Source organism: Dysidea avara, chromosome 10, assembly GCF_963678975.1.
Source record: "Dysidea avara chromosome 10, odDysAvar1.4, whole genome shotgun sequence".
NCBI classification, from domain to species: domain Eukaryota; kingdom Metazoa; phylum Porifera; class Demospongiae; order Dictyoceratida; family Dysideidae; genus Dysidea; species Dysidea avara.
In genome coordinates, this window is record NC_089281.1 from 17060891 (window position 1) to 17183471 (window position 122581).

Consider the following 122581-nt stretch of genomic DNA (forward strand, 5'->3'; position numbering starts at 1 on the left):
GAAGTATAACCCACAATCGATCCTGTGAAGTGTCATTGTGTTAGAGCAGAGGAGATAACACAGTTTCCAGGGGCAGGTTTAGGATTTACAAAAGGTAGGGGGGGATACTAATCTCATGTAAAGGTGTGTAGTACGTCTCCCAGTATGCTGGGATCAGGGGAACATGCCCCCCAGGAAATTTTTGAAAATTAAATGCTAAAATACTGCAATTTGGAGACAATTCCACACATACAAACACTTATAATTTGCCTATGAATATTTTACTTTTATTCTATTAAAGCTTTATAGCACAAGTGCTGGAGGTCTGTAGGACACCTGGTCCTACAGCCTATTTAAAGTTGTTACTCCAAGCACAAGTACCTCCAAGCACAAGTGCTTGGAGGTCTGTAGCTTTATAGCACAAGTGCTGGAGGTCTGTAGGACACCTGGTCCTACAGCCTATTTAAAGTTGTTACAGAAACTATGTTTGAAAGGTAGAGAAAGGAGAAAAAATCCATGACTGGACCTGGGCAGCCTATATACTGCTCTTTAGATGAGGAATAGCTCTGCAGCATTTGTTAATGAAAAGGTTCAGACAACAAACACCCTCTCACAATTACACAAACAACAGGTGCACGTTAGAATAATAATGTAACTTAAACTGGAAAATTTTGTAATTTACATGAGATTGAATCTGAAGAGCATTTTCAGTCGCATACGTAATGAATGTACAAGTAGATGAATCAGTTATTAATTATTATTATTATTATTGCTTTATGGTGTAAACACACCAAAGGTCTGTTGGTAACATGTACCAACAGCCGCGAAAGTAATGAAAGCATTTTAAGTAGACCGATGCACTTCAGTGTATGTATAGACACATCTTTAGGTGCAGACAGATATGGATAAATTCTATAACAGAACTAACTATTATGTATTATCTGCTGAAAGTTCTATTAGAGTTGTTAGGTGACTGTTCTATTAGAGTATCTCGATCTTGTACACCTCCCGATGCTGGTCCCAGTGATTTGGGCCCTTGATGGGTAACTTTTAGCACAAATCCAGTGATAATGCCTTCAAAAGATGGTTATAAGGGTTTAATGAGTATTTTACTGTTAGTGATAATTATAAGACAAAAAAGTTCATTATAATCTTCAGCATATTGATCAAGTAAAGTCTAAAAGTGAAGGGGGGGGTTCAGCCCCCCATAGTCCCACCTCTGGCTTCATCAAAGAAATATGATGATTTCTGAGAATGCCAGGAATTCATTAAAAAGAAATGGATATCAAAAATATACTCCCTCCTAGGGGGATATTTACCTCTAGTTTATCGTTGATGCATTCTTGAATACTGATGAAGTGAGGTGTGAAAGTTGTATATTGTATCTTTCATCATTTGTATTTTGTTAGCTGGAAGTGTAATCATTTTGTCGGTAAGAAGATAAATCAGCCTGATGAAGAAAGGCTCAGAAGAGAAGAGCACTAGCTAATGGAAAATGCATATGATGACAAATGCAATTACAAATAATGACTTTGAAAAAGCTGTCAAAAAGGATTTTACTGTTAGACATATGAAAGAGAATGGCATTGATGAAGAGTTTGCTGAGGAAGCTGTAATGAACCTCTCCAGAAGACATGGTTGTATTGAAATTTTCACTACCACATAGTTGTTGTGACATGAAGAATAACTAGCTAAATGATGTTAACTGAGGATTGTGTATATATATAGTCATGCAAGTAGCAATTATCTTTTCATTTAATACTACAATGCTATGGTAGCTATTGTTATGCAATTGAATGCATAGTTTGAGTAGCACATACGTAGACATTACCAGATTTCCCTATATGTAGCTATAGTATGAGACATTTACATGTTGCATAACACCAATTGCAAAAGTCCACCAATCGTCATCTATGTGATAATTACCACATGAATAACAACATTGCAAGGCGTGCCATTGATATAGTATAGTTCTCATCATGTGACCGCATTGTGGTTGTAAAATAAGCAATTGCAGTGTATGGTGACATTATTATAGGTGCTCTGTAGCTAGATGCATAATCACAGTGCTTAAATCCCCAACATGGCTGATATAGAGTAGATGTGCATGGTTATATATCGCAACCAGTGAGGTCAGAACTTCACCATTTTTGGCTGAAATAGAGATAAAAAAATAAAAGCTTGGAAACTTGATGAAGCCAAAACTGAAAGTAGTGATCAATTTTTAAGCAACAATTGATATACAACTACTTGTTACAACACTTGTCTTTCACCCAATTTAAGGACTTTGTTAATTGTGATTTAGACTCTTTTAGTTAAAGATTACTTGTATACAGTTCTTGTTAAATTACCACTATGATTTTATACATTAATGTTTAATGTTTAATGTTTTACCCTTAATTGGTTTTTGTTAACCTACCCCATTCATATTAAGCCAAAAATAATTATTGTAATTATCTACGGCATTATGTAAGGCTACATAAACTTAATTATTAGTTTCTCACCCCCACCTGCATGGCCGTTTTTCTTACCTCAGCTCATTAAGGATTTTTTACACCACTGCATGGTGGCTGAGTGCAGCTGTCCAGCACCTTCTAAAGTTAATTGCTACCTTGCTAGAGCAATCTAAGAAAACTGCATTCTAAGTCATTTCAGCTGGCTAATTCAGCTATTTGGATAAAATAAAAATCCACCCTCCCGCACTGCATTTAGAGTACAGGAGGATGAGAAACTAATAATTAAGTTTACATGGCCTAATAGACAAAAATTTAATCACCAATAGTAAATTAATAGGCTTTCATAGTAAAACAAGCTAGTGAAGGCCTATAGCTACTAAATGTAGTGAAGGTCACTACTAATGTCTGCCACAAACTGGAATAACCTACCTTATTGTATAGTTAATGCACCCTCATTAAATGATTTCAAAAATTTACTTCACTGTAACTGGTCTACTTTGTTGTATAATTATTAATTAGTTGATTTGTTGTATAATTGTAGTTATAGTTTTTGCTCTGTAATTATAATTAATTATGTACTTCATAATTAACTATGTAATTCAAGTAGTTAGTAATAATGGCACGTTGTTATGGCTGTTGGTTGCTACCAATAGACCTTTATAGTGTTTTCACACCATAAAGCCTAAATAAATAAATAATAAGTAACTATTTTTTGTAAAGATCAGGCTTTACAGGCTCTCTGAGCCTTCTTTACCAGTTACAGTTAATACTATTAATACTAATACTAGCTAACAATACTCACTATTTTTGTGTAGTGACATTCACTGCTACTTTTGCAGTGACCGTCACTACCATGCTGTAGTGAGGGTCACTACAAAAGAGTATACAAAAGTAGTGAATGCATGTGTCACTACACAATCATAATAGCTAGTGGTAGAAATTGTAGTCGTGAAATTCACTAGCTAGTACTGTAGTGAAACTCGATCACTACTAAATTTTTAGTGTTAGATTGTCTCTCCTTGGAAACCTTCCTTACAATTTAGCTATCTCTCAATTGCACGGTAGTGACGGTACTTTATGGTTTAAACAGTATTACGGAGGTGCTGGCTCCATGCAAACTGCACATGAAGAAAAGATTAGAAGATAATCTGTATTTGTATGCGTAGCTACACTGACACACAGTAAAAACAAACTAGTGAATGTCACTACTAAATGTAGTGAAGGTCACTACTAATGTCTGCCACAATACTTACTATTTTGTGGTGTAGTGACGTTCACTACTAATTTTGAGTGAACGTCACTAGCTATCATGTAGTGACGTTCACTACCATGCAGTGAGGGTCACTACGAACTCCCTTCAAATTCCTAACATTGACAAAATAGATCTTGAAACATTTAAGAACGCTGTAAGTAATATAATATAATGTGTGATTGTAATGCTCATTAGCGTGTTGCCCCCAGTGGGCTTTGCTAATTAACAATAATAATAATAATACAAAAGAGTATATAGTGAAGGTCACTACAAAAGTAGTGAACGTCACTACACAAAACTGAATAGTGAGTATTGTGGCAGAAATTAATACTGACCTTCACTATAGTTTGTGCAGACTCGGGAACGCCTCCTAGCTATCCCACTAGCTATGTGCTGATTGTGCATTTGTGGTAACAAATTGCGGTGGGGGATTATTTTATGAGGTGTGGCTATATACACCTGTATCGTCATCCCTGTCAATATGGTGACTATGATGCGATTTCTTCGAGCAGTAGGACTCGTCATCACACTTCTAACGTTGAAGGCCTCCGCGCAGGGGTAAGCGGAACTGTATAGATATAACTATGTCACATTTGCAGGTTTTAGCAAAGTTTTAATTCCGGTCCCTTATTATTTATCTAATTCAAAACAGCCAAGCTGTAAAAAAAGTATGCGGCCCTCAGAAAGGCTATGGTGAAAAAAGATGTGAAATCCAAGGTGGCGGCCAAGAAATGGCTGTGATGGTAGGTTAACGGTAAAAATTTTAATAATGACAATTCAGGTAAATTTTGTGAAGCGGCACAAAAATTCACCTGAATTGTCGTTATTAAAATTTTTACCATTAACCTACCATCACAGCCATTTCTTGGCCGCCACCTTGGATTTCACATCTTTTTTCACCATAGCCTTTCTGAGGGCCGCACACTTTTTTTACAGCTTGGCTGTTTTGGATTAGATTTCATTTCTTTTTGTATTTGTATACCCCAAAGCCGGCCTATGGCCAGCTTTGGGACTTTTTTAACCTATGTTTTTGTTCTTTACTACAAGAAGAAGAAAAGATGAAGTACATGTACTTTAAATATTTTATCAGTAAATGTACAAATTATATATATAATACATATGTGACCGGATTTGCGAAAAGGGGCCTTCCAATTTGCCAACTTTGACAATTGATAACTTCAGATTGGAAGAGCTATTGCCTTGAAATTTGGGCTGTGCTGATTTCTTTGCAGCTGAACTCTCTACAAGGTAATTTCTTCTAGCTGATCTCTCTACAGGGAGATTTGTTTGTAGCTGAACTATCTACAAGGTAACTTCTTCTAGCTGATCTCTCTACAGGGTGATTTGTTCGTAGCTGAATTCTGTACAGGTGATTTGTTTGCAGCTGAGCTCTTTACATAAATGGTTTCTTTGTAGCTGAACTCTCTACAAAGTAACTTCTTCTAACTGATCTTTCTACAGGGTGATTTGTTTGTAGCTGAACTATCTACAAGGTAATTTCTTCTAGCTGATCTCTCTACAGGGTGATTTGTTTGCAGCTGAATTCTGTACAGGTGATTTGTTTGCAGCTGAGCTCTTTACAGAATGGTTTCTTTGTAGCTGAACTCTCTACAAGGTAATTTCTTCTAGCTGATCTCTCTACAGGGTGATTTGTTTGTAGCTGAACTCTCTACAAGGTAATTTCTTCTAGCTGATCTCTCTACAGGGAGATTTGTTTGTAGCTGAACTATCTACAAGGTAACTTCTTCTAGCTGATCTCTCTACAGGGTGATTTGTTCGTAGCTGATTTCTGTACAGGTGATTTGTTTGCAGCTGAGCTCTTTACAAAATGGTTTCTTTGTAGCTGAACTCTCTACAAGGTAACTTCTTCTAACTGATCTTTCTACAGGGCAATTTGTTCGTGGCTGCATTTTCTACAGGGTGATTTCTTTGCAACTGAACTCTCTACATGGTGGTTTCTTTGTAGCTGAAATCTCTACAAGGTAACTTCTTCTAGCTGATCTCTCTACAGGGTGATTTGTTTGTAGCTGAACGATCTACAAGGTAACTTCTTCTAGCTGATCTCTCTACAGGGTGATTTGTTTGTAGCTGAATTCTGTACAGGACTGGTGATTTGTTTGCAGCTGAGCTCTTTACAGAATGGTTTCGTAGCTGAATTCTCTAAAAGGTAACTTCTTCTAACTGATTTTTGTACAGGGCAATTTGTTTGTGGCTGAATTTTCTACAGGGTGATTTCTTTGCAGCTGAACTCTCTACTTGGTGGTTTCTTTGTAGCTGAACTATGTACAAGGTAATTTCTTATAGCTGACCTCTCTACAGGATGATTTGTTTGTAACTGAATTCTGTACAGGTGATTTGTTTGCAGCTGAGCTCTAAACAGAATGGTTTGTTTGTAGCTGAACTCTCTACAAGGTAACTTTTCTAGCTGATGTCTCTACAAGGTGACTAGTTTGTAGCTGAACTCTCTACAGCTGAACTCTCTACATGGTGGTTTCTTTGTAACTGAACTTTCTACAAGGTGACTTCTTCTAGCTGATCTAACACAGGGTGATTTGTTTGTAGCTGAACTCTCTACAAGGTAACTTCTTCTAGCTGATCTCTCTACAGGGAGATTTGTTTGTAGCTGAACTCTCTAAATGATGGTTTCTTTGTAGCTGAACTCTCTACAAATTAACTTCTTCTAGCTGATCTCTCTACATGGTGATTTGTTTGTAGCTGAATTCTGTATAGGTGATTTGTTTGCAGCTGAGCTCTTCAAATAATGGTTTCTTTGTAGCTGAACTCTCTCAAGGTAACTTCTTCTAGCTGATGTCTTTACAGGGTCACTAGTTTGTAGCTGAATTCTCTACATGGTGGTTTCTTTGTAACTGAACTCTCTACAAGGTAACTTTTTCTAGCTCATCTTTCTACAGGGTGATTTATTTGTAGCTGAATTCTGTACAGGTGATTTGTTTGCAGCTGAGCTCTTTAAAGAATGCTTTCTTTGTAGCTGAACTCTCTACAAGGTAACTTCTTCTAGCTGATGTTCTACAAGGTCACTAGTTTGTAGCTGAGCTCTCTACATGGTGGTTTCTTTGTAACTGAACTCTCTACAAGGTGACCTCTTCTAGCTGATCTTTCTACAGGGTGATTTGTTTGAAGCTGAACTCTCTACAAGGTAACTTCTTCTAGCTAATCTCTCTACAGGGAGATTTGTTTGTAGCTGAACTCTCTACATGATGGTTTCTTTGTAGCTGAACTCTCTGCAAGGTAACTTCTTCTATTGATCTCTCCACAGGGCGATTTTTTTGTAGCTGAACTCTCTACATGGTGGTTTCTTTGTAGCTGAACTCTACAAGGTGATTTTTTCTAGTTGAACTATCTCTTTCCATAGTTGCATGAACTCCCTACAAGGTAACTTCTTCTAGCTGATCTCTCTACAGGGTGACTTGTGTGTAGCTGATCTCTATACATGCAGGTTTCTTATTTCTAGCTGATCTCTTGAATTCTCTTCAGGGTGACTGCTCTATTAGGATAACTGCTCTATTAGAGTATCTCGATTTCGCACTTGCTGCACCAAGTTGGATTTCGTGTTATAACTCCGTGGCTTTAAGTCTGATTCTTCTACACCATTGATGAGCCTTTCTAAGATGATTACTCCATCTGTACAACTATTTTCAAAGCATTACCCCAAGCGGTTTATCTGGTAGGCGTGGCAAGCAGTCGTTATTTTTATTAGCTAATCTCGATTGCGTAATTGTTACATACTGTTGGTTTTTTCGTTGTATCTTCCTGTTTTTTAGCTAGATTTCTTTCAAACCACAAAAGGTTTGAGGTTCAATAGTTAACCTATTCACCCACCGATTTTCAGCTTCTTCCCATACGCGGTTTACCCTGTAGGCGTGACAACATATTGGTGTTATTTTTCGTGAATAATCGCTCATAACTCTTTGCCTGTTTATCGTATTCCAGCCAAAGTTGGTACAGAGATGCGACTTTATACCCCCTTTCTGTGTGCCAAAGTTCAAGGCGATCGGATATGGCGTTTGCGTTTTATAGCAGTTTTTGTAAGTGTGCGAAAAGAGGAAGAAAAATAAGAAGAAAAAAACGAAGAAACTAAGCCAATTTTTGAAGTCGCATATCTCGGGAACGCGCGAAGCGATTTCGCTCAAATTTGGAATGTGGAGTGCTGCAGTTGGAGGGCATGTCCACAGCAAAACTCGTCTTGTTTCATCAAGGAAGCACAGAGCTACGGAGGTGCGAAAATTGCGTTTTCTTTCTTCCTGTCAATACACTCACGGGTGTTACGCGCCGGCTTCTTGGGCCGCACGACACACTACCGTGTGTCTTGATTGTTTGGTGTACTATGCAGGAATCAAGGTGATTATAACCATAGATTATATAATCTATGTTCTAACGGTGCATGATTATGATAATTTAGTATCTAAGATGGTGCAAAACGGTCGTACAAAACTGATCGTGTGTGGGAGAGTTTTAATAGCAATAGTCCGGCTCACGTATATGCTAGACCGATCAGTTTCCCCTATACACACACACTGTAGCTAGCTATAATGAGTGCTTGGTGCAGTTCCCTTAATTCGCCCAAGCACGAAAGGAAAGAGCGGTCTAGTCACTAGCTACACGTTAGCTACATAAGTGTCGTTGTGCATGAAGCGAGGTGTAAAGGTGCCGAAAGGATTCGCCAAGTTAACTGATTTTAAGGTGATTCAGTTGCAACACTAAGTAAGTACCGGGGATTTCAGGTTCCGTTGAAAAAAAGGAGGGGGGGGTTGCATGATGGTGTATATAATCACGTTGTTTTAGACTTGTTGACGTCATCACGCAAATAGTATTTAGCACAGATTTATCGAATTACGTTTTGTGGTTGTTGATGGTACTGAGGATTTCCAAATCTTTGCAACACGCCTATACGAAAAACGTGATCCTTTATGTCACTTCCTGCCTTTTACCAACACGACTGGTGAACGATACAACCGGTATGATTCAATCAAGCTACTTCATATCAACTTTTAAATTCATGTATCAGTGTTTCATTCAGCCATACATGTCTCATCACATAATACAGGTGTTTATGTGATAGAAGCGCATGTAAACGCATTGCGCTTAGGTGTTGCAAAGATTTGGAAATCCTCAGTATCATTGGCAGGTGGAATCACGTGACCTGTGATTCCCTCTCGGCGCAGGTGACTGACAAGTGCATAGCTGCTATTGCGTTTTTCAAGCCTTTGTAATCTGTATGGCTCAATGTAAGATTCTTGGCCCCTGCAGCTAATTTGAGCCTATCTGGGCGAAAGTTCCATAGCCCAAAGAAAGCCCATAGTGGGGTAGCAGGGGGTCCTAACTGGCTAGTTGGAGTAATTTAAGCCTTGCCAAAATAATCATCTTGTTTGAACTTGGTTTTCCTGTTGCCCAGATGAGGTCTTATCACCTTTGATAGGCGCTGTTAAGTGTTAGCAAGTGTGTCTGCCTACTCATTGCTGACCTGGCCACCTCCATGTAAACCATGCCAGCAGCATAGTTAGGAGCTGCAATTAGTTAATGATTGTTGATACTGGCCAGCATAAAAAAGGCACATGTTTCAAAACATTAAGTGAGTGATTTTGTATCAGTGTCATGCCTTGGCCTGACGAGCAGTCAGATGTCAGGCTACCCCAGCTTCATTAATACTTAGCTGCATGACGCTACATTGGTATCGTAGCCTTGTTTGATTGAAGTTTTATGGTCACAGTTTTGACTTACACTTAGACTGTTATAGGTGTGTCACCAGCATGTTGCAAAGTTGGCAATATCTGTAGCCGTATAACTTGTTAATCTATAATATATATAGCTGCATGTGTATGCAAGTGCGTTTTAGTGGCTATATGGCCTGTTGGATTTTAGCATTGTAGTCATGTGATGACCTAGTTGATGCACCACTGCACTGTGCCCCCAGCTTGTGGGGTAGTCATTGGGAGTAATATTGGCTCACCTGCTTGTGCACTCTTGACACATTTGATGTGTTCCCCATATCCAGACAGTTGAGGCACAGCCCAGTCTGACGTGTCTATGTTTCACTAATCTGACACTGCTCACCATTTCCTGAGCAAACCCACATCTCTATTTATGGTATAGGCATCTGTGTTAAACATGCCTGGTGTGATTTCAATATGCCAGTGCATGATATAGCTGGCATGTGGTAAGAATCAAATAGCTTAGTACTACTTTGTCATATTGCCTAAAGTAGTGCTACCAGATCTATACTTACTTGATTACTTTGTTTGATGGTCACCATCGCTGTTGTAGTGTGCTGCTTATCTGTCACATCCTGTAAGTAATGCTGGCATGTGCTATTGATGTAATGTTGGCATGTGACTGTCCTGTGCTACAAGTATATACCTGACTACCTGGATATAGAATATGCCAGCATTTTTTTTTTGCCTCTTGATTGCTAGCAGTTCTAGTCAAGGTGTTCCCAGTAAGTGAGCTGCAGTAGTGTGGTGTAGCTGAAGTGTGCTTAAACTGTGGCCGCAGCTGCTGCAAGTAATGCCATTTATCATACACTACAATAGTAGTGTATAGTAGGGACCACAAAGGAGTAGGTGTGGTCCACGAAATAATATCACCCAAAAAGCAGCCTCAATTTCTCCTGACAACAATGAGGCAGTATTGGTTAGGTAAAAGTAAGTTTTCAGATCGACCCGAAATGCTTTCAACAAGTTGCTACTGAATTTTTAAAATAATTTATTTAATGGAATTTTCTAGTGACTGACTGATTGACTGAGTAACTGACTGACTGATGCCTTCAGACAAGCGTAACTCGATAACGGCTAAGGCTATGGGCTTGATTTTTTCACTGTTCGACGTCGCTTTGGCCTGACAGGTGCCTTTTGGCATACCACAGTACGTACAATGTATTCGTCATGGACTTACCAGTGTCCTCCTTTGTGTCCCATTCATCTTTGCTGACAGCAAAAAGTGTTGATTTGGCAATAACACTTGATGGCTTCCCTTCGCGTAACAGAAATCGTCCGTATTTGTCATAGTGGCTATTTTGATAGCAGAGGTGCTTTTCGAACAATTCTTGATTCGTACTACTGTGTAACGGGTTGAACATAGCCGACAACAAAGCATAATGGATACTTCACTTTTCAGATGATAATTGATATAACTGGAGCGCACGGCTCCATTTCCTTCGGCATGCGTCTCGTGAATTGCAGAGGTGCTTTTTGAACAGTTCTTGATTGGAAAATGCTGCATAATGGGTTGAACATAGCTGACAACAAAGCGAAATGGATACTTCACTTCTCAGACAATAATTATTGATATAACCCGGGGGCGTGGCACCATTTCTTTGGATTGCAGAGGTGCTTTTCGAACAGTTCTTGATTCGAAATGCTGTGTAATGGGTTGAACATAGCTGACAACAAAGCGTAATGGATGCTTTACTTTTCAGATGATAACTGGGGCGTGCGGTGTCATTTCAGATGCGGTATGCATGGGTTCACCAGTCATAATAATTATTTACAAAAAAAGGTAACAAACAAGTACACAGAAAAATTTGGAATTTTCAACTAGAGTAGGGACCATAGCACATTGATAAAAAGTACTGAAACAAGCTGGAGCAGTGCACGATGTTAAATCACAGTAAAACAATAAGAAGTGTTATATCCCTACTATGCTCAAGACACCATTATGGAAATGCACAGTAGGGATATAACACTTCTTATTGTTTTACTGTGATTTAATATCGTGCACTACTCCAGCTTGTTTCAGTACTTTTTATCGATGTGCTATGGTCCCTACTCTAGTTAAAAATTCCAAATTATTCTGTGTACTTGTACTGGTAATGATTAGCTAATGTGTAATTGTACAATGCTACGAATGCAGCTGTCACGTCATTCAGTCAAGTGCAATAAGTGATATGCCACAGTAATCCACTGAGTAGCTGTTACATCTACTGTCATTGATGTATAGCTGATGTATGCACATCTGTAATGAACTGTGCCACCACTGTATAGCCATCAAATATACTGCAAAATGATGCTGTCAGGTGCTATTGATATAGTTGATGTGGAGCTGTAGCAAGGAACGAATTGGACAGGCACTAGGCCTTTATGATTAGTGTGGGTGAAGAAGAGGAAAAGACTGCTTTAGAGCACATGGCTGGACATGCTGAGTATGTTAAATTTTGCAGAGACCAAAGCCCAACCACGTCACTTGCTATGGCCCTGTAATGTGTAACTGTACTGCACTACTGACATAGTTGTCTCACCCACTGTGATTGCTACTGAGTGATAGTGATGCAGTCAGGTGCTAAAGCCCATGACTGTTACTATCTGTAAGATCTGTCAACAGTGCAGATACTAATAATATAACTGATGTGTAGCCACATTCATGAAATGGTCAGAAGTATCAAATAGTCCTTTCCTGGCATGGCTGTTACATTACATATGCAACTAATGTGTGAGGTGTTATCAATATGTGACTGTGCTGTTGAAGTTCCTGACACTTCCGCTGCACATGATACAGTCAAGTGTTAGTGATATATCTGATGTGCGGGTGTAGGACCGTGACATAGCCAGGTCTCACATCCACTGCAATTGATGCAGTCAGGTGTAACAATACTAGTATTTTTTAAAAATTGTTAATTTAAAAATGAAGTAAGGATCTATGCAATAAAAGTAGTGAAACAAGAGATGAATGATGGTATTACAGCATAGCTCGGTGGGAGGTCCCTACTTTGGCATTAAACAAAATAATTGTTATAGCTAATGTGCCAAAGTAGGGACTTTCCCACCGAACTATGCTGTAATACCATCATTCATCTCTTGTTTCACTACTTTTATTGCATAGATTCCTATATGATATTCTAATTGAACAGTCACAAGTTACACTGTAGCAGCTAGCTGTGCTCCAACAGCAAAAAACTTAAATAAAAAATGAAGTACATGACTGTTGTATTAGAGTGACTGTTGTATTAGAGTATTGCGAGTCAGCCAAGGGGTTGCAGCTAGCTAGACAAATAAAGGGTGAGGTCATCTTGTTCACTGTTAAGTAAATGTAATATAGCTAGACTGTTAAGAGGTGTGTATGGTCTTCGGACTCTATATATCACTATTGTCCACCTAGATCTTTATTTGATGGATGTGGTTGCAAACCTATCACAAATTGGATCCCAATCACGAAATTGCAGATATCTAGCTAGTATATCTCTTATAGTAGCGCCGGGACTGAAGCGCTTCTGAAATCCAGCTCTGAAATAATTCTGTAGCATTTAAATATGCTGCTGAAAGAAAGCATTAATACAGAAAATTAACGCCTACATATGGTTTCATTGGATGAAGAAGACAAGCAGCCTGATTGAAGATAAAAGAAAAGACAAGGTGCAGAGGGCCTACACTCATTGGAACCCCAAAAGGGCATATCCCACTGGTGAGCTTGTTTTTGTGGTGTAAAGTGGTGGCCGTGCGCTGCTTCGTTTGGCCTCTAGCCTTGCGACTGTGATCAGTCAGTCAGGCAGTCAGACAGTCAGTCTAAAATTTGAGTTTCCACGATTTTTAAAAAATTCTATATCTGGCCACCTGCAACACCCCGTTTGCACTATCCTGGGTTAGCCAGAATGTTTTCAACTCGGGTTATTGAACTCAGGTTAGCACTTGTTCACACTACAGCATCTGACACGAGCTTGATAGTGCGAGTGCCGAATAATAATTAGTTAAGACAAGTGCATAAACTTTTGATTATTTAGACACTTAATAAAAAGGTACTAGAATTGTAGTGAGGAAGCATAGAACCAGCTGAAATAAGTCATACAATGTTATAGATGCCATGTTTAAGCTATTGGGTGCTCCTTTCGCCAGGGATATTAACGTATCATTCAAGCGTAACTGTCACAAAGTCTACCAAAACTACAGTACGTCATAGCCATTTTGAAGAAGGGTTTTTAGAGCATACAATATACTCGCTGTGTGGCCAACAGAAGTAAGTTATATTGTTAACCTGAGTTGGCCAGCTTGGAATGCATTCACAGTGTATGTTATCCCGGGCTAACCCATGCCAGCCCACTTCTCCTTGTCATGCCATGCTGGACCTGGTTTGGCATGGTTCAATTGATTCACAATGCAATTTGAATCGAGCCGTGCCATGCTCTACCTGGGTTAGAGGGTAGTGTGAACGGGGTGTAAGTGCTTTATTATAATTAATGCTGTGTTATGTATCATATGGACTAGTATTATTCCGTAAAGGTGATTTTCGTTTCGTAAGAGGATGATTTTCAAAGGCAGAATTTTGGGCAGCACACAAAGTTTTTGGGGATCCCTACTTAAACGGTACTACTGTACCATTTGATACCTGATGTGTGACTGTACAGTGCTACTGGTATAGATGTCCTGTCCACTGAAGTTGATGCAATCAGGTGATGCTGTGTGGCTGCACTGGTGATGTTTCTGCCACTTCCATTGTAATTGATGTAATTGATATAGTTTGATGCCAACAGTATAGACTGTACAGTGCTACTAGTGTAGCTGTCCTGTCTGCTGCAGCTGATCATGATGTAGTTAGGTGATAATATAGCTGATGTGTGGCTGCACTGCTGATGCTTCTGCCACCTCCATTGTGACATAGTCCTGTGCTAACAATATAGCCGATGTGTGGCTATAGCTACTACAGTGTAATGATGTATAGCTGTCCATTTCTTTACAACTGATCTAGTCAGAAGCTAACAATATAATGACTGTACAGTGTTATTGATGTAGCAATCACCTCAACTACAGCTGATGCATGCAATAATAGCTTTTGTGTAAATGTACGGTGGTACCAACACATCAGTCAGATGCTACAGATGTGATGGACAAGCAGTCACATTCACTGTGATTGATAGTCAGGTAGCTGATGTGTGACTGTACTGTGTTTCCAACATAGCTATCACATTAATTTTACTACAATTGATGCACCCAGGTACTAATTACTTAGAAAGTGTGTGACTGAAGAGCACTACCAGCAATCTCATGTTTACTGCAGTCAGGTGTTACCTGCATTGCTGAAGTGTGGCTGTACTGAGTTACCAAAGTAGCTGTCACATATTTACTGCAATTGATGCAGTCAAACACACATAGTCGATGTGTGACTACTGTGCTGCCAATGTAGTTGTCCCATTTAGTGCAGCAGGTGCTACTGATCGAAGTTGCTGATGTGTGACTACTGTGCTGCCAATGTAGTTGTCCCATTTAGTGCAGCAGGTGCTACTGATCGAAGTTGCTGATGTGTGACTATGGACCACCAACTTGCACATTTTTTGTTGTTGATGCAGTCAGGTGCTACTCATGTAGCTGATCTGTGACTGTACTGTGCTACCAATGTATGTAGCTGCTACATTTACAATGGCTGCAGTCAGGTGCATCAACTTAGCTTATGTACATGTGCGACTATTATCCTTAGCTACTGACTTACCTGTCACATTTACTGCCATTGGTAGTCAGGTGCTATAGATATAGCTGATTTGTGGCTGTACTGAGCAACTGCGGTCATTTATTGGAGTTGGAGCAGTCAGGTGCTACCAATATATGGCTGATGTGTGACTATACTAAGCTACTGATGTAGCTATCTGTCATGAGTTCTGTGACCATGGTCAGTCACAGATAGTTTTACCTCCGACATGTCCCCTCTGAATTGAGCTAAACTATGCTCATTTTTTCCTCCCACCTAGAAATTTTCCTGTTTCTAATTGGTACCCACCCCCACAAAATTACTGAATTCCCACCTCTACAAAATTACTGACTAAATAATAAAAACCGGGACTGATAAAGAGACCACCAAATAAAACTTAGACTACACAAGTTTGCCATGATTCACTCTCTTTAGATTGGAAGAGAGGAGACTACAGGGTATGTTTGAGGGGACATGAAGTGATTGATAGTTTAATGTACTGCATCTGATGCCAACACAGTTGTGTTACTGCCGTAACTCATGCTTATGTGCTACTGATACAGCTCATGTTTATGTGCCATCAATGTGGCATGTATCTGCATGATACTGATGTAACTCATGTTTGTGTGCTATCAACATAGCCCATATTTAATTTGTAACCTACAGCCATAGCTCATGTTTGTGTGCTACCAGTATGTGTCATGTTAAGTGCTACTGACATAGCTCGTGTTAGATGCTACTGATGTAGCACATGTTTGAGTCCTACTGATGTATTGTGTGAGTGCTACTGACATAGCAGATGTTTGGGCGCTACTGGTGTAGTTCATGTTTGTATGCTACTGACATATAGCTCATGTTCAAAGTGCTACTGATGTAGCTCATGTTTGTGTGCTGCTGAAATAACTCATATTGCAAGTGTTACTGATGTAGCTCATGTTTGTGTGCTACTGACATAATTCATGTTGCAAGTGCTACCGACATAGCTCATGATCATGTTTATGCATAGCTCATGTTTGAGTGCTACAATGTAGCCCATGTTTGAGTGTTACGGACATAGTCCACGTTTACCGATGTAGCTCATGTTCAAGTGCTAATGACATAGCTCAAGTTTGAGTGTTACTGACATAGCTCATGTGTGAGTGCTACTGACATAGCCCATGTTTGAGTGTTACCAACTTACCTCATCTCAGTGCTACAGGCATAGCTCATGTATGGGTGCTACTGATGGAGCTCATGCCGGGTGCTACTGATGTAGCTCTTGTTTGAGTGCTATCAACATAACTCATGTCTGAGAGCTACCAGTGTAGCCCATGTTTACTGACATAGTTCATGTGTGAGTGCTACTGATGCAGCTCAGGTTTGAGTGTTACCAATTTACCTCATTTGAGTGCTACAGATGTATGTAGCTCATGTCTGGGTGCTATTGGCTTAGCTCCTGTCTGGGTACTACCAATATAGCTCATGTCTGAGTGCTGCCAACATAGCTCATGTTTGAGTACTAGTGATGTAGCTCATGTTTGAGTACCAGTGATGTAGCTCATGGTTGAGTGCTACTGACATAGCTCATGTTACCAACTTACCTTTTTTGAGTGCTACCGACATAGCTCATGCTACTGATATACTCGTGTTTGAGTGCTACTGACAGCTCATGTTTGAGTGCTACCAACATAGCTCATGTCTGAGTGCTACTGACGTAGCTCGTGTTTGAGTGCTACTGACTAAGGTCATGTTTGAGTGCTACCAACTTACCGCTTTTGAGTGCTACTGACTTAGGTCATGTTTGAGTGCTACCAACTTACCGCTTTTGAGTGCTACCAATGTAGCTCATTTTTGAGTGCTAGCAATGCAGTTCATGTTTGAGTGCTACCGATGTAGTTCATGTTTTAGTGCTACCGATATAGTTTATGTTTGAGTTCTACTGTTGTAGCTCATGTTTAAGTGCTACTGACATAGCTCATGTATGAATGCTATCAACGTACCACATTTGAGTGCTACCAATGTAGCTCATGTTTGCAGTGTGCGAAATAACGTCCAGACACCGGACAATTTCCGGTCAATTACACTAGGTGTCAGGTCATCATTGAATTTGTCTGGAAATAATGTCCTTTCAAAGTTTATAATGTTAGCATTGGGCTAGGAGGGAGGCCAGACATGATGGTATTGACATGTAATTAAGTTATTTGCTTTTGGTTTGTACTGACCACAAGGGTATGCCCAAGATGTACTCTGAGGTTAACAGTTTACTATGTTGTGCCAGCCTACTTGTCTCAGTCACCTGTACTGCAGTAGTAAAATGTATATTTAACCTGATTACAGTTAGTAGCTTTTACTTGTGGTATCCATGATCACCTGTACAACCAGTTTTTAAGCTAGAATGAACAAGACATCAGTGCATCTATTTATATTAGGGATAGAGCCATTATATATTCTAAGCCATGGCAGCTGCCAGCATAAGCAAAGTTTGACCACATAGCTTTATCATTCCAAGGCAAGCCCTGACTGAAGTCCTTATGGTTCCTTTCCTACAAAGGCCCAATTTATTGCATAGAAGCCCTTTCATGTGGCCAGTAGCTACCTTTAAAATGCTGTACTATCAGTATCAGTGAGTGGTTGACAAGTAATCAGCTGTACAGTACATTGGTGGCCCCAGTGTTTGATACAAACATACAAGTGGTAGAAACATAGGAAAGGAGAAACAATAGAAGTTAAAATGTCCAGTCAAATTGCTTAATGTCCACTCAAGTTTTGCAATGCCCTGACAGTACGACAGTACATGTCTGAAAAGTTATTTCGCACACTGTGTTTGGGTGCTATAGAAGTAGCTTGTGTCTGGCTACTTATACTGATGAAGCTCATGTCTTAGTGCTACTGCTACTACAGCAATGCTCAATGAAGTTCTTGCTTCTAGATCAGGAAATAGGTAATGCAAAATAGGAAGAGCAACAATGAAGCATCTCTGGAGTGATGTCCATTTTAAAACATGGATGCCAAACAATACAAACTCTCGCACACATGTGATATCTTTGGTGACAGGAATAAGAACTCTGGTGAACGCTGCTATTCATCATCTATACAAATGATATTACTGAATCCATCACTAGTACCATTAGACTTTATGCTGATGACATTTTGATATACAGAGTAATTAGCACTGAAACCAATACCATCTGCCTTCAAAATGACTTTCTCACTTTAGAAAACTGGGTGAATATCTGGCAAATGAAGTTTAATCCATCCAAATGTATCCATCTAGCTATAACAAGGAAAAAGACTTACACAAAAGCATTGTTATCAAATCCACACAGGGGCGGATCCAGAGTCTGGAAAGAGGGGGGCACCTTGCTGAAAAAAAGTTGAAGAGCAAAAAAAGAAAAAAAAAAAAAAAAAAAAGGTCACAACAATAATAGCTAGTTATCCTTTACCGAATATATTATATCACGTATGTTATGTAAAATAAAATCCTCTTTATAGCTTCCTAAGTAAGCTACACTTCCCCATGAACACTGTGACTGCTTTATTAGAGTGATTGGTGATTGACTGATTGACTGCTCTATTAGAGTATCTCGATCTTATATACATTTTTTTAAGGGAGGGGGGGGGCACGTTCCCCCTGTGCCCCCCCCTGGATCCGCCCCTGCCACAGTCAGCAAATACAGCAAAACAAATTAGCTAAATACTGGGGAGTAGTGATAGATGAACACTTAACCTGGAAGGAACATATCTATGATATTTGTAGCAAAACTATCAAAGTGAAAGCCTTTTTAATGTCCTACATTAGCGAATTCCAACTGTTATACATTCTTATATTAGAATACGCTGTCCCCACACCTTCTGTACCAAATACAACAAACAGAAAAGGCTTAACACAGTACCGCCTGTTGCATCACGAATGATTTCTCTCATCGCAGTAGTGTGACTACCATGCTTCAATGGATGTTGCTTGAACAACGGAGAAGTGTCTTATGTTTTACAAGTATTACACAATCTTGTTGACATCACAATTACCCTAATACCCCTTACATCATCTGTCTGTGGACACAGCCAGCACTTCATCATTCTGTTTGCCAGAACTGACACATATCATACAGCATGATAGTACTGTATAGTAGGGACCACAAAGGTTTAGGTGTGGCACATCACCCGAAAACCAGCCTCACTTTTCCCTGATGACAATGAGGCAGTATTGGATAAGTAAAACAGCCCAATCAAGCCTTCTGATCAACCCAAAACACTTTTAACAAGTTGCTATGGAATTTAAAAAATATATTAAACAGAATTTTCTAGTGACTGACTAACTGATGCCTTCAGACAAGCGTAACTCAATAACGGCCAAGGCTACAGGTTTGATTTTTTCACTGTTTGACATCACTTCAGCCAGACACGTGACTTTTGGCATACCGCAGTACATACAATGCATTCTTCATGGGCACCAATGTCCTCCTTTGTGTCCCATTCATCTTTGCTGACAGAAAAAGGTGTCGATTTGGTGGTTTGGTGGTAGCATATGATGGCTTCCCTTCATAACGGAAATCATCCATATTTTTCATAGTGGCTGCTTTGATTGCAGAGGTGCTTTTCGAACAGTTCTTGATTTGTAATGCTGTGTAACGGGTTGAACATAGCTGACAGTGAAGCGTAATGGATACTTCACTTTTCAGATGATAATTGATAGCTGGAGCACACAATGCCATTCTTTCTTTGATGTGGTATGCATGGGTTCACCAATCATAATAATTTTATTTTACAAAAAAAGTTAACAAATAAATACCCAAAAAATTTGGAATTTTCAACTAGAGTAGGGACCATAGCACATCAATAAAATGTACTGAAACAAGCTGGAGTAGTGCATGATATTAAACCACAGTAAAACAATATCCCTACTGTGCATTTCCATTATGGTATCTTGAGCACAGTAGGGATATAACACACTTCTTATTGTTTTACTGTGATTTAATATCGTGCACTACTCCAGCTTGTTTCAATGCATTTTATTGATGTGCTATGGTCCCTACTCTAGTTGAAAATTCCAAATTTGTTTGTGTACTTGTTTAAATTCTATCCTCCCTTCTACCATCAAATTGTGGAATTTTCTACCTGATTCTCTAGTCAAACTGGATGATATTAATCAATTTAAAGATGACTTATCCTCGCACCTCTTCCCTTATCTGATTTATATATAATTATCTGTGTTTTTGGAGCTCTACATAGTAAATAACAATAACAATAGTAAAACAGTATGTGAAATAACAGCCAGACACTGACAATTTCCGGTCAAATACACTAGTTGTCAGGTCATAATTGAATTTGTCCAGAAATAGAGTCCTTTCAAGTTTTAGCACAGAGTTTAGAGTGTGATATTAGGTTAGAAGGGAGACCAAACATAGTGGCATGTGACCACAAAGCCGTGCCCAAGAGAAGACCAACAGGTTACAGTGCACATATATAGTTACTTGGCAAATGTTCTTATAACCTGTTAGCTTTTACTTGCGGTATTCATCTGTACACCCAACTTGTATTTTGAGCTAGAATGAAGTCCATCTTTTACAATTCATGTTCAGTTTGGTAGAGACACTATTTCATAGCAGCAATAGTGAAGTTTGACTACAGTTAATTTCCTAGCACAGGGCAGAACTGAAGGGGATAGAAACATAGTTTTAGTGAGCCAAAGGCAAAAGAAACCAACGTAACTTAACAATCACACAACGATCTTTTTACATGCATGCATCACACATGCATGCATTATGATTACATCACCAACATCCCCTATAGGTAAACATAGTCAGAATACAAAATTCAGCTCATTGACAAAATGTAAGGCCTAAACTATTTATAATAATTCAACTGGTCCTATATAAAGTTTATATAAACAGTTTGTCTCAATCGTCACGATACATGGCAGGTGGCTTAAGTGGATCATCTTTTGTTCAGGCAGTGTCTTGTCTGTATTAGTGCCCTCATTAGACCCTCACTTTGACTGATGTTCTTTGATTTTTCCTGGTTCATCTGGGATCATTGCTGGCCAGTGTTGGGGCAATTATTTTTTAGAAGTAGCTCGTTACGTATTACTATTAATTGCAACTAAACCTATTTAGTTACAGTTACATATTAACCATAAAATAAAGTAACTATAATACTATTACATATTATATTACTTTGTGTGCACAGCCTTAAGCTGTCACATGTGAAACTACCACCTTATCACATGACATGATTGCATTGTTCAGGGCTGCCGAGAGGAATTAGGGGCCTAGGGAAAATTTAGAATGTGGGGCCCTTATAACCCATACTGATAATTTTCAATGAGGAAAAACAAACAAAAGGGCATTACAAGAACAAGTTTAGCTAACTAGCTACGAGACTACAACTAAAAGCAAACTAGCTACTATAACTGAAGATAAGCTTATTAACAGTTTTAGCATGCAAACCAAGCTAGGGGGTCTGGGGGCATGCCCCCAGGAAAACATTGAAAATTAGACTCTCTGAGATTGAATATGAGAGCAATTTTACAAGAACAAGCTTGGCTAGCTAGCTACTAGACAACTAAATGCAAACTGCTAGCTACTAACTGATAAGCTTATTGACAGATGTTATTGACAGTTTTAGCATGCAAAGCAGGGAGTCTGGTGGCATGCCCTCCAGGAAATTTTTGAAAATTAGACTCTGAGAATAAATATGAGAGTGATTTTAATAATTTGTATAATTATAATTTATTGGACTGTTTATTAGGGTTATTGCTGTATTAGGGCATCTCAAGTTTGAATTTTACAGCAAGTTTTCTGCTAAATACGTACCACTTAGGAAATCGTTATACCCTATGTCAGACCTTTTTAACAGTTACTATGACTGATTATTTGCCTGACTACTGTAATAGGGTGACTGTTCTATTAGAGCATCTCAATCTTATGTAGAAGTCACACTGTCTATATAAGCACCTTATAAGATATATTACAAGTAATGGTTTGCTGCCACTGCTGCATTGCATTGCTATGGATCTCATTGAGCTTGGATGGCATCTCTTATACTGAGGCTTCTTATGTATCTTCAAGTCTACAGGGAAGATTTACAGTGTGGATAAGTAGCTATGGGGCAGCTACTACTGTATGAGGCCCCTGGAGGCCCAAAGCCCTTGGGCCCCTTACAAAGTGGGGCCAAGGGAAAATGCCCCAGTTCCCCCCCCCCCCCCCCCCCTGTTGGTGGCCCTGGCGTTGTTGGATGATGCGTAAATCTTGGTTATAAATCCCAAAAAGCTCTTTAATTTTTTTTGTTTTCTTTTACAAGTTTTAAGTTAAAATCACAAAAGGCATCAAACATTGTGAAATTAGTGCTACCCATTCATGGTAGCATAGCGTGATGGCTTCCCTACATTTGTAATTATAAGGGTAGTTGTCCAAGATTTCCATTGCAACTGGATTGATTTCTCGTAGTACTCTTCGTTTGTAACGCTGAGTAACAAGTACAAGGAAAAATAGGACAAAGAAATAAAAAGTAGAACAGTGGAACCTCTCTATTACAGACATTTTGTGACCCAGCCACTTTTTGCTGCAATATAGAGGTTTTCCTCTTTAACTAGACCTTTTAGGACCAAAACGTTTGTCCTTATCATGAATGTTTTTTCAATTGTGTCCTTAATTCGGGAAGTTTGTTAAGAGAGGTTTCATTGTAAAACAAGGGAAGTCACCTACACCTGGGCGGACATTTAATCCCTATTTCAGTCATGAGTATGATAGGGATTAAATGTCCACCAGTACATATCTGGAAGTGTAGGCAATCTCCCTAGTTTCACTTCTTTTTCTCTTTGCTCCCTAATCAAACTTAACTTTCCTTGTAGCAACTTGTTTTGTATCTGAGCGTGCTTCATTTTCTTTTGTATGCCATTTAAAGCACACTTTGTATGAATGTGACACAATCATAAATACAACCTACAGTGCTTTTGGAACAACTCCAATGAATTATCTACATGTTTGCCTGTATCCATACCTGATGGTGAGGTTCAGGAACCCCCCTGTAAAATTCAGACTTTTGAGTTTACAGCAGGACCCTAACACACCGTTTAGTGTGGCAGGACAAAATGAGTGAGAAATATAGTGTATGGCACAGCACAACAAAGAAATGATTTATAGAGGTAACATGAGCCCTCTTCAAAACTTGTTAAAAAGATATACTCTAATAGAGCAGTCACAAATTCTCAAATTTTATAGTTTATGGGTCATAAAATTTCAAATATTTGAAAATTTGTATTGGTTATACTTTTCCTGTAAGTAGTGCATTGTGAAATACCATTATTAACTTTTGATAACAGGTGATGATCCCCCTTGCTTAAGCACTTTTTATTGTAATAATATTTGAAATTCTTCCACTTGTACAATGATTGTAATGGAACAAACATGTTTTCATGTTGTAAACATGTCAGTTTATGGGTTCCACTGATACAGAAAAATACTTACCGATCCGATACCAATACCTAGCAGTAAATTTTCATCGATTCAGATAGTGGTACCAATAATTGCCATACAATTTACAACCTCTTAAGTTAGCTATGTGTGACTGCTTTATTAGAATATTTTATTGTGTAGTAACTGTTCTATTAGAGTATTTCACATTTTGCTAGCATAGCATGTATGATGATGACGATTGGTGCTAGTGGCTATTAATTGGTATCAGAATACCTAAATAACCGATACTGATTGATACCAAAATGCCCAATATCAGCTCCAATTCGATACTGATCCGATTATCAGTGGAACACTAATACTAAATGTATGGGATAGTTTTTTAAAACCTCATAACTCACTTGTTCTTGCCCATATCAAAGTTCTTTTTGATACAATTCTGGCATTTAAAGGATTTCACAGTATTGCTAAATGTTTTGGGCATGTAACAATTAACAAAAAAACCAAGTACTCAGGTGAATGTAAATGACCTGTTTGCAGGTATTCAAATGGTTAGCAGAGCATACTGAAGAATTGCAAAATTGCAGAGCATATTGCAAAATTGCAAAATTGAATTGCAAAATGGTTAGCAAGAATATTACAAAATAGCCTGCAGTGGGTAACCAGTAACCCAAGCCAACATGAGTTTTACCATTCCGTTCATCATTAAAAGTATGCCTAAAGGAATTCAATTATGGGAGGTAGAGTCTATTGTAACTATGTTTGTTACAATGAATGGTCCATGAAAAATGCTGTCTAGTTCCCATCTGCTTCTAAGCCTGTTCATCTTCTACAATCGTGTAGATGTACTTTAATACGCACTCTTAAAATCCACTGAGCTGAACTTCAAATTCCCATTATCAGCTTACCCTGTAGATGTGATGGCAAATCAGTGGATAATTATTCTATACTAACTGATTGTATAATCAGCTTATTGCAGTTGTCTTTCATATGCAGGGTTTGCTACCGTCAAGGTACCAGTTATTTTAGGACATCATCTTCAACACCCGGAAGCTACTACACATCAAGTTCTTACAGTGTATCCACAAGTTGTGGATGGTGGGGTTGGGACACTTGTTATAGAACCGCTTATAGGCAAAGGTATTCATTATGCTAATGGCTACAATTGATGGCTGTATTTATATACGTATATACACACAGCTTGGCATACAGAAATATTGTGAGCTACCGTTCATCAGTTCAATATACATCTGTGGCAACCTGTTGTTCTGGATACGCAGGATCTCCTCCAAATTGTTCTCGTTAGTTTGAAAGTGTTCTATAATGCTGCAATGTATGTGACTGGATTTGCAAAACTGATCTTTTTGGATATATAGAAAATTGATATTATATTTAATGTTTATTAACTTGCCAGCCTTACATGAAGATTAATTTTATGACCATTCAGTGAGTTTGCAGTACACAAAGCAGTTCTTACAATTTTCATCATTTCAAATAGTTTTTGTTTAGGAAGTGTGGCAGTCTTCTTATCCAGGAGGGTGTGGTAGTGTGGACACCACAAGTGTCCCATAGGTCTCATTTTAGTTATACTGTATGGTTTTACAAACCAAGTCACACACAAACACACACATGCACGCATACACACACACACGCATGTACACACACACGCGCACACACACACACACACACACACACACACACGTGCACACACATAGTGTGTGTGTATGTATACGCGTACATATGTAGTACGTACATATGTACATACGTATGTATGTATTGTATACGTACGTACGCTCATATGTATGTATGTATAGATGGATGGATGGATGGATGGATGCATGTATGTATGTATGTATGTATGTATGTATGTATGTATGTATGTATGTATGTATGTATGTATGTATGTATGTATGTATGTTTATACAATTGTAGCTGTGTGCTCTATCTGTTATAATGGAGGAACTTGCACATCTCCTGAAGTGTGTAGTTGTGTGACAGGATGGGCTGGAACTACCTGCAATGAAGGTAGGGGTTCATAAATTCATGCTATGCTGTATACAAATATGATAGCATGACATAACACATGGTACTCACGACAAACGGTGGTTTTGTAAAGGGATCACATGTATCAATGACAATATCTTATTCATCTTAACTTTACCAACTCCATGTGGGTGGCAAGCCATCAAAATACCTATATCTGTAATATCTGTAGAATGGGAGAATGGGAAATATGTGTTAGATTTTCCAAAGTCAGGCCATGTGATCTCACGTGAATGTTTGCTGTGACCAGCAGGAAGGGCACTCTTGCATGGTTTCTTTGCACAGCAACTGATTAAGAGTATGTAGGAGAAATGCTGAAATGAGCTGCCTCAGCATCTGTTGCCTGCCCTCCATACGTGGGGGGTGCCACACCCATAAGCTCAACTTTGAGGCAACAGTCTAGCATTTCCCCCCACAGCATTAAAGCCACAACACACGAGTAACCATTCACCCATTCAAGTAATTGTGCATTAGCATGATTGTATTTTGGTGAGTGCAAAACTGAGGCCAGCCATAGCAATGCTTTGCCCAAAGCATTGAGTGACTGCAAGGCAGGTAGGTAGACGATGTGCAGGTATTATTTTGATTTTAATTTACTGGACAGACAGATGGTGTCTGATGCATCCAAAGAATACAATCATAACACATATAGTACATCAACAGTGTTCTTTGCTATAAAAATTGTCAATCAAGAGTCAGGTTGTGTTTGCAGTGAACAAGGGTAGAGTGTTACTTTTAATAAAATCATTAGGTAATTGAATCATTCCAATCTCGGATTGTTCTTGGGAAGAAGCTATATTTGTATAATCACAATTGGGATTATGAATGGAGAGGGTGGTAGTGTCGGCATGATCATTGGGTACTGGTGAAGTATGGTAGTATCTGTACTTAAGGTGGTAAATGGATTTATAAAAAATGTGAAGTCTTGATATGTGTCTATATGTATGGTTTGAGTAGGCCATTGTAATAATTCCAGCGTAGAAGTAACAGATCTTGACCAGTTGTTATCTGACATTGTCCATCTTACAGCTATTCTCTGTACCTTTCCTATCTTTAACCAAATGTGGATCCCATACTGAAGGACAGTATTCTAAGATAGGATAAACCATAGAGCTTTAACTTTGAGAACATTTACATAGGTTTCTTCTGATAGAGTTAAGGGTTCTGGTATGTGTAGCTAGATAAGTGGATTTTTAGCTCTCTAGAAATGAATCAGACTACATATACAGGCTAAACCATTTGCACGTGATCATTTGTACTGAACTCTTGAGGTAATAAGCTAACCTCCTACGTTAGGAAGAGCCAAACATGAATGGACAAAATTAGCTGCTGTAGATGCTGCCACTGTCCACTACTGTCCAAATATCTTAACCCTCTTTTAAGGTCTTTTCTGGACAAAGTTATACTGCAGTGTGGGCTGACTGAGTCATCATCGCCATAAACAGGAAGGTGCCTTACCAATTGGTGAGGCATTATACTGTGAAAGGCCTCAGGCCTAATGTGTATACATTGTTATATCCATTAATAAAGAAATAAATAATAATAGCCTTGATATATGACACAGGCTTCAAGACTCAGCTGAGCAAATCTAGGTAACTACGTATATATGTGGTGGCTTGATGATTGTTCCTTCAGGCCTGAGGAAACAGAAAAGTGATTTTCCGCCTGAACTCATCTGGAGTGCCCCTTGAGTGCTTCCCTGCATTAAGCAGAGTTTGGTAAAATGACAGATCCATTGATAAATATATACCCTATACATGATAGTCCTACCCATGCTCTTGGAATTCTATATCGTAAATTCATAATACATAGATTTCTTCTATTACTTGCAGTGGATGTACCTGTATCTGAAGCTATTTGTACACCACACACATTCAAGAGACGACATGATTGGTACAGATATCTCTGCATGATAGACAATCTTCTTATTAATTAAGGCACTCTATGGAATGGATGGCCCTGTAGTCAATTGAATAACTGAACATCTTGTTCTGTGAGCTGAAATGGATACACCGGCAATTAGAAGAACACCATCTCTTGTGACATCAATTCTACAAAAAAAACATGTGAAATATGGCAGCACTGTATCCCCATAGTAACTTTCCAGGTAAAGCTATCACTGTTGAGACTTATCGCACCACTAACTGATTGATATCAGGAGCTTATAAGCGCTGAAGGTGCATAAACTCCTGTAGATATGAATGAATACGTCTTGGTATGCAAAATCTGAGACAAGGGCCCACAACTGTCGCATCATACGTATATAAGGTGATTGTCCTTTTTAGTACAGCAATTGTATGTTACCCATGGCATGAATAGAGCGAGCAGCAGAACACAAGGTCTGACGGAATTACACACCACATCTGACCCTCACTACAAGCCTCATTAGTTCGGAGCAAACTGGATGGGTTGGAGAATACTTCAATCAATCATTTAACAGCAAACTTGCCATACATTCAATTTATTTAACTTGTTAGTCAAATTGCTAATAGGGAGATATGGCTTTAACGGTACAAAGCCTTAATTAGTAATCCCATAACAAGGCATAAGACTGTGTAACAGTGATAAATTGTACCCAATATAGTTTGAGCTTCAACCATTAGTGGAACCCCTAATATATACATAGCTGGGACTAAGATACTAGTATACTGCATCTGATAACTGGGTGCGTTGCACCGTAAAACTCATTTCTATAAGAGACAGGTATGATACAGATACCAAAACACCACTAGCATTATTGGACTGAGATGAGTAAGCTATACGGCATAACTAATATAGAAACACACTATTCAAAAACTGAGTAGCTGTTGTGTATCTTCTTATTTGAATACAAAGACTTATACACACTATAGAAACATGCATTTTCCCATGAACTGCACTACCTTCCATGGAGATACTTCTAGAACCCAGACTAAGGTGAGAGATACACCCCACCCAATTTCTGTGATAGAAACATCCTACTTGTGAACTGGGATGAGTAAGTTTGTGTGTCAGAAACTGAAATACATAGCAACATTCTATCCGTAATTTGGGGTGGACATGCTGCTAAACCAAAACACATTATCCACCAGGCTCATCTACAGTGGGCAGACTGCACGCACCCAATAACCAATATAGAAATACTTTTCCCTTGGAGCTGAGACAATCACACTGCCAAATTTGGAATATGATGTAGCGGCGCTTTCCAATGGAACTGGGATTCATAAGGTCACACTGCACCCAATACTTTAGCACTTTGTACTAAAGTTGGGATGGGCATGGTGTGCCAAAAAACTGAAATAAAGCTGACACTTTAATGGAGTCAAGATGGCAACATGCACCCAGTAGCTGAGATATAAGCATTTCTCTATTGGAGTTGAGATAGATATGCTGCATCCCATAGCTAAAATAGAAGCATTTTCTTTTGGAGTAGAGATAGGTGCACTGCACCCAATAGCTGAAATAAGAGCATTTTTTATTATAGGTGTACTGCACCCATTAATCAAGATAAAAGCGATTTTTTGTATTGGAGCTGAGATAGGCACGCTGCACCCAGTAACTACTGTAAGATAAAGCTCTTACTTGAAGCTGAGATAGTGCAGTGGCTTAGCAAAATTATACATAACAATTGTGTGTTTTGTGATAAAAGCACCAAATTTGGCACAGAAGTAGAGAAAGGTATAACAAACAAATCTGGATATAGGGCCACTTCAGTCCATGCCCCTTTACTGGGTTATGCCCCTTTTTCTGCAATTGCAAATAAGTTATAAACTATTCAGATTTTTAGCAATATAAATAGTGAAATGACTTCTATGAACAATCATATAACTTATAATAATGCCATATTTGTATAAATAGGGTAAAAGGAGCTATACACAATGGCACAACTTGCTAAAACTGTCTGGCAGACATCCGAACTGTACAGATTCCTCTGGCCTTGGTGCAAAACAACATCAATGCTGTACACGTCAGCATTGGCAATGTACTTTGTGTTATTTACTTGCCATGCCATACAAACCTGAACACTAGTAATAAATGCAATACTGCCTTTTTATAGTGTAAGAGCCAGGTATGTTTGTCCATATATGTTTGAAAAACTAACCACAGTTTAGCTTTTGCTTCTAAAGTTTGTACAATAGTACCATGCACTACATCTGTGTACTTATGGTGTGCAACAGACAAAGCTGTATATATGCAGTGATACAGGACATGTAAACATACTAGGACAAAATGGTTTATTAAGTATGTTTTTCTGGGGGTGCTTCCAGAAATTAATAGCATTAGTTGCATTCATGATGTAACTACATCAAAAAACATACATATTTCCACTTGTGCCGTGATCACTTAAGATTAAAAAAAAACAAAACAATTTGGTCAGACTTATTACTGCACACATGGTAGTTTGAAGTCATTATTTTGATGGATTAGTATAGTCATGCTTGATCAGTAATGAAAGGTGAAAGAATGTGATATAAATTTGCAGAATCAGTATTGCCCCTTGAAAAGTGTATATATGCCAACTTGATAGAGAACACTAGCACTCAAAGTAATTATAGACAATCTAGCAGAGCACATTAAAAATGAAAGAATAAATTTTGTACGTAACATGGTATACCTCAACTGATATTTAATTTGGAACCTTAATCCCAGACACCTCTCAATGCAAATTTTCTACTGTGTACAGCTACTGTCCTGAAAGGTTTACAGATTAGAACTGTTGCTTATGTTACCTACTCTACTGCTCCTGTTGCTACTGTAGGTGCTTCACACTATAACTTTTGCTGCTATGTTGCTGTTACTAATTAATCCCAGTGGCTGGTCTACCAGTTATCTCCTACTCTTGGCACTAGTTACATAGTTGACCACTGTTGGCTATTGACTAACTGATTGGCTGCTGACTAGCTGGTTGGCTATTGACTAGCTGGTCGGCTACTGACTAGCTGGTTGGATGCTGACTAGCTGGTCGGCTGTTGACTAGCTGGTCGGCTGTTGACTAGCTGGTCGGCTGTTGACTAGCTGGTCGGCTGTTGACTAGCTGGTTGGCTATTGTCTAGCTTTGACTAGCTGGTTGGCTATTGACTAGCTGGTTGGCTGTTGACTAGCTGGTCGGCTGCTGACTAACTGATTGGCTGCTGCATGCTAGCTGGTTAGTTTCTCTGTAGCTGACTATCTGATTGACTGATACTAACTTCCTTCCTAGCTGGTTCACTGTACTTTTTGAAGTTTAAGCTGCTTTGTGCTCTAGTAGTTATTCAAGCAGCAAAGCTAGTGATACATGTGTAGGTGACCGTGATGCCTACCTATACCAACACTGTGCTTGTGGGTGGCTGGCCATTTGGTTACGATTGTTGAGTCAAAGTACGTATCCCAGTCTGAACAAAAATCAAAGCTTTTAATAAAAATGAGCATCAAGAATAGAGGATGGTACACATTACTGGAGAGATTCTGGTATATATATCTAATCCAAAACAGCCAAGCTGTAAAAAAAGAGTGCGGCCCTGAGAAAGGCTATGGTGAAAAAAGATGTGAAATCCAAGGTGGCGGCCAAGAAATGGCTGTGATGGTAGGTTAATGGTAAAAATTTTAATAACGACAATTCAGGTGAATTTTGTGCCAAGACCAAGCGGCACCAAATTCACCTGAATTGTTGTTATTAAAATTTTTACCATTAACCTACCATCACAGCCATTTCTTGGCCGCCACCTTGGATTTCACATCTTTTTTCACCATAGCCTTTCTCAGGGCCGCACTCTTTTTTTACAGCTTGGCTGTTTTGGATTAGATTTCACTTCTTTTTGTATTTGTATACCCCAAAGGCGGCCTATGGCCGGCTTTAGGGATTTTAACCTGTCATTTTTTCTTTACTACAGGAAGAAGAAAAGATGAAGCAGGGTGATTTCTTTGTAGCTGACCTCTCTGCAAGGTGATCCTTCTAGCTGATCTCTCTACCAGATGACTTGTTTGTAGCTGAACTCTCTACAGGGTGATTTGTTTGTAGCTGAACTCTCTACAAGGTAACTTCTTCTAGCTGATCTTTCTACAGGGTAATTTGTTTGTAGCTGAATTCTCTACAGGGTGATTTGTTTGCAGCTAAACTGCTGAACTCTCTACAATGTAACTTCTTCTAGCTGAACTCTCTACGGGTGGTTTGTTTCTAGCTGATCTCTCTACAGGCTGACTTGTTTCTAGCTGAACTCTCTACAGGGTGATTTGTTTCTAGCTGAACTCTCTACAAGGTAACTTCTTCTAGCTGATCTTTCTACAGGGTGATTTGTTTGTAGCTGAATTCTGTACAGGGCAATTTGTTTGCAGCTGAACTCTGTACATGGTACGTAGTTTCTTTGTAGCTGAACTCTCTACAATGTAACTTCTTCTAGCTGAACTCTCTACAGGGTGACTTGTTTCTAGCTGATCTCTCTACAGTGTAACTTGTTTCTAGCTGAACTCTCTACAGGGTGATTTGTTTGCAGCTGAATTCTCTACAAGGTAACTTCTTCTAGCTGATCTTTCTACAGGGTGATTTGTTTGTAACTGAATTTTCTACAGGGTAATTTGTTTGCAGCTGAACTCTCTACATGGTAGTTTCTTTGTAGCTGAACTCTCTACAATGTAACTTTTTCTAGCTGAACTCTCTACAGGGTGACTTGTTTCTAGCTGAACTCTCTACAGGGTGATTTGTTTGTAGCTGAAATCTCTACAGGGCAATTTGTTTGCAGCTGAACTCTGTACATGGTAGTTTCTTTGTAGCTGAACTCTCTACAATGTAACTTCTTCTAGCTGAACTCTCTACAGGGTGACTTGTTTCTAGCTGAACTCTCTACAGGGTGATTTGTTTGTAGCTGAAGTCTCTACAGGGCAATTTGTTTGCAGCTGAACTCTCTACATGGTAGTTTCTTTGTAGCTGAACTCTCTACAATCTAACTTCTTCTAGCTGAACTCTCTACAGGGTGACTTGTTTCTAGCTGAACTCTCTACAGGGTGATTTGTTTGTAGCTGAATTCTCTACAGGGCAATTTGTTTGCAGCTGAACTCTCTACATGGTAGTTTCTTTGTAGCTGAACTCTCTACAATGTAACTTCTTCTAGCTGAACTCTCTACATGGTGACTTGTTTCTAGCTGAACTCTCTACAGGGTGATTTGTTTCTAGCTGAACTCTCTACAAGGTAACTTCTTCTAGCTGATCTTTCTACAGGGTGATTTGTTTGTAGCTGAATTCTGTACAGGGCAATTTGTTTGCAGCTGAACTCTGTACATGGTAGTTTCTTTGTAGCTGAACTCTCTACAATGTAACTTCTTCTAGCTGAACTCTCTACAGGGTGACTTGTTTCTAGCTGAACTCTCTACAGGGTGATTTGTTTCTAGCTGAATTCTCTACAGGGCAATTTGTTTGCAGCTGAACTCTCTACATGGTAGTTTCTTTGTAGATGAACTCTCTATAATGTAACTTCTTCTAGTTGAACTCTCTACAGGGTGACTTGTTTCTAGCTGAACTCTCTACAGGGTGATTTGTTTGTAGCTGAATTCTCTACAGGGCAATTTGTTTGCAGCTGAACTCTATACATGGTAGTTTCTTTGTAGCTGAACTCTCTACAATGTAACTTCTTCTAGCTGATCTCTCTACAGGGCAATTTGTTTGCAGCTGAACTCTGTACATGGTAGTTTCTTTGTAGCTGAACTCTCTACAATGTAACTTCTTCTAGCTGAACTCTCTACATGGTGACTTGTTTCTAGCTGAACTCTCTACAGGGTGATTTGTTTCTAGCTGAACTCTCTACAAGGTAACTTCTTCTAGCTGATCTTTCTACAGGGTGATTTGTTTGTAGCTGAATTCTGTACAGGGCAATTTGTTTGCAGCTGAACTCTGTACATGGTAGTTTCTTTGTAGCTGAACTCTCTACAATGTAACTCCTTCTAGCTGAACTCTCTACAGGGTGACTTGTTTCTAGCTGATCTCTCTACAGTGTAACTTGTTTCTAGCTGAACTCTCTACAGGGTGATTTGTTTGTAGCTGAATTCTGTACAGGGCAATTTGTTTGCAGCTGAATTCTGTACATGGTAGTTTCTTTGTAGCTGAACTCTCTACAATGTAACTTCTTCTAGCTGAACTCTCTACAGGGTGACTTGTTTCTAGCTGAACTCTCTACAGGGTGATTTGTTTGTAGCTGAATTCTCTACAGGGCAATTTGTTTGCAGCTGAACTCTCTACATGGTAGTTTCTTTGTAGATGAACTCTCTACAATGTAACTTCTTCTAGTTGAACTCTCTACATGGTGACTTGTTTCTAGCTGAACTCTCTACAGGGTGATTTGTATGTAGCTGAATTCTCTACAGGGCAATTTGTTTGCAGCTGAACTCTCTACATGGTAGTTTCTTTGTAGCTGAACTCTCTACAATGTAACTTCTTCTAGCTGATCTCTCTACAGGGCAATTTGTTTGCAGCTGAACTCTGTACGTGGTAGTTTCTTTGTAGCTGAACTCTCTACAATGTAACTTCTTCTAGCTGAACTCTCTACATGGTGACTTGTTTCTAGCTGAACTCTCTACAGGGTGATTTGTTTCTAGCTGAACTCTCTACAAGGTAACTTCTTCTAGCTGATCTTTCTACTGGGTGATTTGTTTGTAGCTGAATTCTGTACAGGGCAATTTGTTTGCAGCTGAACTCTGTACATGGTAGTTTCTTTGTAGCTGAACTCTCTACAATGTAACTCCTTCTAGCTGAACTCTCTACAGGGTGACTTGTTTCTAGCTGATCTCTCTACAGTGTAACTTGTTTCTAGCTGAACTCTCTACAGGGTGATTTGTTTGTAGCTGAATTCTCTACAAGGTAACTTCTTCTAGCTGATCTTTCTACAGGGTGATTTGTTTGTAGCTGAATTCTGTACAGGGCAATTTGTTTGCAGCTGAACTCTCTACATGGTAGTTTCTTTGTAGCTGAACTCTCTACAATGTAACTTCTTCTGGCTGATCTCTCTACAGGGCAATTTGTTTGCAGCTGAACTCTGTACATGGTAGATTCTTTGTAGCTGTACTCTCTACAATGTAATTTCTTCTAGCTGTACTCTCTACATGGTGACTTGTTTCTAGCTGAACTCTCTACAGGGTGATTTGTTTGTAGCTGAATTCTCTACAGGGCAATTTGTTTGCAGCTGAACTCTCTACATGGTAGTTTCTTTGTAGCTGAACTCTCTACAATGTAACTTCTTCTAGCTGAACTCTCTACATGGTGACTTGTTTCTAGCTGAACTCTCTACAGGGTGATTTGTTTCTAGCTGAACTCTCTACAAGGTAACTTCTTCTAGCTGATCTTTCTACAGGGTGATTTGTTTGTAGCTGAATTCTGTACAGGGCAATTTGTTTGCAGCTGAACTCTGTACATGGTAGTTTCTTTGTAGCTGAACTCTCTACAATGTAACTTCTTCTAGCTGAACTCTCTACAGGGTGACTTGTTTCTAGCTGAACTCTCTACAGGGTGATTTGTTTCTAGCTGAATTCTCTACAGGGCAATTTGTTTGCAGCTGAACTCTCTACATGGTAGTTTCTTTGTAGCTGAACTCTCTACAATGTAACTCCTTCTAGCTGAACTCTCTACAGGGTGACTTGTTTCTAGCTGATCTCTCTACAGTGTAACTTGTTTCTAGCTGAACTCTCTACAGGGTGATTTGTTTGTAGCTGAATTCTGTACAGGGCAATTTGTTTGCAGCTGAATTCTGTACATGGTAGTTTCTTTGTAGCTGAACTCTCTACAATGTAACTTCTTCTAGCTGAACTCTCTACAGGGTGACTTGTTTCTAGCTGAACTCTCTACAGGGTGATTTGTTTGTAGCTGAATTCTCTACAGGGCAATTTGTTTGCAGCTGAACTCTCTACATGGTAGTTTCTTTGTAGATGAACTCTCTACAATGTAACTTCTTCTAGTTGAACTCTCTACATGGTGACTTGTTTCTAGCTGAACTCTCTACAGGGTGATTTGTATGTAGCTGAATTCTCTACAGGGCAATTTGTTTGCAGCTGAACTCTCTACATGGTAGTTTCTTTGTAGCTGAACTCTCTACAATGTAACTTCTTCTAGCTGATCTCTCTACAGGGCAATTTGTTTGCAGCTGAACTCTGTACGTGGTAGTTTCTTTGTAGCTGAACTCTCTACAATGTAACTTCTTCTAGCTGAACTCTCTACATGGTGACTTGTTTCTAGCTGAACTCTCTACAGGGTGATTTGTTTCTAGCTGAACTCTCTACAAGGTAACTTCTTCTAGCTGATCTTTCTACTGGGTGATTTGTTTGTAGCTGAATTCTGTACAGGGCAATTTGTTTGCAGCTGAACTCTGTACATGGTAGTTTCTTTGTAGCTGAACTCTCTACAATGTAACTCCTTCTAGCTGAACTCTCTACAGGGTGACTTGTTTCTAGCTGATCTCTCTACAGTGTAACTTGTTTCTAGCTGAACTCTCTACAGGGTGATTTGTTTGTAGCTGAATTCTCTACAAGGTAACTTCTTCTAGCTGATCTTTCTACAGGGTGATTTGTTTGTAGCTGAATTCTGTACAGGGCAATTTGTTTGCAGCTGAACTCTCTACATGGTAGTTTCTTTGTAGCTGAACTCTCTACAATGTAACTTCTTCTGGCTGATCTCTCTACAGGGCAATTTGTTTGCAGCTGAACTCTGTACATGGTAGATTCTTTGTAGCTGTACTCTCTACAATGTAATTTCTTCTAGCTGTACTCTCTACATGGTGACTTGTTTCTAGCTGAACTCTCTACAGGGTGATTTGTTTGTAGCTGAATTCTCTACAGGGCAATTTGTTTGCAGCTGAACTCTCTACATGGTAGTTTCTTTGTAGCTGAACTCTCTACAATGTAACTTCTTCTAGCTGAACTCTCTACATGGTGACTTGTTTCTAGCTGAACTCTCTACAGGGTGATTTGTTTCTAGCTGAACTCTCTACAAGGTAACTTCTTCTAGCTGATCTTTCTACAGGGTGATTTGTTTGTAGCTGAATTCTGTACAGGGCAATTTGTTTGCAGCTGAACTCTGTACATGGTAGTTTCTTTGTAGCTGAACTCTCTACAATGTAACTTCTTCTAGCTGAACTCTCTACAGGGTGACTTGTTTCTAGCTGAACTCTCTACAGGGTGATTTGTTTCTAGCTGAATTCTCTACAGGGCAATTTGTTTGCAGCTGAACTCTCTACATGGTAGTTTCTTTGTAGATGAACTCTCTATAATGTAACTTCTTCTAGTTGAACTCTCTACAGGGTGACTTGTTTCTAGCTGAACTCTCTACAGGGTGATTTGTTTGTAGCTGAATTCTCTACAGGGCAATTTGTTTGCAGCTGAACTCTATACATGGTAGTTTCTTTGTAGCTGAACTCTCTACAATGTAACTTCTTCTAGCTGATCTCTCTACAGGGCAATTTGTTTGCAGCTGAACTCTGTACATGGTAGTTTCTTTGTAGCTGAACTCTCTACAATGTAACTTCTTCTAGCTGAACTCTCTACATGGTGACTTGTTTCTAGCTGAACTCTCTACAGGGTGATTTGTTTCTAGCTGAACTCTCTACAAGGTAACTTCTTCTAGCTGATCTTTCTACAGGGTGATTTGTTTGTAGCTGAATTCTGTACAGGGCAATTTGTTTGCAGCTGAACTCTGTACATGGTAGTTTCTTTGTAGCTGAACTCTCTACAATGTAACTTCTTCTAGCTGAACTCTCTACAGGGTGACTTGTTTCTAGCTGAACTCTCTACAGGGTGATTTGTTTGTAGCTGAATTCTCTACAGGGCAATTTGTTTGCAGCTGAACTCTGTACATGGTAGTTTCTTTGTAGCTGAACTCTCTACAATGTAACTTCTTCTAGCTGATCTCTCTACAGGGCAATTTGTTTGCAGCTGAACTCTCTACATGGTAGTTTCTTTGTAGCTGAACTCTCTACAATGTAACTTCTTCTAGCTGATCTCTCTACAGGGCAATTTGTTTGCAGCTGAATTCTCTACAGGGTGATTTATTTGAGCTGAACTCTCTACATGATGGCTTCTTTGTAGATGAACTCTCTATTAGGTACCTTCTTCTAGCTGATCTGACTACAGGGTGACTTGTTTGTAGCTGAATTCCCTACAGAATAACTTGCAATGTAATATAACTGAGTAAATTATACATGCAACTGAATGCTTTATTAGGGTGACTGTTCTATTAGAGTATCTCGATCTCGCATTTGCTGCACGTAGTTGCCTTTCGAATCATAACTCAGTGATTTATAATCCGATTCTTCTGTACTACTGCAAGAACTTTCTATGATGATCATTCCAGTTACATACAGATTTTCAGCTCGTTTCTCTAAGCGGTTTGTCTGGTAGACACGAAAACTAATAATTTTTTTATTCATAAAAATCGATCGCGTAATTTTGACACAGGTTGAGTTTTGTGTCATATCTCCATGGTCTTTATCTCGATTCCTTTCAAACCACACAAAGGCACTCCTACGATGGTTGCTCCATCTACATATCAATTTTCAACTGATTCCTCCAAGGGGTTTACCCTGTAGGCGTGACAGACCTTCGACTTTATTTTACGCAAATAATCGGTCATAACTCCGTGAATGTTCATCGGATTCCTACCAAAGTTGGTATGGAGATCCGCCTTAATGAGCCCTTTAAGTGTGCCAAATTTCAGCCCAATCCGAGCACGCATTCGTGTTTTATGGCGAATTTTGCGAAGTGTGCGAAATGAAGATGATGAAGAAGAAGAAAAAAACGAAGAAATTAAAACGAAATTTTGTTCGCTCGTATCTCGGAAATGGCTGGAGCGATTTTCTTCAAATTTGGTATGTAGACTCCCCTAACTGGGCGGCATGTCTCTAGCAAATTTGGTTCCAATCGGATAAGGGATCACAGAGCTACATAGGTGTGAAAATTGCGTTTTCTTTCTTCCTGTTAATATACTCACGGTGTGGCGCGCCGGCTTCTTGGGCCGCACGACACACTATCGTGTGTCTTGATATATATACTATGATCATTGCAAACATGCATCATCAGCAAAACTGCGTATTTATTATTTTTCAGCTTATCACCTTTTACAAACCTATAGCATGTTCACGTTGAGCTGAATCCTGAAAAACAGCTAAAAATTAAAAGTGGATTTTTTCTCAACAGAGTTAACATTTCAGCCAACCAGATGATTATTGGTAACAGCAAAGGTGTCAACAACAGACATGTACGGTTTGGCTCCATTACAAGTTTGGGAAAGGGCTGCAATGGACAATGTACTTGTATGGCTTCCCCATAGGAAATGTATTGTGAAAATTTTGATTGGCCATAAATATTATGTCAAACATTTGGACAAAAAGATTTTGAAATATTTTTAGCGGGTCAAGCAGTACTACAAATGAGCCAAATTTCAAGATTGTGTGTAATTGCATCCATGAGTTATTAAATGTTTTTGAGGATTCAGCTCAACGTGAACGTACTATACAAAAGTATAAGGGAAAGGTAAAAAGTATGGTAATGGCTAGATACCCGAAAACCTGATGAATTTGTAAACTATATGCATTTCATAATGCATGCACAGAAATAAAATTCTTTTGATTTACAACACCACGAATACGAAAACACAAAAGTTATTACATGGGCACATCTACATGATTGTGTGAATACATCAAAGGAGTACTTGCACAATTGATATTAAACCCAGGAAATTTTAAATTTTACTCTCGTTGCATGTCCTCAGTATAGAAGCAAAATGGACATAACATCAACTATGCACACCACCACAGGTACATACATCATATAAAGAGTGTTTTAATTGTTTGTAGAAATCATTTGTACTAGTTACACTGTTTGTTAGGTGGGCAGGATTTATATTTGCATGTGTAATAAAAGGAGGCGGGATACGTTGAAGGGGCATGGTTTGCAGTGGCCCAATATCCAAAATTTTTAATGCATTTCTCTACTTCTGTGCAAAATTTGGTGCTTATATCACAAAATGCACAATTATTATGCTGTGAATGCTGCATCCAGTGAGATAGGAACATATTATTCCTGAGCTGAAGTGGGCATGCTGCAACCCAATAACTAAAATATAGACATGAATAGTATGGAACATACTACCTCCAATAGTTTGGAGCACTTTATCCATGAACTGAGGTGGCATGTTGCACCCATTAACTGGAATAAGAACACATTATCCTGAGGGTGGGCATTCTGCACCCAATAACCAAGATAGAACACATTTTCCATGAGTTGAGATGGGACTGCAGCACCAAATTAGAAGCACTATCTGTAAACTGGAGTGGGATGCTACCTAAAATAGAAATACATCATCATGGGCACGTTGCACAAAATAACTGCAATAGGAACACCTTTTCCATGAGCTGGGTAATAATAACAATAATAATTATACAACCAAGTACTAAAGATATAAGAAATGCAGTCAAAATTACATCATAAATAAATAATGCTTGAGAAAACTACGAAGCCTAGGGCTACGCACTATCCGGGAATATAATCCATGTTGTACGAAGACACAATCATATAATACTTAGGCCTCTTTGTACTGGTGAAGAATCAGATGTGTCATCCCTATATAATGCCCATCACGAAGTAGTGGGCAACAGCGACTATTTCGATTGGAAGACAAGTGGTTGATACGCCCGCTTAATGAACAACATGATTGAAAGTTGCTACTAATCACTGGAAGTTAGTTTGTGTTGGGTAAAGCACTTTTGATAGTCTTGTTTCTTTAGTCTTGCGTGACATGTATGGGATATGGGAGAAAACCTCACCTGGCAGGCCATTGTGCGAAGAAGATGCAGTTTCCAGCTGGCAAGTTTGTCGATAATGCATAGCTCTCCACCTGAAGCCTTTTAGTGCCAGGAGTGCCTGGACTGATCACTGATATGGGCCCTGAGAAAACTATATAAATATTCACTGCCAAATTGCATCCTACATACTGAACCCTGATGGAGAGAACAAACACAACATACACAAAATGTGCCCTTAGGCTGATAATTGCTGTGTGCATGGTTGTGCTTGCTATTTACTGCTACTATTATATGTAGCTACAGTCTGCCGCGCCATCAGCAATGCTCCACATACTTGTGCACACTGACATACCTATGAAATTCTGGTATTGCATTTCAGCCACATTTGTTCTCCAAAATTTTATTTTGTCTTGCAGTATATCCACAGCATCATGTGATCATTTTAGTACAAATGACCCAGCTCATGTTAAATATATACACAACTCAGATATTAGTTGTAGGTGACAGACAGTTGAAATACTCTGCTTTTATCCCAATCTTACTGTGGTCTGCTCTTGGAAACTCCAGCCATGTCTTAATCCAGTGCTCTGATCCATCCTCATTTAAACATATCATATGGCACAAATTGTGTACAAATGCGTAAATTAATAAGTGTTCATTGGATGTTTAAACTTCACTGCTTGTAGACAGCAGATTCAATACCATGATTCTCACAATTTATCACGTTCTCACATCTTCATGGTCGGGTAATCAGAATTCATACTCATTGTAATTGCATGCTAATACATCACTTATGTTTATGTGCCAGTCAATTCCTCTAGAATTCTATTACTGTATATGTGCATCTTTTCTACCTACACACAATGTGTTGGCCATCCTCTATTTGTACATGCCCCATTAGTAGGTTGTCCCATTGGTGGTTGTATGTGCCCTGGGCCTAGTAATAATAATAATAATGGTTTTATGATGTAATCAAGAGGTACATGGGGCAGACAATAATAGTACCGGAGGTAAAGAAACTTATAATTACATCAAAGGTCTGTTGGTATCCAGTACCAACAACCCAACTACTTACTTAAAAATTACATATTTTACAACTACATAAATTGCACAGTTTACAGGTGAAGAAGTGAGAATACAGCACTCGATACTGAAACAAGAATGCTTCGTCCATGAACTGAGATGGGGGACACTCCATAACTGCCCGTGACATCTGAAACAGGGACCCACCATCCACCACAGCTGACATCTATCCATATAAAAAATGTGGGAGGTGGTTAAAGTGTTCACATCAGCTGTCCAAGCTGATAAGCCTCGGTACATGTCATCATGCCTTCAGTATACTGATTGAGCTTCAAATCCACAGAACGGAAGGGGGTAGGAAATTAAGCGATGGAATTAAATTCCTTCATCCATTCATAACTTCCAGTAACATAGCAAGGGAACTGAAACAGAACCATGAACTGAGGTGGGCACACTGTACCCAATAAGTAAGATAGAAACATATTATCTCTCATAGCTGGGATGAGAACATGATATCTGTTAACTACTGAAACAAGAATACATTATCTATGTAGGAACACTTTATCCATACTAACTGAAGATAGTAGCACGATATCCATGAGCTGAGGTGGAAGCACACTATCCATAATATTGTGGACACGCTGCACCAAAAAGCTAACAGAGATAGGAAACCAATACATAGTGCACAAGCTTTGGCATTTCACTACTGTTGTTAGGGTCCAGGAGTTCTTTGACAACGCCAAGCTGTACCATGATGAGAAAGTGTACCATGTGCATTTGAGGCTTGGTATGGTAGACCTGACAGCAAGATGACACTAGGTATGCAGCTGGTAGCCTGACTGAGAAACTGCATTGAGGTCGGCTGTAACTGTCTGGGCAGGTGCAAGTACCTTGGATACAACAGAGTAGTCCATTCACGGTGCACGCCAAAGTAAAGTACTGTACCCTAGCTGGTAGAGCAGACATTACAATTCCAGGAACTGAAGGGTCCACAACAATAGGAAACTGAACTTGAGTGGAGACAAAATGCAGCTGTCACTCTGATACAACTCTTGCAGCAGCAGTAAAGTATCCTGCTTGTTTCCATTAGCTGCTCTTTACCAATCACGTGCTGGAGTATTTGAAATACTTTATACTAGGGCACCCACTGATCTGTATGGAGCAAACAGGCGTCACCTCAAGTTAACACCCTTTAACCTGCAGTTAAACTTGTAATCACATGGCAACAAAAGTTATCAAAAAGTCTAAATTTTTCAAAGATTACATATATCTATGCCAGCTATGAAAAATGGTGTAGCATTCAAAACAAGCCAGGGTTCAATATCTGCTTAACTATACAAGCAAAACACACTCTAGCTTTTATAAAAGTATGTTAGAATAACCATGATTGGCATATGTATGTTTATATCATGAACATGTCAGCTGGTGGACACATGAAAACCTTACCGTATTTTTTTAGATATTGATGAGTGTTCAGCAGGCTCAGATGGTTGCAACCACATTTGCAGTAACACTCCAGGAAGTTATATGTGTAGCTGTAACACTGGATACAATCTGGGTAGCAATGGACAAACTTGTGAAGGTAAATAATAATAACATGGTAATTAATCTGTATTTCAATAAGATTCATATACAGATGTGAATGAGTGTTTAGACCCATCATTAGCTGGAATGTGTTCTCAGAGATGTGTCAATGAACCAGGAACTTACAGTTGTGATTGTAATAGTGGATATCGACTGGCAAGTGATGGGACAACATGTGATGGTAGGTAGAGAAAATTCTATTTAGTTCACTATTTCAAATGATGTGGTCAGACATTGACGAATGCTTGGACAACAATGGAGGCTGTAATCAGGAGTGCACTAATGCCATTGGTTCATTTGAATGCAGTTGTCTACCTGGATACTTTCTATCTGATGATGGCCTTACTTGTGTTGGTATGAACTATCATCATGTGCATTATAACTGATTAATAATAACAACATGCATGAGCTAGAGCTGAAATGGTACTATCTGGATATCCTAAACTTGAATATCCTACAGATAGTGACATCATCACTTACTATAAAAATATGACATATTATGCCATGAACCCACTTGCTATACTCATGATTTAGACCAAAAGCAAGCATAGTATTCTTACAACGATTGGGATTGTGGTATAACAATCAGTGTAAAGCTAGGTTTTGTATCAAAGAAAATCATCTTTAAATTGTTAGCAACTATCCTGATGACTTCAAATTACTATCCGGATATTGAAATACTACCTGGATATCTGGATAATACGGATATCTGTTTCAGCCCTAGCATGAGCCAACCACTTTTTCTCTGAGTTTAATATTAAGATTTGACTTCCAGGCTTTTAGCAATTATAAAAGTCATTAAATTTAGGTTGAAATGCAGAAGGAGGTCCAGATCCCAGTTGTCCTATAGAGTCACTGCAGGATAAATAAGCAGTGCCAGAAATAACGGTTGGCCAATGGCCATTTTCCAAGCAAGTTTCCATTTCGACCAACCATTTGGTGCTTTTGATTGTATAGCTAGAGTTCTACCATGGCTTCTGCTCTTGCTTCTGCTTGTTGGACATTCAGCCGAACAAGTATGTGTTGTCAAAAGATCAAATCACTGCTGGTCTGAAACTTTTTCTGCAACCAATAGAGTTTTGATGTGAAGATTTGAATCCCTGGCTTTTTAGTAGCCTCTGGCAGGTCCTTATAGAGTGGGATAATAATAGCATGTAGAACTGCCTCCATGCAAGTGCAGTTCATTAATATTATCCAGGCTTTAAGTTGGGAACAATGATAAATAACAACTAAAACATATCAAAGTACAGTATTATGTAAAAATATGCATACTTCAGTCATTCTTTGCATACGAACACATACAAAATGACATCAATCTCTAACTTTTATTTCCATAAAAGATCATGATGAATGTGAAGCTGGAAATCACAGCTGTACGCAAATTTGCAGAAATCTTCCTGGAGCACATGAGTGCTTGTGCAGAGATGGATATGAGCTGCAGGATGATGGCTACACTTGTACAGGTTAGACTATATCCTTCTCCTTCATATGTATGTATCATCTATACCACAATAGATATCAACGAATGTGAACTAGGTTACTGCAATCACTTCTGCAATAACACAGAAGGAAGTTTTATTTGTTCATGTCAAGATGGATATGCTTTAGATGTTGACAACAGAACATGCATAGGTGAATTTAATGCTTTCATTCTGGAATTTGTACACATTATAACACTATACAGATATTGATGAATGTGCTACAGACAATGGAGGATGTGGTCACTTTTGTTCTAACTTTCCTGGTAATTATCAATGTAGCTGTCGAGGTGGATACACTTTGGAGGAAGATGGTTCATGCACAGGTAATTCCAGAGGGTTGTATATATACTCTTGCGTTATTTACTTTAAAATTATGTATGAATAACCTGCTTCTTCTTTTTAGCTCAACCTTGTCCTATACTAATGAGACCACAAGATGGTGATATAATGTGTACTGGTCCTCAAGTTACTGATGAAAGTTGCTCATTCACATGTGAGCTAGGATACCAGCTGATTGGATCAGACAATCAGACATGTCTTCCCGACAATACTTGGAGTGGTGACCCTGTGTCATGTATGATTATGTCCTGTCCTCAACTGCAAGAACCTCTTAATGGTGCTATCATATTGCCTTGTCCACACGAGTTCAGGTCTACTTGCAACCTACGCTGTGACTATGGATTCTATAGTAATGACATACTCACTCAATCATGTGTTCTTTCAGAAGATAACAGTTATGTGGAATGGACACAGTCATCCACATGCAACGGTTAGTTGCATCAAGATCTATATGGGCCCCCATATAAAGTATATAATTATTATGAACTCATGGCTATATTGTGGCATTCAAATATATTTCTTGTGCATAGAAAGTAATTTAGGTATCTAACAAATTTATAACAGTGTATATTTTCTGTAGCTATTCGAGCATGTGAACCATATCCATGTCAATATGCTGGAGTATGTACAGCACTTGGTCCACGAGAATTTGAATGTGATTGTACAGGAACAGGTTATGAAGGCGACATGTGTCAATATGGCATTGTAGACCTTCCACAATATCCTACCCTAATTGCTGAGGGCCCTGCTGAGTTGATTACAATATCTGCTAGACCAGCAGCATTCATTACAATTGAGTTTGTTTCTGATGACCCAAGTAATTTGTTCTTTGATCCACCTTCAGTAACAATTCACTATCCTAATACTTCTGCAAATTTTACTGTCCAAAGTACACTACCAAATCTTTACACAGTAAACTATGTGATTACTGGCATGAGTTCTGATGAGTTTCCTGCACCAGAACCCAGTACTGTACTAGTTACCTCTCTCAACTCTGGTCCACCAAATAGTTACTTCACTAATAGAGACCTAGATATTGGATTACTACAACCAGGTTGTTGTCAGCCTCCAGATAATATGCCATCTTATCAATGTCCCAATGGTGGACAAAATTTGTTGATTAATTCAACTTGTAATTGGAGACAAATGGACACACAACTAACATCTGGAATAGTATTTACTACCTTAAATGGACTGACTCTACCAGTATCTATTAGTGGGATTGAACTAGAGCAATCTAACAATGTTGTGTCAGTTAATCAGCTCAGCATAAGTGACTTGAGTGAACCATGTACTGCATGTACTTCAGTTAGGGTGGGTGGTAGTGTTTCTGATGTTGGTGAGGACTCTGTACCATCTTGCACCACCATATTCGGTCCTACCATTAATGACTTAAATGACTTCCTTAATGCAGAATCATTGGCTTATTCATACTTTAGATATGCTAATTCACTCTATCCTTCATGGCTTAATTTACAACCCATTAATGGTGACCGTCGTGTTCATGATACAAACAGCTATCAAGTAAGACTTGCTGACAGTGCTGAACTGGAGGATATTGGGTGTGAAGGTCTTCCAGCAGTTGAAGATGGTCTATATTCTGTACTACAATACTCTGGTGAACTGAATGTTAGCATTCTAACCATCGGTGTACATGAAGTGTATACTCCATCTGAGGATGCTTCTCCTCTGTGCTTTGCGGTAAACTTGTGTGAAGGGGCAATGCCACCATTTTATGTAGGCATTCCAATAGATGCACAATCATTCTTTAAAACATTACCATTTGTAAGCAACTTGATGGATAATGGATGGGTTATAGACAGTGAAACATTGGCTGTAACAGTTGGTAACAATTACCTAAATGTTGATGTCATTAATAGATTAGCCGGTCGTCAGTACTGGAATGGTATCCAAGATTTCACAGTTAGTGACCATTTCAACCAAGCATCACTTGCAGTACAAGGAACAGTGAATAGAAACTTCACTACAGGTGACATGATGTGTTTAATGGAGTTTGATGGTTTAACTTCCATTCAGTACTATGATTTGAATGAGGTATGCAAGAATTAAATTCTCCATACAAACTAAAAAAATCTAATCCTTTTGTAGGCCTACAACACAGGATTGCAGAGAAGATGGACTGGAGCAATGGATGGGAGTATAGACTTGACAGTGCAAGTGGTTGTACAGGGTGAAAGCTCTAAATTGGTTTTGGAGGCAGCAGAAGATCCTGGACTTTTCTTTATCGGAGGTCAGCTATGAGTCACATACCTACATACATACAGATGTACATTGAACATTAAAATGTATACTTTAGATAGCCTATTGATTCATGCATATAATTTATATCCATAGAATATGAAGAGAGATGCAGACCCAGTACAACACCATCTGGTTTATCCTTTACTCTCACATACATGCCAAGTACTGACAATACTGGACTACTATCAACTATCTTCAGAGTTCCTCCTAATCTCATATTTGATCTACCAACACAGTTCTCATGTCCCATGGATACATTCGTCACTCTTGACAATGACATGAGAATAAGAGGAGTTCAATTTAGATCACAATGTGTGGATGTTAATATAGGGATGTTCCAATTCAATGGAATACAATTGATCCACACCCTCAGTGTGGTAGGTAATGTTGATGACTATGATTACATCTGTGTGTCTGATGATCTCATCAATGATGACACTAGAGTCTACCTGCAATCAAAGTTCTCATCAAGTTCTGATAGTCTTCAGTTGGGTTATTTCATGACTGTACGACCAGATGATAATCTAAATGTCATGTCCACTACTTTCTTTAGACGTAATGCTATTTATGCAAGCATAATCAATCGAGTAGATTTTATGCTGTTTGGAACACAATTTACAAATGAAGTAAACATAGATCAAGATGGACTAACATTTTCAGCAAGTTGTAACATGTTTGAAAATTATCCAGTTCAGCTCACAGGCGCAGCTAACCAAAACTCTGAGTGGAATGGGCTACCCATTGAAATCACTGGACAGTTCTTAATGGGTGAAACTAATATCCCTTATCTTCTCCAGCATGAAATCCATCAATACGTTTCCTTCATTGCTGAGCGAGCTCGGCTGAGTGAGCAAAGTGCTGTAATGTCATTACAAAGAGCTAGAGCTCAATTTGAGCTCGTGAATAATACATACCAGACAAGGCTACAAAACTATGAAGCTATATGCGGTGAGTATGCCAATGCTATGACTGAACTTGAAAATGCAACCAATGAGCAGAGTGCAGCTCAGCAAGCAGTTGATCTTGCTGAAGATGTATTGCAAGATGCTCAAAGTAGATTTAACAATCTTTGTGAGATACAAGTGTGCAATGACATTTGTGTACCTGGTACAGTTTGTGAAGAATGCACTGCCACTGTCAGTTCAACCATTCAAGGCACATGTTCCGCTCCTTGTCAACTAACAGAAACTGTCAATACATTTGTTGGTGTACGTGCTTATGGTTGCTGGCGTTGGATTAATCAGCTTCAGTGTGTATACCTTTGTTATTGTCCTTCATGGTCGATCTGTGTGGCTGGCAGAGCTTGCCGCTATGTATCAGTATGTGCACGCACTACTTGCTATGAAGATGTTTATGAACCAGTGACTGTAACATACACTGGTACTTGTGTGGTTCAGTGTGATGCTGGTATTATGTCAACTGATGTTGTAGAGCAATGCTGTACTTTGTCTGACTGCAGTAGCCAGGTACCAGACAGTAACTGTATACGAATGAATAGTGAGTGTCAAATGGCTAGAGATATTGCTTATGCACAATTGGAAAGATCAGAATCCTCACTGTATGAGCCATTAGAACGTCTTGATGCTGCTAGACAGAGGGCATCAAGGGCACAGATTAATGTTGTACGTCTAAGATCAGAAAAAAGGATTGCTGAACAGTTGCTAAACCAGTCAAGGACAGCATATACAGCAACACAGGAAAGTGTTAGTTTTACTGAAATGGTACATCAGTATTTATTGCAGCAAATCAACCAATCCCTAATACTTGCAAATGTTCTTGATGAAATGAGTGGGCATATAGTACAAGTTGACAGTGTTCAGTTTACAGTCACTGTGATAACAGAATCTCCCACTAGCATTCCAGTTACAGTTAATTATTTATTTCCTCTACTTGGGACAACACATACTGAGGAGATTATTCTGGACTTTGAGTATATTGAAACATCATTAATGCAGAGAGCCATTGACCTGACTAATGGGGCATTTAATTTACTAGGCCGCAGAAGAAAAAGGCAAACTGAAGATACCACTGTTACAGGGCAAAGAGAAATCACGAGGACTGCAATGTATTATGGAGAAAGGTGTACTGACATCAGGAACCTACATGACTACATGAATGAACTAGTAAACTCTTTGAAAATAATTGCAAATGTGTCTGAATCTTCTCAAGATGTGGTTATGGAAAATGTCATGGCACTAAGTAATCTTTCAGCTGATAGTATGAATGACAATACAACTAGCCCAGTTAATTTAACATATTTAGAAATGGAGTTTGGCGTTACAGTCAACATGACGGAGATGTCAAATGATGAGGCATCTGCTATCACCAACTTGTTGGATGATTTGCAATCTCTTACACTACAATTGGCTGCATCTATTGGAGAGAACAGTTTTGCAGAATGGCAAGTAAAAATGGAAGATTTACACAACCAAACAGGAAGTGCAGCTGGGCAAGCTTGTTTTGGATTCTCCGACTGTTTAGTGACGGTTGGTGAAATTACTGCAAACCTGCTCCATCTCACACCTCTTTCTGAAGCTACCACACTTCTTGCTCTCCTACAGGAAGCTGAAAGTGATTTACTAGACCTAGCTATCCAAACCAACCTGACAATTGATGAGGCCATTAGCAGAACTGATAAAATCCTTCTAGTCTTAGAAGAACTCTTAAAACTCAACTATTGGTGTGCTTCTGTGCCAAACATTACTGTACAGCCAGAAGAAAGGGTCACTACACAAGAGAACAATACAGTACTTATAGCTTGTGAAGCAGAGTCCATGGCCCCTGTAAACTACAAGTGGAAGAAGGGCAGTACTGATGTTCCAGGTGCAAATAGTAGCACACTTGTTTTACAAGACATCAAATTTGCTGATGCAGACAATTATACTTGTATTGCTACCAATCATATTGGTTCAGTAACCTCAATAAATGCTTCAGTAGAAGTTCAAGAACTTCCAGCATTTTTCTTACAACCAAGCCATCAGGATATATACTTGAGGGACCAGAATGGTGCACAGTTTAAATGTAATGCAACAGGATTTCCATACCCTGGCTTCCGATGGTATAGAAGACTTCACAATGAAACAGAATTCACTGTTATACCAGATGAAGATGAGAATGAGTATACCATACCCAACACTGTACCAGAACATGAAGGAGTATACTATTGTGAGGCTCACAATGAACAAGGAGCTGTGCAGTCTAGACAAGTGAACCTCACTGTCCTTAGGACTAGTATAGCACAACTGGCACAATACTTTACTTTGAATATTACAGCCATAACTAATGACAGCATTGATGAAGTTGTGGAGGAAGCATCCAACCTTACTCTAGGATCAGGAATGATGGACTCACCACAAGATGTACTTATCCAGCACTTTATCACAGTTGTTAATAACTCCATTAATATGCAACAAGCAACAACTGAAGATGTCACCATCACTGAACTTGATGACATGTCACTCTCTGTCACATTTGGTCTTTACAGTTACAACATCAGTTACACTGAAGAAAATGGTAATAACCTCTTGCTTATTGGTCCAGAAGCTAGAAATGAGTGGGGAGTTGTTCGTAATGAACTTTTGGGTTTTTTGAGAAATGACAATGTGGCTGTCTCAGATGGTATAGCAGCATATCAAGTATCATCATCAAGTCTACAAATGGGAGACATTCAATTTGCATGTCCTCCTGGATCAGCTATATATGAAGACAACCAGTTCTTATGCGGTGAGTAACCAACTGGTGAAATATAATGTATGCCAAACAAACATGTTAATAAATACATTATCAATAGAATTTGCCAAAACGCAAGCTTGTAGCCTAGGATATTTTGCTAATAAATGTGCACTTTATGGGTAAATAATGAGTGGCTGAAATAGAGACTATAAACCTTTGCTTGTCAAAATGCATTTCAGAGAAAAGATCAGCATACTCCAATAGAACAGTCAGTTGCTTGATTATTTTATTAGAGTTAGTGACTATTCTATTTTCCAAGCAAGGATTTATGGTATGGTATAAGTATTCTACCTATCATGCTAGCATAATCGGTGGGTCCCTATTGTAGTCTAGTTGTTAATTACCTTGAGCTACCATATATTTGACCGGTTAATAGCCGCAGCTTGTATAATGGCCACCCCTGGATAGTAGCCACTTCACAGCCTAGAATTATAACTGCCCTTGGATAAGAGTCATGGCTTGTATCTGAATTATACTGATGTAAGTGTTGATAAGACACATTTGAAGCAGAAACTGGGCAAAGGAGTTGTTTTAAGCCAGGAAATAGTATTTTGAGAGAAATTAAAATGAACAATAATATTAAACAAGGCCAGTCACTTATGAATCCATATAAGTGCTGCAGGCTGCACCACCTTTACATGCATAGTAGCCACAGGGTTTTTGTTGCTGAAAGTTATAGTAACCACGGCAATTAACCAGTCAAATACAGTATCTAAAGAATATACAAAATGGATTTGAACAAAGGCTTACGGTATTAGCACTTGTATTGTATTTGCATATCCATAAATTAATATTGCGTATTGTGCCATGTCATTATCTCACAAATTTCTGTTAACAGTGAGTTGTCCTGCTGGAAGTTATCAAGTTGACAATGAAATGATACAAGTTAATGATGATGGTTCAGAGACTGTCATTGTGATGCCGGAATGTGTGCTATGTCCTACTAACACCTATCAATATGTACAAGGACAACTCCAGTGTGTATCATGTCCTGAATACCATGTGACACGTAGTAACAGTACTAGACTATTGGAGGATTGTATCATGATGTGTCCACCTGGAGAATACTCTAATGATGGGCTGGAACCATGTAACAAGTGTCCTACAGGAAAATATCAGTATTCACATGGTCAACTGGAGTGTGTGGAGTGTCCTGAAAATCACAATACTCGCAATACTGGCAGTCAACAAATGGAGGATTGTCTGCCATTGTGTTCTCCTGGAGAATATTCTGATAATGGATTTAAGCCATGTGTTGAATGTCCTTGTGGTAGTTATTCTGATGTATATGGAGCTGTAGAGTGTTACAATTGTTCCACTGTTGGAGCACCTGAGGATCAATGTATGGGTGAGTAACTGCAAATATGAGATGTGCTCTATATTTACACCTCACACATGACCATATCAATAATGTTTGCTCACATAATGTATTGTAGCTCTGCTAATATGTGCTGGCAAGGTAAATTCCCTATGTACCATTGTAAATGTCCATTCTATACACAGTCAGAGTAAAAACAAGGAATTTTATTATAGTAGTACATTTCATGAAGTACATAACACTGTTAGAAAGAGTGGAGACTGAGTCACATTCATATGGTACTAAAAATACTAATATTCTAAATGATAAAAACTAGACAAGATTTTACATATATGAATGATGCGTGGTATTACAACATAGCTCTGTGGGAATCCCTACATTGGCATGTCATTTATATTATTTTGTTTTGATGCCAAAGTAGGAATTTTCCCACACAGTTATGTTGTAATATAGTCATTCGTGTAGCTAATCTTGTTTTACTATGGAGTGAAACACAAGACCATTGGGGAGAGATAACATGTTCACCTCTTTGTATTTGGCTTTCACAAGAATGTAAACAGTCTATGCTTGTAAATATTTTTGGCAAAGTTTATAATCCAAACTTCAAACATTTGTCCCTCAAAATTACCACATTGCATCTCATTATAATAATAGCAAAAATGTGACATTGATATTTTTAACAGAAAAGTGCTCTACTGGCCTTGGAGACCAGGAAGAGGTAAGTCACACTACTCAGGAGTGTATAAGTACCACAAGGTAGTACTTATACATTCCTGCTATACTAGCATAACTGTACTTTTCTGGATAAAATAGAGTGGAAGTGGAGCACCAATAGCAGCTATTGCAGCTGGTGCAGGTGGAGGAGTGGCTGCTATTGTTATTGGTGAGTCTCATAATAACAACACTACAATAATATCAAGTGTAGTAGCAAATTCACTGCACTCACACTTAATTTTTTTAACTTCTTCCAGCTGCAGTGGTGATAATAATAATCATTGTGTTGTCAAGAAGAAGGAAAGAGTCTGACCAAGAAAGACTTATCAAGAATACTAAAGATGACAAAGGAGATGTCTACGATGATAAACGACATTACAAATATGATTTTAAGAAAGCTGCAGAAGACTATACAGTTAAGCATATGAAAGAAAATGAGATTGACGAAGAATTTGCTGAAGCAGAGGTGGTGAATAATCCAGTGTACAGCCCAGAGGGTGCTGTATTTGATAATCCAACATACTTGGTAAGTTCATTGTCTTCAATTATTGCTTTAATTTATATCATTTTATGCAGGACCCTAATTAACTGGTCATTAAGCTGCTGTTGCTAATATTTTAGTGTTGCAATTTGTATTAGGACACTTTTGTAGTTGTAGAAATATCATTATATATTAAATTATTAGCAGAATATTTTATTATATGTATAAATTATTATTGGCATAGTTACTGCTATACAAATGGCTTGACCTGGGTCCAAAGTAGTATTAATTAGTTACCAAACAGAGGACCAAATTCACGCAATGATGCATGCAAGTATATAATAATTCCCATGCACTTTTAACTCTACTGTAGACATTTACAGGTAAACTCTCTGAACTACTGTGTACCAAGCTGCAGCAAAAAAGCAGTTTTTAATATTCTTTGTATGTATACAGTGCTACCAGACATGAAAGGAAAGTGATACTGCAAATAGCATCAGTGTGTCTATATTTGACAAAATATACATATATGGCTTGGAAAGCATGAATCAAGCATGGTCATCTTGGAGGACACTGTGGATCTATGCAAAGCTTAGCTCCTGTAAATTCAGCAAGTGCTCAAATGTTGATGTCTTGGAATTATTCCTTTCTTATAGTTTTTTGCATAAAATTATCAGTAGTAGTGTTGAAACTAATGCAGTATTCTCTCAATAAGATATCACGAAACACAAATCCTACAAATTTCACTACAAAAGTGTAACACACCTTCCTTTATATTTAATAGACCCTACGCCAATCAGACCTGCTTGTGCTTGCGCTAAACACTGTCAGAAATAATAAGGGGCTCCTCAATAGCAAGATTTGAAGGTGGCACATCCTTATGTGATGGGCAGGAGGGAAATATGAGAGCAGTCTAACTCACTGTACATGTAGTTGAGGTTATTAAAGAATATCACATATCAATGCCTGCACAACTGGTGCCAACTAAATGAAAAACCTCGGCTTCACCTCGGGTTTTTAAAATCATGAAGATCCTTGTGGCAGGTCTTTAACTGTTACTTAAATTGTGGCTATATTCACTCATCTAGAAGAGTATACAGGAGTCTTCTTTCTTCAACACTGCATGCACAGTTTGTTATTGCCCACCACCATCAACTGATTGTAAGCTGGGGTTACTAACCAGTTGAACAATTTAAAGCCAATCTGTTTATATGTTAATATATAGCTCAAATGATCCAATAAAAACTGCAATTCTTGGGTGCTAGGTCACCATGCACAGAAAGCCATAATTGTATGAAATGTGTCTTTCCACCAAGCGATCTAAGTAATATTGCACTTAATCCACCCTAGGTTAGCAGTGCTCCCTCAATTATCTGATCCCCTTGGGACCAAGGCATATTCAGATAATCAGAAAGCTCAGATAATGAAAGCCCATTCATTTATATACAGAGCCCTGTTCAAATACTCTAATAGAACATACATTTTGACAAAATACTCTAATAGAGCAGTCAGTTGTACTGTTTGGGTAACCAAGTGTACTGTATGGCCTATTGACAATACGGCCTTTGCTCCTCTTTGTATAACATGCATGTGAGAATGAACCACAGTATATCAGGTGTTAGGGAGCCATAGTTTATTATTTATTTATTAAGGCTTTACAGCACAAGTGCTGAAGGTCTGTAGGGCACCTGGTCCTACAGCCTGTTAAAGTTGTTACAGAAAGTATGTTTGAAAAGATGGAGGAAGGAGAAAAAATCCATAACTGGACCTAGGCAGCCTCGAACCTGCAGCCATCCGATTAACGCTCAAATGCTTACAGGAGTCTGCCAGACGGTCAGGATGTTTTCTCCTTGTCAATTTCATGTATATGTATCCATAGGGACTCTAGTGAGTGACTTACTATCTCAAAGTACCCATGTGGAACCAAATGGACATTGGTTTATTTATTATAGTTTGGCTCTATAGCCAATTAATTGTTACTGTCTATGTGATCAAGATGCGGAGCAACTAAAGGGAAGGTGACTGTTTACAGGGGGCTTTTGGCCATGAGTGATGGTGTGCAAAATTAATATTGTCTTTTGCCTTGATTGTGTCAGCTTTTGTTCTGTAGCTGTTGTATACTCTGTAGTGTTTAGGGATGAGCCTATTTTGCTTTTTTTCCCACCTATTTTTCTTTCCAGCAATTCTTTTATTTTTTACCTATTTTGCTCAATATTTTGCTCTAAATTTTTCTATTTTGCTGAGCATCAGTAAAAATTAATTGCAGTATCTCTAGCTTACAAGTATGTGTGACTGCTCTATTAGAATATTTCGTACGTAGTGACTGCTCTATTAGAGTATCTCGATCTTTAGTCACCATTTCCTATGAGCATATGTTGTCCTAATACTATGCGTGACTGTTCTATTAGAGTATCTCGATCTTTATCATACAAAATGTGCCAAGTTGCCATTCCTTGGTGCCCATTTTTCCAATTTTCCACCTATTTTTCCAGCATTTTGCTCTTTGCTTTTACCAACGTAGTTTTCCAAAAAATTTGCCGGCAAAATCGGCGCATCCCTAGTAGTGTTAAGAGTGTAAGTTTGAAAATGCTTGTGACACCTAACTTGCTATATACATGCATGGTCTTCCTGATACATATGTTACTTTCCACACCTCGTCTGGTACACATGTAAATGACCACACACACTTCAGTACTTTTTAAAGGTCTGCATAAATAACATCTGAGAACACCCTAGGTTGAATAGTCAAACTTTTCAGGATATATTTAGCTAACATGTAGTCACCAATGTTGAACATATACGTAGGTGACAAAAGAATATATTATAACCATAGGTATATATATATATGCCTTACACCCTTTTCATATGATCACTTTAAACCAGGCTTAACCCACATTCAACCCAGGTTAATGCGTTCACATGAGCTTAGTCATAAAATGTCATAAGCAAGTTCAACCTACAAAGCAATAGGGTTCAACCCAGGTCGAACTCGAGTCTGCAAAGCCGGTTGTGGTTGTTGGTGAATACATAAAGTGCTTAGAAGACAATTATCACTCAATGAATACCATCATGTGATGATTGCTTGTGAAAGTGGGTTGAAAGTGGGTTACTCAACCGGGGTTGAACCCACTTTTGAGTGTCCGTGTGAAAATAGTATTAGAAGAACATGAGAGAACATGTAGCATACTGTATAGCATGCTGCGTGGAACATGTTCTGCACATGTTTTTTATGTCGCAGAAGAAAGAGGCAAGTTGGAGATAACATTGTTGAAGGACAAAGAAAAATTACACCATGTACAAGAAATGCAAGGTATAAGGTGTAACAACATAGATACATTTTTCATTCTGCATTTTTAGAATCATTTGACACATTAGAAATAGTTTGTAAAGAGTTTTGGAGCTCACCCAAATAGTCTTTAAGATTTTTGATACTAAATTTAACTTCTCTATGTTTCACACAATAGTGCAATATTGTTTTTATGTCATTGCAATTTAAGGGTTAAATTGATTTTAATAAATCAATCACTATTTAGCAACGTGCTTCCAAAACTTTTATTTCCATGAATAATAACAAACTCCACATTTTGTGTTATTCCAGCCTTAATGACTCTTGATCTAGCTCTGTCTAAAAAATGCTTCATGATAAAATACTTTCTGATACAACATAACTGGCACTTCTTCCTTCCTCAGCTAGAGCTATAACAATTTTCTCAGTGGCTATAGATTTCAACACAATTATATCGTGCAGTCAATCACCACCATTACCACTATCAGAGCATATTTGGTAATTTTGTGAAATGTATATAATATAATGGAGGACACAAGCTGTTCTATGTCTTACATATTTATTAATATTAGAGCATCAGCAAGTAGAATCAACCATGTGAATTTGTTTACAGGTGAAACAGCGTGACCATACATTAAGCTAGGAACAATGAATAGCTAATTGAATTTTATTAGCAAAATTAAATGGTTTTCATAAATTCTACTACACGGCATTTGTAAAATGTAAATTGCAACAAGGCACAAACTTCAAAGATTTTAACTCACCTGCCTACATATTTCATCTGTATTATCTGAGCCTACAACAAACTAATGTAAACACTATAGGCAAAACAATTACAATGAATTTAAGTCTGGTCCAAGGCTACCTCCTTAGATTAAAAGGTGAAAAAACCATAAATAATGTACAAAGAGTGGCATAATCGTGGTGGTTTCCATGGTAACAAGTATATAAATAAGTAACAACCATTGAGGATAATCATGTGCAAAAAGCAGAAATAAGATATGTGGTGTAGATCTGAAGTAATAATCCACTATGTGAAGTTTAAGAAGCTGATACCTTGTTCCATCATGGCAACATTAATAGGAGCCATATAAGGGAAAGCTACTGATTCAGCATTGCTATCATGCCAATATACAATCTACTAACATGTGTCTTTCAGGAAATTCATGATAGAATTGGCCACCTTGAATGGTACATGTTAATTCACACTAAAAATTCCAATGGCATTATACACAAGCGGTGAAATTTGTCTTTTTAGGCCAGGCAAACATGACTCAATGTTTCTCATCACCAGCCCACATCACTTTCCACCCTGCCACCTCTACATTTAATAGAACATGTACACTAACATTTCGATGTTTAGACAAACTGGCAGCTAAGAAACATTTCACGAAGGTAGTAACATGTAAGCATAAGCTAAGAGAGCTTTGATATTCCTTGTAGTGGCAGATAGCCTGCTGTTGCTATTTATTCATTGTTATTAATACTGTGCAGACCTCCATTTGGGAGTACATACACACAGATACATACATACAAAAGACGTGTACAAGTCTATAGCTGGGTTGATACATAATAGTCCACAATCCTTTTCTTAAAGTCATCTGTATTTGTGCTTCGCTGGGAATTGTTGTAGCTGGGAGGCTGTGGCAGGAAAAAATGAGTGTAAATATACGTTTATATGTGAGTTGGCACCTGTCTCAGTGAATCTCTGAGAATGTCCTCTTGTGTAGTTGATGGTGTAGGAAGGTGGTGGTTGGGGATAGAGAATTCATTATGTAAAATTTAAAAACATAATACACTGGGAGATTTCTCGTCTACATTCCAAAGACATCCAGCCAAGCGATTTCAACATCCCTGTAACACTAGATGTAAAGCCATAATCACTAGTCACAAACCTTGTAGCTCTATGCTGCACTGATTCAATCAGATTAATGTATGTCTTCGTAAATGGTGACCACACAACACTGGCATACTCCACAACTGGCCTTACCATAAACTTATAGCAGGCTTCTTTTACCATATATATAGCTGGACAAGAACCAATGTTTCTTTGTAAAAAAGACTTAACTTGATTTGCTTTATTAGCAATCTTCTTAATATGTTCATTGAATGTTAATTGCTCATCCAGAGTAACTCCTAAATACTTAGCATTAGACACTGATCTCACCTCCTCACCATTCATATAATAAGATATCTTATGGGATTTTGTTTGTTTGCAATGCTATGATTTTGGGGTACTTCTTTCAATAATGAACAATGAAAAATGACCACTGCTTGCATCAAAATTGAGGAAGTGGCTGATGAGAAACTGGTAATCTACTTTGCCTGACCTTATACAGTGACCAGTCCCTTGTACATAGCTAGTCACTGAAAGGCTTTATATCTAGACAGCTTCCATTTTATTAAACTAATGACATGTGCTACTCTATACTGTAATTTGTTTTTTTCATTGTAAAATAATTTTCGTATGCAAAACTTGTACAAAAATGTTTAAAATTTGAAATCTTTATCACAATTTTTTGCACAAAAATAAAGCAAATTACAGTATTTCGGAATGAAGGCTTCATACTCTGATGATTACCAAGAAAACTGGTCAGTTAAGCATAGCATACTTCATTACAGTAAATAAATTTTCAGATGCAGCCATGTACAATATAGATCATAGTTTCATGTTAGATGGGCATTGCACAAAATGAGAGAAGGTTGTATCATCTGGTTGTGTATATACTGCAAACTGCAAATGTTTGATCAGACCGCAAATATGCCAGTATTCTTCAATCAAGACTCTATAGAGTCGTACTGATATGGTAATCAGTAGAAACCAACAATTAGGAAATCTGTTGTAATTGGTTGCAGTCAGCAGATTGTTAGCCTATTCAGCTTCAGTACTGGTGTCAAAGGCTCTGCAGGCATGTACTTAGGTGATTTGTTTGTGGTTTGTGGTAACCACAAAGCCAACAAACAGTGATGGTCCAGCGATACTGTTGTTTGAACCAGTTCTTTTGATCTGATACCCTGCTATAGTCTTATTACAAGCAGGGGTATGTTGGGGTGAGCAAGTACATGCAGGCAGGCAGGCAGGCAGGCAGGCAGGCAGGCAGGCAGGCAGGCAGGCAGGCAGGCAGGCAGGCAGGCAGGCAGGCAGGCAGGCAGGCAGGCAGGCAGGCAGGCAGGCAGGCAGGCAGGCAGGCAGGCAGGCAGGCAGGCAGGCAGGCAGGCAGGCAGGCAGGCAGGCAGGCAGGCAGGCAGGCAGGCAGGCAGGCAGGCAGGCAGGCAGGCAGGCAGGCAGACCAAATTTTGATTTTGGCAATATTTTACACTTCAGTAGTCATCTGTAATACTTTTTTTGCATTTAATGCTACGTATATTTTGACATTAGAACTTTTTTGTAAGGAAGCTTTTTGTCATGCACATGCATATAGGTTGACTATATGGTGGCTTTTATTGGTTTATTTATTTAATAGTGGTTCTAAAAAATGCTAAGTTAATAATACCATACATTACATCTACGATTTGTCCAATGTACTACATCTAGCAAAGTGTAAGTGGCCATAACTATGTCAGATGGCAAAGAATTCCAATCAATTCATTCTTACTGCAAACCTATATGTCTTCACATTTGCTTTGACATGAGGTTTCAGCAACTTCAGTCCATGTGCCATAATCATGTCCATCCTCAATCTTCTGCAATACAATGAGGGAAAGTTTAAGGGCTTTGGTTTATCAGAATAAGTCAGGTGTGCAAGATTAGGTACCAATCTAGTAACTCTTCTTTGAACAGCTTCCAGAGGCAGCATTTTTGGAGGGAGTCTATTAGTGTTTTTCTAGTACAGGTATAATGTTCTAGTATAGTTCCTTTAAGTTAGTATTAGTTCTAGTATTCCTTGTTAAACAATAATAGTTTGTATTAGTTCAAGTATCCATGGCTGAAACAATTTTGGTAGTATTATAGTACCTGCATTTTAGTTATAGTACAGCACTGATGCTAAGAATATACTTGATCACTAATTAGGTGCATGTATTAGAATTATCATTCTATACCACTTTGAGAAGCAGAATCGAATCAAAGATTTAATAAACATCCTACCTGAACAACATCTACATAAATCTCTTTCTAAGTTTTTGTCTGTCATATGGTTTTGTTTCCCCCTTGTCACCTCTCTACCAGAAGAAAACGTTCTTTCCACAGGAGTGGTGGTTGCTAAAATGTCACAAGCCACTCGAGATAGTAATGGAAAGTTGCAATTGCCTTTGTTCTTACAAAGGTTATATCATCACATATGTACTTCAAAGTCAGGCTTTAATGTGCCAGATAGTCAGTTCACCAATTAGGTTCCTGCTAAATCTCAAACAACAGTAGTTTGCAGCACTAAAAGTTTTAGTTTAGTTCTAGTATTGGTACTATAAAGCTATAAATATTAGTTTAGTTCTAGTATTGGTACTATAAAGCTATAAATATTAGTTTAGTTCTAATATTGGCACTATAAAGCTATAAATATTAGTTTAGTTCTAGTATTGGTACTATAAAGCTATAAATATTAGTTTAGTTATTGTTCAAAAACTTAAAAACAGCACATTTCTAGAATAGTTTCAATTTTTTAAATAAATTGTAATGGAATTTAGTTCTAGAACTAAAAAGAAAAGGCTGTCTTTTAGTTCTAGTTCTAGTATACTAGAAAACACTAGTCCATCATTTGGAGGGAATCCCTACTACTGTACTGTATGATGATGGGACACGTACCAGTATACAAGCACTCGACTTGTCAAAGGTTTAGTATGTACATATGATGAAAAGTTAGCATGGTTGATGGTGCCATTCATAGCTTCTATATACACACCAAACAAAAATCATTGTCATCTCAAAAATGATTCAGATAAGTACATGTTACCATGATTTATTTTGCCAATATGTGTATTTGTGTATGGGATTATACCACATGTTTTAAATGCTTTACTGCATGCTCTATTGGAATCAGTATATATATACAAATAGTCCTCAGTTGATTCCAATGAATTGTTTGTTCTTATGGCAAGTCTGTATACCTATATCAAATATTCACGGTATGAGGAAACAACATATCACAAGGTTGCTAGCAGGCCTTCAATACAATATAAGTATAATCTAGTTAGCTATACTGTTATCAACGTTCTTGGAATCATATTCTACTCATGTTGTACTGTAAGCCTTCTGTTATTATACTATCACTTAATACTATTACATATAGCATGAGTAAACATGCAATATAACCTTATCTTGTGCAGGATTCATGACACATAAGTGATCATTCATCAACTAGATCATGGTAACTATCTATACAAGTTGTTTACCACACATTCACAGTATATGAGGAAACAGCATCCCATATGTATATAGTATGAGTAAACATGTATAGCATGAAATATAACCTCATCTTGTGCAGGATTCATGACACATACAATGGTAACTAACTATATATACAAGTTGCTTACCACACATTCACAGTATGAGGAAACAACATTCCAGATGTAGTATGAGTAAACATGTAATATGACAGCATGGATGATAAAAGTATGTGCGTATTTGATTTTTCTTGGGCTGTTCCCCCTGGACGCATCAGTAATTACTGACTTAGCTATATAGCATGATAATTAACTTATTTCTCAACACTATTACTGACATTATGTCCACTATCACTAGCAGTCTTAATGATTAACATGTGGCAGCACACTTGTTAAAAAAATTATTTCAAGTCATTTCCTTTTACATTACAGTTGTGAGTTCACAACAGAAAATCGCCAAGCAGGCCATATGGAGTCTCTGGCTATAGCTATACCCTTAACATACAACTCTTCAAGACCATCTTTGCTACTCTTAAAAGTGAAAGATATACACCTAGAAAACATCTGGGTAATTGTCCAAGGGTGTCCATGTCTCTAACCTCGTGTTCCAGCTGGCCAATGGAATTTCAAGGTACCAGCTGAGCATTCCCTTGTGGGGGTAGTTGGAAAAGGCGGATACGGTCGGACGCAGACATGGACGCGGACACAGACAATTTTAAAATACACTTTTACATTTACAAAACAGTTATTTTTCATACCTAGCGTTGTTTTTACAGCAGCATTCACTTCCAGACCCAGGCGTCGATCTTGTCATAGCCCTTATCGAATTGAATTGAATTTGGTTTAAACTCCTATATTCGGCATAGCCGTTCTTCCATATAGGAGGAGTATACACAGTACATACATTCATACATATAGCTACATATACATAATATACATAATATACATATGCAGCACTTACGTACATACATACATACATATATGCATACATACATACATGTAGTATAATATGTTACATAATAATTATTACAAAAAAAAAAAAAAAAAAAAGGACGCAAACTTAAGTTTTAAAATCAGTAAGTAAATGGTGATGTAAAGTGGAAGTAAAATTCTTGATAGTTACTGATATATAAATTGTTAGGTAACTGATTCCACCATCGTCATTTATTCCACCATTCCACCATCGCTTATCCATATATAAGCGCATGAGCGAAGATAGACTAGCACTCTAAAGACCATATAGTGTTGTATACGTGCTCTAGAAATCTAATTCAGAGATTAATCTAGCATGTCCCAACCTAATTTCATAGGCCAGGTCCTTGAAACCCTCAACACTTGGTATAAGCGCCTGCGCCTTATACTAAAAGGCATAATATTGTGGATTTGGCCTGCTAAGCTAAGTTGCATGGGGCATACAAGCTAATCTCTACAATTATATAACTCTGTATTCGACTTTAGAGCATGTGTACAACACTATATGGTCTTTGGCATGCTGTGGAGTGCTGGTCTAGTCCATTTCATTTCAGTTCATGGAGAGAGTGCAAAGAAGACAGAGCTACTAAATGTGTTCAGGATCTGTCCAGTTTAGAGTATGATGAACGTCTGGTTACCCTCAAGTTTCCTACATTGTCATATCGAAGGCATCGTGCTGACATGATTATGGTATATAATATCTTACAAGGGAATGTTAATCTTCAACCTGGATTATTCTTCCACCTGAATTTGTCAAGTGCCACAAGGGGACATGACTTCAAACTTTTTAAACCTCATGCCCAAAAGAACGTTCGCAGCAAATTCTTTTCAGTAACTAAGAACCATCAACTCATGGAATAATTTACCCAATTATGTAGTGTCGTCTAATTCCACTGACAATTTTAAAATTTTGATTGATAACTTTTATTCTTAATGTAATTGTTTATTGTAACGAGCAGGACTCACAGGTGTAATGCCTTTTTCTCTGTATTTAATAATAATAATAATAATTAATTAGCAAAGCCCCTAAAGGGATAAAACGCTAATACAAAAATTTAGTGCTTCGCAGGTGCACTTACAAATGGATAAGCGCTATGACAAGATCGACGCCTGGGTCTGGAAGCGAAGACTGCTGTAAAAACAATGTTAGGTATGAAAAATTATATTAATGTAAAAGTGCTTTTTGAAAATGTCTGTGTCCGCGTCTGTGTCCGACCGTATCATTCCCATGCAGTTTTATCCTGTGAATGCTATCCCACTAGGGACCTGCGGCGAGAAGGCATAAAGCCTGTGAATACAGGAAGTCAGAAACATGTAACTAAAATGTGAAGAATGCAGTTACTGGCACACTTCTCTAAGAATCAATTGTAAAAAGCAAGTGTTTATTTACTCTAGGGCTGTTAAGAGGGAACTTTCCCCCTAAAATCTCAGACTCTCCCTAAAACTACTATACACTCTATACATACTTGTTTCTGAATGGCACACAAAACTATCAAAAATTCCCTCAGACACCATCTCAGAGTGTTTAATATGTAAAATATACCACTTTAGCGTGGGCGTTCAAAGGCGCCGCTCGGTGTTTAACTCGCATATTGCCCGGGCAATATCATGGGAAAGCGGTTTGCCAATGACTTTGATACCCAGCCAGTTCAAAGAATCGATGCGCTTTGACTCATTATATTGAGCGACATAGAGCTTTGTATTGTGGGACTCGTTTTTGTAGTAGTTGCTAAGCTTAGCACATTTGTTAAGATAGGATAGTTGGTTGTTACTAAAGGTTAATGAAGGCATTAAATAATCGTTTGGGTGATTGTGGATGCGTATTTCTACCCACCGCGTATCAGCCTTTGAACAGACCACGGAACAGCAAAGCTACTACTACTACGTTGAAATAGGTTAGTCACTTACAGTCCTAAGTACTTAACTTAATATAATAACTTACTTACTGTCCCAATAGCGAAGTTAGTTGGCTTAACTTAGTACAAAAATGATAACAATATAAACTCCATCCCACAATCACAAGTTTTCTAACATTGTGTGTTGAAGCATAGTAACGTATTAATGACGTTTTAACATGGAGAACGTTTTGATGGCTATTAGCCCACGCTATTAAAACCACGATCGATCTTCAGATGCTACTGTATAAAACAAATGGGATGAGTTCTCAGTAGTTCTTTCACCTATTAGGTGAGTACGCCCCAAGTGATATATTGTTAGTCTCGCGTGCCATGCGAGACTAATCACTTGTACCATGGCTGCTTGGGATTTTGCTGACATATACACCCGCAGCCCTCGGGTCTGTGACCCTCGGGCTTTGGGAATATATATCAGCAAAATCCCTCGCAGCCATGGTATAACTATTACATAAACCCAACATTAAAACACTTTCAGATTTGGTATCAGATGGTCTAATTTTTAAAAATTTCCTTGGGTACATATATGACCGTTATATTGGATCAAAGGCTATATACTTGCAGGGGCAGATCTAGGATTTATAAAAGGGGGGCTAACTCAAGGTACTAATCTCTTAGGTGGAGGTGTGCTTGTGGAGCATGCTGGAACTAGGGGGGTCTGGGGGCATGCTCTGCCAGGAAATTTTTGAAGAATAGATGCTAAAATACTGCAATTTGGAGACATTTCCACATAAAATGCATATTTCTGCCTGTAGATATTTTATATACTGCCTTTAGATAGATATTGCAGCATTTGCTAATCGAAAGGTTTGGGTAGGTTCAGACAACCAAGCACATGATGCACCCTCTCATAATTGCATGCATGATGATAGAATAATAATGTTGCAATTGGAAAATTTTGAAATTTGAATGATACGAGATTGGATCTGAGAGCATTTTCAATGGAAATTGTGTACCTGAATTAAGTACACCGGTACCGGTAATAACTACACAAGTAGATGAATTAAGCCTTTTAAACAGACCAATGCACTTCATTGTATGTATAGGCGCAGGCAGATTTGGAAAAATTCCATAACAGAACCAACTTTTATGCTTACACTCAGGGCCACCCAGAGAAATTAAGGGGCTTAGGACAAAGAGCTAAAGTGGGGTCCCAGAGACAAGGAGGTTTCCATTCTGATTCATAACTTCACCCAAACTGTAAGTTGAAGACAAAAAAGAAAGGTCATTACATGCTGACAATGACAATAACTACCCCTCACCAACCATATCTCCTTATTTATAAGCTTGCTACACTGTTCCTCTGAAGAATACTTTGACTGCTTTATTAGAGTATTTAGATCTGACTGCTCTATTAGAGTATATCGATCTTTTAAACAGGTATTCAGGGGGCCCTTCATGGGACCTCCTGGGGCCCCTTTCAGGCTGGGGTCCGGGGAAAAATGCCCCAGTTGCCCCCCCCCCCCCCCCCCTGTGGGCGGCCCTGCTTACACTGAATGTTCTATTAGAGTAGTTAGGTGACTGTTCTATTAGAGTATCTCGATCTTGTACACCTCCAATGCTGATCCGGGTCCTTGTTGCATAACCTTTAGCATAAATCCACTAATAACGCCTTGGAAAGATGTTTATAAGGTGGGTTTATGAGTACTTGTATTATTAGTGATCATATAATTATGCTAAGACAAAATTTTATTATAATCCTCAGCATATTGATCAAGTAAAGCTTAAAAGTGAAGGGGGGGGGGGCTTCAGCCCCCAAAGCCCACCCCCTAGATTCACCCCTGACTTGACAGATTGTTCACAGTCAGTCCGACTTGAAGACAAATCCTGAAATCACACTCTGTTCTCTCAGGGTTGGATACTAGCACCACTTCTATTCCTCATCTATATAAATGATATCACTGAATCCATCACTAGCACCATCAGACTTAATGCTGATGATGTTTTGATAACTAACACTAAAGTCAATACCACCTGCATGCCATCAAAATGATCTTCTCACTTTAGAAAACTTGGCAAATTAAGTTCAATTCATCTAAATGTATTCATCTAGCTATAACAAGAAAAAAGACCTACATAAAGCATTGCCATAGTCAGCAACTACAGCAAAATAAATCAGTAAATACTTGGGAGTAATGATAGATGAACATGTAATTGGAAGGAACATGTTCACAATATTTGTAGCAAAGCCTTTTAACAACAAAATATCTTTTGGTGTCCAGCACTAATTTTTACAATCCTTAGTGAAATTGATACTAGAATATGCATACACTGCTACAGTGTGGTCCCCACACCTAAAACACCAGAAACAATAGCAGAAACACTAAATAGAAAAGGATCAATGCAGTGACACTTGTTTTGTCACAAATGACTTCTTATCACAATAGTGTAACTATACCATGCTTGAACACCTAAGCAAGCTGGCCATTATTTGAACAGTGAAGAAGTTTGCAAGAGATTGTTGGTAAATGGTATACAAGGAAGCCTGTTACAGATGTGGATGGTGTTGTTTCTATTCCAGTAGAATCTGATCAGCCAGAGATTGCCAAAAATCCCAGGAGGAAGAGGATGACAGTAATGCATTGTGCTGCTACTGTAGCAAATCTGGAACATGATCAAGTGTGGTAATAAAACCTACGCTGCACTATTAAGTGGTTTTGATTGCTTAGAGATGCGAGTTGCATGCCCCAAAGGAAAAGTGGTACTGCCCATGTTGCATTGAGCTGCAAAATTTAACAAATCCGAAGGAAAATAATTTATTTCTGCGGAACAATAGGACACACCTTTACGCATGCACAACACACTGTTACTATCTTATCTATAGTTGATGTTTTGTCATTGTCATTCTTAATTAATGCAATTGGTATTGGTAGTGTTCCTTGCAAAATAGTATATTTTTGCTTCAAGACTCCAATCACACACTCAACATGAATGCGCACCAGTGATAACCAACCTGCTTCCACATTTTCAAGGTGTTGTTTTCCTTTTCTGAAAGGCGGGGTGTTGACCTCATTCTGGCATATTCATCGCATATGAACCCTCTATCTGCCAGAATCACATCCCCTGTAAAGTGCAAACAAAATGCAATACAAATAAGCAGCTGTTACTTTGTAATTACAAATACCTGGAATAAAACGCTGAATAAGTCCAGATTTTTCAGTGATCTCCTTGTCAGATGCTCTACCACCATAACACAATGAAAGAAAAGAAATAGTTCCTTGTGGTATTATTCCAATCATAGCTGGATTGTCAAGTGGTGTTTATTATTGCTCAGCACTTGTACCCTTGCAAATAATTCTGTCAGCTGTTCAATGAAGATCTCAGTGCAGTCAATTATTAACAGCACTTCCTGAATAACTTCTGAAAACTCATTGGCATTGTTGCCTACAAAAATCTCTTTCTGGCCATTTTATCAGAGGAGCAATTTTAACAGCAAGTACAATTGATGAATGGACATCAAAAAAAAAGATTCAAGTAAATCTTTAAAAAAGAACACAATGAGCATGGCAAACTTTGTCAATTTTGGGGTGTCCGGCAAATCACACCCAATAGACTTGTATGAAGAGTAGAATACACATCACTCTGGTATTCCTATAGAAATACAATATATGTAACTTTTGTGCAATAACTTTACATGTGTATCCTCCACTTCTATTTCTTCCTAGGTTTCTTCTTCTATAATTAACTTCTTGAGCTAATATATTTTCTATTCTTCTCCTCTTCCTATTCTTTTCAGCCCATTCATACCCTGACATATCAGGAATTTTACCATTTTCACTGAAGGAACCCAATCTGGACTAGTTTCATCATACACTGCTGATGTAATGTTACGATACATATGGCCAAAGCTCTTTATTGTTTATTTTATGTAATGAGAATCCACTACGCTAATCATTCCCAAATTGAATATATTGCAATTTTTTACTACTATATAGACCAAAATGATGCACTAATTACACAGTGACATGATTGCATCAGTATAGCCATTTTACAGTGTACCATTGAACTTAACTGAATGTAGTAGCTATATGCACAGAGTTTTTTATCCCATGCATATATGTTATAATTATGTAATAACAGTAGCCTATATTATATCAAATTTTGTAATAAATGTGATTCAGAATGCTGTGTAACGGGTTGAACATAATTGACAATGAAGTGTAATGGATACTTCACTTTTCAGACGATAATTGATAGTTGGGGTGTGTGGCACCATTTCTTTCTTTTGATGCGTGACCGACCTCCTCTGCTCTGGATCTGGGGGTATATTATCTGTGAGAATTAGTGAATGATGTCTGTCGATGCCACTAACAGAAAGCAACTGGAAGACAGCCCACTGGCTGCTCAACTTTGTGGAACCAAACGAAATCATCCAAACGACTCCCCAGACCGAAAGGGTGTCTCGTTGAGTAAGAAAGTTGAGATATGCGAATACTGCAGCAAGGAGTTTACTTCTACATGTGATGTGTTACAGTATGATTTGTGCGCATCATTAGTACATGCTGAATGTGAAGGAGTAGATAAGGAGCATTATCAGTTCCCAGCTCTCACAAGTAGTAAGATTAGTCATTAGGTCTAAGTCCCTGAAATTAGGTTAGGTAATCCTAAGGCTGCAGCACATGTTGCTGTCAGACCTTCAGTGTTGGTCACTGTAAAGTGCTAATAATAATAATAAATAAATAGTAATGTCATGTATTACTGTTGACTGAACAATTGTGTGACACGCTTGAAGCAATTGATATTTTGAAATGTACAATCTAGCTACCCTATCACCATCTGAAAACACAAATGGAGGCATTTTGCAAACACTAGCGGAAGAGCAAGATGTAATTAGAGATACACTTTCTGAGCTTTCTTCTAAAGTTGATGAACTGTGTTCACTAAACCAGAACTTGGAGAGTGAAATCAAAGCAACTGCAGATACTGTAATATCAAAACCTCCATCTGTCGTTGACAGCTTGCTTTCTACTAGTCCAGTTGAAGTAGTTGATGAATATTTAGATAGGAAATGTAACCTTGTTATATATAATCTTCCAGAGCCAAGTGCCTCAGCTACAAAAGATCGAACCCAGCAAGATAAGAATGCTTTTTCCCAATTGGTTTCTTCTGAGCTTAAGACTGATAATGTCAATTTGCTGAAATGTGTCAGGTTGGGGAAAAAGCCTATTGATAGTAAGGCCAGACCTTTGTTGATTTCAGTAGCCAAAGCTTCTACCAAATATAGCATCTTGAAGAGAGCCAGCAAACTGAGACACAGTTCCTCCTATAACAAAGTGAAGGGGAGGCAGCCAAGGAACCAGATAAGACTCTCAGTATCACCAGATAAGACTCTAAAGGAAAGGGAGGCAGCCAAGGAACTACATGTTGAACTAAAAAGATGTTTGTCAGCAGGGGAAAAACATTTGACTATCCGTAGAGGAAAGATTGTTACAGTAGTGCCTCAAGTAGCTCAAACTAGATCTACTGATACAGCAGCAGATTCTATTAATAATGTTGACAAGAATTCACTCCCCTCTACTCTATTCAGATTTAAACTACTGTATTCTAGTAACTGTATGTGTTACGATTGTTTGTTGTTGTTGTTGTTGTTGTTGTTTTGTTTTTTTGGGCTAGTCCCCTGGACGTATCAGACACTTGTCTGTCTGTCCAGTAGAACAAATAAATAAATAAATGCGGTATGCGTGGGTTCACTAGTCAAATAATTTTATTTTACAAAAAAAGTTAACAAACAAGTCCACAAAAAATTGTAGAGTAGGGACCATAGTACATCAATAAAAAGTACTGAAACAAGCTCTATGTACTCTATATTGAATGGCGACCCTTCAGCAGTGAGCTCCAGGGATAGGGAACTGGGGCCGTTTTTTACTTCAGACAAGGACCCTGTTGCTCAAGATATCATAATGGAAATGTATACAGTAGGGATATAACACTTTTTATTGTTTTACTATCGTGCACTACTCCAGCTTGTCTGAGAACAGCAAAAAGGAGCTCTTTAATGTAAAGTTGGTTGTACAGTAGGGATATAACACTTCTTATTGTTTTATATTGTGCACGGCTACTCCAGCTTGTTTCAGTACTTTTTATCAATGTGCTTTGGTCTATACTCTAGTTGAAAATTCCAAATATTTTGTGAACTTGCATAATTTATGGCTAGTTATACATACATGTACTTGCAAAATCACTCACATGAGCAAGAATGTGGTTGGTACACACTTGTAATTATATTCATTTTTCTCTTCTGGCCTTTTAGAAGGTTTCCCTTCCGGTTTTAAAAGTTCCAAAACCCTCTAAAGCCAGGAGGGAAACCAGGAGAAAAACATGAATACACTATATCTTGGCATTTTTTGGGCACTGGAGGACTGACAAGAATGTGGCTGGTGTACAGTTGTAATTGTTTTCACATCAGTGCTGGTCACTGTAAAGTGCTAATGATAATAATAATAATATTTCTTTCAGGAAAGTCTCCATCCTGATTTTAGAAGGTTTCTGAAACCTTCTAAAGCCAAGAGGGAACATGAATATGATTATAACTGTGTACCAGCCACATTGCTACTCATGATATTTCAAAACTCTACAGCTACCTAGTTATACTGAAGTACACTTACATAAATAACATAATAGCAGTAGGGTGTAATGTATTTCATGGACTGGACTCATAGACTGAGCTGGAAACAGTTTCTTAACAATTATCCCGGCATTGCATATAATATCAACCTTCTGCTTGATATTATATGCAAAGCAGGTTAGCTATAGCCTATACTCAGATGGTACGATTTTTCCGTACCATACGCATATGGTTGTACCGTACGCGGTATACCCATATGGGTTTCATTACTTTCACATCGTTTGATGCCCCACGTAAAATTACGTAACAACATTGCGTTAGAGGCGTCTTAATAAAATAATTATTAAGCACTGACTGAGACACGCTTTATCAAACCAGATACATAGAATCTAATGGGGAGAGGTAACAGCAGCCAGCTCGAGTGTCTGTGACTAAGGGGTCTGCCAGAATAACAGAGGTAAGTAATGTATGCAGCAGTATGGTTCACATCTCCACCAAGATCACTTTAATATGCCTGGTTGTAATGTTTTATGCTACAATACCGCTATTAATGCTATGAACAGAACTCTTAACACAGACATGGTAACAATTTCCTTCACTCCAGATATATTTCAACCTGCCTTGGTCAATTATAGTAAGGGCAGAGGCTCAGATTGTCCCATGCAGTTGCAGTGGTGTTGATGGTTTTGCAGCAGTGTTCGTAGTTGAAGTATTCTTTACTAGAGGAATAGCATAACTGTAGCTAATGGATAATACTGTAGCCTCTTTCCCAAGGGTCTGAAACTCACATAATCTTACAATTTCTGAAACAGTTTTTGTTACTTTCACATTGTTTGATGCACCTCTACATACCATTATGTAACAACACTACATTATAGGCACATTGATAAAGCACTGAGACACGTCAAACTCAATAGGTGACAGCAGCCAGTCTTGTGATGACTGAAGATGATGTGCGACTAATTGCTCTGCCAGGATAACAGAGGTATGTATGCATTATGTATCACATCACCTCTGTTACCTTCCATTATCCTTGAGTGTACTGTTTTAAAAATGCTATGAATCGAATTCTTAGCACAAGCATGGTGATAATTTACTTCAGGGATATTTCAACCTACTGGTGACCATCTTTTAATAGGGACCTAGTGTACGTTTGTTTCACTGGGGTGTCACACAAGCACTCACTATTGGATGATCTGCGTCAAAGACAAAATTTACCTTAGCCTTTGGCTTACAGCTTTTGACCTGACTTGAATGCATCTTCCTGAAATTTTGTCTGCTGTTTTAGGCTTAATTGTTAGGTTTTCATCCCTGGCCACATCCAATGTGGCCATTTAGCATTTTTAAAAGTTAGTATAACTAGCTACAGTAAACCAAGAAAGCTGCTGTCTGGGCCATGTGAGCCAGCTAGATATAAATCCGTACACCTTCATTGTTACTCTAAGTGTTGAAGCTATTTAGGTTTATTATATCCATTTACCAAACACACCAGTCCTGTGCTTTAAAATTTCTTAATACATCCTATCTATATAACCAGGGGAGTAGGACAAGACCACGTGAATGCGTAATAATGTTGCACAAGTACTTAAAGTATTTCATGTGAACTGAATAGACCCTGTACAAAAAGTAGAGGAAGGGGCTTGATACATATTTTGCTCTATTTAGTTTGTTGCTTGTAATGGTGTGATTCATGATTGGAAAGATGCTGCTGTTATGGCAAGGGCTAAAAAGGGGGGCTAGTTGTGGCCAAAAAGCTAGTTGTAAATGACTTTTGGCTAGTTGCAAATGGTGATTGGGCTAGTTCTAAAATTTAGACAAAATAGCCAGGTTTACTACAGGAAAGTATACTTACGTATTGTACCTCTTAATTCTTTTACAATTTACCACAGGGATTTGACTAAAAGTCTAAAGATACATCTTGAGATAGCCATTTTCAAAAATTTTCTATTTCATGGTCTACTACTCTGATTAAAAATTACCTTACTAGTTTTAATTTCTTTCTTACAGTTCACTATAAACTGAAAATCAACACATTCATCAAATCAATGCTTTCATGCACATAATTATAAACATAGTTATTTTGTCCCTTCAGCTTGCTAATTATTTCCAGATCTTACTCATTCTCTAAAATCATTTCCAGGTTCAATCATGGCACACTTATGTTTCAAAATTCTTGGGGAGTATGCCCAGACCCCTAGAAATCCCTCTTTACTGCCACTTTGTCTCATGACTTTCATGTCAACAGTAACAGTAGGCATCAATGATTACAATACAATCGTTGTTGTATGATCTATTACTTTCAACAGGTAGTATGACTATGGTTTAATAAAATATTTTTGTTAGTGCTTTGTAATGCACGTGATCTTGTCTTACCCCTCTGATCTACAACTGTGAAAGATGCATCATTGAAATCACAGTGAAATTATTACAGAGCTTTGAAACATTTTAAGTTTTTCTATCTCGTAAGTTTTAATATTTATTTATAGGTAACTGTGAGTTTTAACACCTCTTCCCATCTCCCACTGTAGTGATATTTTGTAGTCTTGACTGTTGACTGTGAGTTTGACCACAATCACAGATTGAGATTGACTTAGTAAGTGATACGTGATACCCCAAGTGTTTTGTTTTATAAGCCTAGCACTACAATTAAACAGGTGATTCTGAAGTCACAGTCTAACCCCCTCCACCATACTCCAAATAACCCACACCCTGTTTGCCCATTGTAATCTATAACATCTGGGTTTTGCACCACTAGCAACTGTAGCAGGCTATCTATCATTGTTACCAAACAACCAACAACATACTTAGTAACCATAGATACAAGACAATAACCATATGTAAGTCCAGGAGCACGACTACCTGAAAACTTACATTCATAAGTGAATAGAATATAATGAAAGACTAAATACAACAATGGAGAGTGAGGGCTAGCAACAAGAAATCAAAACGTAAAAATTTTGAACCATCCAGCACCAAGATGATTCAGGGAAAAACCCACTTGGTTTTACCCACATATGCATGTTACGCACATCAGTAATGTCATTAGTAATGACTGAGTTTCTTTCTGTAGCTATGTATGTGTTCACTTCTTCATTTTGATGACAGTAGTGACTTTCCATGTAGAATTCTGCCGTTCTCCTAATACAAATGTCATTTTGCAAAATTTTTTTAGACATACTCTGTAAAATGAAATACAATAGTAATTGTTTTGTTAATGCAGGTAGCAATGATGCCATCGTCTAATTGTGGGTCAGTCATGACTACTCGCACAGCAGGTGAAATTGGCCAGTATCTCCTCATATTGTACATAGAACTCTATCATCAAGGGTGACTTTTTTTGCTGAAGAGCTGCAGCATTTGCAATAGTGTGATGCTAGACTGTGGTACATCGCTCAATAACTTTTTGTTCCAAGTTTTATGTACATGCTGTAACTGATCATATTATTGTTGTTTAAATATCACATCTTTTTATTTACAAATAACTAACCCTTTGGTATCACATCTTTATAGTAGATCCAATATTACCGTAACTTCTTTCTGTAACAGAACATGTACAGTATGTTAGCTCTATTACATTCAGATGGTAGCCCTAATAATTTATGAATGGAATGTGGCTTATTCGTAGTAATGCTTGACCTGCTAAAACACCCTGAAGCTTTTATTTCAAATGTCCTATGTGGTCTGACAATTTCACTGTTTTATATGTACTATATAGGAAACACACCATTTGGTCTTCTTTTCTGAATTTGGAACCAAACCATTATTTCTTTATTTATTATACTGGACAGTCTGTAATTATGGATGCATCCAGTGGGGGGAGGGGGAATGCATAATCAACAGAGACACTAACAATAATGTTCATGTAAGTTTAGACAGTTCAAGAGTGTCATTATCTGCAACTTCGTAATTATCATTTGTACACTCAGTCAGATTGTTATCACCAGGAACTTGTCGCTTCTCCAACAGAGGGGACATTACTTGTTCTAAGTACGATTTCACCATTAAGTATTATTCATAACCTTTCCGTAGTTGACTCTCCAACAAACCCCATACATATTCACTGTACACAGAATCACAACTGCACTTTACGTTTGATTTAAACCCCTGGGTTACCACACATGAATTGGATCACTTCATCTGAAGCCTATACGTACTTAATGTCCCTAGCAGTGCAAAACACGCTGTGCTGTACATGATACGAAAACAATGGATTTTTAAACAACATTTCAGTCTAATAAATAGAGTAGTTACAGTTGTACAGGAGCAGCTTTACATAGTGATAGCATGTTTCAAGCCTTTAGTGAAACGGGAAAGGGTCCTGATGTAGGGAAGGAGAATAGTGCACGTGCTGAATTGTCGCTGTTCAATATAGTGCAAACCAGCTAAATAAATTACTTCACACTTGGACACGCTGACATGGTCCACATTCTGTGGGTATGCCTTACAATGACAGTGTACAGGACAAAGTTCTTGTAAACAATTTCAATTTAGTACATACTGTAACAGTATAGTTGGTATTTGAAGGTACACACATGTTGCTGTACCTTAATTTGTTTGCTACTGATTATGGAGGATGATTTGATGCCTACCAACTGAGGCGATTCACTTGGTTTGTCTTTTAACTCAGACTCTACTGATTGTGTGCAGTGTAACACCATTTTGCAGTAAATGTACTTGAAATTTAACTTTTAGACTGGAGTGATTCAATTATATCTAATCACGAGCAAGAGTTGAACTTGCACACGTTGGATAACAAATGGCAGAAATGATAACCCTCTTGAGTTTACTTAATATTGGGACAGTCTGTACTAATATATTGCAGGTCCCTATGGTGAATGGGTGAATCCCCAAATTCCCTGTATCCCACCAGTCCCAACATAAGCAGCCCATTGTGTTTATGTTATGAAGTAACAGCTGCTCGTGCCTAATTGTATAAAATAACAAAGGTAATCTGCACGCACAACATGGGGCAGGGTACAAAACCTTGCACGAGACAGTACTATCAGCAAAGATTGCAAATGTAATTTAATGCCAATATTTCTGTATTAACTAATTCAATGAGAAATATTAAAAATTAATTTAAGGTGTTTAATCAAGCAATACAGCTACTCAACCTATACAACACTGTGCATGACAATAAATTGATTTCAGTGGCTGCTTTGAGCTTCAGTAATGGTGGAGTAATATATAACATACACCTGTAGAATGGCATGACCCACACACTCTAGCTAACTGTCACAAATGAAAGGCAGACAGCGCTGCACAGATGATTAGGTATGCAGATATTTAACAAAGTTTTACAGATACAACAGGAAGTAGACGAAAGAAAAATTTGAAGAATTCACAATATTATTAATCAGCTTTGACGAAATAAAATTTGACGAAAAGCAAAAAATAACAGGTCTAAACACTGACTTTTGAGGTGCTTATTGGACAAATTAACCAATTTGTCAAATTTTACTTTTGTAAAAATTTTCCTGTTGTAAATTTACAGTTAATATTGTTTCAGAAATTGTACTATAGCATTATCCATTAGCTACGTAGTTATGCTCACAGGCAATTCTAAGGGGAAGGGGGAGGCGATTCTGTAGGTCTAGTTCAACTACCAACACTGCAAAACCATCAACACCACTGCAACTGCATGGGACAATCTAAGCCTCTGCCCCTCTACTATAATTGACCAAGGCAAGTTGAAATATATCTGGACTAAAGGAATTATCACCATGTGACCATGTCTATGTTAAGAATTCTGTTCATAGCATTGTAGCATAAAACATTACAACCAGGCAAACAGTGGTTATCTTGGTGGTGATGTGATACATACTCATGCATACATAACTCACTTCTGTTATCCTGGCAGACCCCTTAGTAGCACATCATCACAGGCCACTGGCTGCTGTCACCTCTCCCCAGAATCGAGGTTTGATAAAGCGTGTCAGTGCATGTGCTTAATAATTACCCCCTCCAAAAACACCTTCGCTGTAAAAAATGGCGCGTCCAAGAAACTACAAGTACTTGAAAAAAACAGCTCAGCTGTAGAAAAAGACTAACAAGCAACTGAAAGAGCTGATATCTGGAGCGACCAAGAATCAATGTTACTGCAACTACCAAAGTTTTCATGCTTGGTTGCAAAACAGGTAAAATGAAAGTAACTGGCAACCAAAACAGCTGATATCTGAAGCGGCCAAGAATAAAATTTATGTTGATAAAACCAGCTACAATTATTAATGAAGTTGTAACATTGAATGTTAATCATTCAACTGTGTTCTATACATTCATCCCTGCTACATCATGAATCAATTCTTTGTTACTCTAATTGGCTGGTAATTTGACCGCCTTTTTCAATAGTCAGTAGAGAAAAAAGGCGGCCAAATTACCAGCCAATTAGAGTAACAAAGAATTGATTCATGATGTAGCAGGGATGAATGATTAACATTCAATGTTACAACTTCATTAATAATTGTAGTTGGTTGTATCAACATAAATTTTATTCTTGGCCGCTTCAGATATCAGCTGTTTTGGTTGCCAGTTACTTTCATTTTACCTGTTTTGCAACCAAGCATGAAAACTTTGATAGTTGCAGTAACATTGATTCTTGGCCGCTCCAGATATCAGCTCTTTCAGTTGCTTGTTAGTCTTTTTCTACAGCTGAGCTGTTTTTTCAAGTACTTGTAGTTTATTGGACGTGCCATTTTTTACAGCGAAGGTGTTTTTGGAGGGGGATATCACTAATTTTTATTAGTTATATAATTGAAAGGATCAATTCATGGGGGTGTATGATGAATTCTGCATTGTAGTGGTGTTGAGACAAAACACAAAGTGATGAACATGTATCATACATTCCTAGTAGCTGTGAATTGTTATTAGAACCAGGGCTTGTGGAAACTACAATTTATTGGTCAGGCCAAGTAATGGCTACAGTCAGGGTTACTTAACACTGTATGCTATATTGTTTGATGACTGTTCTATTACTATATCGATACTTTACCATGAATAAAACTTGCTATGGCCACTGCCATAGAGGCCATAGTGTCCTAAGGACAACTTAGAAACTTGGTTTGCCACTCACAGCACAAGATGCTTTGCTGAGGGTCTATTAGAGATTACAAATGTGGAACACCAGATTATACTATTTTCATTTCAATACATGGACACATGCATACATCATAGCACAAGACACACACAAAATGTGCAAACACTATACATACTATCCATGTCCACGCATATACACCACATATTGGTTGTACTTGATGTAAACAAGTTATTATCACAATGCTCTCGTAGGTGAGCTGGTCAGTGCTCTTACTTGGTGTTAAAAAGTTCTTGTAGTGCTCGAAACAGAGTTACTGGAGAGTGAAGGATTATCACTGGCATCATATTCAATCACAATAATTGTTGCAATGTAAAATCAATATTAGTTGCTGCTTATGTACTGTATCATCATTGTTATGTTTATGTACACTGATGATTTATCTCACAATATGATCACCTCTTTTGTTATGTTGGTAGACTGTACTGGTGCGTTTCAGTACAGAGGCAGAAACCTTTTCTGTTACACCTTATCAGTCATTAAGTCAAGTAACCAAGTCAAGTCATTAAGTCTAAGTCCTTGGCTTGTGAAATTAGGTTAGGTAATCCTAAGACTGCAGCACATGTTGCTGTCAGACCTTCAGTGCTGGTCACTGTAAAGTGTTAATAATAACAACTGAAGCTGGGAGGATGGGTGCATGTAGCCCAGACGTTTTGTGACAGCGGGGACCTGAGGACTTACACATTAGTGTGCTTTTTACATGCAGAGCCAACTATGGGGATTTTCTGGGGTATGTATATGCCTCGCAAGATACTGAGTTTTTTTAAAACTGAGATTTCCCTTTGAAAATTTTTAATAAGCACCAATTTTGCTCGCGATTTCGTTAACTGCATGGATGATTTTTAGAGCTCAAATATTTCGGAATAGCTGTTCTTCCATACAAAAGTTACTAAGACAGTAAGAACAATTCACATTATTATGCACCTATCAGTGTAATCCCCGACTACCACTAATACAGGCTGAGGTGGGGATTTGCATCACTGAAAATTACAATTCCCCACCGGCCTACTGGGGAAGTACTGGCGATGCAAACCCGACCAAGTCTCGACCGGGGCTAGGATGGCGTTGGTGAGTGATGAGTTAGTTCTGAGTGGATTCTGGTATGAACGTAATAGCTAGCACCCGAGACACTCCTTCCTAAACTGAAAGCACACACCTTAATTTCCCCGACATAGTGGGGATTTGTCTTCACTAAAGAAAATCACTCAGACAGCAAAGTGATTTTCTTTAGTGAAGACAAATCCCCATTATGTCCGGGAAATTTAGCGATCAATTCCCCCACCATCCCCGACCTTTCCCCACCCTCAGCCCGTATCAGTGGTAGTCGGGCATTACATTGATCAGTAGGCGCATTATACCTAAGATGGAAAACTGCAGGAGGAGACAACGTCATCAGACAGATCAGTGGATTCCTCAAGATTAATTGTGTACTCGGCGTCTTAGGACGTAGTTGGCCAATGGACACACGGTCACGAAACTCGATCCATAAGGGTCACGAAACTCGATCCATAAGAGTACCGACGCACATTTGAAAGTGTTCACGTGCGCTAGTGGAGGTGTGAAAGGGACTTTCCAAGGAACTTCCCCTACTAGCACTAGTGGTATGACCAAATACGGAAATAGTTGATTGTGACTTACTTTGCGAAAGTGTGTAGATCTAACTGTAAGTTAATATCATTTATAAAATGTTTTTGTATGTGTGTAAATATTAAAGGTGCGCGTGTTTCAGTCCTTCCCTTCAGTCTGACTTGGCTGAACTACATGAGTGAATTAATTAGAGTTAGCAGTTGTGTGCATATTACGTGGAACCTCAGACGGTGGTTGCTACTTTATATGGTTGTTATGCACCTATCAATGTAAAGCCCCACTACCATAGGTATAGGCTGAGGTGGGGATTTACATCCCTGAAAATTACAATTCCCCACCTACTGGGGAAGTATACAACGTTGCCCTCACGACAAATCTCCCAGTAGCAAAACCCAGCCGGGGTTAGTTGGGCTTTGCACAATCACCCATCGCGTCTGTCACAGTGTAGCTATTCCAGTTACAAGTTACTTCAAGCGGGTTTTAGTGATGACAGATAGTAAGTCAGCATCCATGAAATTTCTTGGACAATGACAATCCCCACCACCTCTGGAAACTTAACAGTCCATTCCCCCACCAACCCCGACCTTCAGCCCATACCTGTGGTAGTCAGGCATTACATTGATAGGTGCATTAAATGTGCACATACTTTGTTGTTTATACTATGAGGTCTTAACCGCATGACATTATCCTGCATTTTCAAGGTCTCATTATTGTGGTCTACTGCACCATCAACACCATATTGCAGACGTCTGTGTTATGGGCAGATTGGGACCAATGATTACATGTATTGTAATTATAGCATCGTAATTCTCCAGGTCAGTTTCTTTCTGTTTGAGTATCTTGAGTGTTAAGTGTCCATATTTTTGTCTTTGTAGTGTCCACTTTGCCAACTTGCTGGTTACAGATGTGTTCTTAGTAGTGTGGGAATGTGTGATATCAGTTATAGATGTAGTCGTGAGTCTTGACTGGAGGTTCCAGGAACTTTGGCTGCAGGTAAAATGTAAACAAAAATGAATATTTGTATGAGTAAGGAATGGTTTTTTGGCTGCATGATGACTGGCAATGGTCTAAATGAATGGATTTGTTTGTGTTTTAGAGTCAGGCATGTGTTACTTTATGTAAGATGTTTGGTGTCCCAGTAGTTTAATGGATCTAATAGTCAGACCATTTTCTTTCCCTACTTAGTTACTGGGATGAATGTGCATTTCATGATCACATTCGAAGGTTCTGTAAATTTAGCAAATGAATGCTTGAAGGTCTGTTTCTAATATTTCAGTGCAATATGCATTCATATATTTTTGCAGAAATGTACTGCAGTCATTGAGATAGTGTATACAATGTAATCTAAATTCAACTGAATTTATTTTTTTAAATGTTACTATGCTTATGTACTATAGTAACCATGGTAACTAATGTTTGTTGGTAAAAATGCATTTGTCACATATCTCCTTAACAAACAAGTGTTCGAATTTTTCAGACATTTGTCCCACCACTAGTTATTTTACAGATCAATACTAGTAATGGCTCTAACCACCAGCATCCAGATCATGAGACTACCCTGATTATGAAGGTGTCCTGGTTTTGATGTGCAATGAGATTTTGTAGAACCTTTGACTGCCTGCTTAATGTGCTTTATAGTGCATGCCAAACTTGTTACCTAGGTTTAGATTGACCACACAATTAACGTGTTGTTTCTTGACTGATCCAGTGAAATTCAGACATTCGGTTTATTGGAGGAAGGCATCCCATTAGCTATGCCAGATGACAAACGGAGGATTTGCGGGCCGCCTTTGTTGTACCCCACCCCCACCCCCTTCTTGGCAGCACTGAGGATTGGTGTCCCGTCAAGTACACGATGGCAGATCCAACATTAAGAAGCAAAGCCAATAATCATTCTTATTTGTCAACCAACATGGGACAGTTTATTTTTAAAAGTGCACTTTGTGAAATACTGTATTGTTACGTGTATCAATTTAATTAGCTTGCATGACATGTGATGTTAATCAGTAGCTGTCTGGCTTTACTGTGCGTGAGCACCAGAATATTAGAACTGAAAAAGTTAGGTCCGAATTGGAAGTGACAATGTCTACACAAATAAAAGCAATCAAGTGATAGTACATGGGTGGTGCTAAATGGAATTATCCTGAAAACACTCCCTAGGGAAGTTACGTTCTTTACGCTTTCACAATACGTTTATATGGGTGTTGGGTTTGTGTCCACGCTGCATCTCTAAAAGTTATCGTATGGATTAGGCGTTTGGTAAACAAAATCCACTGTACAGGCAATCCAGTACTAGAAAACTCCTGTGCCAGTATTACTCCACAAAAGGCAGCTATATTCAATGATAATATGACGATAACACAAGCCGAGATATCAGCGTAATAAAGTGAACTTGGTCTTATTTTCGGGGTTGCAACAAGATAACCACTCATTTACAATTCTGGCGCCCGCTGTACAATACACTTCTAATGGGAATGATTGCATAATAAGGACTAAAATTGCAAAACCGTCCCTTCACGTAAATAACTCACAGTAGTAGCCGCGCGCGTTTTAATTGCGGCATGCGCTTTGTAGTTTCTTGGCCGCGCGCCTCACTACCGTGAGTTTTGATTATTTTATAAAAGCGCCTATAGCGCAGTGTTGTTACGTAATTTTACGTAGGGCATCAAACGATGTGAAAGTAATGAAACCCTATATCAAATATTCACGGTATGAGGAAACAACATATCACAAGGTTGCCAGCAGGCCTTTAATACAATATAAGTAATCTAGTTAGCTATACTGTTATCAACTTTTTTGTAATCATAGTTGTACTGTAAGCCTTCTGTTATTATACTATCACTTAATACTATTACATATAGCATGAGTAAACATGTAATATAACCTTATCTTGTGCAGGATTCATGACACATACAGTGATCATTCATCAACTAGATCATGGTAACTAACTATATAAGTTGTTTACCACACATTCACAGTATGAGGAAACAGCATCCCATATGTAGTATGAGTAAGCGTGTATAGCATGAGTAAACATGTATAGCATGAGTAAATATGTATAGCATGAGTAAACATGTATAGCATGAGTAAACATGTATAGCATGAGTAAACATGTATAGTATGAGTAAACATGTAATATAACCTCATCTTGTGCAGGATTCATGACACATAATGGTAACTAACTATATATACAAGTTGCTTACCACACATTCACAGTATGAGGAAACAACATTCCATGTCAAATCACCGAGAAATTGTAGGGTCACCTCTCAGATTTTGATGAAACTTGGTGTGTTTGTAGTACCTATGGTGCTCATCACCCATTCCAATTTTTAGTCTCATACACCACATAGTTTCTGAATTATGACCACAAATTTTGAATATTTAATGAAAAATTGGTTTGTCTTGAGTTACAAAATCAACTGTAGCTCACCACTGTGTTAATATTTTAAAATAAAATTTAAAGACTGTTAATTGATAGTTCAAGTAATCCATAAACTATGGGATATCAATTTAATTAAGGTTCAAAAAGGCACCATTAATAACTTTAATCTTTAATATTTTAAAAAGTGCTGCTTCAAATTCTTTGAAATTTTTAATGAATAATAATTAGGTTATGGTCTACTGTTGGTAAAGTTTTTGTGGTGGGGCCACAATGGGTTCAATTAAATATGTGGTGGAATTTTGTAGTCTATTATTATGGAAGTGTACACCTCTAATAACCACTGCTGATAAGACCATGCCAACCTTGTCTTACACAATGAAGGTGTCCAAGTACAGTGCAACCTGTATTAGTGACCACCTGTATTGAAAGACCACTTTGTGCTGCAATTTATTTAGTTTGATTTACTGTATGGGTAATTCCATATCAGTTAACCAAAGTTTTGCACATGACCCCCTCGGAGTTGAACAAAATTTGGTGGGTGGGTATTCAAAGTGGTCATGTGATCCTTCACCCATTGCTTGTATGATTTCCCAGAAATGGCTTATTTAGCATACTATTTTTGCTGTACTTGTGATCATTCAAAGCATCATAACTTAGGTGTTTTTAAAATGAATTGCACCACTTTAAAGCTCTCAAAGAAAAAGCTTTCATTTGGTGTATTTAACAGCTTAATTTGATGAAGTTGATAATCAACTACGTCTCCTAATCTTTGACCTTTGCTCTACCAAAAAGTGCTGATTAGAATTTTGAATATTTGACAACATTCACCTATTAGTTAAAGTTTCAGCTTGGGGTCTCTATGGGAGTATGAGATAAGTAGCTAGCGGTGTTTGCGGTAATATACATGTAGTAGATATCCCATGCAGTATTGAAGCCCATTCTGTTGATTCAGGTTTGCAGACACACAAGACTCTTTGATTCAACTGCAAGTTAAATGTATGCATATATAAACAGGTTGTGACAAAGGCATGTAATACAAGTTTGTTACTGTGGTGATACAGTGTGATGCTGTTTGGTAGCAAAAGTCATTTCTTTTTTGTCAGAGTACACACAACCACTTCTTGTCCTTCGGTCTACAAGAGTTAGAATGTCATCCATTGGTATAGTGTGGATATTCTGGGGCTCTGAATACTTGAACAAGTTTGATGGACCGCAGAAATGTCAGCTTTACTTCCTAGTGTCACTGCAAACTTCATCAAGCACACAAGCTAACCACTAATTCTCTTCTTGTTAACAAGTGACAAATCCAACAATCAATTCTGGTGAAACTTCATTCTTTGCTAGAGCAACTCTCTCTTTCCTGAAAACATCAGATTATGAGTAAAATTTTATTTCCACTCTTTTCTGAGATTGGCACAAAAGAGTGGTTTTCTCATACCATGGATTATACGTGAGAGTTGAAAGCAATGTCCCTATCGTCTCAAATAATTTTCATTGTTACAATATCCAAAGTAAGCAGCAAGTATGTTGCTACATGCCCAATTGAACAACTGACGTGGTGTCTTTAGCTGGTCACTGTACTGCCTTTGCAAGCTATATAAGCTGGCTGTATCTGAAAACTATACAACTAGCAGCACAAAGTCTTTCAATACAGGTGGTCACTAATACAGGTTGCACTGTACTTGGACACCTTCATTGTGTAAGACAAAGTTGGCATGGTCTTATCAGCAGTGGTTATTAGAGGTGTACACTCCCATATAGCAATAATAGATTACAAAATTCCACTACATATCACAACATATTTCATTATATCTCTTGAACCCATTGTGGCCCCACCACAAAAATTTTACCAACAATATACTATAACCTAATTATTATTCATTAAAAAATTCAAAGAATTTGAAATAGCACTTTTTGAAATATTAAGGATTAAAGTTTTTAATGGAGCCTTTTTGAACTTTAATTAAATTGATATCCCATAGTTTATGGATTACTTGAACTATCAATTAACAGTCTTTAATCGCTGAAATTTTTATTCTAAAATATTAACACAGTGGTGAGCTACAGTTTATTTTGTAACTCAAGACAAACCAATTTTTCATTAAATATTCAAAATATTTGTGGTCATAATTCAGAAACTATGTGGTGTATGAGGCTAAAAATTGGAATGGGTGATGAGCACCATAGGCACTACAAACACACCAAGTTTCATCAAAATCCGAGAGGTGACCCTGCAATTTCTCGGTGATTTGACATGGAATGACCCATATGTAGTATGAGTAAACATGTAATATGCCCTCAGGCTTTGCTGACACTGTTCATTGACTAGAGCATGGATGATAAAAACACGTGTGTATTTGATTTTTCTTGGGGCTGTTCCCCCTGGACGCATCAGTAATTACTGACTTATATAGCATGATAATTAACTCATTTCTCAACACTATTACTGACATTATGTCCACTATCACTAGCAGTCTTAATGATTAACATGTGGCTGCACACTTGTTAAAAAAATTATTTCAAGTCATTTCCTTTTACATTACAGTTGTGAGTTCACAACAGAAAATGGCCAAGCAGGTCATATGGAGTCTCCAGTTATACCCTTAACATACAACTCTTCAAGACCATCTTTGCTACTCTTAAAAGTGAAAGATATACACCTAGAAAGCATCTGGGTAATTGTCCAAGGGCGTCCATGTCTCTAACCTTGTGTTCCAGCTGGCCAATGGAATTTCAAGGTACCAGCTGAGCATTCCCATGTGGGGGTAGTTGGAAAAGACAGATACGGTCGGATGCAGACACGGACACAGACACGGATAATTTTAAAATACACTTTTACATTTACAAAACAGTTATTTTCTGGCCTTTTAGAAGGTTTCCCTTCCGGTTTTAAAAGTTCCAAAACCCTCTAAAGCCAGGAGGGAAACCAGGAGAAAAACATGAATACACTATATCTTGGCATTTTTTGGGCACTGGAGGACTGACAAGAATGTGGCTGGTGTACAGTTGTAATTGTATTCATATTTCTTTCAGGAAAGTCTCCATCCTGGTTTTAGAAGGTTTCTGAAACCTTCTAAAGCCAGGAGGAAACATGAATATAATTATAACTGTGCACCAGCCACAAAGCCAGGAGGAAACATGAATATAATTATAACTGTGCACCAGCCACATTGTTACTCATGATATTTTGTTGATTGCAAAAACTCTATAGCTACACTAGTTATACTACAACATAATCAGTGTTGGGCAAGTTACTTTGTAAAAGTAACTAGTTACATATTACATATTACTTGCAACTGAACTATTTAGTTACAGTTACATATTACCCATAAAATAAAGTAACTGTAATAATATTACATATTATATTACTTTGTGTCCACAGCCTTGAGCTGTCACGTGTGAAACTACCACCTTATCACGTGACATGATTGCGTTGTTAGACAATAAGCAAATCTTGGTTATAAGTAAGAAGCTGGTGAATAAGCTTCATTCAGTAGGCCTCGTTACTTCGTTGTGGCTAAGCGTTACTAACGAGACTAGTAACTTCATTACTTGTAGTAATAATACTACGTAATATTAGACTCGTTACAGTAACTATATTACTTATGTAACGCGATACATTTGTAAGTTAAGTAACTTGCGTTATATTACCTGTTTTTATAGCGTATTTCGTTATATTACTTTGTTACCACAAAAGTAATAATATTACGTAACACGTTACTTATGTAACGCGTTACTCCCAACACTGAACATAATAGCAGTAGCGTAGTAGGGTGTAATGTATTTCATGGACTGGACTCGTAGACTGAGCTGGAAACAGTTTCTTAACAATTATTCTGGAATTACAAGTCTTTCCTGAAAGAAACATTAATCACTGTCAAGGCAAATTGTTTTAAATCATTTGTAAGACCAATTTTGGAATATGCATCCAGTTTAAAATATCAGTAATTTGTTACAGAAATGACGTTGATCTATAGTGGACCATTTAAGCATATTAGTTACTCTGCTGTGCCATGTGCAACATTAATTGTGTTGAATGCTTTACTGATGTGGTGACCATATGGAGTTGCTGAAGGCATCATTGAAATCCCAACCCTACAACTTCACTACATCAACAATATATATCCTCCATGCAGGGGCACATTTAGGGGGATTTCCTAGGGTTCTGGAAACCTCCTTTGAAATTTGAACTTGTAGCTAGGCTTGCAGCAGGAATGCCAAACCATCATAGTTTGTTTGCACAACTATAAAGACAAATGGGAAGAGTTGTATGCAATGCTATGGGAAACTTATTCAAAAAGAATTAAGGGAGAACAAGACTATGAGTTTAGCTAGCTACAAAGGAAAATTTTATGTTAATAAAGATCGAGATAGCTACTCTAATAGAGCAGTCAGATGTATTCTATTGAGAAGTCGAAAGTACTTTATATAGAACATTCTGATGATAATGGATTACAATTTAAATGGACATGTTAAAAATAATGCGTATAAGCAAAACTAGCTTGAAACTTGAAACATTTAATACCTAGCTAAATCAAGTTTTTATTGGAGAATTTATAGTACTATTACTCTGTGTGTTTATACTCCCTGTGAGGTTCTACACAGTAATAATAATAATAATAATACTCCTATAGCATATATAAATAGTTTGCATTATCCATAGAGCATAAACTAGTAGTAAATTTTGAATGTTTAAAATTTATCAATGGCTGGGGGCTGCTCCCCTGACCCTTGAATCAATAAACTCACTACTGAGCTGGAAACCACCTGGAAAAAATCCTGGATACACCTCTGTCCTCAAGAATAAACACCTTCTACCACTCATTTCTGCCTACAGCTATTCGAGTTGTGATCAACCACATGGGTGGCTGGGGACGAGACCATGCAATACTTGGCAGCCTTGAACTACCTAAAGACATAATAAATTGCAAAAATTCCTGTTGTAGCTCGAGTAATTGCATCCGATTTTGGAGTCCATCCGATATTTAGTGAGTTATTCTATGCGTGATTTCTTTTGAGGTGTTGATCGCCCCCGGGCGCATCAGCAATTGCCGTCTGCCCAGTAACAATAAATAAATAGATAAATACGTCACAGGCATAATCTTATTGACCTACAAAATGGCCACTTTAATTAACTACACGCAATGCTCTCAAGATATATCAGTTCAAGGCTAGGGAAAATTGGGTTGGTCAGGCCATTGTATATGTTGAAATTGCCACTATATACATGGTGCTGCCAATGAGAGGAGTTGCTGCACAGTGTGCTTTGCATACTCTGCGAAGTGCAAAGCACGAGAATTCTAGGAGGGTCTGGGGGCATGCCCCCACAGGAAAACTTTGAAAATTAGACACTCAGATATGCCATTTTAGTGATATTTCACTGCTAGTTAGCAATATAAATCTCAAGCCTATTTGTTGTTCTTCAGACTTTCTATACTATGTATAATAGGTAGGTAATTGTAGACCTGACATACAGGGGACACAGCATGAAACTTGCTGTATGGCTCAGCTAGTGTACAGTCAGTAGCAATTAGAAGTTCAAGGGGGTCTGGGGGTGCAACCCCCAGGAGCTACAATTTACAGGCTTGAAAAGCCTTGAAATTGATGCTAAATCTTAAAGTAAAACTAGCTAGCAACTTGCAACTTTCCCCCAAATTTCACAGGGAACCCATACATGCAGCATGGCCATGCACCTTATAGAACAGCCTATAATTAATTTATATTTGTAGTATTTACGACTAGGCAGCTAGCTGTATACAGTAAATTCACACAGCTACAATAAAAGACAGCTACAAAAATGCAGTATACTAGACCGTCTACTATACAGTAGGACCCCCATTATCCGAACACCTGTGTACCAGTTCAATCATAAGTGTTCAGATAAGTGAATTTGTCACAAATGAAGCCCATTCATTTATATACAGAAATCTATTTAACTACTCTAATAGAATGTTCACCTAATGGCAAAATAGTCTAATAGAGCAGTCACTTATATTGTTCGGATAATCGAGGTCCTACTGTACTGGTTTGTATGCAATGAAGTGAATGGATCATCACGTAAATATACTGGTGGACAATCATGAGATCAATCACTATTTGAAAATGGCGCGATGTGGGATGAGACTGATAGTTTGCTCAGTATCTCGACATGACGAGTGGGTAGTTGAAGAGGAGTGATTTCTACTCAAAATCTCATCCAGATGGCCGCCATGTAATGTATGGGTGTACAGCTTCCTGCCACAGAATGAGGTGCCTAGTTTGTCACTGCCAGCCGCCCAGTAAAAGAAGCCAAGCCAAGAAATGCTAATGATTTTTTTAGATTGAATTGTGATATAAGTGTGCTGGTTTAGAATCAAAGGCACCTGCTGTACATGTGTTAAATTCCAACTGTCAGCACACGTGATACGTAGAATCCACAATCTGGATGAGATTTTCAGTACAAAATGATGCGAATGCTATGTTGTACTGTAAGGTAATTGGAAGTACTGTATGTGTAGTTTTGTGCTTTAGTTAGGCTGAGAAACTATAGGCAACTACTCATGCCATGCAATTTCAATAACATCTGTGAAATGTACGTGTAGATGTGATCATCCAGAGATTGCATGAAGTAATATAGTTCGAGCTGGTCAGCTAGTTGGTCCAACTCTAGATTGTTGGTCCGGCTCAGGCCTGACCAACTGGACCGTCTCCTCCGGCCTTGTATCAGTTAATATGTGTGTGCAAGGTACTTCCTTCACATCATGTCCATATGTTAAGTGCTATCCTACTAGGGACCTGTCATGGATGTGTTGTAATATAACATTGATAGTCATGAGTTTCATGGAAGAGCAGACACCCTCCACCTGACGTAACAAAGCCAAGGACATTAAGCTCGAGTAGTTTGCATACTACTGATCAGTAATGTACTGAAAGTTTGTTGTACCCAGTATACAAAACATTCACAATTACATACTAACCTTATAAACACGAAGGGTTTGGCACTACGTATCATATCTCAACAACTGCACCACGAAGCGTTTCAGTCATCAGTGCGCGAATGAGTCACGCTTGGTATGATCACGTGATGTGTTTCCGTTATATAATGAAATTCTTTATAAATACCTCGATAAATTATAGCCAGCGTTTAGTTATATCTATCACTAGCTCGTTCACTGGTTGATTCGTTGTCACATCAGTATGACGCTATTTATCGAGCTATTTATGCAAGTCGCTGGCATCATCGCACTTGTAACATGGAACGTCTCCGCACAGAGCCAGGGGTAAGCTATACTGAGCTATAGTGTAGCTAGCTATTAAGGCATGTAGCGCTATGTTTTGTTATACAGTAAAATTTATTTATTATTATTTTTTTTTTTTTTGTTATAGCTACAGTTATTAGCAGGGGCGGATCCAGACTTTTAAAAAGGGGGGTTCCACTTTGAAATTGCAACTTCAGCCTAGCTGTATAAGTTGAAGACCAAAAAAAAGAAGAAAAGGTGACCACCTGCTGACAATAGCTGCCACCTCACCAAGTGCGGTAGCCGGGGAAATTAGGAATTCCAAGAGTGGTATTTCTCGCGGTCTTGCCCTCGTCATCTGCTAGAATTTTTTTTTTTTTTTTTTTTACAACAAGCTAAAGACAATATTGTTACAACAAGCTAAGGACAATATTGGCTTAGCTTGTTGTAAAAAAATAAATAAAAAAAAACTCTGGCTCGAATGTTTTTACCTGGCAGCCCTCTCACTCCTAAGACCGTCTCCTCCTGCGGTACGCTGCAGGACTTTCTTGTTATATCTGATATGACAATCGAGATTGCAGATAGCTACTGATCTATTTATGACTAGACAAGGGGGTGGCACTCCAATATATCCTGTACTCTGATCTTCGTCCTCGGTCAAAACGAAAGTCAAAAGTCAAGCCGGCAAGAAATTTGCAGTACGTCAAAAGACAAGCTTCGTTTGTAAGGCCACTTCAATTGGTAATTATGTTTCTGGTCCTCCACCCGCATCCTATTTTGGAGAATGTGAAATTTCAGAAATACATGGGTAAAATGCCCGCATCAGCCTTTTGGAAAACCTGGATTTCAGAAACAATTAGCTATTGGGCTGCAACAAGTATGCTATATCTAACTATTTAAGTGTCATAATTTGTATTTTATCAGTAAAAACCTGGGCAAAGTGCATAGTACGGATCGATATACTCTATACAACAAAGTTATAGCCTCCATTTCCAATGCCATCTCTATGTGTCAATTCGGATTTGTGAAAGGCTGTTCAACTTTACAACAACTTCTTATATTTTTAAATAGTATTCATGAACACTGTAAAATTCAAACAGATGTAATATACTTAGACTTTGCAAAAGCATTTGACAGAGTTCCCCACAATGAATTACTTTTAAAACTCTGGAAAATCGGTATCACTGGCAACCTTTGGTGGTGGTTTAGATCTTACCTCAACAACAGACAGCAATGTGTTCACCTTAATGGTTCATTCATATTCCTCCTTCCTACCAGTCCTATGCAGGTGTGCCTCAAGGGAGTCTTCTAGGACCACTTTTATTTCTCATCTACATCAATGACTTATTTTTATCTGTCCGTTGCTCTAATGCTCTCTCCTTTGCAGATGACACAAAATGCTATAAACAAATTCTTGAACATCTAGACTCCATACAACTTCAACAAGACCTTGATTCAATGGCAAACTGGTCTAGAGATTGGAACCAATTTTTTAACACCAGCAAGTTTATACATCTATCATTTAATACAAAATTCCCCACATCCTATTTCATAGACGACACTATAATCAAAACTAGTAGTACTCACCGTGACCTCGGCGTCATTTTATCAACTGATTTATCTTGGAAAAATCATTATAACCATATATCAGCTAATCCTATAGAACCCTTGGACTACTGAGACATACTTTCAGCCACTCAGTTGACATTCCAACCAAGAAAACTTTGAATTTAGCATTAGTTAGATCACAACTATATACTTTACTGCTCTCCTTTATGGCACCCCTACCTTATTTGCGACATCTCTACTTTAGAAAGAATCCAACGCTGGGCAACCAAATTTATTCTAAATGACTATGTAACTGATTACAAAACACATCTTATCAAACTTAACATGCTACCACTGATGTACACCTATGATCTTTATGACATACTCTTCTTCGTAAAATCAATCCAGCATCCATCTAATCATTTCAATATCAGTAACTATGTCAACTTTTGCTGCAATCCTACCAGATCCACCACCAGCAACAAGCTTCAACACAATTTTACATCATCCAACAAACAAAGTAACTTCTACTTTAACAGATTACCAAGAACCTACAACAGTCTACCAGTACTTGCCCCATCAAACTTCAGCAGTAATTAATAATTTTTTTCTTGCTCTCTCTTAAAATAAGTACTTATGTAAGTAAGTTTATTATTAAATACATATATAAGTTTTAAAATTATAGGATAGTTTAACTATATATCAAATGTAAATGTATGTAATAACTTTAGCCAGCTAACTTAATTTGATTGTAATTTATACATTCAATTGTAAATGTAAGTTGTATGTATACTTTTTCTGGCTGTGGGAACCAGTTTCCCACAGACCTTTAATGCAGGTCTATTAAAAAGCAGTTAAAATAAAAATAAAATAAATCACAAAAACACTCTAATTGAGCAGTCACTTCATTGTTGCTTTGTTGCTGAATTCCGCCAAAACTGATTTTCAAAGGACCAGAAACATAATTACCTATTGGAGTGGCCTAAAGTGTATACCAAAATTGATACTTCTAGAGTTACAACATAACCGTAAATTTACGAAAATATGCAAGAATTCGGTCAAGGGTCAAGCACGGAGTTTAGCGTAAGTCAAGGGTCAAGGCTTATTTTTCGATTTTGACCACTTTGACCAAGGACGAAGATCGGAGTACAGGGTATATTGGAGGCCACCCCCTCATACTACTCAGCTACGTAGTTACCTGGGTTTCTCAGGCACTTGCCTAGACTGCAAGCTGTCTATGGATCAAGTCACCGCCTGGCCTGGTTTTTTTTTCTGCATTCAGCATAGTTTCAGTTACAGGTTTCTGACTCCCTACTGTTAGCCTCCTTAGCTTAAGTTTGCGGCCCGGGGATAGCTACAAATGTAAACAAATAAATAGTTATGCGAAGGAAAATAGATAAGCGACGGTATGTGGAGTGATTGCTGGAGCCTGCATGAGGAGGCCACCTTACACGTAAACAACAAGATCACAAGTATGTTTTAATGTCAGTATTGTTTGTAATTTATATTTGTCATAGCAGCGACCTCTAGTTACAACAGAGTCTATCAGTTATGCCATATTGGCTTGATTGGTATCATTTGCCAGTTGTACCTTCGCCACCTTGTTGTGCATAGCCTCACTTCATGACTGAGTCAGTCATCTTCAGAGACAGCAAATTAGGTAATTAAGAGCCACAATGATTTTGATTCAGACTACAGATCATTTGTGGCAGGTGTCTCTTTGTTTTACAAGTGATTGGTCTTGTTTCCAGATGGTACAGTGAGTCCCAAGTTGCTGCATGACAGCTTCATCCTTCACCTGGCTTGCTAATAGAATGATTTCCACCATCATGCAGTGTTGCCAATAATACATTGCTGCATACACTACTGCATGCTTTAATGTGTATATCCGGCTCCAGTATGTCATATATGGCTGAGTATGTTGTGTATGCACATAGTGTGTACACATCAATGTGACATTGCTGCACCACTGATGTACTGGCACTAAGGCTACCAGTGGCTTTTAATCTGTGCCATATTGCCTTGATTTGGGATCATAATTATGCTAATTGTGCTGGCCTTCATGAACACCTTGTCGTGCATAGCTTCACTTCTTGACTGAGTCACCTTCAGAGACATCTCACACCTAAAATCACTTACCATTGCACTGAGTAGGCAGCCTGCCTAGGGCCTCAGGGGAAAAGGGACCTCCAAGCTCCAATAAAAAGGGCCTCAAACTTTTAGGCTGACTATAATTATGAATTTATGTGTTAAATGCTATATATTTATAGAGCCAATTGCATTTACACTTCATTCTATGCAGCCAAGCATTTCTAAGAATTTGCATGAATACCGTCTACTTAGCTACAATACCTGCATGGATCCTGGGTAGGTAAAAACAGTGCACCTGGGGACCAAGGATCTGGGACCAGGGGACTCCACAGGGATCTTCTTGGAATTTATTCCACTTCACAATATTCTATACTTGTACAAGGTATCTCTGCAAGTAGTCTTGCTTGGCCAATCCACTTTTTCTCTGTCACGGTGTCTCGCACAATGTAGCACCTCTGAAAAAGTGTCTGAAGCTGACTGTATTTATAGGCCACTTGCCTGCTGCACAATGAGCATACTAGTCTATTATGTCACCTAGCTACTAAACTTTATAAACATTGTGTAAACAAATATAATTATTCCAGGAAAATAGTGATTACTAGCTAAGCCGAACTAAGCAAGTTCCAGCAGCTCGACAACCAGACTTCATACATTGTGGTGCTTCTAAATTACTCTAGTAGCTATAGGTGGCATAATAGATTAGTATGCTTATTGTGCAGCAAGCAAGTGGCCTATAAATGCAGTCAGCTTCAGACACTTTTTCAGAGGTGCTAATTGATGTAAACATCGTGCGAAACACTGTGATGGAGGAAAAAGGGATTGGCCATGCAAGATCACTTGCAGGAGTACCTAGTTCAAGTATAGAATATTATAAAATTCCAAGAAGAGTTGGATCCCTGTAGGTCCTGGGGTCCTTTGTCCCCGGGTCCACCGTTTTTACCTACCCACAATACCCATGTAGATTTGTTTTCTGCCAATTAAGAAACCACACAATAAACAGCTCAGCTGGTAAAGCACCTCCCTGAAGTTGTTGCAACTACTGCTGCGTAGGATGAGGGTTCGAATCCTGCCAGTGACAAAACTTTTTTGTTTATATATATACCTTTTTGGAACATACTCAACTTTTTTCTCATAGTAGCTAAGTTCATAGCATCCTGGTATTGCTTCACAGCATATGGACTGTTGGAAAAGTATACAGTAGCACATTTGATAGGTATAGAGCAGGCATGGGCAGGTGCATGTTTGTTTGTCTGTGTATTTGTCCAATGTGTTCTATTAAAGTAAGTGCCTTCTCTTTGTAACTCCGATTCTTTGTGATGCTAACTACTTGCCTAAATTATAAAACAATTAGCCAGGAAGTGTGCACCTCTGTGTTAAGTTAATTTTACTCAAACTTTTGCTTGCAGTATAGCTAGCTACAACAAATAGTACTGCTTTAAATACTCTTTATTGACCATATTATTACAGTGCCTGCATGATAGGACAGCACCACATAATTTGCACACGTATTGATAATTATTGGTTTAGTTTACATGCAATTCTGCTGTTTAGTTAACCAGCATGTTCACACATCACTTTAACTATTAGGCTTGCATAATGGTGGAATAAGGTTCATGCAATTGATGCAAAAGGTATCGCCATGCATGCTATTTTAGAGCATGATTTCTATTGATTCATGTTGTTGTGGTTAATGTGGAATGTGAAATGGTAGGGCAGATATATACCAATGCTAGTTTATAATAATGATAACAACACTATACCAGGAGATAGTCACTTAGTCTGCACTTTGTTGCTTTCTATGCTTACACAGGCTGTCTGTGCTTTGAAGAAACCACTTATGAGACTATAGGTTCCTTCCCCTAGTTGTATCTTTTTCTTACATTAAATCATTATGATATAGCAACTAGTATTTACTGGTAATGTAGTGGTAATATAAATAATGTGGGTAATAGTGGTAGTATGGGTACTATAGCTTAGATTTAGATGCTTTTTAAATGTTCCTTAAGTGTTCTTGAGCAGCTACAGAAATCCTAGTAGCTAGCTGGTTGGCTGGGCTTTGTGACATAGCTGATTGATGTGGGAATGCCATGATGGTTTCTCATTTATCAGCTCTCTCTGCTTGGCTTTGGCACCACAATGCTTTGAATGTATTTACATCTGTTCAGTTTGTTGCTGGCAGTCCTCTGTGAAAGTTAGACTCTTCCTCCTACTCCCACTCCCTGTAAAGTATATACTCAGTCTTAGGCTGAAGAGCCTCTTTCTTGTTAATGCCCCTGTTTGGGGGGTTGTGTGTATATATGCTGGTAGTCCATACAGTGTTTTGTAGGACTATGTAGGCTCTGTAGATTAGTTGTTTTCTCTTTGTTTTCGTATAGGTAAAACACCCCATAAAACATGCAGCGCTAGGATTCTTCCACCTTGGTGATTATTACATCATTCCTTCGGGTTGTTTTATTGACTGAATAATTCTGGTGGCAAATGAGTGTCTTAATTATTTAGAGAATGGCTTGAGGAAAGGATGTTGCATTGATGCTGCTGCCTAAGAACAAAGTAATCATTAGTGTTTGATCCTTTGCATCCAATTCCTGCAAAATTTCAAATAGCTGGGTGTTCCAGTCAACTCTGCTCATTATATATTGCTACAGGATTATTGGCACCAGCTAGCTAACAACAAAGGATGCGATGACCTGGATCCCAGCCAAGATGGACACATTGTTGGTGAAAGCCTCTCAGCAGGTTGAAAGTGAGTTGATATGTTGGACAGAGGTAAGGACAGAGCCTACGAAGCATCAAAGATAATGAGGAGGATGAGAATGATCTGGGAGCATTCAACCCTAAACACATAATTATATCAAATGAATAATCACGTTATTCAACAAGTCAGCAATGAGAAGGATTGCAACTATAGACGACCTTGAAATTTCATCTACATACATCATTTGCCACCAGTAAAGCTATCCATACTGTTGGTCTTATCAAGAAGTCATTCGTAAATCTCACTCACCAAAGAAACATTTACATGCTTATTCTCTACTATTGTTCATCCTCAACTCAAATATGGCAATGTTATCTGGAGACCACAAGGAAAAGTAGAATGTGTCCAACAAATGGCTAATGGCTAATGTAACACTTTCACTCCTCAGATCAAAGGAGCCGTATTATATAGATGTTAAGGCTGAAATCAATTATCAATTAGGATGCACGACTTGGATTTTGCCATGAAAACCACTCAGATGGAGAGCGTTTTGTTATCCTTGCCATCCTATGAGTTGAAAAATGTTGAGGTAAGGTGAGAACTAGTACTATAGCTTAGCTATTCACCAATCATTTCCGCCAGACATTGGTGAAGTGTCTTCTAAGCCTTTGATAGTTGATGGATCAATGGTTTTGAATTGTTTACAAGCCTTTCCAAAGGGCACTAGTCCTGGAGCCTCTAAGCTCCATGCTCAACATTTATTGGATGCAATTGCTGGGACTGCTGCTCCTGATGCTCATGATTGTCTTACATCTCTTACTTGTCTGATGAACTATTTGCTTTCTGGAAAAGCCCCATAATGTCTTGTTCCTTGGTTGTGTGGAGCCCCTTTGACAGCATTGCTTTAAAAAGAAGGGGTGTCCGTCCGATTGCTGTGGGTGAGGTACTTCAGTGCCTGGCAAGCTAACTATGTTGTCTGGCTGTTCGTCCATCCCTTTCTGGAGTATTCCTTCCCTATGGTCAAGTTGGGGTGGGTATCCCAGGGGGACTTAGAGGCTGTTATTCATGTTACTCGTCATTATATCTACCAAAATGCTCCTGACTTCACCTTAGCTCTATTAAAGAGATTGACATAGATAATGCTTTTTAATGAGTGTAGCTGCATGTTCTGCATTCTTTACCCGTATTGCTGATGATTTTCCAGAGATTTCTCCTTGGGTAAAGTGGTGTTATTCTCAACCTGCTGAACTACGTTTTGGCTCACTGCGTACTCACCTGGTGCAACAAGGTGATCCTTTGGGTTCCTTGCTGTTCTCTCTAGTCTTAATGCAGTTCATTGATTTTGTTAAGCTTCATGACTTAGTCTTGATATTTAAATGATGGGACTTTCATTGGTTCTCGATCTTCCTTGCTGCAAGTTTGAGTACTTTCTCTTCTCATAGCCCTCAGTTTGGTCTGCACTTAAATCTTCTAAATGTGAGTTATTCTGGCGATCTGGTGACTTTTTCCCGGAATTCCCAACTAGCATAAAGCATGTGAGTAAGGGTTGAGAGCTCTTAGGATCCCCAATTTGGGGAACAACCGAGTGTTTTGGTCAGTTTCTGTCTTCCTGCTTAGCAAAAGTTGTGGCTGCATTTCCATCTTGGAGGACCCCCAGGTTGAGCTCCATCTGTTATGTAGTTGTTTAGGATTGTCCATCTTCTTCGTACAGTACTGTTTACTGTATTGCACTCATTTCTTGAACAGTTTGATCTCAATCTTAAAACCTGCTTGAGCCGTATTCTACAATGTAGCCTTCCATCTGATCCATGGTGCCAAGCTACTTTACCTTTTCGTTTGGGTGGTCTGGGTTTACATTCTTCTTGCCAAACTGCTGCAGCAGCTTTCTTGGGTTCATGCAATAGTATTCATCTATTAGCTTCCCATCTTTTGTCACTAGACTTTCATGATCTGACTTTCCCTGATGAAGATATAGCTGTGGCTGTCTTTGAAGAATTTTCTTCTGATCCTTCTGTTTCTGTTGCTTCTCAGCATGATTTGCAGGCTGTTTTAGATGACTATCAATATGAACAGCTTCTTGTTTCATCAAGTATCCGGGAGCGAGCTCGTCTTACAGCCTTGTCTCACTCATCAGGCACCAGTGGTGGGTGGTTTAAGGCTATTCCTCAAGTTTCTCTTGGCCTTTCTATTCCTGGTCCTGAGTTTATAGTCAGCTTTCGTTTATGGTTGGGGATATCCCTCTTTCCACTGTCACCACTGTGTGTGCCTTAATACCATAGATCATTGTGGCGACCACCTTCTGGAAAGTTCTCATGGGCCTATGCGCATTCGTCAACATGATGCACTAGTTGATATTGTCAACCATGCTTCATCCTGGCATGCTTAAGGAACAACGTATTTCTGGTGATGATCACTCTCACCCTGGTGATGATTACCATCCAGATTTCCGGCATGGTTGCCCTGCATAGTGTATACTATACTTTGACTTGTCAGTCCATAGTACTACTCAGGCTTCACCTTCTTCCTCTTCTTGTGCCAGGGTAGCTGCTACAGCTGGGGAGTTGGAGACATCAAGATGCTGTAGAGGAAGCAGGGTGTGACTTCATTCCCCTTGTGGTGAAAACATTTGGTGTTTGGTCTCCATTTGCTCTTAGAGTTCTTCACTCGATTGCTGACCGCACCACAGCCAGAAGTAGTGCTTCTAATAAACTGGCTCGGAGGAACTTGCTGCAGCAACTTTCAGTGTCGCTTTGGACTAACAACGTTAGAATGGTACTAAAATACTGGGCTCTGTGATTTCCCTTCCCTGAATACCTAGTTTGTTTTTTTGTAGTTATTGCAGTAGTAGCTAGTAAGGTAGTTTTAAGGTAATTTGTGTAGTCAGTTTCTTTTGTTTAGTAGTTAGTTATTTTAATTGTAGTTTGCCCTTTTATTTTCTGCACTTTTTATTTGGTGGACATGCCCCCATCATGAAGTTACCACTTAGTCTCGCGTGCCAGACAGTTTGTGTGGGGGTGGCAAATAAACCTGTTCAGCAGTGTTTCAAATATATCACCAGGACATTACCAGTACGATTTTTTCGTCTTAGTCTGCTCTCAGTGGTGATTGGCATGATTATTACATCATCCTTGGTGCAAAACAATACCGTGATGTAATCTTGCATTCCAGTGGAGTTCACGGAAAGTGTGCAACCATCTCTACTGACAAGCAAGCTTATACCTATATCTAGGCCTTTAGTAAACTCCGTAGCTAATTATTCCATAAATGATCAAGGGCGTAGCTAGAAATTTTAAATAGGTGAGGCAGACCTTGCTGAATGCTTTATGAATGATGCATGCACTGTTACTGTACACTCAGCATGTGTAGTATCATCCAGCTAGTCTTGCGCGCGACGCTTATCAATTGATAATAGATGAATTTCATAAGGAATTTTAAACTGTTGCCCCTAGCAACCTGAAATTTACGAGGTGTGAATGTCAAAAGTATTGTCTCCAATTTTTAAAAGAATAGCATATATAGATCATGAGATATGACATTTTGAAGTTTACAGTTTTCCCATAAATTTTCTATGGGAGGGAGTAGCAGTTGCCCCTTCTGGGAAATCACATGGATAATGTATGGGAAAACCACAAATTTCAAAATGTCATATCTCATGATCTATACACTCTATCGTTTTAAAATTTAGAGAGGTTATAAATTAATTGTGAGATTCTCACCTACAAATTGAAATGACATTAATTGAATTTGTTGTTTTCTCACATTATTTATGTGGTTGCCCAGAAGGGGCAATTGTTTCCCCCTCTCATAGACAATGTATGGAAAAACGACAAACTTTAAAATGTAATATCTCATGACCTATATATGCTATCCTTTTAAAATTTGGAGATGTTACTATAGACATTTACCCCTACAAATATTGTAAAATTTAGGTTGCTGGGGGAAACTTTTGTTATTATGAAATTTATCCATTATAAGCGCCTATAGTTGCGAGAGGGTCTGGTATAGTTCAAATAGCAAAGTTGTTCTGACTTTTTCAGGGTGATAATGAAACACTTGATTAACTTTCATCATGCCACGTCATATTGCGGACCGGTGGCTTACTGAAAGGAATTCGCTAACAACCCACAACGTGGCTCATGGAACGTTGCACCATTTAAATTAGAAAATTCACTTGTGTACCATTCTGAAGACCAGGCTGAGATCCTTAACAAACAATTTCAATCTGTTTTTATCAAAGAAAATCTATCTAATATTCCTGAATTCCCATAACACCATCGCTTAATGTTCCAATCTCAGTTGATGGGCCAATTAAAAAGTTACTATCTACTCTGGACCCATCCAAATCATGTGGTCCTGATAACATACCAGCTCGAATTCTCAAGTATTGTTGTGATGAAATAGCTCCAGTTTAGTGATATTTACTCAATCTTTGAACTCAAGCAACTTACCAGAAAACTGGCTTACAGCCAATGTTAAATGTTACACCAATATTCAAAAAAGGAGATAGAGCTAACCCTAGTAATTATCAACCTATTTCTCTAACTTCCATAATGTAGTAAACTGTTGAACACATCCTCTACCACTGTATAATGGAACACTTAACCACTTACCAAATACTTAGTGACAAGCAATACGGTTTTAGGCTCAATCATTCATGTGAGACCCAGTTACCTAATATTGTAGAAGAAATCCAACTAGCACTGGATCACCATCTTTCAGTTGATTTAATTTTATTGATTCCCGTAAAGCATTTGATACCGTTTCACACCAATGCTTAATGAAGAAGTTATGCCATTATAGAATTCAAGGTAATGTGTATATATAACTGGATAACTGGATGGCTTATGAAGAGGACACAACAGGTTGTCATCAAGGGTCACATTTCAACATACGTTCATGGTCAAATGTTCAAAAAACTGGTCCTCATAACTGGGTTCCAGGTTTTCCATGCGGGTGGGTGACCAGAAACTAAGAAGTGTGACTTAAACTTTGCTTTATTTTAAGCGATTTTCATCCCCATTGGAGCTCTGATGATGGAGCAATCCCAAATTAAACGAGCATTGTTATTTTGTGACAGGGGAATATACGAAGAATTTTTATTTTAAAAATCTCGGATACTGGAATACCTAACAAAAGATAGTTGCCTTAGGCTCACTACAGCACCTTTGTTGCTGTCAATTCGACCTGCACACAACAATTTTTTTAAAAACTCAAAGCCCATACACACACAAATTGATCAAGAATTGTGTTTTTAGGTAGCTATAGGCACCAAAATTGCAAGTTTTCATCATAGCATTGAAGAAGTAGGTGATCCCAGATGCAGGGATCTGCCAGATGCTGACAAAATTAATGTTTAATATTTGATACCTTGAAATTAGCTTCAAGATGCAGTAATTCCCCAATGCAGAAATACATACATTGATTATTAAACTTATGACACATTGGCATAAATCTCTCTCTTGCCATACAGAACTGGTGCTTTAAAAATATACTGTACAGTTAAGACTGCTCAAGGCCCATAGACGTAGTAACGGGGTTAGAGCCCCCACTCTTATTTTAGAGGGGGCTTAGCCCCTCCACTTTTAAAGATTGATATACTCTAATAGAGCAGTCAGAAACTCTAATAGAACAGTCGAATACTCTAATAGAGCAGTCACGTACTATTAATATACCTGTAATCGATCTATATAAGAGTTATAACCCCATGGCTTTTATACTGCATGGTTTACAGTGAAACCTGTGTATTAAGGACATCTTGGGACCAACCAAAGTGTCCTGATTATGTTTCCTTATTTTTCGGGTCGGTTTACATGCTAAGAGATACTTTAAGATCAAGTGTCCAGATCACACAGGTGTCCTCATTTTGAAGTGTCCTGATTAAAGGGTTCCACTGTATTTACAACCACAAGAAGCACTCCTACAATGGTTAAACTATCCACTGAACTGACCTTTAAATTCCGATTATCAGCTTACCCCATAGGCATGATAGCAAACCACTAAGGTGGATGATTGTTATACACTAACTCATTGTATAATCAGTAATACATCAGTTGTTTTTAACATGAATTTCTGCAGGGTTTGCTACCGTCAAGGTTCCAGTTATTTTAGGACATCATATTCAACGCCTGTAAGTTATTACACATCAAGTGGTTACAGTGTATCCTACAGTTGTGGATTGTGGAATTCGAGGACATGTTATAGTACTGCCTATAGGCAAAGGTATTTACTATGTTAATGATTACCATTAATGATTGTACACATATATATACAGGTTAGCATACAGAAATGTTGTGAGCTACAGATCATCAGTTCAATATACATCTGTGGCCACCTGTTGTTCTGGATATGCAGGATCTCCTCCAAATTGTTCTCGTTAGTTTGAAATGTTCTAGTAGTGCAGTGAAAAAAGGTGGTAATATATGTGACTGGATTTTGCAAAACTGATTATCTTTTGGATTTATAGAAAAATATTTATTAACTTGTCAACCTTACATAGCAGCTAACTATATGTGTGTGAAATTTAACTCAGTGAGTTTATAGCATTCCTATGATTTCCATCATTTCAGATAGGTTTTGTTCAGAAGTGTGAGTACATCACAAGCTTCTCATCCAGGAAGAGGTGGTAGTGTGGGCATTGTACAAATGTTGAATTAGGTTGTTTTATAAACTCAGTTCACCACATAATCTGTATATTATATAGTAGCTACCAGTCATTGTGTATGTACGTACATACGTACGTATGTATATTGTATGTATGTATGTGTGTATGTATGTGTGTATGTATGTATGTATGTATGTATGTATGTATGTATGTATGTATGTATGTATGTATGTATGTATGTATGTATGTATGTATGTATGTATGTATGTATGTATGTCTGTATGGATGCATACATGTATGTTTATACATTTGTAGCTGTATGCTCTATCTGTTACAATGGAGGAACTTGCACATCTCCTGAAATGTGTAGTTGTGTTGCAGGATGGACCGGAAATACCTGCAATGAAGGTAGGGGTTCATAAATTCATGTTATGCTGTCACAGTGTACAAAGTATGGTAGCATGATAACAACATCATAATTATTTAAGAACTCATGAAAATCAGTAATAACTATTGTGATTGGTCTGCAAAGTTCAGTTGTGTTTTCAAGGGATCAAATGTATCAGTGACACATATCATTAATTTTATTGTTGTAATAAAACATAGATGGAGTCATATGCATCATCATGTGGCAACAAAAAGGTATTAACAAGTCTAAAGTTTGTAATGGCATAGGTTATATCCATGCCAAAACAGCCAAGCTATACAGGAAAAGTGGTGTGGCTTTAAAAAGAAGCCAAAGCTAAGTGTATGCTCACAATTGTTAATGCTTATATACAAACAAAACACAAAATATCTTAATCATAGCCATTGACGTGTGTTCATATATATCATGAGCATGTCAGCTGGTGACACATAAAACTTCTTCCTTCTTTTGTAGATATTGATGAGTGTTCAGCAGGCTCAGATGGTTGCAACCACATTTGCAGTAACACTCCAGGAAGCTATATGTGTAGCTGTAACACTGGATACAATCTGGGTGGCAATGGACAAACTTGTGAAGGTAAATAATAACATGGTAGTTAATCTGCATTTCAATAAGATTCATACTCAGATGTAAATGAGTGTCTAGACCCATCATTAGCTGGAATGTGTTCTCAGAGATGTGTCAATGAACCAGGAACTTACAGTTGTAGTTGTAACAGTGGATATCGACTGGCAAGTGATGGGACAACATGTGATGGTAAAATTCTATCCTAACAAATTTAGTTTACTTATGTTTCTTGCATTGCTCAGATATCGATGAATGTTTGGACAACAATGGAGGCTGCAATCATGAGTGTACTAACACCATTGGCTCATTTGAATGTAGTTGTCTCCCTGGATACTTTCTATCTGATGATTACCTTACTTGTGTTGGTATGAACTATCATATCATGTGCATTACAACTGTAACATTATTAGATAACATGACCATGCATTCAATTGAATTTTAACATTAAGATTTGACTTGCTGTATCAACAGGCTTATAGCCCTGTCACAAGTCTCCAGTGAGATACGTAGTAATTATGAAAACCCTATGCTGATGACAAGTCATTGTTATTTGTATAAATTTAGGCTGAATCCAGGGGAAGTTCCAGATTCCAGCTGTTGTGGCTCTTTTACCACATGTATTATGTTGTCAGAGGAATGAGTCACTGCTGGTCTGAAAATTTTTTCCACAATAGAGTTTGATGTAAAGATTTAAATTTAACAGACCTTCGGTATATAGCCTTCTGGCAGGTCCTTATAGGGTGGGATAATATCTAGCATGTAGAACTCCGATTACAGTTCATTAATATGTGACTGGATCTGGGAAAACCAGTCTTATCACTCGATCATGACAGCAAATTTGATTTTTCACCAAGAACACAAAGCTAAACTATCAAATTTCACAATAAGATCAGCTAGACTTAAGTAGTCTGCTTTTGCTGGATGCTTTTTCTAAGCACAGTGGTGAGTTGTATGAGCAGCCTGGGGCCTTAATGGAGCTGTGACCAGCCTTGGGATGACTGTATGTGGCTGTATAACTACTCTGTGTTGAACAAAGACCTGTGTTGTGAATTTCCTTTTATGTTAGCTATTTCCACTGTTTCCAATTGCTGGCCTAATCTATCCCTATGCATTCTCCCTTTCATTTTGTAAACAATGTCTTTCCCTCCCCTCCAACCCCTCTCACCACCCCTATTGGAGCTTGCTTGATGCAGTAAACATTGAGGTAAAAATTATCTAAAATGGTGGGAAACATAGCTGTTGGCCACTTGTACAGTGGATACTCTGGAAGGTAAGGAATATTGGTAAAACATGTAAAAGTTTGGTACATGTAGCTTCAACCATTGGAGAGCTACAACACACTAAATACTTTAAACTGGCATTTCTCAATAGTTTAAATAGTAAGGCATGAGTAGAATACAATTACAACAAAAGATAATAGATTAGCTACTTATGCTGCACTGAAGGCCTGCTAGCAACCAAAATTAAATACATTATTAACTAGGGGTAGAAGCAACATTACAACAATATTATAGCAGGGCAAAGAAAATGATAAGTACATGAATTATTTGTGTTAACGTGTTCTGTAAAATGATTTTTAAAGGTGTTCAATAAGACCATGCAGTTTTCCCAGACCAGGTCGCATATTATCCTTTAAGTTTGCAATAATAAATAACCAGTGGACAATTAAAATGCATCATAGCAGAGTATAATTACGTTTAAATATGCACACTTTGTTATTGCATACAAACTCACGCAAAATGACATCTATCTCTAACTTCTATCTTCATTAAGATCATGATGAGTGTGAAGCTGGAAATCACAGTTGTACCCAAATTTGCAGAAATCTTCCTGGAGCACATGAGTGCTTATGCAATGATGGATATGAGCTGCAAGATGATGGCTACACTTGTATAGGTTAGACTCTATCCTTCCCCTCCATATGTATGTATCATCTGTACCACAATAGATATCAATGAATGTGAACTAGGTTACTGCAATCACTTCTGCAATAACACAGAAGGAAGTTTTATTTGTTCATGTCAAGATGGGTATGCTTTAGATGTTGACAGCAGAACATGCATAGGTGAATCTAGTGCTTTCATTCTGGAATTTGTACACATTATATCACTATACAGATATTGATGAATGTGCTGCAAACAATGGTGGATGTGGTCACTTCTGTGCTAACTTTCCTGGTAATTATCAATGTAGCTGCCAAGGTGGATACACTTTGGAGGAAGATGATTCGTGCACAGGTAATTCTAGAGAGTTGTATATATATATACTCTTATTTTATTCACATTGAAAGTGTAGCCAGCTGTTTTATTCTTTAGCTCAACCTTGTCCTACACTAATGAGACCACAAGATGGTGATATAATGTGTACTGGTCCTCAAGTTACTGATGAAAGTTGTTCATTCACATGTGAGCTAGGATATCAGCTGATTGGATCAGACAATCAGACATGTCTTCCCGACAATACTTGGAGTGGTGACCCTGTGTCATGTATGATTATGTCCTGTCCTCAACTGCAAGAACCTCTTAATGGTGCTATCATATTGCCTTGTCCACATGAGTTCAGGTCTACTTGCAACCTACGCTGTGACTATGGATTCTATAGTAACGACATACTCACTCAATCATGTGTTCTTTCAGAAGATAACAGTTATGTGGAATGGACACAGTCACCCACATGCAATGGTTAGTTGTATCAAGAATAGTTGCATGTATCCTGTACAGTACAGTAGTACCATATAGTAGGGATTATTAAGACTTGGGCCTCCTTTCACCCAAAAACCAGCCTCACTTTTCCTTCATAACTGCTTGACAGTATTGGTTAGGCAACCAAGCCCAAAAAATACCTCCAGAGTGGCCCCAAACCCTTCCAAAAAGTTTCTATGGGATTTTAAAATTTCCTGTTTAAATTGACTTTCTACTATATAACAAGTGTAGAAATTTTATATTTGAATAGGGATCATAGAAATAAAAAGAAAGGACAAGGGAAGTCGTTTACATCTGTAGCTATACTAGTAGACATTTAATTCCCACTTCAGTCTTATACAGAGTATAGCCATGACTGAAGTAGAGATGTATAGCAGCAGGTTTAGATAACCTCCCTTGTGTAGTATAATAATGAATTTACCGATGGTGCACATATTGTGCTTCAATAAGAATCAGTTGTCACCTTGTGGTAGTTCACACTCGAGTCCTAGCGGCATATTACAGTGGTGATGACAGAAAACTATATGTCAAATTGGCTACCTGATTCTCGCTAGAATCCTTTAGTCCTGCCATGGAAAGCATCAAGGACTACAAGGAATGGTTTGTTTCATTGTACTGCCCAATGCCAGGCATTCACCAAGTTAAAAACTCTGTTCAGTCCTACACCACTCAATGATGTCTCATTGACCGCTATTGTGATGGTAATGATGCAACACTTTAATAAAAAGGATACAGTGGAAATAGCAAGTTCGAGTCCAATGTGAGAAAGAGACAGGAGCAGATTATGTAGGCTGAACTATGGAGATTGAGTAAGACCTGTAAGTTTGGAGACTACTTGGAGACCACTCTTTGGTATGTGGCGTAAACAATCTCAAGGCCCAGAAGGAGCTACTCTGTGTCACAGAGCTTACCCTAACAGTAGCAATTGATAAAGCTAGGACAGCTGAGACAGTCAACCAAGAAATCCAGTTCTTCCCAACAGATGGAGAGGCTCTTAAGAAATCAAATCAGCAGTATCCATCCCCAAGGTGTGATCAACAGGGACATACCAGAACCACCTGCTATTACCGCAATACATTGCTAAGTCTGTAAACTGGGCTATGCAGGTATGGTTTGCTGGCATAATCAGTCTCAAGAACTACCCGGCAGTAAAGCCATAACAGAAGCATAACACAAAGCAACATTCAAGCCTATGCACACAGTGGCAACTACTGAGCTTAATAGTGATGAAGAAGAGTTTGACAACAACAACCAGCTTTCAGACATCCAGTAGACATACCAGTAAGTTGACAACAGTGTTGGATGTAGAGGGTGTTGCCATAAATGCCTGCCTGAGTGTTGCACTAGAAATGGAAGTGGAAACAGGGGCAGAGGTGTCATGCTAACAAACTACTTCAAGTAATTATATAAATTACACAAGTAACAAAGCTTAATTAAAGTCTACAGTTTCATCCTCAGGGAACGCAGTGGCTGAGAATTCTGGCATTTTCCATGATGTCGCTGACAGACTTTGGAATAACTAATGAAGCACCTGAGCTGCCTTCTGGATAAGCCTCAGTTGGCTGGTATAAGGGAAGTGTACACAGTCCAAATGATGACATCTCTTGCCAGTGTGTGAAGTAGTGTATGCTCTATTGAAATAATTTAACATAGCTACAATATAAAAAGAAATCTTGGCATGGAATCAAAATTGGTGATAATTTTAGCAAACATTAACAAAGTTGCCAAATTAAAGTCTTGCCATATCTTATTAGTGTTTCTAATGAATTGATCGAATTGCACGTGTCTCCAAGAAAGAAGCAAGTGTTGTATGAAGGTTTTCAAAACAGAAATGTGGCCCAAGTGGTGCTTCATCAAATCTGACACACTACTTCACCTGTAGCAATTGTCTGTAGCTAATATTGCAGATTAAGGTCCTACTCAGTTCAAAGGAAGATGATACACGGCAGCAGAGATCTTGTGTGGAAATGCTGGTTCCCACTCACTTTGTTTAGAACAGCTACTGCACTATAGATTGAAATAGATCTCTGTCCTCCATTTCACACAAGAGTTTCTCTATAGTACACTGATAGGCATGTCTGCGAAAAATCCACAATGCTACCATGTGGGCTCTCCACTGTATTAGATCAGATTAAATTCTTGCCAAATGCGATTTGTTAAGCAAACACCAAATATTTTGCTCGCCAAAATTTTGCTTATATGGTATCTTTATGAGATTCATTTAGTGGCCATCTCAACCAGTAATTATCTGGTAGTCATGAATTTTAGATGCAGGTGGGAAAATTCAGAAGTGACTGCTCAATTTAATGGTTTTACCATTATTGAGTTGTGCAGTCTTGCTGCATTCCTAATTGATTCCTTTTAACTCTAATTGGTTAGTAATCTGGCCACCCTTTTCAATAGTCAGTGTGGAGAAAAAAAGGTGGATAAATTATTAGATAGTTAGAGTTAAAAGGAATCAATTTAAAAAAAGGGTTAGAGTTGGGGTTATTGTAAAAAAATTAGCAATACAGCAAAGACTGCACATGTCAGTGGTAAAGGACCAATGCTAGATTTTTGTAAGATATTAGTTGTTTTAACATTCGTTCTTGGCCACATCAGATATCAGTTCTTTTAGTTGCCAGTTACTTTTTTTTGTGGATGTGTTTTTTTTGCACAGCCAAGCTTTTTTTGCATAGGGATTTTACTGAGTATCAGATACTACCTAAGAGGTAAGGTAGTTTGTAGTTATAGAAAATATGATTTTGCAAATAAAGTACAGGTTGAACTTTATTACTTGTGTAATCAAATATGTATTCCATTTAGTGAATGTGCTTGGATAGGCTACTCCAATTGGTAATTATGTTTCTGGTCTATTGCCACATCTTTTCTGAGAATGTGAAATTTCAGAAATTCATGACAAAATGCTTGCATTGGCTGGTTTAGAAATACATATTGAACTGCAGAAAATATGCTAAATCTAACTTTTAGTTAGAGTTAAAGCACTGCCACCCGTGTGTACGGAAAATACAGTACAAGGGTGTGTGTCGAGAGGCTAATACAGCACGAGGCGAAGCTGAGTGCTGTATTTGCCTCGAGACACCCCCGAGTACTGTATTTTTCGTACACACAAGCAAGGCGGTGCTTTAAGTGTTATATTGTACTTCCTGGTCGTCTGGCTCAGAGCGATTTTCTCTAGTACTCAAACCGCTGCGATTTTCGGTGATAAGGATATCAGTAAGTGTTTAATTAATCTATTTCTAGTCATAGAACGAACTGATAGGATTAGTTTGGCTAGTTTTAGCGATTTACAATGTCACGCACGTGATCAATCGTACTGTCTTAGTGGAGTCGTGATTAAAAGCTTCGTGATCAGATGATCAGTAAGTATTTATACAATCTATTCCTGGCTGTAGAACGAACTCGTAGGATTAGTTTGGCTAGTTTTAGCGATTTACAATGTCACGTACGTGATCAATCGTGCTGTCTTAGTGGAGTCGTAATTAAAAAGCTTTGTGATCAGATGATCAGTAAGTATTTATACAATCTATTCCTAGCCGTAGAACGAACTCGTAGGATTAGTTTGGCTGGTTTTAGCGATTTACAGTGTTGTTTACATAACATTCCTTAAATATATTCTCCGCATAACTGTATTGTATTTGCCCAAGTGTGCTGTATTTTCCCAATTAAGCACATAACTGTACTGTATTTGCCCAATTAACTACATAACTGTACTGTATGACTCATACAGTACAGTTATGCAGTTGATTAGTACTGTCATATGGTGTGTCTATAATCTATGGTACTGTATGGACAATACGATACGTGGTTTCACTTTGATCCTCCCACGCAAAGTACAATATAGTACCATGAATGATTAGCTTTAGTAAAAATGGTGGCACAGTACATAGTGTGGATTGATACTCTAGTAAAACAGTCGGTAAATTAGATTTTCATAAGATATAGTTAGTTGTATTAACATTCATTCTTAGCCACACCAGATATCAGCTCTTTTATTCACCAGCTACTTTACTTTCGTGGACATGCCCTTTTTGTACAGCCAAGCTGTTTATGCTTGGGATATATCTCACCCATACCCTAACTTAACCGTTGAAAATGACGTCCTAATCTCCTAGGAGCGCATTTCCTAATCCTAGGAGTGCTGTTCCTAATCCTGTAAGTGAGTTCTTTCCCATAGGGATGAATTCCTAATGTTCATATAACAAATGACCAGCTAAATTAATATTTGCACCGTGGTCACAATGAAACAAGGGAGGTAATCTACACCTGCAACTAAGCTAATGGTCATTTAATCCCTATACTTCAGTTATGGCTTTATATACTCTGCATAAGACTGAAGCAAGGATTAAATATCCACTAGTATATATTGCTGCAGGTGTAGATGACCTCCAATTGTTTTATTGCTTTTTGTTTCTATGATCCCTATACTCAAATATTTTCTAATTTTTCTATACACTTGTATAATTATTATTATGAACTCATGGTTATATTTATTGTGGTATTCCAATATATTTTGTGAGCATAGAAACTAACTTAGTTATCTAACAAATTAATAACAGCTTATATTTTCTGTAGCTATTGAAGCATGTGAACCATATCCATGTCGATATGCTGGAGTTTGTACAGTACTTGGTCCACAAGAATTTGAATGTGATTGTACAGGAACAGGTTATGAAGGAGACATGTGCCAATATGGTATTGTAAACCTTCCACAATATCCTACCCTAACTGCTGAGGGCCCTGCTGAGTTGATTACCATATCTGCTAGACCAGCAGCATTCATTACAATTGAGTTTGTTTCTGATGACCCAAACAATTTATCTTTTGATCCACCTTCAGTAACAATTCAATATCCTAACACTTCTGCAAATTTTACTGTCCAAAGTACACGACCAAATCTTTACACATTAAACTATGTGATTACTGGCATGAGCTCTGATGAGTTTCCTGCACCAGAACCCAGTACTGTACTAGTTACCTCTCCCATCTCTGGTCCACCAAATAGATACTTCACTAATAGAGACCTAGATATTGGATTCCTACAACCAGGTTGTTGTCAGCCTCCAGATAATGCGCCATCTTACCAATGTCCCAAAAGTGGACAAAATCTGTTATTTAGTTCAACTTGTAATTGGAGACAAATGGACACACAGCTAACATCTGGAATAGTATTTTCTACCCTAAATGGATTGACTCTACCAGTATCTATTAGTGGGATTGAACTAGAGCAGTCTAACAACGTTGTGTCAGTTAATCAGCTCAGCACAAGTGACTTGAGTAAACCATGTACTGCATGTACTTCAATTAGGGTGGGTGGTAGTGCTCCTAATTTTGGTAAGGGCCCTGTACCATCTTGTACCACCATATTCGGTCCTACCATTAATGACTTAAATGACTTCCTTAATGCAGAATCATTGACTTATTCATACTTTAGATACGCTAATTCACTCTATCCTTCATGGCTAAATTTACGACCCATTAATGGTGACCGTCGTGTTCATGATACAAACAGTTATCAAGTAAAACTTGTTGACAGTACTGAACTGGAAGATATTGGATGTGAAGGTCTTCCAGCAGTTGAAGATGGACTATATTCTGTACTACAATACTATGGTGAATTGAATGTTGGCATTCCAACCATCGATGGGGATGAGGTGTATACTCCATCTGAGGATGCTTCTCCTCTGTGCTTTGCAATAAACTTATGTGAAGGGACAATGTCACCACTTTATGTAGGCATTCCAATAGATGCACAACCATTCTTTAAAACACTACCATTTGTAAGCAACCTGATAAATAATGGATGGGTTATAGACACTGAAGCTCTTGCTGTTACGGTTGGTAACAATTATCTAAATGTTGATGCTGTGAATAGATTGGCTGGTCATCAGTACTGGAATGGTGTCCAAGATTTCATAGTCAGCAACCATTTTAACCAAGCATCACTTGCAGTACAAGGAAAAGTGAACAGAAATTTCACTACAGGTGACATGATGTGTGTAATGGAGTTTGATGGTTTAACTTCCATTCAATACTATAATTTAAATGAGGTAAGCTAATCTCTCGAGTAACTATATAATACTAATCCAGTCCTTTTTGTAGGCATACAATACAGGGTTACTGAGAAGATGGACTGGAGCAATGGATGGGAGCATAGACTTGACATTACAAGTTGATGTACAAGGAGAAAGTTCTAAATTGGTTTTGGAGGCAGCAGAAGATCCTGGACTTTTCTTTATTGGAGGTGAGCATGAATCATATACTTGCGTGCATTAAACATATAATATTACTTTAGATAGCGTATTGATTCATGCATATAATTAAATTTTATATCCACAGAATATGAAGAGAGATGCAGACCCAGTACAACACCATCTGGTTTATCCTTTACTCTCACATACATGCCAAGTACTGACAATACTGGACTACTATCAACCATCTTCAGAGTTCCTCCTAATCTCATATTTGATCTACCAACACAGTTCTCATGTCCCATGGACACATTCGTCACTCTTGACAGTGATATGAGAATGAGAGGAGTTCAACTTAGATCACAATGTGTGGATGTTAACATAGGGATGTTCCAGTTTAATGGAATACAATTGATCCACACCCTCAGTGTGGTAGGCAATTTTGACGACTATGGTTACATCTGTATGTCTGATGATCTCATAACTGACAACACTAGAGTATATTTGCATTCAAAATTCTCATCAAGTTATGATATTCTTCGGTTGGGATATTTCATGTTCGTACGACCAGATGATAATCTAAATTTCATGTCCACTGCATTCTTAAGGGGTATTGCTAAGTATGCAGGCAAAATTAATCAAGTAAGTTTTATCCTGTTTGGAACAGTATTTACTACTGAGGTGCACATAACACAAGATGGATTGAGGTTTTCAGCAAACTGTAATATGTTCAACAGTTACCCAATTCAGCTCACAGGCACAGCTAACCAAGACTCTGAGTGGAATGGGCTACCCATTGAAATTACTGGACATTTCTTAATGGGTGAAACTAATATCCCTTATCTTCTTCAGCATGAAATCCACCTATACGCTTCTTTCATAGCTGAGCGAGCACAGCTGAGTGAGCAAAGTGCTGCAATGTCATTACAAAGAGCTAGAGCTCAATTTGAGCTCGTGAATAATACATACCAGACAAGGCTACAAAACTATGAAGCTATATGCAGTGAGTATGCCAATGCTATGACTGAACTTGAAAATGCAACCAGTGAACAAACTGCAGCTCAGCAAGCAGTTGATCTTGCTGAAGATGTATTGCAAGAGGCTCAAAGTAGATTTAACAATCTTTGTGAGATACAAGTGTGCAATGACATTTGTGTACCTGGTACAGTTTGTGAAGAATGCACAGCTACCGTCAGCTCAACGATTCAAGGCACATGTTCAGCTCCTTGTCAACTAACAGAAACTGTCAATGTATTTGTTGGTGTGCGTGCTTACAGTTGCTGGCGTTGGATTAATCAGCTTCAGTGTGAATACCTTTGTTATTGTCCTTCGTGGTCGATCTGTGTGGCTGGCAGAGCTTGCCGCTATGTATCAGTATGTGCACGCACTACTTGCTATGAAGATCTCTATGAACCAGTGACTGTAACATACACTGGTACTTGTGTGGTTCAGTGTGATGATGGTGTTATGTCAACTGATGTTGTAGAGCAATGCTGTACTTTGTCTGACTGCAGTAGCCAGGTACCAGACAGTAACTGTATACGAATGAATAGTGAGTGTCAAATGGCTAGAGATATTGCTTATGCACAATTGGAAAGATCAGAATCCTCACTGTATGAGCCATTAGAACGTCTTGATGCTGCTAGACAGAGGGCATCAAGGGCACGGATTAATGTTGTAAGTCTAAGGTCAGAAAAACGTATTGCTGAACAGTTGTTGAACCAGTCAAGAACAGCATATACAGCAGCACAGGAAAGTGTTAGTTTTACTGAAATGGTATATCAGTATTTATTGCAGCAAATCAATCAATCCCTGATACTTGCAAATGCTCTTGATGAAACAAGTGGGCATATAGTACAAGTTGACAGTGTTCAGTTTACAGTCACTGTGATAACAGAATCTCCCACTAGCATTCCAGTTACAGTTAATTATTCATTTCCTCTACTTGGAACAACACATACTGAGGAGATTATTCTGGACTTTGAGTATATTGAAACATCATTAATGCAGAGAGCTATTGATCTGACTAATGTAGCATTCAGTGTACTAAGTAGCAGAAGGAAAAGACAAACTGAAGATAGCACCACTACAGAGCAAAGAGAAATCACCAGAACTGTGATGTATTATGGAGAAAAGTGTACTGACATCAGGAACCTACATGACTACATTAATGAACTTGTAAGCTCTTTGAAAACAATTGCCAATGTGTCTGAATCTTCTCAAGATGCAGTGATGGAAAATGTCATGGCACTAAGTAATCTTTCAGCTGATAGTATGAATGACAATACAACTAGTTCAGTAAATGTCACCTACTTAGAAATGGAGTTTGGTGTTACAGTCAACATGACGGAGATGTCAAATGATGATGCAACTGCTATCACCAAATTGTTGGATGATTTGCAAGCTCTTACATTACAATTGGCTGCATCTGTCGGAGAGAATAGTTTTGCAGAATGGCAAGTGAAAATGGAAGATTTACACAACCAAACAGGAAGCGCAGCTGGACATGCTTGTTTTGGATTCTCTGATTGTTTAGTGACAGTTGGTGAAATTACCAGGAACTTGTTACGTCTCACACCTCTATCTGAAGCCATTGTACTTCTTGACAATCTTCAGGAAGCTGAAAGTGATTTACTTGACCTGGCTGTACAAACCAACCTGACAATTGATGAAGCCATTAGCAAAACTGACAAAATCCTACTAGTCTTGGAAGAACTCCTACAGCTAAACTATTGGTGTGCTTCTGTACCAAACATTACTGTACAGCCAGAGGAAAGGATAGCTACACCAGAGCACAATATGGTAGTTATCACTTGTGAAGTAGAGTCCATGGCTCCTGTAAACTACAGGTGGAAGAAGGGCAGTACTGATGTTCCAGGTGCAAATAGTAGCACACTTGTTTTACAAGACATCAAATTTGCTGATGCGGACAATTATACTTGTATTGCTACCAATCATATTGGTTCAGTAACCTCAATAAATGCTTCAGTAGAAGTTCAAGAACTTCCAGCATTTTTCTTACAACCAAGCCATCAGGATATATACTTGAGGGACCAGAATGGTGCACAGTTTAAATGTAATGCAACAGGATTTCCATACCCTGGCTTTCGATGGTATAGAAGACTTCACAATGAAACAGAATTCACTGTTATACCAGATGAAGATGAGAATGAGTACACCATACCCAACACTGTACCAGAACATGAAGGAGTATACTATTGTGAGGCTTACAATGAACAAGGAGCTGTACAGTCTAGACAAGTGAACCTCACTGTCCTTAGGACTAGTGTAGCACAACTGGCACAATACTTTACTTTGAATATTACTGCCATAACTAATGACAGCATTGGTGAAGTTATGGAGGAAGCATCCAACCTTACTCTAGGATCAGGAATGATGGACTCACCACAAAATGTACTTATCCAGCACTTTATCACAGTTGTTAATAACTCCATTAATATGCAACAAGTAACAATTGAAGATGTCACCATCACTGAACTTGATGACATGTCACTCTCTGTCACATTTGGTCTTTACAGTTACAACATCAGTTACACTGAAGAAAATGGAAATAACCTCTTGCTTATTGGTCCAGAAGCTAGAAATGAGTGGGGAGTTGTTCTTAATGAACTGTTGGGCTTTTTGAGAAATGACAATGTGGTTGTCTCAGATGGTATAGCAGCATATCAGGTATCATCATCAAGTCTACAAATGGGAGACATTCAATTTGCATGTCCTCCTGGATCAGCTATATATGAAGACAACCAGTTCTTATGCGGTGAGTAACAAATCATAATGTATGTCAAACAAACTATACACCGCTCTCTATACATGCAATAAAAAAGCATCTATCATACATTACTTTGCATATTGTACCATGTCATTGTCTCACTATAATTTCTATTAATAGTGAGTTGTCCAGCTGGAAGTTATCAAGTTGACAATGAAATGATACAAGTTAATGATGATGGTTCAGAGACTGTCATTGTGATGCCCGAATGTGTGCTATGTCCTACTAACACCTACCAATATGTACAAGGGCAACTCCAGTGTGTATCATGTTCTGAATACCACATGACTCGTAGTAACAGTACTAGACTATTGGAGGATTGTATTATGATGTGTCTACCTGGAGAATACTCTAATGATGGGTTGGCACCATGTAACAAGTGCCCTACAGGACAATATCAGAATTCACGTGGTCAACTGGAGTGTGTGGAGTGTCCTAATAGTCATAGTACTCGTAATACTAGTAGTCAACAATTGGATGATTGTCTGCCATTGTGTTCTCCTGGGGAATATTCTGATGATGGATTTAAGCCATGTGATGAATGTCCTTGTGGTAGTTATTCTGATGTGTATGGAGCTGTGGAGTGTTACAATTGTTCCACTGTTGGAGCACCTGAGGATCAGTGTATGGGTAAGTGAGTAACTGCAACAATGGTATGTGCTCTATATTTACATCTTACACACGACCATCATACAGCACAGTAGTACTGTATATTAGGGATCATGGAAGTTTGGATTTTTCTGGCCAAAAATATCACCCAAAAACCAGCTTCACAATACCATTCTGTTGCCTTGGCAGTATTGGTTAGACCAAGCCCAAAAGTGCCTTCAGTAAGACTTACGCTTCCAATAGATTGCTATGAATTTTTTTTTTAAATGGGGAATTTTCTGCCTGCCTGCCTGCCTGCCTGGCCTGCCTGCCTGCCAGCCAGCCAGCCAGCCAGCCAGCCAGCCAGCCAGCCAGCCAGCCAGCCAGCCAGCCAGCCAGCCAACTTGATAATGGCTAAGGCTATGTGCTTGAATTTTTCACTGTTCGATGTTGCTTCATCCCGAAACGTGCCTTTTGGCATACTGTGGTACATACAATGCAAGCACATTGGACTTAGCTTTTTCCTCCTTTGTATGCCATTTCAGTTTGCTGACTGCCAAAGGTGTCAATTCATGGTAGTGCGATGCATAGCTACATTTGCAAACGGGAATCATCCGTATTTTCTGTGGTGACTGGATTGATTGCAGAGGCACTTCTGATACTGTTCTTCATTTGTAATGCTGTGTAATGAGCTGAAAGTGAAGTGTAATGGCCATTTCACTTTCGGGTCAGTAATTGATAGTTGGGGCATGCAAATCGTTTGTATTTTTCATTGTAACTGGATTGATTGCAGAGGCGCTTCTCCTACTGTTCTTTTGTAGCACTGTGTAATGGGCTGAACATAGCTGAAAGCGAAGCGTAATGACACTTCACTTTCGAGTCACTAATTGATACCTGGGGTGCACGTTTAGATAAAAACATTAATTCTGGCACTATCCTTTCTTTTGATGCGGTATGCACAGGTTCACCAGTTATAATAATGTTACAAAAAAAGTAAACAAACAAGTATAAGGAAAAAAATAGGAAGTTTAAGTTCAAATAGGGATCATATAAAAAAGTAGGGAAACAAGGTATTAATAATGTTTGCTAAGCTCTGCTAACTAGAGATGTGCTAGCAAAGTAAATGTAGTAAATCATTGTAAATGTTCATTTTATGCAGCCTATACATGGTCAGAGAAAAAACAAGGAATGTTATTATAGCAGTAGATTAAATATGAAGTACATAACACTTGCATTTTTATATTGTTTAGTGCAACTCACTTTCTACATAAACATTCAAGTACTGTTTAGCATGCCATATTAATACATGTGTCCAAAGCAGTTATTTTAATATCAGGAGTCCATGACCATGGACCTCTGATAATACTGCTTGACTAAGAGTTTTATTTAAAGAAAAAGCATTGCCATTTTAAATTTTCTACTCTCCCTATGAAAATTTCCTTGTCATATTTGCCCTTTAATTGCTGAAGCTACTTATTTAAAAAGTTATGATACAAAAATATTAGAGGTTCAGTGTTATATTATGAGTGTTATATTGACTTTTCAACAGAAGAGTGCTCCACTTCAAATGGTGTAACGACTTCAAGTGGTGTAACCACTTCAAGTGGTGTTGAAGACAACAAAGAGGTAAATTACACTACTCAGGAGTGCATAAGCACCATGAGACAGCACTTATGCGCTTCTTCTACAAAATGTAAACAATTATAACTCTGGTATATAATTAATATAGAGTGGAGGTGGAGCACCAATAGCAGCCATTGCAGCTGGTGCAGGTGGGGGAGTTGCTATTGTCATGATTGGTAAGTCGCTCAATAACTAAAGATGACCATAGCTAATACAACGATATCAAGCCATTAACAGCAAATGATATCGTAAATCAGGAAAAATTTGTCGTCAAATTTTTTTTTGTCCTTGGCTGCATTGATGAATATTAAAAAGACAAATTATTCAGTACTTACTAGCTAGCTACAATACTACTGAACACTTCACAAATTTTTCATGGTGTCATGCAATCTTGAAATTTTCCTGATTTAAATATACTATAAGACTATATAACAACTATACATTCATGCATCCCATAAAATATCATTTTGAATTTTAGTTGTAGTGGTGATAGTGATAGTCATTGTGCTGTCAAGAAGAAAAAGAGAATCTTACCAAATCAAGGATGTTAAGGATGATGATAAACGACATAACAAATCTGCAGAGTATACAGTTATGTACATGCAACAAAATAAGAATGATGAGGAGTTGGCGAAACCAGTGGCAATGAATAATCCTGTGTACAGCTTAGAGGGTGCAGATGCAGTATTTCAGAATCCAACATACTTGGTAAGTTTGTTACATTAATTTTAACTACTTGTTTTAACATCACTCCATGCAGGATACTAATTGATATACTGCCTACTTGCTAAACTTGCTAAATTGCATTCGCTTTTACATATTTATTGCTGGGATTTGTATTTGTGTTAGACTTTCTAGTTGCAGTGTTAAATTTGTAGACTTTTGTAATTGTAGAGATATTTAAGTATTCATGTTTTTTCAATTATTAATGCAAATGTTGATACAATTACTGTTCCACAATGAATTGACCTGGGTCTATCAAACCAGTGGAAGGAATTCAACTTCACATGCATGACAAAAAATGATGAATTTAAGTGCTCATACTCTAGTACGTCACAAACACATATGCTGGCAACCGTCTGCATGTATACTTACAGTAACTGCATGCAGCAAAAATACAAAAGGTTGTAAACTTCCCTTGTATATACCATATGTGTACAAATTTTCAAGGGATGTGATTTTTGATATTTTCATTTCACAATTATTAATATTTGAGTGAAAAAAACTGCGAAAATACTGAAATCTAAAAATTTACATACCTCAAAATGTTATATACATACAAATACGGTACTGTTAGAATTCTGAGTTCAAATAGATTATTATTTCTCTACACCCATTTGTTCAGATTATAGTTGGCTGTAGCACAAGTTGAGTAGTGCTCTTAAAAAGTCTTTACTTCTATGGTTTCCATATATACTTCAAAGCACTTATTAACAGTGTAGCTATAAGTGAAACAGCTAAGTACTGCAAATGCTTTGTACTTCATCCCAAAGTTGGGGGTAACGCGTTATGTAATAATATTACTTTTGCAATAACTCATCCATTTCATCACATGAGTGGCTTGTAAAGGAATTGCAAGTTAAACAAGCAGTCATATAACGTCACATAAAGAACAAATTTGTGTGCATGCAGCATGCACTACATACACTAAAAATCTAGCATGTTTGATTATTATTGATTTATATACTAACCAATCTTTATAATAACTTTGGGTGTTTAATTATACAAAGCATGCACTGTTTAAGCTCTACTGTATGGTTTACAACAGCTCAGTTCAATTGCCTGTATTATCAAAATTGATCAGTGGTTTGACTGCTCTATTAGAGCATTTGTCAATTTTTTCATGGTCCCTGGAGATATAATTTTGGCCAGATTTTATTCTGAGGGAGGCAACCCCTTGCCAACCACTTCAACCCTCTACCCCTTCCACCACATATGTAATTGATGCTTGAGCATAGACAATTCTAAGGGGGTAAAAAAAAGTTTTTTTACAAATTATGAGGAGAAAAGTTGCAACATAGATTGGCTTAGTGTTTTTCATGTTTTTAGCATCAAACACATTTTCAAGTTTTCAAATTGCAAAAATCCATTTAATGGTTGGACTCCCAGTCCCCAGACCTCCTGAACTTCTACTTTATACTACAGCCATACAATACCCTTCATGCTGTGCCCCCCTTGTATGTCAGGTCTAGAATTGCCACTGTGTTTGAATATCTGCACTTTTTCTACCACCAAAATAGCAACTTGATTCAAGTTGTATCATATAAATCCTACAAAAATAACTCCACAACATGCAGACCTATAAGCTGAGTGTAAAAGGATTCCAAGACCATTATATTAAACATTCTTACTGCTGGCCATGAAACAATTTGATGGTGTATGGAACAAATGCCACTGGTTTATAAAAAAATTCAGTATATCACACTTTGTGGCACAATGCCACACAAAATCATCTGCATACCTTAAAGCCATGTCATGGAGAGTGATAAATGCTGAATTCAATCACAATTTATGCATAAAAAGGATAATAGGAATCAAGCTAAAATTCTTATAACATCACTTCACAATGTACATAGCAGTTATCTTATTGCACAAAAGCTAGCAAAAGCTACTTAAGGAAAATGCTGAAGTTTATACTTAGCAACAAATTTACAGAGTTACAGAACTGATTCTAATATATGTTGACCGAAAAATTAAGAGTCAGTTATTGTACCACTTTGTAGTGCTTTGCTTTGTTCTGCAGTGCCTTGAATTGTGATTCCAATGAATGTTCACTTTCCAGACTGTACATGTTTGAGTTTTCTTTTCCACCAACTATGACCTGTTGTTAATGGTGTGACTGCACTATTAGGGGTATCAAGACTATGTGTGTTACCACATATGCAAAACTTATAATATAGTATTAACGGTGCCTCTACCAAACCTTGAAGGTTTATGGTACACAGAAATAATATTTATTTAGAGAACTATGAGACTGTGTGGAGCATGCCCCATAAAGAAGCAATCATGCGATGACAGCTGGCGTTGTTCACCACAAGGTAATGATGTTAGAACGCTAGTGTATAATGTTACTTGTATCGACAATAGTAGACACCTCAAAGTCTGTTTGAGGTGGCACCACAAATCATCAACAAATAACACTGCCTTTGTAAGGTTGCTCTCTGGTATTCTGAGTTATTCAGACATGTTATTCATGGCTCCAAAGACCCATCACATGTTGGATTACACAACAACCTTT

The 122581-nt window shown here is 38.2% G+C and overlaps 3 protein-coding genes and 3 long non-coding RNA genes across 12 annotated transcripts; 4 read left to right on the forward strand and 2 right to left on the reverse strand.

Moving 5' to 3' along the window:
* Positions 1-4115: 4115 nt before the first annotated feature.
* On the forward strand, positions 4116-53407 carry LOC136269120 (uncharacterized). Its single transcript, XM_066064594.1, has 19 exons — positions 4116-4245; positions 24477-24620; positions 24681-24781; positions 25413-25505; positions 42735-42857; positions 42912-43040; positions 43091-43213; positions 44200-44322; positions 44375-44491; positions 44544-44663; positions 44744-45109; positions 45260-46734; positions 46789-46930; positions 47035-50664; positions 51512-52021; positions 52675-52709; positions 52805-52874; positions 52963-53231; positions 53282-53407. The coding sequence occupies exons 1-19, from the start codon at positions 4169-4171 to the stop codon at positions 53291-53293; spliced, it is 7659 nt and encodes a 2552-aa protein (XP_065920666.1). The 5' UTR covers positions 4116-4168; the 3' UTR covers positions 53294-53407.
* A 4504-nt stretch (positions 53408-57911) lies between these two features.
* Positions 57912-64981, reverse strand: LOC136269141 (uncharacterized). Its single transcript, XR_010707231.1, has 3 exons — positions 64706-64981; positions 58165-62662; positions 57912-58113 (listed from the first exon to the last, which is right to left on the reverse strand). It is a non-coding gene; the product is annotated as an uncharacterized lncRNA (long non-coding RNA).
* A 630-nt stretch (positions 64982-65611) lies between these two features.
* On the forward strand, positions 65612-74829 carry LOC136269135 (uncharacterized). Its single transcript, XM_066064616.1, has 2 exons — positions 65612-72226; positions 74462-74829. The coding sequence occupies exon 1, from the start codon at positions 69425-69427 to the stop codon at positions 70340-70342; it is 918 nt and encodes a 305-aa protein (XP_065920688.1). The 5' UTR covers positions 65612-69424; the 3' UTR covers positions 70343-72226; positions 74462-74829.
* On the reverse strand, positions 74454-80438 carry LOC136269142 (uncharacterized). The gene is made up of 3 exons (XR_010707232.1): positions 79690-80438; positions 74729-74778; positions 74454-74673 (listed from the first exon to the last, which is right to left on the reverse strand). It is a non-coding gene; the product is annotated as an uncharacterized lncRNA (long non-coding RNA).
* On the forward strand, positions 79856-103047 carry LOC136269140 (uncharacterized). Of its 7 annotated transcripts, none has more exons than XR_010707228.1 (5): positions 79856-79994; positions 80046-80733; positions 80794-80911; positions 81104-81174; positions 81580-81921. It is a non-coding gene; the product is annotated as an uncharacterized lncRNA (long non-coding RNA). The 7 variants fall into 7 exon arrangements; XR_010707227.1 differs by having other exon boundaries at positions 81627-81921; XR_010707230.1 differs by lacking the exons at positions 81104-81174; positions 81580-81921 and adding exons at positions 82817-82858; positions 102930-103040 and having other exon boundaries at positions 79857-79994.
* An 82-nt stretch (positions 103048-103129) lies between these two features.
* On the forward strand, positions 103130-120296 carry LOC136269121 (uncharacterized). Its single transcript, XM_066064595.1, has 17 exons — positions 103130-103226; positions 103771-103863; positions 104336-104458; positions 104510-104638; positions 104692-104814; positions 106223-106345; positions 106398-106514; positions 106567-106686; positions 106765-107130; positions 111727-113201; positions 113254-113395; positions 113491-117120; positions 117253-117762; positions 119270-119346; positions 119450-119519; positions 119822-120051; positions 120104-120296. Exons 2-17 carry the CDS (start codon positions 103818-103820, stop codon positions 120113-120115), a joined length of 7293 nt encoding a protein of 2430 aa, XP_065920667.1. The 5' UTR covers positions 103130-103226; positions 103771-103817; the 3' UTR covers positions 120116-120296.
* Positions 120297-122581: the final 2285 nt, after the last annotated feature.

Excerpts from the sequence above, each read along its gene's own strand:
- LOC136269120 (XM_066064594.1), top strand. The coding sequence starts at position 4,169 with ATGGTGACTATGATGCGATTTCTTCGAGCAGTAGGACTCGTCATCACA. Across the intron at positions 46,735-46,788 it reads AGTACTATGATTTGAATGAG|GCCTACAACACAGGATTGCA; the intron begins GTATGCAAGAAT and ends ATCCTTTTGTAG. Across the intron at positions 52,875-52,962 it reads AGTGGCTGCTATTGTTATTG|CTGCAGTGGTGATAATAATA; the intron begins GTGAGTCTCATA and ends AACTTCTTCCAG.
- LOC136269135 (XM_066064616.1), top strand. The coding sequence starts at position 69,425 with ATGTACAATCTAGCTACCCTATCACCATCTGAAAACACAAATGGAGGC.
- LOC136269121 (XM_066064595.1), top strand. The coding sequence starts at position 103,818 with ATGTGTAGTTGTGTTGCAGGATGGACCGGAAATACCTGCAATGAAG. Across the intron at positions 117,121-117,252 it reads AGACAACCAGTTCTTATGCG|TGAGTTGTCCAGCTGGAAGT; the intron begins GTGAGTAACAAA and ends TTCTATTAATAG. Across the intron at positions 119,347-119,449 it reads GTGTTGAAGACAACAAAGAG|AGTGGAGGTGGAGCACCAAT; the intron begins GTAAATTACACT and ends TAATTAATATAG.